Source organism: Delphinapterus leucas, chromosome 7 (assembly GCF_059928025.1).
Source record: "Delphinapterus leucas isolate spDelLeu-1000000601 "Yukka" chromosome 7, BTC_Dleu_Yukka2, whole genome shotgun sequence".
Lineage (NCBI taxonomy): Eukaryota > Metazoa > Chordata > Mammalia > Artiodactyla > Monodontidae > Delphinapterus > Delphinapterus leucas.
In genome coordinates this window covers 69,127,278-69,271,456 of record NC_143135.1, presented here as the reverse complement: position 1 = coordinate 69,271,456, position 144,179 = coordinate 69,127,278, and the positions used below count along the sequence as shown (strand labels likewise).

The 144,179-nt window shown below is 45.3% G+C and overlaps 1 protein-coding gene and 1 pseudogene across 1 annotated transcript; one reads left to right on the top strand and one right to left on the bottom strand.

The window, feature by feature from the left end:
- Positions 1 to 54,655: 54,655 nt before the first annotated feature.
- Positions 54,656 to 56,976, bottom strand: LOC111167963 (germ cell-less protein-like 1 pseudogene; annotated as a pseudogene).
- LOC111167955 (uncharacterized) lies at positions 56,282 to 143,866 on the top strand. The gene is made up of 5 exons (XM_089915873.1): positions 56,282 to 56,493; positions 73,002 to 73,144; positions 74,922 to 75,242; positions 124,633 to 124,703; positions 132,337 to 143,866. The coding sequence occupies exons 1-5, from the start codon at positions 56,282 to 56,284 to the stop codon at positions 132,382 to 132,384; spliced, it is 795 nt and encodes a 264-aa protein (XP_089771999.1). The 3' UTR covers positions 132,385 to 143,866.
- Positions 143,867 to 144,179: the final 313 nt, after the last annotated feature.

The window sequence follows — 144,179 nt, the reverse complement described above, 5'->3', positions numbered from 1 at the left end:
TGTTACTGAATTTGCTCTTTAAAGACCCCCATCTCCAAATACCGTTGCATTCTGAGGTTACTGGGGGTTAGGTTTTCAACATATGAATTCTGGGCAGGGAGTGGGTGGTAGAGGTAGAGACACAATTCCGCTCATAACAGGGGACGAGATTCAATTCTCGGGCTGGGTATTTTTCAGCATGTTCTGAAATCTTTGTATTCTGAAGGAAGGCAGCCGGAGGTGCTGTCATCCCCCAGTCCTAGAGACCCCCAGGGGCACAGATGGGTTGGAAAGGAGGTGGGATTTCTCCGGTGTCTACACAAACAGTGAGTTCATTCTACACAGTGCTGCAGGCCTACCCCTTGTTGTTACAGCAGCATACCACTGCATGCCTATTCTCAGAGAATGCCAGAAGATTCACCATGACCTCTAACATCAATTTAAACTCGGATAATGAGTTTTCCTCTCTCTCCTTTTTCTTTTCTGAAACAATGCTCTGCATACCATGACTCCTTAATAAAAAGTCTTGAATAGAAGCTATTGTGATAAGGCTTCTGAATCAAAAGGACCTGCCCCATGCAGAAGCTCCACCCCTTACTGTGTTCTCAGAGGCAATTCACTCAGCTCATTCCACAACCAATTACTAAGCACAGACCATACGCCAGGCATGGTGCTAAGCCTGAGAGCCACAGAGATAAATAAGATCAAATTCCTCCCTCCAGGGGTCTAGTAGAGGCTGAGGGAAAGTAAACAAATGATTAGCACACAGCATATAATAAGGGTCATAAGAGCAGGCTGCAGTGGGAGTTCAGAGCCCTGGGGAGGGGGGTCAGGAGGGGAGGCCAGGGAAATGTTCTCAGAGGCAATGACTGAGTGATCCCAAAGGAGCAAGAGAAGGTAACCAGATGGTGAGGGAGGGGAGCGTTCCAGGCGGAGGTGTGGTAACCATCCATAACATGGGGATAGGACCACCTAACTCAGAGAGCTCTTGTCAGAATGGATGGTGAAAATCGTATGTATAAGGTGTCCAGCCCAGTCCGTGATAGGTGCTGACCAAAGGTAGTTCAGGGGGCCCATTCTGCCCTTTGAACTCTTGTATTCTCTCCCCTCGTTTCTTCTTTGTGGCAAGGCCGATCTGGGACTTAGCAAGATCTCCCCAAGATCAGTGTGAATTTAGGGTCTGATGAAAATCATCCTTTCTCTGCTATGTCAAAACCACCCATAGTTTATGCATCTTAATTCCAGAAGTTGCAAGGGGATTCAGCCACCTTCTCGATGGAAAATAAGGGAGTCCAGGAATGCACAAAAAGAAGCACAGTGGAATGGTTTGAGAGTGCCGGTTCATGCCCCGAATTCTCCTCTACGTGATTATTTCTATCACAGTAAATAGACTCTGTAATTAAAAATCACTAATGTTTCATGACAGCATGCAACTGGATTTGGGGCACAAAGGCAAAGGTTGGGGGTGCGCTGATATGGGATGGGGACACCAAACACACAGATACTGTGCTGGGAAATGGTGTCATTCACTACAGGGCCATTCACTAACAAAAATTCTTCTCATTTATATACAGAAATAATGAGGCAAAGGAGCAGCTTTTAAAAAATAAAAAAGACAGAGAAGATAAGCAAAAAACGAGGGATCATTTAGAAAGCCACAGTAACTTACCTGCCTGCTTTCCTTTTCTGGGAAGATTTTTATCTCTGCCTGCATTGTTGTAAATTACTTAGTAAAACTGAAGTCAAAATTGGTTTTCAGTTTCTTCCACCTCTGTTTGACCCCTGTGTAAACAAGAAACCACATGGGTTTCTTCATATTCTTAGCTGTGTAACAGCCCCCAAGAAACCAGGATTTCTGTTTCCAATTGACCGTGACCATGGGGCTAACAGATCAGGGATGGCAGGGAATCAAAGGTAGGTTCCTGGTGCTGCCACGGAGGGGAGGGATTCTCCAGGCTTCCTGAGAGCACGGCACCTGCTGGGTTAAGCAGAGCCTGTCCTTGGTACCCTTGCAAAGTGGCCAGAAGGAAAGGAACCTTGGAAGAAATCTAGTTCCATTCTCACCCTTGTAGGAAAGAGATGTTTTCCTCCAGCCTCTGAGAAGGTCTGCATCCTGCGAAAATAAATTAGGCAGAAAATTACTTTTTGACAAACTTGACTGAGGCTGTGAAAGTCGTTCTAAGTTTGAAGAGTGATTGGAACTGAAGGGTTTTTTTTTGTTTTTTTTTTTTAATGATCCTTTCTCTCTTCTTTCTTTTTTAAAAAATAGATTGCCCCAGGGGAAAGAATAGGAATTCAGGTAGATGGTGAGTCCTTTTCTAGTGTGTCTGATTCTGATGGGGAGTTCTTATCTTCATTTGCATGTCAATACTCAGGGCCCTCTTAGATTTTCTAGGTATACTGGATCAGCCTGTCAAATTTTCTATTAGTTCTCATTGCACGTGTATCATGTTTATGGATTAAGCAGGCTTTCCTACTAGTCTTGGGGGAATACGACCATCATATTTAAGCTGTTGTGTCTACAATGATTTGTTATCTATTGCTGGGTAACAAAGCACCCTAAAGCTTAGCATCTTAACACAACCAAGATTTATTGTTTTCCTCAATTCTGTGGGCTGACTGGGCAGTTCTTCAGTCCCACATGGGTCACGCAGACGACTGTGTTCAGCTGGCGGATGGGCTGGGCTGGAAGGTCCATGAAGGCCTCTCTCTCATGTCTGGGGTCTGGGCGCTGACAGTCAGCTGAGATAGCTCTGTTCTCCTCCATGTGGTCTGTCTCTGCACACGGTCTCATCCTCCAGCAGGATAGCTTGGACTTCCTTACAACATGCTGCTGGCTTCCAAGAGCATGAAATCAGAGTGCCAGACCCCTTGAGCGCTTAAGAGAAAGGCCCAGAACTGGGTACAGTGTCACTTCCACCATATTCTGTTGGTCAAAGTAAGTGACAAAGCCAGCTCCGATTCAAGGGAAAGGGAAACTGATTCTACCTCTTGGTGGGAGAAGCAGCAAGGACAATTAGGCTGGGGAGGAGTTATTTGTAGCCGTCTTTGGAGACATCTACCGCAATGGTAAAATGCGTCCTAAACTGATGCTTAAAAACACATTCTGGGGCTTCCCTGGTGGCGCAGTGGTTGAGAGTCTGCCTGCCGATGCAAGGGACACAGGTTCGTGCCCTGGTCCGGGAAGATCCCACACGCCGCGGAGCGGCTAGGCCCGTGAGCCATGGCCGCTGAGCCTGCGCGTCCGGAGCCTGTGCTCCGCAACGGGAGAGGCCACAACGGTGAGAGGCCTGCGTACCGCAAAAAAAACCAAAAAAAACTCCATATTCTGGGAAATTGGGGATTGTCAGTATTGCTGAGTGGGTGCTGGATAGACTGATGGTAATTAATAATGATAAAACTTATAGCTACTATTCATTAAGCACCTCCTTAATGTATGCTAGGCAGGGTCTTAGGTGCATTATCTCCGTCTTCTAGAAAACAACTCTGAAAGGGTGGTATTACTATATCCATGTTACATATTAGGAAACTGGGGCTAGAGATTCTGTAACACAGGGGTTCCCTGTAGCAAGCTGTGAAAGATGCTGAATGGGGCCTGCTGCCTCTTTGCCATCCTCCCTCCCCCTGTCTCTCCAGAATGCCCCACCTTGGCTCTTCACCAGCCTGGGCCATACCAGTCAGACACCCTGCCTCCTTTCACTGTCTGAAGGTCTGTTGTGAATAGACTCTATCCAAACTTGCTTTCTGCTCAGTGACAAAAAGTGCTAAAGGGTTTTCAGTTAAACGTATTCCATTAAATATGTTATTCTTTTAAGTTGTCAGCCTTGACTCACCCAGTTTTTCTTTTTTTTTCTTTTTTCTTAAAAATGTACTTAGCCCAGAAAAGTCAAGAGAATTTTGAAGAATTTAGAAAGGTACTTGCTCTACAGCTATTAAGACTTATTATGAAGCTATATTAACTTAAAAATGTGGTATTAGTGCCAAAGTAGACAGCTGGGACAGAATAAAGAGCTGAAGCTCCACCCCAACCCACACAGAGAATCCCATGTAGAAGAACGGTTCCACCAACAAGGGTGGAGTATGAGTCAATGGAGAAGAAATGGACCTTTCAAAGAATGGTTCTGGGTAACCAGCCATTCATACGGAAAAGTACAAAATTAGATCCCTACTTCACAACATACACAAAAATAAATTTCAGGTGGATTAAAGGCCTACATGTAAACAGGTGAAGAAAATATGCAACTATTTCTAGAAACTTGAGTGTAGAAAAGGACACTAAAGACACTAAAGTTCAAACCATATTGAGGAAAATGGTTAACTCAAATGACATTAAAATGTAGAATGTCTGTGAAATTGAAGATGCCTATACCCCATAACCCAACTATTTGGGTTACAGGTAGATCTAGAGAAACTCTCCTATGTAGGTGTGAGGAGAAATATAAGGTTGTTTATTGAAGCACCACGACGTAAAAAATTAGAAAAAACCTAATTGCTCCTCAGCAGGGGAGTAGAAAAATAAATTGTGGTTTATTCATATAATTTAATAATATTAGCAGTTAAAATGAATAAACTAGATTTATATGTAGCAACATGGATAAATCTCAAAATCATGGTGAGTGAAAAAAACAAGTGTGAAAAATTTGTATGGAATGATGCTTTTTATGAAAAATCTTAAATGTAGGAGATGATATTGAACATTTTAAAATATAGCTACTTGCATATGTAGAAAAACATAAAACACACACAGGAAGATACACACCAAGTTGAAAACAATGGGAAGGAGGAAGGAAACTAAGATGGTACATAGGGGGCTTCATATGTATCTTTATGGTTGGTTTCTTAAAAATAATCTGGACTAAATATGGTGAAATATTAATATGTGTTAAATCTAGGTAGGGGTAACGTGAGCTTTTATTAAATTACTATATTTTTTCTTATGTTTTAAAAAGTTAATGTTTTTAGAGCCCTTAAAGAATGATAGCAAAGTTGTGAGGTCCAGGTCGGCATGAGAGAGACAATTTGGAGGATTAGATTGCCTGGGAGGCTTGTGAAGTACCTGTTGGCTGGTCAGCTTTCCATCCCAGGACCATATCCTTCAGACTCAGCCCTGGTCCAGCCAAAGCTCCAGGCTCCTTCCACTGCTGCTTTCTTCTGACCCAGTCTCCAAGCTGCCTTTGGGGATACCCGCCCCCAATGCAAGTGGAAAACAAGTTAAGTCTTTGCTTGTCTCTACTCATCAATTCCAGTTACCCAATTCATTCCTATTCTCCGTTTCATCGTTAGGCATTTGAATACCAGAGATAAATAATGATGATGCTGTTGAAGAAGGAGAGGAAGTCCAGAAGGCCTTACTTCTTGAAAAATCTTTTTTTTCAAGGCTGTGTCATCTCTACTATTTCAGTGGCTTTTCACATCAAGCCTATAGACAGAGCAGGTGTTTTTATTCCCATATTACTGTTAAAGAAACTGAGTCATTGAAGAGCTTGAAAACGTGGCTAGGCCATCAAAATGATTGGTGAGATGGCCGGCACTAGAAACTGTTCTGAAGGCCCAGCTTAAGGCTCTTTCCAATATAATGAGCTGAGCGTGGTATGTGGTATTGTAATACCATGGGTCCCCAAGGGAGCAATCAGAGGGGTCGAATTGCATCCCCCTGAAAGATATGTCCAGGTCCTAAGCCCCAGTACTTGTGACTGTGACCTTATTTGGAAATAGGGTCTCTGCGTATGGAATCAAGTTAAGATGAGGTCATACTAGATTAGGGTGGGCCCTAAATCCAATGGCTGGTGTCCATACAAGAAGGGGAGAAGAGACACAGCCACACACACAGGAAAGAAGGGCATGTAAAGACAGAAGCAGAGACTGGAGTGATACAGCTATAGCCAGGGAACACCGAGGATTGCCAGGAGCAGCCAAAAGCTAGGAGAGAGGCCTGGGGGACAGGAGAGGGCCTCTTCAGAACCTTCTAGAAGAACCAATGGAGAATCCACTGCCCCCACTGACATCCTGATTTTGGACTTCTGGCCTCTTGAAGTGTGAGAAAATAAATTTATGTTGGTTTAAGCCACTCAGTTTGTGATAATTTGCTATGACTGCCCTAGGAAACAAATACAACCTACAGGCTTGGGGTGATTCCAGTGGAGGTGACGTCTCAGCTGAGAACAGAAGGGCTAGAATAGGGATGGTGCTGGGAAGGTGTTCAGCCGCAAATAACAAAAATCCCATCCAAGGTGGCTGAAACAAATAAGGTTCCTTTGTTTTCACATAACAAGAGGTTCAGAGATAAGCAGTCAGGGTTTCTGTAATTGCCCATGCCATAGGGGACCCGGGCCCTTCCATATTTTTACTCTACCATCTCTAACTTGTTGGCATCTTTTGTCCTCTTGCTTGTTGCTTCATGGTTGAAGCTGGCTCCTGAGCCACTCGGCCACACATCTGCATTCTAGGCAGAAAGAGGATGGAGGAAAAAGGAAGAGCCTTTTTCAAAAATCACCAGCAGAATTCTACTTAGATTTCTATGGCCAGAACTGGCTTACATTTCATATGGCCATCCCAGCTGCAAGGAAGGGACATAGATCTTTGTATTTTTAGCTTTCCAGCCTCTAAAATAGAATGTAATAGAAGGGCACATGTGAGAAGAAGTTGATAATTGGTGTTGAGTAAGCAATTCTACAATACCTCTAAAATACCATTGTTTTAGATCAAATTTTAGGACTGGCAGCATGCATTGAGAAAATCAAAATAATAGTAGTTTAAACACATAAGAGCCTGGATGTAGGCAATCAAGGGCTGGTATGGAGGCTCCACAATCATCGAGAGAAAAGATTTCTTCTATCTTTCTTTTCCTTTATCCTTAGTGTTAGCTTCCATCTTCACTGTGGACTCATAAACCAAATGGCTGCTGAAGTTCCAGTCATCACAGTTTCATTCCAGAAAGCAGGAAGGATGAAGGGGGATGGCAAAGTAGCATACTCTAGACACTTGTCCTTCTTTGGGAGAGTCTTCCAACCAATATCTCCCATTCTACCTCACTGATCAGTATAAGAGAGAAGAGAGGGTGAAAAAAATTGCTTTTATTGAATAAAAACAGGGCTGTCTCAGTAAGGAAGAAGAAGATATGTATTTGGGTATGCAATAAGCAGCTTCTGCTTCATAGGGCAAGTTAGTTTCAACTCAAGTGGGATTTTAACTCATTTGTAGTGATTTCCCAGAGCACTGTGTTAAAAAAGATTCTGAGGCAAGGATCTGGGCTCAGCGTGTAGAGTGCAATGGCTGATTATGGATCTTGATCATGGTCATGAGAGTGGGGGGTAATGATCTGTATATATGTGTCTTGAATTTGCTATTCCTGGATATGCTAGCCAGTGAACACTGGGGTTTAAGAAAGAAAAAAAAAAAAGAATCTGCCTTATATCCTTTCCTTCCCTTCCCTGGGTAGCTCCTGTGCTGGCACAACGCCTGATGCCTTACCGGCCCCTGCACAACAACTGGTTGTTGAATGGATTCCTCTTCCCTTGGAAAGGGTGGGAGAAGCTCATCTGCTGGTGACAAGGGTGACTGTGGGAAGATGTATTAGTTTGCTGGGGCTGCCATAACAAAGTACCGCAGACTGGATGGCTTAATAGAAGCAATTTATTTTCTCATGGTTCTGGAGGCTAGGAGTCTGAGATCAGGGTGTCTGCAGGGTTGATTCCTACCGAAAGCTGTGAGGGAAGGATCTGTTTCAGGCCTCTCTCCTTGACTTGTAGATGGCCATCTTCTCCCTGTGTCTTCACATGGCCATCCCTCTGTGCCAGGGCCCATATCTTCCTCTTCTTATAAGGACACTAGTCATATTGGACCAGGCCTATCCTAGGGACCTCATTTTAAGTTAATTACTTATTTAAAGGCTCTATCTCCAAGTACAGGCACATTCTGAGGTACTGGGTGTTAGGACTTCAACATATGAATTCTGGCGAGGGTTTGGGGTAGGGTTTGTCCCATTACAGCCCATGACAGAAGATGTTCTTTTCCCCCCTGACTGTGTCAACCTGCCAAGCAGCCCAGGGATTTAATAACATTGACATCCAATTACCAATCCGTTATACTTCAGTTTAAATCAAAGTAATACATGCGTGTGCTTTAAGAAAAAGTCCAATTGTTCTGAAGAGCTTATGCTGGAGGATGGCAGTCGCCTGTCCAGCCCCTCCTTCACCCAGCCCATCACGTATGGACTGCTTGCTTTAGTTCACGTGCTGACTCCTGCCCTTTTTTAAATAATAGATCTTTTTTTTTTTTTTTTTTTTTGTGGTACGTGGGCCTCTCACTGTTGTGGCCTCTCCCGTTGCGGAGCACAGGCTCCGGACGCACAGGCTCAGTGGCCATGGCTCACGGGCCCAGCCGCTCCGCGGCATGTGGGATCTTCCCAGACCGGGGCACAAACCCGCGTCCCCTGCATCGGCAGGCAGACTCTCAACCACTGTGCCACCAGGGAAGCCCTGTTAATTTATTTATTTAAAAATAAACAGACCTGGCCCTATCAATCATGGGGACTATTAGGTGGGGTCATTTATAATACACCCTATGCCATTCCCCTGTCCTCAGAGACTGGTCCATGTAGAGTCATGTAGCTCAAACTAAGCCAACCAGAGCTCTTCCCTGGAATTTTTCAAACACATCTGAGAGAGAGTCCTCCTTTAGATCATTAAACCTGAATGCTGTAAGCCCAGACCAGCCTGTGCCATGTCCCTTGCCATGTGGAGAAAATCCACTTGCAATAAAATAAATGAAGCCAAAGTACAAAAAGGAGCAGAGCAGATTAGAGAGACAGAGTTCTCCATAGCATTTGAGTCCCTGCTTATGGGGCTCCCTAAGACCAGCTGCATCCATGACTGTGGATTCCGACACATCTCCCAGTTTGGGGTGGTAGAATTGGGCATCTGTCATTGGCAAAGAATCCAGATAATTCCCCAGTAGATGGAATATAAACACATTCAGCAAACTTTCTATCTAATCAATAGGATCACTAATCACAGGCCAAAACCTTTCATTTCTAGGTTTGTTTCTTGGGGGCCCTTTTCAATTTATGGGTCCCCGATTTTTAGCAAGGCTATTTAGAGCACTAGCTAGCCTATAGCTATGGGCTGGTGGTTGCCAGAGGAAAATATCATACCTTTCACTGAGAAGATGTTTCAGGATACAGAAAAGGGGATAATATTAATATTAATTCATACAGGAAAAATGATTATGTAAGTACCACTTACATATTTCTCTTTAAAGTAACTTTTATATTGAACCTTTTTTCTATATACAGATGTGGAGTTCCTCTGATGGGCTTCTAACAGTGTCTCACTCATAAATTCCCTTCTTGAAAAGACAAATACCATATGCTAACACATATATATGGAATTTAAGAAAAAAAAATATCATGAAGAACCTAGGGGTAAGACAGGAATAAAGACACAGACCTACTGGAGAACGGACTTGAGGATATGGGGAGGGGGAAGGGTGAGCTGTGACAGGGCGAGAGAGAGTCATGGACATATACACACTAACAAACGTAAGGTAGATAGCTAGTGGGAAGCGGCCTCATGGCACAGGGATATCGGCTGGGTGCTTTGTGACCGCCTGGAGGGGTGGGATAGGGAGGGTGGGAGGGAGGGAGATGCAAGAGGGAAGAGATATGGGAACATATGTATATGTATAACTGATTCACTTTGTTATAAAGCAGAAACTAACACACCATTGTAAAGCAATTATACCCCAATAAAGATGTTAAAAAAAATAAATAAATTCCCTTCTTGCTTTCAACTATATGATATGTAAAACACTTACAAGGCATTTACATTTGAGTGCTGGTTAGTATATAGATATGATGGCCAGATTATATTTTCAATGAAGCATCCCATCTAAATGAACGCTTATATCTCTGCTCCCAACAATATTTATAAGAAAACTTCATATTGTGACAAAATATACACATTCCATTCTGGTGAGGTGACATTGCTAATAGCAGAGAATAGTGGCCTGACAAGTCTATTTTTTCACTGGAGATACATAGAAACACTTGCCATTGAGGTTTTGTTTGCCCTTTAATGAATTGCATAATCTAATAATAACTAATTATACCTTCCTTCTGTCATAAAGCTCTTAAAGCACTTCACAATCAATTAGCAGCTCAGGGACATCATTATTATCAGACATTTTGCAATATGAATGTATTCAGAGTTAGTACAGAGTAAACTTGACTGGTAACCAGTAAAAGTGGGGTGAGGTAGTAAGACAAACCAGCAGGCTTTGAAGTTTCTGAGGAAAGCTTTCTTTTTCTTTTCTTTTTAAATTAATTAATTAATTAATTTTTGGTTGCATTAGGTCTTCGTTGCTGCGTGTGGTCTTTCTCCAGTTGCGGCAAGCCGGGGGCTACTCTTCATTGCAGTGCGTGGGCTTCTCATTGCCGTCGCTTCTCTTGTTGCGGAGCACGGGCTCTAGGTGCACGGGCTTCAGGAGTTGTGGCACGCAGGCTCAGTAGTTGTGGCTCTCGGGCTCTAGAGCGCAGGCTCAGTAGTTGTGGCGCACGGGCTTAGTTGCTCCGGGGCATGTGGGATCTTCCCGGACAGGGTTCAAACCCGTGTCCCCTGCACTGGCAGGCAGATTCTTAACCACTGCGCCACCAGGGAAGTCTCGAGTAAAGTTTTCAATGTCTCACCAGCTTACTGGCAAAGCTTCTTGGTCCCTCGCTTTTATTTTTCTCTTATTGCTTTTCTCATTATTTATGCATCGTCCATTAAATTCAGCACTGGAGCCAAGGTCTGGTGCTTCTGCTTTTCCAAGTTGCATTGCTGCACTGCTGCTCTTGCTTAGATAAGTTAAATGTGTGTACCCAACTGAGACAATGTCCAATACTGCATAATTATCCAGTGTATTTGGTTGGCACATGTCAGCAAGCTGGGTGATTTAGGTCAGAGTGGATTTTAGGTTAAGGTCATGCTAGAAACTATTCAAGACTCAAATCTAAAATTCAAATGCCACCAACCTCTGATCCAGCCCTTGAAAGGCTGTTGAAGCCCTGTCCAACGAACTATTTGCTCATAACAATGGGTGACCTGAAAGACGGTAAAATAATATGGTACAGTTACATACAGTGTTAGATATAAACACTGCCCATGACATTTTTAGTTTACATGGTAAGTTTGTTTGAATCAAACATAGGCCAGATTTAAATAGCTCTTTATGGATCCTCCTAAAGGGAATTTACGGTAGTTTGAAAAACCTCCTACAATTTACTTCCACCCTCTGGAGGTTCTCAACGTAAGTAAAATCTGAGTATTCTGTCTTATTTGCTAGTTTAAATCAGGGAGGGCCCTAGGAGCCTGGGATGACCTGTAAGTTGTTCCAAGCTGGAATGGATTACTCAGCTCTTTTTTCTTAGCTAACCCCCGCCTTCCAGTGAGAGACAAGTCATGTTTTAGCAATCCGTCACAGTGTGGTAGGCTGAGTTATGGCCCCCCAAAAGATATTCCTTGTTTTAATCTGTGGAGCCTATGAATATTACCTTATATGGCACAAAGGAAAAAAAGAAAGAAAGAACTTTGGATAGGATAAAATGAAGATAGGATAGGATAAAATTAAGGATCTTGAAATGGGGAGATTATCCAGGATTATCTGGGTGAGCACTAAATGTAATCATTTATATCCTTATATGAGGGAGGCAGAGGAAGATTTGACACAGATAAGAGGAGAAGGCAAGGTGGCCACAGGGCCAGAGATTACAGTGATGCGGCCACAAGCCAAGGAATGCCAGCAGTCACCAGAAGCTGGACAAGCAAGGAATGGATCCTCCCTGAGAGCCTCTGGAGGGAGCATAGCCCTGTCAACACCTTGATTTTGGACTTCTAGCCTCCAGAACTATGAGAGAACAAATTTCTACTGTTTTTAGACATCAATTTGTGGTAATTTGGTATAGCAGCCCTAGGAAACTAATACAAACAGTGAAGTGAACTGATATAAGGGCACAGAAAGGAGGATTCACAGCTGTCCCAGGATCTGCCTCAAATTAGGAAGTCTAAGTGCTCCAAAGGACAAACCGAGATTAATTGTTTGTGTCCAATAATGTTAATTGCTAAAGAAATTAAGGCGAGTTTGAGACTGGTGGTAGAAATCTGGGGACTTCCCCAAACTTGGATTACACCCTGCACCGCAGACTGTACAGTGTCTCAAATCTGTGTTGTGTGTGTGTAAAAACGTTAGATGCTAATAGTCTGTGGAAGTTTTCCTTTTTCTCAGCTTTGTCTTGATCTAATGGAACTTCATTCTGAGAGTTATTTTCTCTGGTTCACTTACCTCTGTTTGTGGCAGGAGACTTTTTACAGGATGGCTCCTCAAATGGTACAACTGCACTATGCAAATCTTTTTGAAACCCACTATCTTGGTGGTTCTTTCAGGCAAAAAGGAAAGTCTGGCATCTTGGGGGCTCTGCCTGCTGGGAGTGGACATACTGCCCCCATCAGGCTGCGAAGTGTCAGAGCTTGTGGGGCACTGGAAAAGTGAGCCTGGAGCTGGGTGGAGGGGAGCTGCTGTGCTATCCCAGGGCCATCCGAGTTTGGCTGAGAAATAACATGTCTGTTGCAGTAGGGTTCTCGCTTCTGACCAGAAGCCCCTGGGGGAAAGCACACACTGGGTGTGCTGCTCACTCTTAGGGGCTGGAAGAAATTTGGCTGAATAGAACAAAGTGATTCTGAGGACAAAATGGCTCAATCAAGTGAAAAGTGATTTCAGAGCTGACATCAGCCTGACATTAACAACCAGGTTCTTATTATTATCTGCTTTTGAACCTCAGTAGGAGAACTTGCCTACCTTTGATACTATAAGCACAATGCTTCATGTTTAAAGATTAAAGCAGCTTTCTGGCATGTTGGAAAGAAATCACATGGGAATGGTTTTCACAGCGAGAAGCCAGGCTCCCTCAAAAGGATGTCACTCTGCAGCAAGATTATCGTCCCCTCCCATGAATATCAAAAAAGCCCATGATTAATTCTTTCCATTAGGAGCCCCATCTCCTGCTACTCTTACGTTTAAGACTGAAACAATATAGTCTGATTACCATTGTCCTGTGCAGTTTCCATTGCAAGGGCAAAATGTGAAATGTAGGAATTTTTTTTTTTTTAACATCTTGTCACTCCAGATGCAGATATACTTTGGAAATGGAATTAGAAACAATGCAACGGTAATTAAAGACTGGTGTCTTCCCTGGCACTAAAACACAGTCCGTAATGCCAAGAGTTTGATTGGCAGTATGTAATTAAAAGCTGCTTTAAATGGTTATACTAAACATAACCAGCTTCAAAAAGGTGACAGAGGGGAACAATTTTAATATAGGAATTTTTAAAAAAGTTAGACACATTTAGAATATGTGTAAAACACCTGATTAAACACTTAAAATGAAATCCCTAGGGTGCACTGAAAAGGTTATATTCCACAGTTTTTGCTTTCTTATTTACATGAAGTGATAATTTAGTGCACATTGTATTTGCAAAAATTGCCAGTTAATGTGTATAAATTTTAGAGAAAAGGAGAAGTTTGAAACAACAAAATGATGGAATTTTAGAAGATAAATTTCAATATGCCTGAATTTATCCCTTTTCATTGATACGATTTAATATCATTCAAATAGAATTTAATAATTTTAAATTTTCAATTTTTGGTTTTACTGTATATAAATTATACCTCAATTATAAATATTAATTGTTGGTCAATTTGAGTACAATATCTTGGTGGGGGAGGAGGAAACATTTAAGAGAAAGAAAAGGAGGAAGCAGGAAATGCTTCTTCCTGCTCCCTAAGCAATACTTACATGAAGGCCCATTTATTTGCAGAACCATTGGAGTTGCAATGTCACTAGGGAGTTACCAAAATGCAGAGAAAAGCTTGTTTTAAAGATTGAAAAAAAATTAACTTGATTTAATATACATATTTATGAGTTTAAAATAGTTCACATACATTTTGTTAGTGTGAGTTTTATTTGCTTTTGCTGAAAACACTACCCCTGATGCTCAAGCCTGAGGCTACCTGGTTATTCATATCCAGGCCCACAGCTGGGAAGAGGCACTGACAGAATCAGAGAGCATGCATCCAGGTCCGACAGGCCTTCCTCGGTCCCCTTAGATGACTGGTGGTTTTCTCACCACTGCCCTTATAGTGCAGCAGACCCTGTTACTTACTCATGTAACCAGCCCTGAACTTTCTCCTTTTAGAATTTAAGGAAGAGATGGAACTCACCTGACCACAAGTAAACAGGCACAGGAAGTCCTGATTGGCATTATTAACCTTCCCTAAAGAGAAGCACAGCAGGGCCCTTGAAAATGGCAAGTTGAGAGCTTTTGACAAATCTGAACAGCCCAAGAGAAAAATGCTGCTAAATGGGTTCACAGCCAGCCCCTTCCCTCCCCTACCTTCCGCTGTAAATTGCTTTGTGACAGCAGGAGAGGTGGAGAGGAACTTTACCTCCATTGGAGCAGCGTGGGCTCTTTGTCAGGACTCGGTTCCATCCTGACTCTCAGATCAAGTATGATGACAATTCAGATAACTATTCGCGAGGGACTTGCTGTCTTTTTCAGCATTGGCAGTAACCGCTATTGTCTCATTAAGTGGCCCAGTCACACATGGGAAAGTCTAGAACTGCTGGTAGGTGTTGTGGGGGTAACAAAAGTGTAAGGCGAAATCCATCAGGGAGCACTGAGTCTGCATGGGAAAGTCACACACACACACCACACACACACACACACACACACACACACACACACACACACAGTGCTTATTTGCCACCAAAAGAAGGAAGGGAAGAAGGACTGACGGAAGGACGGAAGGAAGGAAGGAAGGGTGGAGGGACGGAAGGACGGAAGTAAGGGTGGAAGGAGGGAAGGAAGGAAGGACGGAAGGATGGAAAGAAGGAAGGAGGGAAGGAAGGAAGGAAGGAGGGGAAAAAGGAGGTAATTTTATTTTATTTTTAACATTTTAATTTATATTACAGTATAGTTGATTAACAATGTTGTTTTGGTTTCAGGTGTACAGCAAAGTGATTCCGTTATACATATACATGTATCTATTCTTTTTCAAATTCTTTTCCCATTTAGGTTGTTACAGAATATTGAGCAGAGTTCCCTGTGGTCTACAGTAGGTCCTTGTTGGTTAGCCGTTTTAAATACAGCAGTGTGTACATGTCAAGCCCACACACCCTAACTGTCCCTCCCCACCCTCCCCTCCATAACCATAAATTTGTTCTCTAAGTCTGTGAATCTGTTTCTGTTTTGTAAATGAGCTCATCTGTATCAAAAAAGAGGTAATTTTAAAACAAACCCCATTGCTTTCCAAGTGATCCCTGATCATTATTTTTAAACTGAATTATTTAAGATTAATTTATTAGAGGTTCAATGCTTAATTTTTTAAAAACTAATTGACTTCTTCGCATTAAAAAAAAAAACCCCAGCATTTAATTCCTAGTAATGTGGGTTCAGACATTACACTACCTATGTCTTGCTACCTATTTTGCTCATAACAAAACAAACAGAAAAGTACTTCCCGGGAAAAGCTCTGCTTTTCACTGGGTTCTCATCCTTATTGTTTGTAATAGCAGTGAAGTAACATTCTTGCAGTATCCAGGAATCCTTGAGTTTCCGAGAAGTGAAAAAGAAGCTTCTCCACTTCTCCACAGACCCAGGAGAAGGGGATAAGAGCCCAGGAGAGATTGCGTTTAGTTACACGGGATCACAAACGGCGATATATGCATTCCTATCTTTCCTTTAGTATTTCTCCAACTCTGTGGGATGTGAAAGGGGCTGAACTCCCATCAGACCCAGCAGCAAAAGAGGGGAGACACAGCCTGACTTAAAAGCATTTGAGGGGCTTCCCTGGTGGTGCAGTGGTTGAGAGTCTGCCTGCCGATGCAGGGGACACGGGTTCGTGCCCCGGTCCGGGGAGATCCCACATGCCGCGGGGCGGCTGGGCCCGTGAGCCATGGTCGCTGAGCCTGCGCGTCTGGAGCCTGTGCTCCCCAACGGGAGAGGCCACGGCAGTGAGAGGCCCGCGTACCGGAAAAAGAAAAAAAAAAAAAAGCATTTGATTAAAATACAGTTCTGTAATATTTTGGGGGGAAATAATTACAAATTTACAGAAAAGTGGCCCGAATAGTAAAAGAACGACTATATAGCCTCCACCCTGTTCCCTAATCCCAAATTCCCTAATGTGGTATTAACAGTTTACCACATTTGCCTTGTCATTTGCTCTCTTTCCGTATTTTTTTTTACATACAGGTTTTTTTTTTTGAACCTTTGAGAATCAATTGCAGATATGATGCCTCATTACTCTCTAATACTTCACTGTACATGTCCTAAAAACAAGGACATTCTCCTACATGACCACAGTACAGTCATCAAAATCAGGAAATGAACACTCATACACTACTCCCATCTAGTCCTCAGAGCCCATGTCGATTTCTCTGGTCGTCCCAATCATGTCCTTTTCTGTCCCAGGATCAAACCCAGGATCACATGTTGCATTACTTGTCATGACTCCTTTGTCCCCTTCAATCGGGAACAGTTCCAGGCTGTGCTGCTAAACTGGCTCACTGGGAGAAAAAAGAAGCCCTAATTTGTAGTGGTTGCCAATTTTTATGGGGTACATATTCCCATTCTAGACAATTTCAAGTTGCCAACTTGATATCACTGTCATTGAGCAGCAGTGTTAGGAAGAGATGCATGCAATTGATTTTCTAAAGTGGGTCTGAGCCAATACCAGCTGGCTCCCATACACCGCTGACTTCCTCTGTCTTTTTGTGTTTCATGACTACGGTATGATTTTTTTTTAAAAGAGTACAGGCCAGTTACTTTTTAGAATGTCCTTCGTTTGAAGTTTGTCTGATACTTGTTCATGTTTAGATTCAGTTTATCCACTTTGTGGCAGGAATGTCACAGAAGTGATGCTGTATCCTTCTCAGTGCCTTATACCAGGAGGCACGTGATGGTGATTGGTCCCATCACCAGAGATGGTAAAAGAGATGTTCTATTCTGTTATTATGTGGTAAAACAGTATCTAACCAGATTTCTCCACTGTAAAGGTAAACTGTAAGCATTCTATACCTTATACAATAAGTCATCAATAAGCATTTTATAGGGAGATACTTCTAGACTTAAATGTCCTCCTGAAAATTTTACCTACTAGTTTTAGCATCCATTGATGAATCTTGCTGGATCAATTGTTCCTATTATAATCGCCAAATTGTTCAGTTCCATGAACCCTTTACAATTATCAGTTGTCATTCTACAATAGGTCGATCCTTCCCTTTCCCTCAATTTCTTTATTTTTATTTTGTGGATTCATGGATCTCTATTTTATTCCGTGAGTTATAATTTGTTACTATCATTATTTATTTTGATACTGAAATATTGCAGATTTGGCCAGGATGAGCCCTTTTAAGATGGTGCCTATGTTCTTCTGACAGACTCTCATCATTCTTGGATCAATGTCTTACTTTATGGCACAAAATGTTCCAGGTATATCTTATACTTTCCCTGCATCAGCCGTGGAATTAGCCATGTTCTGAGTAGTCTTGATTCCTTTGAGAGAATGGATTTCATTGCTCCTAGGCCTTCTCAGAGAGCCAGGAAATCTATGTACACACCCACATGCATGCACACACATACACATATGCATTGTGGTAGACATGAAAATGTACCATTCAGATCCGCCTACAAGGAAGGACTTGTTGTGGAGAAATGTCTTGCCCAGTATCACCCCTCTCTTGGGCAGCCAGCCCACATCTAATGACTGATTGAAGAAAGGGATACAGATTGGTCATTTTGGTGCAGTGAGAAAAAATCTGACGGGCCATGTGTGCTCCAGAGTGGAGCTGACCAAGACTGCCCTGGGCCGGCATCGCAGTTCAACGTCTTCTTCTGCCCAAGCTGTTTCCTTCCACATGTTTTGATCCCTAGTAAATATCCTATACTCCAATCTTCATCTTAGTGTTTGCTTCCAGATAACCCAATCTGCAACACACACACACACCCCTATTTCTACATTTGTAAATATATAAGTTCAGACCAATATTTCCAATTCTAACCGAACACCATGGGTTTATTCCAGTCTTCCCCTCCCCCCCCACCACCAATATAGTCACTTATTTCTCCATCCCTCCCTCTGTAAGCAGTCTCCTAACCAGGCAGGATGCCTCTTCATCCATAGCCCCAACACCAGGACCACGCTGGCCCTGCAGACCCCCCTGGCTGTGTTAGCTGCATCCTCAGCACTGAACAAGGGGGAGCGGAATCCAGTTCACTTTATAAGATAGGGGTTTAAAAAACTCCATATGGAAATACACTTTAGCCCATTCTCTACATCTGCATCTATTCCTGTCCTGCCCCTAGGTTCATCGGAACCAGGACACTGTGGGGGGGGGGGGCGGGGGAGGGTAAGCTGACAAAGTGAGAGAGTGGCATGGACATATATACACTACCAAACATAAAATATATAACTAGGGCTTCCCTGGTGGCGCAGCGGTTGAGAGTCTGCCTGCCGATGCAGGGGACACGGGTTCGTGCCCCGGTCTGGGAGGATCCCGCATGCCGCGGAGCGGCTGGGCCCGTAAGCCATGGCCACTGAGCCTGCGCGTCCGGTGCCTGTGCTCCGCAACGGGAGAGGCCACAGCAGTGGGAGGCCCGCGTACCACAAAAAAATAAATAAAATATATAACTAGAAGCAGCCACATCGCACAGGGAGATCAGCTCGGTGCTTTGTGTCCACCTAGAGGGGTGGGATAGGGAGGGTGGGAGGGAGGGAGACGCAAGAGGGAGGGGATATGGGGATATATGTATACGTATAGCTGATTCACTTTGTTATGAAGCAGAAACCAACACACCATTGTAAAGCAATTATACTGTAATAAAGATGTTGAAGAAATACATTTGATTTGATTTGAGTGTGCGTTTCAACAGTATATGATACTTACTTCCATTTTACTGGTGACTGAGGTCTATTAAAAATGAAATTCTTGGGCTTCCCTGGTGGCGCGGTGGTTGAGAGTCCGCCTGCCGAGGCAGGGGACGAGGGTTCATGTCCCGGTCCGGCAGGATCCCGCATGCCGCGGAGCGGCTGGACCCGTGAGCCATGGCCGCTGGGCCTGCGCGTCCAGAACCTGTGCTCTGCAACGGGAGAGGCCATAGCGGTGGGGGGCCCGCGTACCGCAAAAAAAAAAAAAAATTCTTTCTTAGAATTTCATCTTGTGTCAAATGGAGAAAGGGTTATCAAAATCAACATTCTGGCACATATGATAGAAGAGAAGTGTCAAGAGACAGCCCTAATTACTTTAGGAAGTTGCTCAGTAGAAATAGCAATCTCTACCAGCTAAGTCTTCACAGAGGCAGTGGGGCTTTGAACTGGCTTCTCTAGGATGTATTGGATTTGAATAAATGGATCAGAAATGGATCAGGAAAACAGAAAGATGGGACATGGTGCCAATAATAGGTAGAATGAGTAAAAACAAGGAGTACTGGGGGGAAGTGAGTAGATCAATTTGGCAAAAGAGAAAAATTCATGCAGGGGGAATGAGGAACATAAACTTGGAAAGTTATCTTGTGGAGAGGATCCTGATGATGCTTCAGATTTTATTTATTTATTTTTTGCGGTACGCGGGCCTCTCACTGCTGTGGCCTCTCCCGTTGCGGAGCACAGGCTCCGGACGCACAGGCTCAGTGGCCATGGCTCACGGGCCCAGCCGCTCCGCGGCACGTGGGATCTTTCTGGACCGGGGCATGAACCCATGTCCCCTGCATCGGCAGGCAGACTCTCAACCACTGTGCCACCAGGAAAGCCGCAGATTTTATTTTATAGGCAATGGAGAGCTACCTTTCATCCTTGGAGTGTAAAGATAAAGATGTCTAGCAGCAATGGTCAAGATGCATTGGTGGGAGAGAAAGCAGTTAGGCCATTATTGCTGTGGTTTGAGTTTTGATGATTAAGGCACCGGTGGGTTGCTGGATCAGTCAGGGTTCAATCAGGAAAGCAGATCCACTCTGAGTATATGGAATAAGGATTTGTTATAGATACAGACCTTAAGTATCATGAGAGAAGCCATGGAAGTAAGCGTCTGAAAAGGGGAGTTGGAACATTTGAGAAAAGTCCACTTACTAGTCTCCCTGAAGCACTGGCACAGGTGGAAAAGTTGGAGCTTCAGTTTGGAGGAAAGGTATGTGTAGCCTCCAGGGTGGGACCACAAAGGAGAGGTGGTAGAAATCTCTATGGGAAGTTGCATCTCTGTGTAGCTACTGTTTCTGTAGCCATGTGTCTGGTAGTGAGCCCAGGCTACTGTTAGTCATAAGGGCCAACAGCTGGGAAAGAGAGCCAATCATGAAGTAGATGAGAGCAAGACAGCCAGATGAGAAAAAATCCCCCTCCAAAAGACCACCTCTGCATCTGTCTGTCTTCACTTCCCATCATTATGAACTTCAGAGAGCAGTGGCTGCTAATTCACTTCACCTTTCAAAACTTGCTCAGATTCTTTGAATTACTCTAGGTCCTCTGGGAAGTAGAAGCCAAAGTGGGGTTAACAATGCAAGAGACTTTTTTTTTTTTTTTTTTCCTGGCTGCGTTGGGTCTTCGTTGTTGCGTGCGGGCTTTCTCTAGCTGCGTCGAGCGGGGGCTACTCTTCGTTGCAGTGCGCGGGCTTCTCATTGTGGTGGTTTCTCCTGTTGCGGAGCACAGGCTCTAGGTGCGCAGGCTTCAGTAGTTGTGGCACGTGGGCTCAGCAGTTGTGGTACGTGGGCCCCAGAGTGCAGGCTCAGTAGTTGTGGTACATGGGCTTAGCTGCTCCGTGGCATGTGTGATCTTCCTGGCCTAGGGATCGAACCCGTGTCCCTTGTATTGGCAGGCATATTCTTAACCACTGTGCCACCAGAGAAGTCCCTGCAAGAGACTTTTTAAGGGAACCATCTGTGAAGGAAAATGGAGAGAGAGCCAGGGTAGGAGGGAGGCTGAAAGAGCCATCTGGTCCTGGGTGAAGGAGAGAGGGAAGAAAGGAAGGTTGGGCAGATCAGTATAGTTCTAAGAGAGTTTGGCAAAGCCACTGGGCAGTCCTTAAACAAAATCAGAGGAAAGTCTGTCAGAGGAATGTTCCATCTCACAGGTACAAGCCTGCTTTAGTATCCCTGCCATGCTCAGTCATTGTCTGAGAGTGGCCCATGGGAAGTGTGACTTGGGTGCTTACATGGTGACGGATTTGAGAGTCCAGCATCTGGGGTCAGTCACTTGCCCTCCCTCTAGCTAGAAATCCAAGAATCTTATTCTCATGGCCAGCATATTCTTCTGTTGATCAAGTCTCACCTGGAACCATATAGGGAATGGATTAAGTTCCAGCTTAACCAAACTGGCCACCGTTGGTAATAGTAGGGATAAGCAGAGGACTTGGGAAATGCCTCATTAAGGCAGAAAATGACAGGATGGTGACTGGATGGATGAAGGGGCCCAATAGAAGACTAAGGTCAAAATGTGTCTTGTCTAGGCTGCTGGGGATCCTTAAGAGAAAGAGAGAAGGAAATTAGAAGCAAGAGCTGGTCTGGAGGACAGCTGACAAATCCAATTCTAGATGAACTGGAGGTCCTGGAAGGAGATGCAAGTAGAACTATCTAACAAGCATCTGGAAACACTAGACTGGCTCTTGGGCAAAAGTGCAGGGAGAAAGATTGGATGGCCCTGCACGTAGAAGAATTTGTGGAAGGCACGAGAATACGTGGGTTCTAAGAGAGTGGAGAAAGAAGAGAGGACTTAATCCAGGCTTGTGCCCACATCTAGGGGGACTCAGAGAGTAAAGGGACAGAAGGACCATTCCAAGATAGAAAGGAATTGAGAACCAAGATCACAGGCTGCCACCAGGGCCAGAGAAAGTACAGTCTCAGGGAGGAAACACCAGCAATATCAATGCTCCAAAGAGGCCAGGAGACTGAGGACACACCACAGCTGCCATTGAGATTTGGGATTAGAAGCTCATCTGTGTTTTTGCATAGTGTAATTTCCAAGGAGAGGTAGAGGCAAACGCAGATCTCTGGACATGAAGAAATGAGCAGCGGGTTACAAAAATGAGGGATGTGAATGTAGGTTAGTGGAGCCGTCTGACCCGCGTGGAGAACCAATGAAAGTTTCTCCAGCCAAGGCAGATTTGACCAGAATTGTACACAGAGAAGGAGGAGCCAGTGGAAAAAAGAGAGACTGACAATATTAAAAAGGACAAAATCCTGAAAGATCCTGGAAAGGTGGAATCAAGAGCTCAGGGGAAAGAGAGGTTAATGTCAGAAAGAAGACACATGTATTCTTTTCACACATACACATCCCCTCCCCTGCTCCCAGCAGAGGAAATCCTGGCTCCTTCTCTAGAGGTCATGCCCATTATCCTCAGACTAATTAGCAGCATGCATTTTTACTACTAACAATACCTCATAAGCTGATCATACATTCACAAAGTAAAAATGTAAGTCGCTTGGCTTTTGCTTATTAAAACTAACTGCATGGAACAATTAATAAAGAGAAATATCTTGCAACTCACTAGAGAAGAATCATCCATAGACACCAGCGTTCTGGTATTTTATTCCTACATTAAATTTAAGGACATGGGGGCTTGTTAAACTGGCTTTTTATTTGGAGACTTGTGGAGTTACCATATTCCGAATGTCTTTGGCAAGATAATTTAGGTAAGAAAGTTTGTGCATATCTTTTAGTGCAGGTGACAACATTCCAGTAACGTATTTTACAGAGAGCAGAACACAGTCATTAATAACGCAACATCCTCACCAGTCATGCATATTTCTTTTTTGTAACAAGCATCTTGTTTGGTAATGGCAGGACAGCAGAGTGACTATACTGCCACATCGACATTCATGAAGTCCAATCCATTTTATGAAATGCACATATAGAGACTTTCTGCTCGACTCTTTCTAAACTGCTGTCTCTATTTTTACGACTTAGGGATTTGGGAAATACCCTCCTGGTAAAATACTTTAAAATGCATCTCCCCTGCAGTATATCCATTATGTCAATTGAACTACATAAGAAAGTCTTAAAATATAGCCTGCTTTATTTATTTATTTTTTAAAAACTTTATTGGAGTATAATTGCTTTACAATGGTGTGTTAGTTTCTGCTTTATAACAAAGTGAATCAGTTATACATATACATATGTTCCCATATCTCTTCCCTTTTGCGTCTCCCTCCCTCCCACCCTCCCTATCCCACCCCTCCTGGTGGTCACAAAGCACCGAGCTGATCTCCCTGTGCTATGCAGCTGCTTCCCACTAGCTATCTACCTTATGTTTGGTAGTGTATATAAGTCCATGCCTCACTCTCGCTTTGTCACAGCTTACCCTTCCCCCTCCCCATATCCTCAAGTCCATTCTCTAGTAGGTCTGTGTCTTTATTCCTGTCTTACCCCTAGGTTCTTCATGACAATTTTCTTTCTTAAATTCCATATATATGTGTTAGCATACGGTATTTGTCTTTCTCTTTCTGACTTACTTCACTCTGTATGACAGACTCTAGGTCTAACCACCTCATCACAAATAGCTCAATTTCGTTTCTTTTTATGGCTGAGTAATATTCCATTGTATATATGTGCCACATCTTCTTTATCCATTCATCCAATGATGGACACTTAGGTTGTTTCCATCTTCGGGCTATTGTAAATAGAGCTGCAGTGAACATTTTAGTACATGACTCTTTTTGAATTATGGATTTCTCAGGGTACATGCCCAGTAGTGGGATTGCTGGGTCATATGGTAGTTCTATTTGTAGTTTTTTAAGGAACCTCCATACTGTTCTCCATAGTGGCTGTATCAATTCACATTCCCACCAGCAGTGCAAGAGTGTTCCCTTTTCTCCACATCCTCTCCAGCATTTATTGTTTCTAGATTATTGGAGGATGGCCATTCTGACTGGTGTGAGATGATATCTCAGTGTAGTTTTTTTTTTTTTTTTTGCAGTACACGGGCCTCTCACGGCCGCGGCCTCTCGCGTAGCGGAGCACAGGCTCCGGACGCACAGGCTCAGTGGCCATGGCTCATGGGCCCAGCCACTCCGCGGCATGTGGGATCCTCCCGGACCGGGGCACGAACCCGTGTCCCCCGCATCAGCAGGCGGACTCCCAACCACTGCGCCACCAGGGAAGCCCCACTGTAGTTTTGATTTGCATTTCTCTAATGATTAACGACGTTGAGCATTCTTTCATGTGTTTGTTGGCAGTCTGAATAATTTCTTTGGATAAATGTCTATTTAGGTCTTCTGCCCATTTTTGGATTGGGTTCTTTGTCTTTTTGTTATTGAGCTGCATGAGCAGCCTGTAAATTTTGGAGATTAATCCTTTGTCAGTTGCTTCATTTGCAAATATTTTCTCCCATTCTGAGGGTTGTCTTTTGGTCTTGTTTACGGTTTCCTTTGCTGTGCAAAAGCTTTGACGTTTCATTAGGTCCCATTTGTTTATTTTTGTTTTTATTTCCATTTCTCTAGGAAGTGGGTCAAAAAGGACCTTGCTGTGATTTATGTCATAGAGTGTTCTGCCTATGTTTTCCTCTAAGAGTTTTATAGTGTCTGGCCTTACATTTAGGTCTTTAATCCATTTTGAGCTTATTTTTGTGTGTGCTGTTAGGGAGTGATCTAATCTCATACTTTCACATGTACCTGTCCAGTTTTCCCACCACCACTTATTGAAGAGGCTGTCCTTTCTCCACTGTACATTTCTGCCTCCTTTATCAAAGATAAGGTGACCATATGTGCATGGGTTTATCTCTGGGCTTTCTATCCTGTTGTTGGAAGATTTTAATCAGTTTCAATTTCAGTACTTGTGATTGGTCTGTTCACATTTTCTATTTCTTCCTGGTTCAGTCTCAGAACATTGTGCATTTCTAAGAAGTTGTCCATTTCTTCCAGGTTGTCCATTTTATTGGCATAGAGTTGCTTGCAGTAATCTCTCATGATCCTTTGTATTTCTGCAGTGTCAGTTGTTACTTCTCCTTTTTCATTTCTAATTCTACTGATTTGAGTCTTCTTCCTTTTTTTCTTGGTGAGTCTGGCTAGTGGTTTATCAATTTTGTTTATCTTCTCAAAGAACCAGCTTTTAGTTTTATTGATCTTTGCTATCATTTTCTTCATTTCTTTTTCATTTATTTCTGATCTGATCTTTATGATTTCTTTCCTTCTGCTAATTTTGGGGTTTTTTTGCTCTTCTTTCTCTAATTGCTTTAGGTACAAGATTAGGTTGTTTATTCGAGATGTTTCGTGTTTCTTAAGGTAGGATTGTATTGCTATAAACTTCCCTCTTAGAAATGCTTTTGCTGCATCCCATAGGTTTTGGGTCGTCGTGTCTCCATTGTCATTTGTTTCTAGGTTTGTTTGTTGTTTTTTTTTTTTTGCAGTACGCGGGCCTCTCACTGTTGCGGTCTCTCCCGTTGTGGAACATAGGCTCCGGACGCGCCGGCCCAGTGGCCATGGCTCACGGGCCCAGCCGCTCCACAGCATGTGAGATCTTCCCGGACCTGGGCATGAACTCGTGTCCCCTGAATCGGCAGGCGGACTCTCAACCACTGCGCCACCAGGGAAGCCCTCTAGGTAGTTTCTGATTTCCTCTTTGATTTCTTCATTATGAAGTAGTGTATTGTTTAGCATTCATGTGTTTGTATTTTTTACAGATCTTTTCCTGTAATTGATATCTAATCTCATAGCATTGTGGTCGGAAAAGATACTTGATACAATTTCAATTTTCTTAAATTTACCAAGGCTTGATTTGTGACCCAAGATATGATCTATCCTGGAGAATGTTCCATGAGCACTTGAGAAAAATGTGTATTCTGTTGTTTTTGGATGCATTGTCCTATAAATATCAATTAAGTCCATCTTGTTTAATGTATCATTTAAAGCTTGTGTTTCCTTATTTATTTTCATTTTGGATGATCTGTCCATGGGTGAAAGTGGGGTGTTAAAGTCCCCTACTATGAATGTGTTACTGTCGATTTCCCCTTTTATGGCTGTTAGTATTTGCCTTATGTATTGAGGTGCTCCTATGTTGGGCGCATAAATATTTACAATTGTTATATCTTCTTCTTGGATCGATCCCTTGATCATTATGTAGTGTCCTTCTTTGTCTCTTGTAATAGTCTTTACTTTATAGTTTATTTTGTCTGATATGAGAATTGCTACTCCAGCTTCCTTTTGATTTCCATTTGCATGGAGTATCTTTTTCCATCCCCTCAGTTTCAGTCTGTATGTGTCGCTAGGTCTGAAGTGGGTCTCTTGTAGACAGCATATATATGGGTCTTGTTTCTGTATCATTCAGCCAGTCTGTATCTTTTGGTGGGAGCATTTAATCCATTTACATTTTAGGTGATTATCGATATGTATGTTCTTATTACCATTTTCTTAATTGTTTTGGGTTTGTTATTGTAGGTCTTTTCCTTCTCTTGTGTTTCATGCCTAGAGAAGTTCCTTTAGCATTTGTTGTAAAGCTGGTTCTGTGGTGCTGAACTCTCTCAGCTTTTCCTTGTCTGTAAAGGTTTTAATTTCTCCGTCAAATCTGAATGAGATCCTTGCTGGGTAGAGTAATCTTGGTTGTAGGTTTTTCTCCTTCATCACTTTAAATATGTCCTGCTACTCCCTTCTGGCTTGCAGAGTTTCTGCTGAAAGGTCAGCTGTTAACCTTATGGGGATTCCCTTGTGTGTTATTTGTTGTTTTTCCCTTGCTGCTTTTAATATGTTTTCTTTGTATTTAAGTTTTGACAGTTTGATTAATATGTGTCTTGGTGTGTTTATCCTTGGATTTATCCTGTATGGGACTCTCTGTGCTTCCTGGACTTGATTAACTATTTCCTTTTCCATATTAGGGAAGTTTTCAACTATAATCTCTTCAAATATTTTCTCAATCCCTTTCTTTTTCTCTTCTTCTTCTGGGACCCCTATAATTCGAATGTTGGTGCATTTAATGTTGTCCCAGAGGTCTCTGAGAATGTCCTCAGTTCTTATCATTCTTTTTTCTTTATTCTGCTCTGCAGTAGTTATTTCCACTATTATCTTCCAGGTCACTTATCCATTCTTCTGCCTCAGTTATTCTGTTATTGATCGTTTCTAGAGTATTTTTAATTTCATTTATTGTGTTGTTCATTGTTGCTTGTTTCCTCTTTAGTTCTTCTAGGTCCTTGTTAAACGTTTCTTGCATTTTCTTTATTCTATTTCCAAGACCTTGGATCATCTTTACTATCATTATTCTGAATTCTTTTTCAGGTAGACTGCCTATTTCCTCTTCATTTGTTAAGTCTGGTGAGTTTTTATCTTGCTCCTTCATCTGCTGTGTGTTTTTCTGTCTTCTCAGTTTGCTTATCTTACTGTGTTTGGGGTCTCCTTTTTGCAGGCTGCAGGTTTTTAGTTCCTGTTGTTTTTGGTGTCTGCCCCCAGTGGCTAAGGTTGTTTCAGTGGGTTGTGTAGGCTTCCTGGTGGAGGGGACTAGTGCCTGTGTTCTGGTGGATGAGGCTGGATCTTGTCTTTCTGGTGGGCAGGTCCACATCTGGTGGTGTGTTTTGGGGTGTCTGTGGACTTATTATGATTTTAGGCAGCCTCTCTGCTAATGGGTGGGGTTGTGTTCCTGTCTTGCTAGTTGTTTGGCATAGGTTGTCCAGCACTGTAGCTTGCTGGTCATTGAGTGAAGCTGGGTGTTGGTGTTGAGATGGAGATCTCTGGGAGATTTTCGCCATTTGATATTACATGGTGCTGTGAGGTCTCTTGCGGACCAGTGTCCTGAAGTTGGCTCTACCACCTCAGAGGCACGCACTGACTCCTGGCTGCAGCACCAAGAGCCTTTCATCCACACGGCTCAGAATAAAAGAGAGAAAAAGTAGAAAGAAAGAAAGAAAAGGGATAAAATAAAATAAAGATAAAATAAAATAAAGTTATTAAAATAAAATATAATTATTAAGAAAAAAATTTTTTTTAAGTAAAAAAAAACGGACAGACAGAACCCTAGGACAAATGGTGAAAGCAAAGCTATACAGACAAAATCTCACACAGAAGCATACGCATACACACTCACAAAAAGAGGAAAAGGGAAAAAAATAATAAATCTTGCTCTCAAAGTCCACCTCATCAATTTGGGATGATTCGCTGTCTATTCATGTATTCCACAGATGCAGGTACATCAAGTTGATTGTGGAGTTTTAATCCGCTGCTTCTGAGGTTGCTGGGAGAAATTTCCCTTTCTCTTCTTTGTTCGCACAGCTCTCGGGGTTCAGCTTTGGATTTGGCCCCGCCTCTGCGTGTATGTCGCCTGAAGGCGTCTGCTGTTCGCTCAGACAGGACGGGGTTAAAGGAGCAGGTGCTTCGGGGACTCTGGCTCACTCAGGCCGCGGGGAGGGAGGGGTACGGATGCGGGGCGAGCCTGCGGCGGCAGAGGCCGGCGTGACGTTGCACCAGCCTGAGACGCGCCGTGCGTTCTCCCGGGGAAGTTGTCCCTGGATCACAGGACTCTGGCAGTGGCGGGCTGCAGAGGCTCCCGGGAGGGGAGGTGTGGAGAGTGACCTGTGCTCGCACACAGGCTTCTTGGTGGCGGCAGCACTAGCCTTAGCGTCTCATGCCCGTCTCTGTGGTCCGCGCTTATAGCCACGGCTTGTGCCCGTCTCTGGAGCTCCTTTAAGCGGCACTCTTAATCCCCTCTCCTCGCGAACCAGGAAACCTAGCCTGCTTTATTTATATAAGGATAATTATCTTTGGAGGATGCCATGCTTAGAAGGAGTAGGGGGAAGAACTAATCGCTGTATTGGAGGACCATCCTGGGACTCAGCATCTTTGGAAGAGCAGCTAGGAGACCATTCAAAAATATTGGTCTGGCCAAAAACTTCGTTCGGGTTTTTCTATAACATCTTACATGGAAAAAACCTGAACGAACTTTTTGGCCAACCGAATACATCAAGCAAATCAAAAGATCAGCATTCCTCTCCTTTTGTAAATGAAAGGGAAAAATGAAGAAAGCGCATGCTCAGCATCGCTCTGGTTAAATTCCTTCCTGTGGGCTGCTCTGCCAAACCTGGCTTATTGAGACTAACTGGAGAGAAGTGTCTGATTTATAGAATGTTTTCCAAGAAATGCACTTAGTAACTCAAACCTAAATGCAAATGGTAACTCAAACCGGGTACAAATTTTGCCAGGTGGGTGTCCTGGAAGCGCCAGTTCCCAGACTGGAGCCGACAATGCTTTGTAATTAGCATAGCGACTGTGTGTGCAGTACATTGATGCTCCTAAAGGGCTGTCTTTAAGCCCATTTCTTAATCTTCAATATTCTCCCTGCAACTTTGTTTACCCTAGTAAGTAACCTTTTGGAAATAAACTTTAGTCATGTCCCTGTTCCATGAACTCAAATTTAGTGGGACCTCAATTAAGGAGGATTTATTTGTGTGTGTTTGTGTGCGTGTGTGTGTGCACGTTTTGTATGCATGTTTTTAGCCATTTTATTTTTAACCCAGGAAGGAGAAAAAGAAAACACCAAGACATCACCAAGTTATAGGCCACAATGCCATATAAGTTCTGCACATGGTGATAAGGGCATGGTCCTCAAGGGAGGTGAATTGATATTTTTTGAATGTATGCCAAGTTCCAGACCCTGAATTAGGTGATTTTGCATTAGAATCTAGGATTTATAAATCTCAGCCCAGGGATTCTTGTAATATAATATCCTAGTCATCTAATTCTTGTAATATCAAAATACGCTCCCTTGAAAAGACCCAAAGAAGCTCAGGAGATAGCAGAGTAATCAGGAGTCACTTAGGTAGCAGCCTCAACTCGCTGAAAAAAGTAGATGACCTAGAATAAAGACAAAGAAGAAAAAACAACCAAAAAATGTGTGTCCCTCAAAACAAGACAACAAAAAACTCTGAAGCAAATCAAATACAGAGCAAGTAAAACAAATGGACTCAAATCAGCAAACTTGAACTCATGCACTTTTCTTATAGTAGAGCTTCACGACTTCACTGAGAATCAATATATTCTTATATTGGACCCAATTTTAAGTGGCTTGAATGAGTGCTGTCTTAGCCAGCTGGAGATTAGAAGCAACCTGTTCCATTAAGGTGCTGCTAGTGGCAGCTCTAATTCTAACTGAAGGAAGAGCTATAGTCCTCTATGTCTAGCAGATGTCCAAACTCAACACCTGCCAATCTAGGGTCTCTGATGTAGAGGATGAAGTGCTTCAATAATCCCCACATGTATTTCTATATTATAGCACAGAGAACTATGACCCACATTTAAATTTTATTTTACTTTTAAAATTTTTATTGAAATACAGTTGATTTACAATGTTGTGTTAGTTTCAGGCGTACAGCAAAGTGATTCAGTTATATATATGTATATCTATTCTTTTTCAGACTCTTTTCCATTATAGGCTATTACAAGATATTGAGTATAGCTCCCTGTGCTATACAGTAGGTCCTTGTTGCTTATCTATTTTATATATAGTAGTGTGTATATGTTAATCCCAAATTCCCAATTTATCCCTTCTCCCCTTAAATTTTATTGATGAGGAATATTTCATTTGTGACAGAGATGGAAAAACACTATGTTTTCTTTTACTTCATTCATTCTTTTCCTCAATCATTTACTTGCTCGTTACTTTCATCCACTCAACAAAATCTGATGTGGCTGAGGTGTTTCTATATTAAGACGTTAAGGAAATACTGTATTTTCAGGTGGTCTGACTTCCGATTGATCTTAAATCACTTACACAGATCTAGCAACTTTTAGGATCCAAATGCAATCTGGGGAAATGTTTCCCTGATGAAAGGGAAATGAAGAACTCTGGAGTAGCCATGAGAACGAAACCACAATCCAAGGCAGTTCTTTTGAGAAAATTTTAATTGTGAGTGAATGAATGCTCGTTGTCATTAATATAGATCTTGTCCATATAAACAGAGAAAAACCACTGAGGCAATGTTATAGATTTAGAAGAATAAAAGGGAAAAGGAACAGAAGAGAAACAAAGAAGAAAGAAAAGGAAGAAAACATTAAATAAAACAAGAGGAGGTCCCCACTCTGAGCAATGCGAATACGCATTAAGCTACTTCTCAGCTCAGGATAAAATAAATTCTTCAACTGCAGCAAAATAATGTACCGACCCAATAGGTACAGAGAACCAGCCTGAACTATTTCCTAAGGCAAAGTTTACCTTTGCTTGAAAACTCTCTTTCAGAATTCGGTTCCATTTATATATTCAGTTCTGTTTAGCTAATTTCTCAGACATTTATTGAGTCTTAAAATAGGGTGGGCCTATTCAATCTATGCACGCTGTTAAAACTGTCTCTTACCAATTAGTTCCAAAAATATTTGGAGACACACACACAAACACACACACACGCCTACATTTTTATTACTTTTAAGTAACCCTAATCAAGTGTGCCACTTCCCTGTGATTACTGTCTTTTCTTTTCCTAAAAAAATTGGAAACCAGAGATGTCAAGTCTTACACAAACAGCTAAAAGTAACTATAATAAAACTGATTCAATAAAACTGTGAAATTGGCTAACTTGATTTTCTTTGCTTTCATGACTTGCCTTTCCTGTAACATCATTTAATCTCCTCATTTATTGAGCACTTACTGTCAGGCATTAATAAACCTTTTCTCAGAAAATATTTTGATATCAGTTATTTATTTACTTATTTATTTGTTTATTTACTTACAAGTGAATATCTATCCATCTGAAACAGGAGGGAAGGGGACAGGGCACAACCTTTAAAAGGATGACATAGCCATAGGACATGACAAAAACTGGTTCTAACCAACTAGGTCCAAGATGGTAGAAGACTGACTTCCAGTAGACCTTGAGCCTCATTATACACTCATTGTAATACATTAGCATCTACATGACACACCCACCAGCGCCATGACAGTTCTGAGGACAACCATAAAAGGCCAAAAAGTGGGTGGTGGCCCAGTTCCTGGAAATCTCCACCCCCTCCCCAAATAATTGCAATAATTCTCCCACTCATTAGCCTATGAAATTACCCAGCCCATAAAAACTAGCCATGCCATATTTCAAGGCTCTCTCTTGCCTACTGAGATGACCCACACTCTGTGGATTGTGTTTCTCTCTAAATAAATCCACTTCTTACCTATAACTTTGCCTCTCACTGAATTCTTTCTGTGACAAGACATCAAGAACCTCAAATTCACCGGGAACGTTATCTATATATCTATCTATCTATTCTTTTAAGTGCCAGGCTAGGTACTGGTGTTTCACCAATAAACAAGATAAATATATTTACAGTCCAAGAGTATGGTCTGTAAATCAATGTGTTGCCTTCCCCAGGGTATCTGCTTTTAAACTCTCTCAGATTGCAGAATAAAAGGCTTCGAGCTGTAAAAAATCAGAGTAAAAAAACTATTTCCCTACCCTCTTATCATAGTGTCTGAGGCCTGAGAATTAAACTGACAAAAGACAGGCTAAGAGAAGAAAAGTCATACACATTTTATTTGATGTTAATATTTTAATTTTTAGTGCATAGAGACCTTCGCAGAAAAGAAATGAAGACCCAAAGAGGTGGTTAGACCTGGGGGCTTATATACCATTTTAACAAAGGGTGATATATTTGTAGAAAAATGACAAGACAAAGGAAAAGGGGTTTGGGCTTCTGGGAGCGGTAAATTGTGGGAAGGTAAATATATGGGGAAAACTAATGGAAGATAAGTGTTATTTTAGTAAGACTTGTTTGTGCAGACCCATCTCGGGGCTGACTTTCTATCTCCAGTGGTAAGGGTTGTTCTCCACCTTGTACGAGAGAGAGGAAGGAGAAAATGTTCCCAAAGGAAACTTTTTAATCTGCTTTTAGGCAGATAGGGGGAGGGCAAAGAGCTCCTTCCGTGTTTGCTGCTTCTTAATTTCTTCAGCTCAAAAATAATCCTTATGCCAAAGTGGCATATTTTGGAGTGGCATATTCTGACCCCTTTCAGTACCTTATTAAAGGACTCGTTATATTAAAGGGGTGGGATATTGGGGCCTGGAGACTGAATGGATGGGGACCACATCCCCATCTGGATGAAGGCATTAGGAAGGTGGAGGCTTTCTTTCTGGAACAAGTTACTGGTTATCTGCACAGCATACTCTCCAGTAAACCTTCTGCGATGGTTTCTTCTAAGCTGTTGAACTTGCCTTCTTCTTTTAATCAGACTTTAATTTGGGCTTCTATTCACTGAACTCCCTGGTTCCACCCCAGTGTTATGCTCTTCGTTTTCCATCTCCCCTGTCTTCCCCACACTCCACCCCCCTGACCTGGTGGAGCTAATTTCCTTGGTCTGTGAGCTTTCCTATTGGTTATGAATGTAGGTGAAAAGAGGGCCTTGGAGACAGCAAATCAGCACTCCTTAGTCTATAACTCAGTGACCTTGGGCAACTTACCTAATTTTCTAAACCTAGTTGCTTCAGCTGCAAAAGGCGGTGCTAATAACTTCTGCCCCAATGTCTCTGTGAGAATTATATGTATGAGAAACTCTCAACTAATAATAGCTAGTGTTTATTGCGTACTATGGAATGCCAGGCACTTTTCTAAATACCTGAAGTGTATTTATCTCAGTAAATCATTAACAGAAATTGTATAAGTAGAAATCATTCTTTTCAACCTCCTTTTTTAGAGGAGGAAATTGGGGGCAGAGGGGAAGCAGAGACACCTGAGGTTATATGGTTATTTAGGTGCTAGAGCTGGGTTTGGGATCCAATCTGTCGGTCTCCAGACTTCTGTTTGTAACCCCTATCTTATTGGCAGCCAGCACAGGCTAATATTCTCTCATTTCTTTGAGTGTTTCCAATGCTTGCCTACCGGCCTCCTGGTCCTCTCTGCGGACCCCTACTGGACACCAACACAACAGCACCAGTAGTCCCTTGGGCCACCGAGGTCTCCCTTTCATTAAAGCTTGTGGCAGATGAAACCTGGCAGGAACCTTCTCCTCAGGGATCCCCCTCTCCCTGCCCTATTGCATCACACCAGCAATCGCCAGTCTCTGCCCACAGGTCTAACCAGCTGCAGAAAACCTGAGTCTCTGGAAGGCAAACACGAAAGCTCACAGGGTCTGGCGTTCAGATCCTTCTCTTCCAGTTTTGACCCAACTCCCCAGAACAGTCACTTAGACATAGTGCAGCGAAACTGGTTTGATGAGTGATTTCCAGGCTTCGGTTTGTTCTCTCTCCTGATATCTGTTCTCACGTAGCTGAAGGCCCGTGGACTGGAAGAATAAGAAACTCTCTTTGCGGAGCCCAATGAGAAGAAACTACCGGAGGTCAATTTCAGCTCCATGCAGAGGAGACTTTTTTTTTTTTTCTTCAACAATTGAGCTTGTTTCCATCTATAGAACGGGCTCTCAGAAGGATGGGCTCTCTGTCTGTGGAAGTGTTCAGGCCCAAGGAGGACTCCTAGTCCAAGGCACTGGAACGTCATGGTTCCCAGTAAAAGCAACGTGGACTTTGAAATCAAGCTGAGCTGGGATCCCAGCAACACAACTTTCTTGTGCATTGAATGAGTCACTTAATCTTGCTGAGTTTCCTTGTGTATGAAACGGAGTAAGGGCTGGGGAGAGGGTTGAATGATAAGGCACCTTGACTGGTGCCACACTTAGAGGGCACTCAACAGATGGTGTTTATTTATTTAACTGACACTCGTAGAGGCCTTATTATGTGTCAGACATTATTCCAATTGCCTTGCAAATATTAACTTACTGATTCTCATGATAGCCTTATGAGATAGTACTCTTTATTATATCTGGGTGGAATATTGGATGCAGTGATTTCTAAAGTCCTTTCCAACTCTGAGAGTATATGACCAGGATCTTGTCATGGTGATGCTAATAACAGATCCAGCCGGGCAGCTCTTGGTGAACAGAACTGATTCTCCAAGGACTGTTTGATTATATTAGCTACTAGCTTTCCTGATCCTAAGGGTCAGGCATTTAGATGGATGCACTCCTCAACTCTCATACAGCTCAGGGCCCATGAAAATACCTCCCAATCAAGCATTTTCTCCCTTACAGTCAAGTCCATTAACAAAATTTTCCAGTGTCTTTGAAAGCATACTCTGCCTGCCTGGAAAAATGTTCTCCTTTTCCCCCTTCTCTCCCTTCTCTGCCTTCTTTTGCTTCTTATAATTAATTGCTACCATGTACTTAATACTTATGTGTGCCAAGATCCATGTTAAACTATACACATGTATGTGCATATCTATACACATACATATATACATACATACATACATTTTTGAGTGATGCGAAACACTTGTGTTTTGGTAAATTCTTAAATATGGTCCAGTCTGATTTCACTCAGGCCCTTTGCTTATTTACATAGCTGCTTTATGTGCCTGGGATCTATTCCTGTCCCCGAAGATCCCTTCCTCCCTGTCTGGGAGCCCCTGCTCCAGCTAAGTAAATAGCAAAACTCAGGTTTCCCCTGACAACTTTCTCATTATTTAGAAGAAAGGAAAAGTGCTTTATAATGAAAGGTGATCAAAACAAGATTGAGGTAAAAGACAAGGCAATCAGAAGGTAGAAAATGAATATGGCATCTAAAGAACTGCATAAGGCCGTGAGAGACCAGGCCAGTACAAGCTGGTAATTATGTGTTAAGACTGAAGAATTACTCACAAGCTAACATTTTGCATGATGGATTTTCTGTGAGTAAATGCATGGGTCGGTTTTTTTGTTGTTGTTGCTCTTATAGATTTTTTTTTAAACCAGAAACATAGCCTAGAAGGAGGGAGGAATAAAAGGAGAATCATTCCTTCATTATTGATATAATTATTCAATAGTCATAGATTAAGTTTTTATTTTGGCTAGTTTGGGGTCCCCTAGTATGGGAAGTATTTGGAAAACTATAAAAGCAAACAAATTGATAAAAGGGTAAAAAAATGGCCTTTGCTAAAAGGTGAACAATGGTTATCCATTCAAGAAAAAATATGGAAATTTACCAGTCAGTGCCTTTAATTATAGGAGAGGTTATAATAAACAATAATGGTCAATAATTTTTCTTTGCCAGGTGGAAAAAATAAGAAGAAATAGGTTTCAGCTACAGTAAGAAGAGTTGAGAGGCTATAATGGAATCTCATTATAGAATTATTAAGAGCCCGTGTGACTGGGCTGTGTTAGCACAGCGCATGGCTGTGAGATAAGGACCTTCTCACTCTACTTTCTGTTGGCCTCATTACTCACTACACCCACACACCCTCAATCTCAGTTCCAGCGGGACAGATTGTTGGAGCTGCTCCTGCCACCTGCCTAATCGGCATTGCTGGGCGGCCTCTGCTGTGTCTGATTTGACTCCCAACATCACACCTCCCAGGCTCCAGCTGGGGCAGGGGACAGGGCAGCAAGCCCAGCATTAGGGGAACTGGCTGGCAGGTCCTGCTCCCCACGTTGCTTTCCTTCTTTGGACTCCCGTTTTCTCATCTATAAAATAAGCAAGTTGGTCTTAATGCTAGTAGTTTTCCAACTTCGGTGTAGTGAAATCTTTACAATTATTGGATTTTTTTTTTTTTTTTTGGAGACAGTGCTTGTTTAAAATTTAGAATTCTACCTGTTTCCCCACGTAAATTTTTATTTAGTTAATCTGGAGTGGGGCACAGGACCCAAGATCCTGTTTATTAATAAGCATCTGATATGAGTGATCCTGGGCTAGGGTATTAGTTTGCTTGGGTTGCCATAACCAAGTACCACAGACTGGGTGACTTAAAAACAGAAATATATTTTCTCACAGTTCTGCAGGGTAGAAGTCCAAGATGTAGCTGTTGGCAGCTGTGGTTTCTCCCGAGACCTCTACCCTTGGCTTGCAGATGGCACCTTCTTGCTGTGTGTTCACATGGTCCTTTTCCCTGGTGTCTCTGTGTGTGTCCTAGACTCTTCTTAGAGGGACAGTCAGATGGGATGAGGGCCCACTCTTGTGACCTCATTTTAACTTAATCACCTCTTTAAGGGCCCTATCTCCAAATATAGTCACATTCTGAGGTGCTGAGGGTTAGGGGTCCAACAAATGAATTTGGGAGGGGGACACAATTCAGCCCCTACCAGCTAGATAATCTCTAAAATTCTATGACTGATGACAGCTAGTTCATACCTCTTTCCACGCTCAGCTTCCTTTACGAGACTTCTTATAGAACTATCGTGGAATAGCGAAATGCCTATATTTATAGTCTCTCCACTTCTCCAGCCAGAGTTCCCAGCATTACTTTGGTGACATCTGGCCTTAATCTCCTGGCCCTAATTGCTATTACTACCCAATCTAAGGCGTCTGTCACCCCGCCCCTCAACTCCTGCACTGATCTGAGGTCTATTATTGCTTTATTTATTTGTTTCCTTATTTCCTATCTTTCTCCCCTGCTAGACTGTAAATTCCACAGATCAGCCTATCTGTATAGTGTGTTTTGTCCCTAGCACCACACACAGTGCCTAGCATACAGTAGGCAGTCACTAAATATTGATGCATGAATCAATGACTGAACAACTGATCTGAGTTGCGATGACCTTAAGGTCCAGTCAACCACAGATTTACCTTTTCCTCTTTATTCTTTCACAGGGACAATGTTTAAGAGACTTCTCCCCAGCCAGAGGGAATAAACTCTTTGGAATACTATCCACCATATCTATGTAGAGGCCTGGGAGAGGTGAAAATTATGCTCACTTATCATCCTACTAATGTCTTAGTCACCAAAGTCCTCATAGTGCCCTGGATCTAATGTACCCGGACTGTACTACCCTGAGACAGGTCGGGGACAGAGGGAGGCAGCTCATCAGCCAAGAACAAATGTCACACACCACCCGTGATGTCTAAAGTCCTGCATGGATGAGTCTGCATGTGAGACAGGCTGGGACACTCTACCAGAGTGCTTGCACCTGGACAAAGTCTCCTCAAGCAACAGAATACAAAGAAACTATAAAGGCCTAAAGGTAACTGCACGCAGGCATGGTTGGGGCAATGATGAACAATAGGATACCAAAAGGCCACAAACCAACTGCCATTTCTGAGGTGCTGGGAGCAAAAGCAGGGTATTGCGCATGATCCCTGAACACAGCACCATGATGGGGGGGGCAGACCACCTAAGCCACACCTCCTGCCCAACCCACCCATCCCCCCCACCCTCTCCCCATTTAAAGGACCAGCTCCCCCCTGCCCCTGGTTGGGGAGCAAGCAAGAACACCTGCTTCTTGTTTTTGCTCCCTTGTGCTGTAGCATAGCCCCTATAAAGCCTTGCCTGAAATTCTCATCTGGCCTTATTAATTTCTACTGATTAGAGAGTTCAAGAGCCTGGGGTGGTAACACATGGGTCCCCAACTGGAATCTAGATGTGATCATCCGTCTTCTTGCAGATGGCCAAAAGCTCTTTTTTTATAAACTTTGGGCCTGAGACATTTGCTAGGAAAACAATTAAGCTTTTTTTGCCTGTCATTCTTTTAGCTTGATGGAGAGATGCTGGATTATATCAATAAAAGCAACACTATTAATGCAATAAGACTAAAAATAAATTAAAAAACAAAAATATCAACAATAGTTTAAAACAGAGACAGTCTGCAGCACACTGAAGATAGGTGAATTTTAATCTCAGATTGGGTTGGATCTACCTAAATGAAAGTGGGATCATACCTTCGGGCTACAAGGAGGCAATATTTTTAGATAGCGCTCATATGTATCTTCACTGAAGGCCTCAACCCCACATTGAGTTGATTGCTTTTTCCTTATAGTTATTAAATTTGAGAGCAAATATTTGTTTCCATGCCTATTTCCTCTACTATACCAGTGGTTCCTAGAGAGAAATAATCACATCTTATTTATTTCTGCATCTCCTACACCTGCTACATGGCCTCAAAAATTGAATGAATAACAAGGAGATTTAAATATTATTGACTAGTAGATATTGCCAAAATGTTTTATGGCAGATTAGACTGAGACACATTAATTATTGCCATGATCATTCTAACATAGCCCACTCTCAATAATTCTATTTACCGAATTAAAAAAAAAACCCTGGTTTTAGTCTAAGGCTAAAATTTCTTAGAATGGGGAATGCCATGCATGTTTGGGGGAAGAAAGAAGCCAGAAGAAGGATGCCTGCATGGCCCACCTCTGGGACTGCAAAATGATTTTCAAATTATCCCAAGTCAGACATAATCAAAAAAGTAAATGTACTGGAGCGGAGTCAAATATCTGTAGCACAATGCAAAGCGTTTAAAAAAATCATCTTGTGCTCCAAATTCTACACAGTGTCATGCCACTCAATAATGTACATAATAGTGAATTAACTCTAATTATTAATACCAATAGTCCCATTCACTGAGAAATCAGTTTATAATAAAGAGTTATTTAGTTTCCAAGCTCCCGGGGCCATAGCCAAGCACCTACCTGCCAGAGAGGCAGTCATGGGGGATCACTATTAATTATCTGTCCTATTATTCCTCTTTCCCTAAGAAAGAGCAACAATATACGCTCCACATCTAATGAGGGCACGAAGGATCCATCCGTGCCCACCTCGCTATTTCAGGTCCTTCTATCAGGGAGATTGTCCTGCCTTGGCACCTAGGACCACTCAGCAGGTAACACAGCTCCTTAAGAAGGCTTTAGAGCTGCACAGAAATTCCCTTTTATTTTTTTTAAGAAAACATCTTTAATCTTACAGTACAGTACCTTGAAAAGTACAGTAGTACGGTACAACAGCTGGCATACAGGGGCTGGCATCGAGTGAACAGGCAAGAAGAGTTACTGACTGGAGGAGGGAGAGGAGGTGGGAGATGGTAGAGCTGAAGGATCGTCAGCAACAGAAGACGGAGGCCAGGCTGTAATTTCACTCACGCCTGACGTTGATGGTACAGGTTCTGGTTCCTTGCTGGATTCGATTCTGTCTACCCTCTTGAAAAAAAAAAAACGATCCAGTGATGTCTGGGTAATAGCTCTTTTTTTCTCGTCATAGACGACACGGAAGCCCTGTATTGCATTCTGAATGGCTGCTGCAACCTTCGTGTTCCATTCTATGTTCAAGAAATTACCTTCTTGAGCCAATCTTTCTCACTGTGCTCCCAACCAAACTGTTTTTTCTTGGGGGGGAGATTATAAAAGGGCCATGAATCATCCTTAAGTTGAACAAGGCTTTTACAGCTGTCTTTTATTTATTTATTTATTTATTTTGCGGTACGCGGGCCTCTCACTGTTGTGGCCTCTCCCGTTGCGGAGCACAGGCTCCGGACGTGCAGGCTCAGCGGCCATGGCTCACGGGCCCAGCCGCTCCGTGGCACGTGGGATCTTCCCGGACCGGGGCACGAACACGTGTCCCCTGCATTAGCAGGCAGACTCTCAACCACTGCGCCACCAGGGAAGCCCTGAACAAGGCTTTAAAAAAAAATTATGGTAAAATACATATAAAATGTATCATTTTAACCATTTCAAAGTGTACAGTTTAATAGCATTCAGTTCATTCGCGATGCTGGGCAAGCATCACCACTACCCAAGTCCTGAAGATTTTCATCACCCCAAAAGGAAACTCCATCACCATTAAGTAGTCACTCCCCATTCCCTCTTCCCCCACACGTGGCAACCACTAGTCTGCTTGTTCTCTCTATGGGTTTGCCTATTCTGAATATTTCATATTCAGTCTGTGGCCTTTTGTGACTAGCTGCCTTCACTTAGCTAGGTTCATCCACTTTGTGGCATGTATTAGTACTTCATTTTTTTATGACTGAATAGTATTCCATTGTGTCACACTTTGTTCTTTAGTTGATGAACATTGGGTTGTTTCCATCAACCAAACTTTTTTTAAAAAATTTTTTATACAATTTTTAAAGATTACTTTCCATTTATAGGTATTACAGAATATTGGCTCTATTCCCTGTTCATCAACCAGACTTTTTAAGGAAAGCCCCTATGCATTATCTCCACCTCCTTAATCCAGTGGGGTCTGGCTTCTGCCCTAACAAGAATAACAGCCAGTATCGACAACAGCCGATGGTTATGGAGAGCTTGCTCTGTTCCAAGCATCGTGCACAGTGGTTTACAAGTATAACCCCACTTAATCCTCATAGGGCAAAAGCTTGTGCAGGTTAGTCTTATACCAGGCAGCCTAGCAGAGGGGCTGGGGACTGAAATCCAGCTGAGACTCCACTGGCTGTGTCCATCCTGTGGGAGAGGCACTGGGCTCCCCAGTGTGCACAAAAGCAACTGTGTCAACAGCACTTTGGGTAAATATTATCATTATTCACAACCTATACTTAAGGAAAGTGAGAATTAGAGAGTTTCCATAATATTCAAGATTATACAAAGATCTAACAAAGAGGAAGACACCAGGGCTTAAACCCAGAGGCAACTGAGTCCATATCCTCTGCTACCATCCTGTACCAGGATAATGTTGGAAAGGACTTCTGTGGTCTCCCTTCTTCTTCCAAGATTTTCTTCTACCATAATCCAAAGTAAAATATGTATTTTACACTGTGACCCAGTACCTAATGCACATATATAACAAAATAAATTTCATGAAACTACACTTAACCTTAGTAACTGCAATGCACTTTTCCATTCTATTCCATTAAAAAAAATACTGGTGAAGCTCCACTAAATTGACTTCTAACAGACAGTCACCCACACTTTAAAAACCATGGCTGAAAACTCAACCATCCATTTTTTCAGTCTTTTTTCACTTGAACTTCTGGTGACATTTGACACTGTTAGATGGACCTCTACTTCCTGAAATTCAACCTGTTTTTGGATCACTCTCTCCTGGGCTTGAGAACACTTTTTCCAGCTCTTTCCCCACAGCTCCTAATCTCAGTTAATGCTTTCTCTACCTTTCCAATCTCTCAAGGTATATAAAGAACTCTTACAACCAAAAGATAGAACAGACGCTTCAAAAAAGAATATATACAAATGAACAAGCACATGAAAAAAATTCTCAACGTCATTAGCCATCAAATAAATGAAAATTAAAACCACCATAAAATACCACTACATATCCACAAGAATGTCTAAAATTGAAAAGGCCAACAATGCAAGTGTTGGCAAGGACATGGAGCAACGTATGTTGCTGGTGGGAATACAAAATGGTGCAAACACTTTGGAGAATTGTTTGGCAGTTTCTTGTAAAGTTAAGTTTACATTTACCATGTGCTCTAGCAATTCACTCCTAGTTATTTCCCTGATGAGAAATAAAAACGCATTTCACACAGAGACTTGTACAGAAGTGTACATAACAGCTTCATTTGTAGTAGCCCCAAATGGAAACCAACAAAAACATCCATCAACAGGTGACCATTGGTACATATAAACAAATAGAATGTGGTACTTCCACTCAACAGAATACTATTCAGCAAAACAAAGGCACAAACTACTGACACAGACAGTATTCTATATGAATTTCAAAAATATTATGCTGAGTGAAAGAAACCACACACAAAAAAGAGTGCATACTGTAAGATTCTACCGATATGGAATTCTAGAAAAGAAAAAACTAAGTTCTAGGGACAGAAAACATATCAGTGTTTATCTGGGTTGGGCAGTGTAGGGGAATTGTTTACTGACTGTCGAGGGCATAAGAGAACTTTTGAGATGATGAAAATACTTCATGTCTTGGTTGTGTGTATATTATATATGTATTATATTATATATTATGTATATATTATATATATATATTATATATGTGTATATGGGTATATATATTTGTCAAAACATCAAAACTATATACTTAAAATTGGCACATTTTAATTTTATGTAAAGCATAACTTTATAAAGTTAATTTAACCAGTCAACTGGAATTTTTAAAAAAGTGTTCAACCTCTTCCTTCTCTTCCTTTTTGTCACCTCCTACAACTAATCAGTTATTCAATTGTCCTGCCTCGACTTCAAACATTTCTCTCAGATGAGTCTCTCCTCTTACTCTCTATTGCCTGGTCTTAGTTTGGGTCCTCAATCTCTCTCCTGCACCGAGGTGAAAGCATTCCATTTTTCCCCACTCCCTCTCCCCTCAACTCCGGCCAATGCTTTCCTTCTCATCCATCTAATCATATCCTGTCACTCCCTTTATGAAAAGCTTTCGTTGGCTACACTTTGTCTACAGGTTGAGATACACTTTCATACTTTCCTCTCTCCCTCTCTGCGCCCCACAAATAATTATTGGCAAGAGACAGGCATTCAGCACACCATGCAGAACCATTCACAAACTAGACTCTCTCCAGGCTCACCTTTAGTCACCCGGAACTTTCACAACTCCATATCTTAATACATTCTGTACCTGTCACCTGTTTTTTGCTCTTCCCTCTCGCTCTTCTTATCTTTTTCTATTTCTTAGAGATTCCCCTTCTGTGAAGCTTTCCCCCACCTACCCAGGCAGATATAGGTGTCTCGAAACCTTTTACTTAACCCTAACATAACATTGCCTGGTTATCATTTCACTGTCTATGAAGTCTGTTCCCTTTTTATTTGCTTTTAAATTTTTTAAAATTAATTTTTATTGGAGTATAGATGCTTTACAATATTGTGTTAGTTTCTACTGTACAGCAAAGTGAATCAGCTATATGTATACATATATCCCCCTTTTTTTTGGATTTTCTTCCCATTTAGTTCACCGCAGAGCATTGAGTAGAGTTCCCTGAGCTATATAGTAGTTTCTCATTAGTTACCTATTTTATACATAGTATCAAAAGCATATATATGTCAATCCCAATCTCCCAATTCATCCCGTTCCCTCTTCCCCCTTGGCGTCCATACGTCTGTGTCTCTATTTCTGCTTTGCAAATAAGATCATCTATACCATTTTTCTAGATTCCACATATATGCGTTAATATGTGATATTCGTTTTTCTCTTTCTGACCTCACTTTGTGTGACAGCCTCTAGGTCCATTGTTCCCTTTTCAGACGGTATGATTTGTTGTTACAGACTGCTGTATTCATACCTGTGCCTCTAACAACTAACATGATGGTGCTTAATAAATGTTTATTGAATTAGAAGAACCAGGCACATACATTGCCTATATTTCTATTGATGATGAAGTTAGCAACATAAATTCTCCTGTTAAAATTAATTTTTCCTCCTCCTGTCCTCCCATAATCTTTTGTCAATGCCTCTCCTGTATCACTTATTATTTCCTCACTTGATTGTGAACTTTAAAAAAGTTTAGAAATATTTTAAGCACCTCAGAAAGTATAGAGTGAATAATAAAATAAACTCCCAGGTACCCATTCTTGTCAAATCTTAGCATTTTTGCTCTATTTGCTTTAGATGTGTTAAAAAATTAAAAATAACTTCTATAGATATAGTTGAAGGTTCCTAGGACCCTTTCCCAATGTCTTTCCCTTTCCTTCCCCTCAAAGGCAATCACTGGGCTTCCCTGGTGGCGCAGTGGTTGAGAGTCCGCCTGCCGATGCAGGGGACATGGGTTCGTGCCCCGGACCGGGAGGATCCCACATGCCATGGAGTGGCTGGGCCTGTGAGCCACGGCCGCTGAGCCAGCGCGTCCAGAGCCTGTGCTCCGCAACGGGAGAGGCCACAACAGTGAGAGGCCCGCGTACTGCAAAAAACAAAACAAAAATGCAATCACTCTCTTAAATTTGATGTTTATCATTTCTTTGCATATTTTTATACCATGTACGTACAAATTCACAAACAATGCATGGTGTTTTTACATATTTTAAAAATTTATATAAATCAATATAATACTGCACATATTATTCTGCAAGTTGTTTTGTCTTAACATTATATGATGATCTGTCCATGTTGATACCTGTAACTCTAATTTAAATGAGTGAGATAAAAAATATATGGCAGGGAATTCCCTGGCGGTCCAGTGGTTAAGACTCTGCACTTCCACTGCAGGGGGTCCGGGTTCCATCCCTGGTCGGCGAACTAAGATCCCACATGCTGCATGGTGCGGACAATAAATAAATAAACGTACACATTAAAAAATATATATATGCTAGCATAAATGTTCAACGAGGTGTAATCTAACTTTGTGTAAGCAGAGAACGTGTTATATTGTGCAGTCGTGATTCTCATAATTTGCCAGCTACAATATGTGACTTACCAATCATTAGCCTGCCTTCTGCTGACTGCCGTACTGGAGACCATGTCACAGTATAGTACAGATATCTCTGAAGACACATTACATTAAGAATCAGGACTGGACAGCATCTTTCATAAACTATAGAGATGGACTAAATCTACAGGTTTGAAATTTATCAAGGACAAGTGTAAGGTGCTGCATTGGGGTAAAGAAATCCAATGGCACAAATATAAGAGGGGGAGATGTGGCTTAGAAGCAGAACATGAGCAGGAAATGGTTTTTTTTTCATTGACAAGTAAGCAAGGCTGTGAAAGGCAGCTCCAGTGGGGAACCACTGAGCTGGAGTCTGGAATGAGGAAGTTGGGCGATGGAGTACACTCCTCAGGGCTGCATGGACCTTACCGGAAGGCAGGCCTCAGTTTCTGAATGTGGAGCTTGTGCAGAAGAAACTAACGAGGATGGTTGAAGGAAAAGGTAATGTTTTCAAGAAAAGAGGTTGAGCCCCATGGGGATCTTGATGTGTGATTTCCATGATGGAAAGGGAGTTCCGTGTGGCCCTGAGAGAGGCCTGGGCCAGTCCTGTTCCTCTTTCTGAATTGCTACCTCGGCACCACCTGCCCTATCACAGAAGCTGGAAACCTGGGAAGGGTCCTCAGCTCTCCCTCACGTCCTGCCCTCCTACCTACCTGACCATCATTTTACCTAATCATTCAGCAGCTTTGGATATTGGAACCAGTCTTCCTGCATGAAACACTATCTCCTGTTGGTTTTGTGGGTCGCCTGTATTCCTAAATTTCCTCCGACCTCTAAGAATGCCAGAGGTGCAACTGGATTTTGTGGAGCCGGAAGGGGTTTCAATTTGGGGGGCTTTCTTTAAAAGAATACCAAATTATTAATAAAAGGCCTTGAATGGGGCCCATACAAGAGAGAGAATTATTTTTCAGCAAATCCAACTCAGGCCTTTTTACACTAATCTTCTTTCAAGCCACATGGTAAAATTCCTGAAGACACACCCAAACCCTTTTCTCTTCTAATGCTGTACACTTTCCTGGTTTGGAGGAATTCATATCTTAAATGTCCATGACTACCTGGTGACTCCCAAGATTATGTCTCCAGCTCTGGCCTTTCTGTCTCCAGTCCCATGCTCAGACTTAGTCATCCTGACTAAGCTATCTCACAGACACTGCACATTTCCTGTGGCTGAGACTGAAAGGTGGCCTTCTCCCTCACCACCTGGTCCTTTTACAGGGTCCCCATCTCACCAAATGGCACCAGCATCTACCCAGCTCTGAAAGCTAGATGCCCAGGCACCATCCTTAACACCTCTTTCTCCCTCAGCTTATATCCAGTCACATTTAACTTTATCTCTTTTCTCCTCTCCATCTTCATTACCACCTTCCCAGCCAAGACACTATCAGGTCTTGGCTGGACCACCACAATGGTCTCCTGACTCGTCTTCCTACATTACTATCTGACATCCTCCCCCACCCCTTCTCTCCTCTACACAGCTGCTGGGGTATCTTTCCAAAAGGCCTTTCTGATCAGATATGAACCTGATCTTAGAATGTTTTGAACGCATCTATTACATTTAGGATAAAGATCAAATCCTTAACTAGGCCCTAAAGGCCCTGCCTGGTCTAGTCCTGCCCAGCTCTCAGCTCCCCTCCCACCAACCTGCCTCTGCTCTTCAGTCTCTCAGGCCCTCCGGCATCCTAGCCTTTGCCTGGAAATCTCTTCCTCAGCCTCCCACTCCTGACTCCTCAATCTAGGTCAGGTTCCCTGATTACTCTCTCTTAAAGAGCATCATTTCACTCCCGAGTCTATGGATTCAGTATTACACATTCACTAGTGTGATTGATTTGATTGATTTAATGTCTGGCTTTCAACTAGACTCGGCCCCATGCAGGCTTAGACCACGCATGTCTCTGTTTGCTTTTCCATGTGTCTAGACCTTGCTCATAGCAAGTCCTTCAATTCATAATTGTTAAAGAGTGAATAGACCCCTGGGAAGTGGATAAAACAAAATAAAATAGGATGATGCAAGCCTAGCTTCTAGGTCTTGGGCCAGAGAATCTTTAACTTTGAACAAACAAGATTCAAGGACACTATAAGTTGTGGAGGCATGTGCCCTGTTACGCCAGAAAATATATTCCTCTCCAAAGGTTAGGATTTGGCAATTCCCAAAGTCCAAGGACACGACTTTGCTGTCAGGGCCATCTGTCTGCCTGCCTGTAGCTTTAATAGACTGTTTTCCAAGTATGCATTGACGTCAGTGGGAGTTCCTTGGGCTCAGAGCACCTGACTCAGCCTCTGCAGTGCAATTTGGAGAGAAGGATTTGTCCTGAAGACATTTCACCTGCTACCTCTTTGGGGCTTAAAGTGAAATTTAGCTTTTATATGTTTTTTTTTTTTTTGCCGTGGTGTAAATTAACCTTCAGTTGCTCTTTGTATTTCCTATTTCATTATTTACAGACTATTAAATAAAAATCTAAATGTGGAGCTGGGGCTGGGGGAGGGGAGCAGAATCAAATTCTTTTTGGTCTTTTGCCAAAGTTCCAAACTGGCACAGTTAAAGGTACAAGGAGAAATGTTTTGTCACTTTAGGGTACGATAGAGGCTGCAGGATTTTAAGTGTTCCATGCCTTTTTTATTATTAAAAAAAATAAATAAAAAAAAAATCACCTTCAACCTTCAAAATAAAATGGGATCCCAGAAAACCCTCGCCAAAGGACTAATCAGGGCAACATATTATAATACAAGAAATATGCTTGTAGGGCTTCCGTGGTGGCACAGTCGTTGAGAACCTGCCTGCTAATGCCGGGGACATGGGTTCGAGCCCTGGTCTGGGAGGATCCCACATGCCGCGGAGCAACTAGGCCCGTGAGCCACAACTACTGAGCCTGTGCGTCTGGAGCCTGTGCTCAGCAACAAGAGGGGCCGCGATAGTGAGAGGCCCGAGCACCGCGATGAAGAGTGGCCCCCGCTTGCCACAACTAGAGAAAGCCCTCACACAGAAACGAAGACCCAACACAGCAGAAATAAGTACATAAATTAATAAACTCCTACCCCCAACATCTTCTTTAAAAAAAAAAAAAGAAATATGCTTGTAATGAAACAGATATCCTGTCAACTGTTCATAAAAAGTAGTCACATGAAACCTTACATTTCATACGGGCTTCTTTAAAATACAATATAGCAAGATACTACAATATTGTCAGAAATGTTTGCAAAGGCCTCAAAATAAAGTTCTCCTTCATTAGTGCTCTCAAAGTGTTTTGGACGCACCTTCATATAGTGCCTCTCACGGCACTGATAAGTTGTTTGAGTGTCTCCTTGTTGAGACTGGGAAACCCCTGAGGCTGGAGCACATTTTTTAGCTATTTGTGATAGGCCTAGCTTCAGGGTGTCTGGCACATGGTAGGTGCAAAGAGAACAGGAATCAGATTCAGAGAATTCTGTGCTCCAATCCTGCTCTCATATTTTCAGACTCTATGACCTTGGCAAATTCCTAAACTCCTCAAGTTCCATCATTCTGTAAAATGGGGAATCACACTTCCTCACAGAGCAGCTATGATAATGAAATGAGATGTGTGCCCTGCATGCAGTAGGTACTCCATAAATGTTATTATTAAGGACTTAAGAACTAGGATTCTGGGCTCTGCCTTTTGCTAGCTGTGTGACCTTGGGCAGTCCCATAACCACTCTGAGCCTTGGCTTCTCCATTGCAAAATGGGAATAATAATATCTACCCATCAGAATTGCAGTGAGGAACCGATTTTAGACTATTGGATTCAAAGGACCAAAAACAGTCTAGTGACTAATACACGGTTGTCAATCATTTATTTTTTCATGTAGGAATGTTCCAAAAAATAAACGATCATCTACCCTCACCATAAAATAAAGAGTATTTTAACACCAAAAGAATAGGAAGAATTAATTTCTGTAAATGAAGATATCTTTAAAGAAAAATGTTTTCCAATGGCTTTATTTTAGACTGATGACAACTTTAGTCTTGTGCCAGCACTAGTCCACATCCAGCCTTTGGAAACCATTCACTATGAGGATTAAATGAGATGATGTGTGTTAAATAGCTGAGCATAGAGCCCAGCACACAGGAAACACTAAATAAGTTTAACTGCTCCTATTTAATATTATTTTATCATCATCATAAATTAAAATACATAACTCCTCCATTAAAAAGACTGATAACTGAATGAACAAATGCCTGTTATGTTTGTAATCAGTGGAGCTAAAGAAGGAAAAGAGGTAATGATACGAATGACTGGTCAGAGGCTTTGGGAAGAAGAATATTACTGGTAAACATTCACTGAGGGCTTCCTACGTTTCAGGTACTCCTCTTAAGTAATTTACACGTATGATCTCATCTGTGCTTCATAAAAACCCCACTTTTACAGATAAGGCAACAGAGAGGTTACAGAACTTGGTCCAGGTTACCCGTTAGGAAGTGGTGAGGCTGAGATTTCAGCCCAGACAGACTCCATCACCATAATCTTCTGCCTCCCTCTAATAAACATAAGATATAGGATAAATTCCAATTTAAATGATACGTTGAAAAAAAATAGAGAAAAGAAGTAAAACACGATTGAGAGGGAGAGCAGCAGACTGTGTCATTGAACTAGATGCTGGGCAGCAAAGAAAAGCATTAGAAGATGGGCACGTTGCCCCATAATCATACCTAGTTTTATGTAAAAATGTCATGCTCCGGCAACGTGTCAGATACCATTTTCAGTGCAGTTCTGAAGAATTTCATGTGTCAAGGGCTTGACACATCATCTTTATTTTCTGCTGTGCTTCTCCATCTGGGTTTTCTGAAGTGTGTCATACCTTTGATAGCGATGCTTGGAAGGGGTTAGGGGTGAGAGTGAGGGGGAAGCATTCCCGTTTGTCTCTGAGTCTTGTTGAAGTGTTTTCAATCCTCTGTATTGCCAAGACCACTAGGGGGAACTGCTGGGAGGGCACCATGTTCCATCTGGGGTAGGGGTGAGAGGCCAGGTGGGCAGGGGTAACCTCCTTGGCACTGGTCACCTGCGTAGAACCCAGGCTGGTGAATCAAACTGCCTGAGAAGTAGCCACTGCTTCATTGCTCTCCACCAGCTCCATGGCGGGTGACAAAAGCCCGCTCCGGAGACAGGCCCGTGCAGAATAGAATGAAACAAGAGGTCACATTTTCCCAGAGTCTCACTGTCAACACGTGGCCAACGCCTAGCTAAAATTGGCAGCCGTGGCCACCCAAACCTCCCTCCAGCCCAAAGCAGAGAGACTGGCTTCTTGGAGATGGTTCAGTCACAGCCATGCCCTGGATCGTTCCCAAGCTGATGCTCCACAGGGACCCGTGGAGGAACCAGCCAAGGTCCCAGTGTCTTGGAGGGGGCTGCCAACGCCAGTTGCTCTTTTGAAGACCGGATACCTCTGTGTGGGTTGAGATCAAGGCTCTGGGGTTCACGGGATGCCAAATCACACATGCTTTCTGCCGTCTCATTATCAATCTTGTTTCTTATTAACCCAAACAAACGCTTTAGCCTTGACATCTGTGTTAGCACAAAAAATTATACCCTCTTCGAGGTTTAAATTGATAGCATTTTCTGTGTTCCAGGCACTGAACCAAGCACTTTATGTGGATTATCTACTTCTCCCAGCCACCCTTCGCAGAGATGGGAAAGCACAGAGAGGTGTAGTAACTCACCAAGGGGCACACAGCGAGTGTGCTTAGAGACCAGATTAACTCCAAAATCTAAGAGCTTTAACCACACATCAGCATCTCTCTCCCGTGAGGGTTGCAAAAAGAACAATTATTTAAGTGTTCAAGTCTCTATTTTCTTCCTGAATGAATTACAAGCTCCTTGAAGGAAGGGACCATTTCTTACCAAGATGCTTCCATAATGTCTCCGTCATCTTGTATTGCTGTAAAAAATGCGACAGGCTGGGTGGTTTAAATAACAGGCATTTATTTCTCAGGCTGGAGGTTGAAGATCAGGGTGCCAGCCTGGTCAGGTCCTTGTTGAGGGCCCTCTTCCTGGTCATGTCCTCACATGGCTTTCCTTGGGGAGTGCATGCAGAGAGAGACCGTTTCCCCCTCTTATAAGGGGACAGATCCCATCCATAAGGGATGAGACCTAATCATGACATAATCATCTCCCAAGGGCCCTACCTCCTAATACCACCATGTTGGGGGTTAGGATTTCTACATACAAATTGGGAAGGGGACGCAGACATTCAGTCCATAATACATAGTATTCATTGGTGCATTTGGGAAACATTTATCAAGGACCTATTATGTACTAGGGACTGTGCTAAGCATTTGCCAAAGCAAAGATAAAAAATCATCAGGTCTGTTCTTCGGAAGCTAACAGTCCTATGAGGGTAATACCCAGGGAAGTCGATGAGTTATTACAAAATAACCAAGTCTACCTGGCATGACATATGCCATGCTAGCAGATCTGAGCAGTTTTTTTTATAGACTATTAACATATTTTACCTTAGATGCAATAAACAGGAGTGTTATTATCAGATAAAATACTTAAATTAGTCTGGTGGTGGGTGTAGCATAATCAGAAATATATATCTGGTCTTTATTTCCAGTTCCTGACACAGAGCTCCTAAATCCTTTTGGAATTTCCTGAGTGATAAGGATGCTAGGATGTTTTTTGTTCTAATGAGGTACTCTTGGTGGGGCCCCCAGATAGCTTCAGGATGGGGGCATGTTGCCAGAAAGACCAAATCTTGATTAGAAGCCTGTAAATTTCAGCCTCATTCCCCAGCCTCCGGGGAGGGGAGAGAGGCTAGAGATTGAGTCAATAACCCACCATGCCTACATGATGAATCATCCAGGAAAAAAAAAAACCCTAAATAAGGGTTTGGAGAGCTTCTGGTTCAGGGAACAGATGGAGGTACTGGGAGGATGGCATCCCCAGAGAGGACATGAAAGCTACATGCACTGCCCTTCACTTTCAGGCCCTCTTCATCTCGTCGCTTTGGCTGTTCCTGAGTTCTAGCCTTTATAATAAGTTGATAATATAGCAAATGAACTGTCTTCCTGAGTTCTGTGAGCCGTTTTAGCAAAGTATCAAACCTGAGGGGGTGGTGGTGGGAACTCCCAACTTCTAGCCGGTCTGTCAGATGCCTCAGGACTTGTGACTGGCGTCTGAAGTGAGGGCAGTCTTGTGCAACTGAACCCTTTAACTTGTGGGATCTGATGTTAACTCCAGGTTGGTAGTGTCAGAATTTAATTTACCTGTAGGACGCCCAGGTGGTGCCTGGAGATCAGAATTGGTCGCTTGTGTTGGAAAGGCACCTCAGTGGCATTCTTGAGAGAACAACATAAATTTGTTCATCGTTAAATGCGATGAACATCAGAAGACACAAACTTTTCTGTCAAAAGTGGGTAGCCAACTCGAAAGCACATACAATTTCATTAAAAAAATAAATAAATTTATTTATTTATTTATGGCTGCGTTGGGTCTTCGTTGCTGAGCGTGGGCTTTCTTTAGTTGCGGTGAGCAGGGGCTACTCTTCATTGCGGTGCGCGGGCTTCTCACTGCAGTGGCTTCTCTTTGTTGTGGAGCATGGGCTCTAGGCGTGCAGGCTTCAGTAGTTGTGGCACACGGGCTCAATAGTTGTGGCTTTCGGGCTCTAGAGTTCAGGCTTAGTAGTCGTGGTGCACGGGCTTAGTTGCTCAGTGGCATGTGGGATCTTCCTGGACCAGGGATCAAACCCAAGTCCCCTGCATTGGCAGGCGGACTCTCAACCACTGTGTCACCAGGGAAGCCCCCGGGAATATTTTTAAAACAATAAATCAGACCATGTCACTTGATGTGCAAACTCCTCCTCAATGACTTGCAGTTCTTTTTAGATGAAAACACAGATTTCCCACCATGGGCTGCAGTGACCTGCATGATCTACCTCCTAACTCTACAAGCTCGTATGATGATGATGACCGATAGACAGACAGCACTTCCTGAGCATCCACCATGTACTCTACACCCTTTGTCTCACTGAATCGTTTTGACAGCCCTAGCGCCCCTGTGCTGAAATTTACAAAGCAGCCACACTCTGCTCCTTTCTATTTCAAATACCCACAGAGCCCTGTCCCACCTCTGGACCTCAGCATTTGCTCTTGGTCCCAGAGGCTCTTGTTCCAGTTCTCATGGCTGGCTCACGTGCATCCAATCAGGAGTCCGTGCAAACGTCACCTCTTCAGAGAGACCGTCCTTGACTTAATCTAAGCAGCTCCCTCCCCTTGTGAAATCCTTTCCTGTGATGACTTCTTGCTGTGACGACTTATTGGAGCCTACGATGGCTATGTTTATTGCTTTTCTTGTGTTCGTTTTTCCACCTAGAACATTTTTTTTTCTCTAACAGCTCTTGATTTTAATACCGTTACTGGCTTTTCAACATAATGAATACATTTAAAAATTCATAGCAAAATCCATACACCTGTGGTCAATTAATGACGACAATGGAGGCAATAATATATTAATACAATGGAGAAAAGACAGTCTCCTCAACAAGTGGTGGTGGGAAAACTGGACAGCCATATGCAAATCAATATGAACACTCCGTCACACCATACACAAAAAAACTTCAAAATAGCTTAAATACCCAAGTATAAGACATGACACCACAAAACTCCCAGAAAAGAACATAGGCAAAACACTCTCAGACATAAACTGTAGCAAAATATTTTCTTAGATTAGTGTCCCAAGGCAAAAGAGATATATAAGCAACAATGAACAAATGGGACCTGACCTAAAAAAACTTAAAAGCTTTTGCACTGCAAAGGAAACCACAAACAAAACGAAAAGGCAACCTAGGGAATGGGAGAAAATATCCGCAAATGATGTGACCCATAAGGGGCTAATCTCCAAAATATACAAACAGCTCATACAACTCAATAAAACAAACAACCCAATCAAAAAATGGGCAGAAGACCCAAACAGACACCCCTCCAAAGATGACACACAGATGGCCAACAGGCACCTGGAAAGATCCTCAACATCAATAACCATTAGAGAAATGCAAATCAAAACCACCACGAGATATCACCCCACACCAGTCAAAATGGCCACCATCAAAAAGTCCACAAACGATAAATCTGGACAGGGTGTGGGGAAAAGGGAATCCTCCCACACTGCTGGTGGGGATGTAAACTGGTGCAGCCCTCATGGAAAACTGCGTGGAGATCCCCCAAAAAACCAAAATTAGAGCCACCACACCCAGCAATTCCACCCCTTGCCATACACCCCCAAAAGATGAAAACTCTAATTCAAAAAGATACATGCACCCCAATGTTCATAGCAGCACCATCCACAAGAACCAAGACACTGAAGCAGCCCAAGGGCCCATCAACAGATGACTGGCTTAGGAAGATGTGGCATATTTATATACAATGGAATATGTATTACTCAGTCACAAAAAAGAACTAAATATTGCCATTTGCAGCAACATGGATGGACCCAGAGAATATCACGCTAAGTGAAATAAGTCAAACAGAAAAAGACAATTAAAGATTTCACTTATATGCGGAATCCAAAAAACTAATACAAATGAATCTACACAAAAAACAGAAGAACTCACAGACAAAGAAAACAAACTTATGGTTACCAAAGGGGAAAGGGAGGGGTGGTGGGATAAATTAGGAGTATGAGATTAACAGATACAAACTACTATACATAAAACAGATAAGCAACAAGGATTTACTATATAGCACAGGGAACTATATTCAGTATCTTATAATAACCTATAATGGAAAATAATCTGAAAAAAATATCTATAACTGAATCTCTTTGCTGTACACCTGAAACTAACACAATATTGTAAATTAACTATATTTCAGTAAAAAAAAAAATATATATATATTTAATGAACAATGCTATGACACACCATACTTACCCCACCTCACTGTCTTGTTCTGCTCGGAGCATAGCAAGCCACTGCTGTTTATACACAGAAGATAGCCATTCTGAAGGTACTAGAGAATCTTGTTCGATAATTCTCGTGGAGGCCAAATCACTGATAATATACTGTAACCTTAAATGTCTGAATACTGACACAAATGGTTTTCCTTGCTCAGTTTCAAGGAAGGTCATACCTTCAAAGTCTTTTCTCCTCTTAGAAAACCAGACATCTGTTTCAGTCAAAAGCTGTTTTAAAGATCCATTCCAAGAAAGGACAAGTTGAAGGAACATCCACTTTTTTTTTTTGCGGTACGCAGGCCTCTCACTGCTGTGGCCTCTCCCGTTGCGGAGCACAGGCTCCGGACGCGCAGGCTCAGCGGCCATGGCTCACGGGCCCAGCCGCTCCGCGGCATGTGGGATCTTCCCAGACCGGGGCACAAACCCGTATCCCCTGCATCGGCAGGCCGACTCTCAACCACTGCGCCACCATGGAAGCCCAGGAACATCCAATTTTTAAGGGCTGTGTACACATCCATCTCCACTTGCATCACAAATAAGTTAGATGAACCAATGAGTTGTTTCATGACATTTATACTGAGTTCTTTAAAATGTTCAACATTCTGGTGAGTCATCAAATTGTTTAGAAGCCATTCAAGGCACTTTTTCTTTACAGAATCCAGTCCATAGGTCCCTGCCGATGTGTAATAGCCACATACGGGTTTTCACACTAATTGTTTCCTTCATCGTCTCACCACACTGCTGTATTAAACCATCCAACTGTAGCATACAAGCTGCTGCCAAAATGGCAATAACTCGACTGGGCTTTATTAAGACATCATCTCGATACAATGACCCAAATGCCACCTGCAGTGCTTCTATATCAATATTCTGGTCTGGAGTCTCCAGTTCAATAATATTCATGCTGGACTCCTTCCATGAACCACTGAACATACTAGGAAAGGAGCCAGATTGACATAAATACATTTTGTGTAAGCTCCACTCTTCTAGAGCACAAATCTTAATGTCACTGTTTTCACCATTTAAAAATAATGTTTGATAAATATATTTGGATGTACTCTTCAGTGTTTTCCTCCAAGGGGTGTTGAGGAGTCGCTGCTGCCTGTCCCCTTCCTGCTCATCCTCGTCTGTCTCGGAACCGGGGTGACAGCAGCAGAAGGCCCCGCTGCTCCGCTTGCGCTTGCGGCTGCCCGGACAATAGCAGAAGCCGTGCGCGGCCGCGTCGCCACCAGTCTCCGGCCTCCGGGCCGAGGCCGCAGCCCCAGAGCCCGGCTCCTGCTGGGCTCAGGCTCGCCCCTGGTGGCGCAGCACTCGGCTGCTCAGCGAGCGCATGGGTCATGGCTCGCAGGGACTTCAGAGAGCGCACCTCAGTGAGCCCGACGAAGGCGGTTTCCCGTCATGGCCCGGCCGCCACCGCCGGCCTCCATGTAGCCTGCGTGCCTACACCGCCACCTTCTCACGTGCAGCCCGGACCGTTGCAGAGGGCGCTGCTGCCTCCATCCTCTGCCCTGCTCCCCGCGTCTGCCTGCGCCGCGCGGCCGGACCGCAGGTGAACATTTTTTTTTGAATTTTAGTTTTTTAAATACAGCAGGTTCTTATTAGTTATCTATTTTATACATATTAGTGTATATATATGTCAACCCTATCTCCCAATTCATCCCACCCCCCCCCCAATGTTTTGCCCCCTTGGTGCCCATATGTTTGTTCTCTACATCTGTATCTCTATTTCTGCCCTGCAAACTGGTTCATTTGTACCATTTTTCTAGATTCCACATGTATGCATTAATATACGATATTTGTTTTTCTTTCTGACTTACTTTACCCTGTATGACAGTCTCTAGGTCCATCCACGTCTCTACAAATGACCCAATTTCATTCCTTTTTATGGCTGAGTAATATTCCATTGTATATATGTACCACATCTTCTTTATCCATTCGTCTGTCGATGGGCATTTAGGTTGCTTCCATGACCTGGCTATTGTAAATAGTGCTGCAATGAACACGGGGGTGCGTGTGTCTTTTTGAATTATGGTTTTCTCAGGGTATGTACCCAGTAGTGGGATTACTGGGTCATATGGTAATTCTACTTTTAGTTTTTTAAGGAACCTCCATACTGTTCTCCATAGTGGCTGTATCAATTTACATCCCACAAACAGTGCAAGAGGGTTCTCTTTTCTCCACACCCTCTCCAGCATTTGTTGTTTGCAGATTTTCTGATGATGACCATTCTGACTGGTGTGAGGTAAAAACTAACTCATTGTAGTTTTGATTTGCATTTCTCTAATAATTAGTGATGTTGAGCAGCTTTTCATGTGCCTCTTGGCCATCTGTATGTCTTCTTTGGAAAAATGTCTATTTAGGTCTTCTGCCCACTTTTTGATCAGGTTGTTTGTTTTTTTGATACTGAGCTGCATGAGCTGTTTATATATTTTGGAGATTAATCCTTTGTCCGTTGCTTTGTTTGCAAATATTTTCTCCCATTCTGAGGGTTGTCTTTTTGCCTTGTTTATAGTTTCCTTTGCTGTGCAAAAGCTTTTAAGTTTCATTAGGTCCCATTTGTTTAATTTTTTTTTATTTCCATTACTCTAGGAGGTGGGTCAAAAAAGATCTTGCTGTGATTTATGTCAAAGAGAGTTCTTCCTATGTTTTCCTATAAGAGATTTATAGTGTCCAGTCTTACATTTAGGACTCTCATCCATTTTGAGTTTATTTTTGTGTACGGTGTTAGGGAGTGTTCTAATTTCATTCTTTTACATGTAGCTGTCCAGTTTTCTCAGCACCACTTATTGAACAGACTGTCTTCTCTCCATTGTATATCCTTGTCTCCTTTGTCATAGATTAGGTGACCATAGGTGCATGGGTTTATCTCTGGGCTTTCTATCCTGTTCCATTTATCTATATTTCTGTTTTTGTGCCAGTACCATACTCTCTTGGTTACTGTAGCTTTGTAGTATAGTCTTAAGTCAGGCAGTCTAATTCCTCCAGCTCTGTTTTTTTCTCCCCAAGATTGCTTTGGCTATGGTTGCCCGTGGAAGTGGGAGAGAGCTTAGGAAATCAGAGTGATTAGATTAATGCCACACAGGTGAGGGAACATGGATTCGAGAAAGCAGAGCCTGTGGGCAAGACATGAGGCCTGTGGTGTAGTAAGAATGAAGAGGATGCTGGGCATTGAGTTAATGTTCAAAGTGTTTGCTCAGTAAATGGCAGATGTTCAAAATATGCAAGATGAAATATACAACACATCATATGAACTGGTTAAAGGAAATGTGGGTGGTGCGATAGAGAGGCATATGCTTCTTTAACCCCAGTGTGACTGTTAATGTATAGACAAGCATTGTCTGTCCTTGAATGAAGGACTCTAGATACAATTTGTAGGTAAGGCACAGCATTAAGAACTAGAAGGGCCTTCAGAGTGGACCTGTGCCCTATTCTCATTCTCACCTGTGTAGCCTTGCTCTCTTTTTTGTGTGTGTGTGTGTGTGTGTGTGTGGTATGCGGGCCTCTCACTGTTGTGACCTCTCCTGTTGCAGAGCACAGGCTCCGGACGGGCAGGCTCAGCAGCCATGGCTTATGGGCCCAGCCACTCCACGGCATGTGGGATCTTCCCGGACCGGGGCACGAACCCGTGTCCCCTGCATCGGCAGGTGGACTCTCAACCACTGTGCCACCAGGGAAGCCCTAGCCTTGCTCTTTTCACCAGGGCTTTTTTCACATTCCCTGACTATGTCACATGCTTGCCACCTCCAGATTTTTGCCCCTGATGGCTTCTTTCCCCTATCCTTGCTGGCTGAGATCCTACTCATTTTTCTTGGCTAAGATACATAGTCATGTCTGATGCCTTCCTTACTTTCATTCAGATGAAATCCATTGCTCTGCTCTATGCTCCTGTGTCATTCGCGTTGAGGTCTATTATGTGAATATGCACTGGGCACAATCTGTGGTGAGTAACAGAGTAGTCTCTTTTTAAAATTGAAATTTAGTTGATTTACAATATTGTGTGACTTTCAGATGTGCAGCATAGTGATTCAATATTTTTGCAGCTTATATTTCATTATAGGTTATTATAAGATAATGGGTATAATTCCCTGTACTGTACAGTAGATCCTTGTTGCTTACCTATTTTCTATATATAATAATATCTGTTGATCTCATGGTCCTAATTTGCCCCTCCCTCCTTCCCTTTCCCCTTTGGTAACCAGAAGTTTGTTTTCTATATCTGTGAATCTCTTTCTGTTTTGCATATACATTTATTTGCATTATTTTTTAGATTCCACATATAAGTGATATCATATAGTATTGATATTTGTCTTTCTTTGTCAGACTTATTTCACCAAGGATAATATTCTCTAGGTCCATCCAATTTGCTGCAAATGGCAGTATATCATTCTTTTTTATGGCTGAGTAATATTCCATTGTGTATATGTACCACATCTTCTTAATCCAGTTGTGTGTTGATGGGCACTTGTGTTGCTTCCATGTCTTGGCTATTGTAAATAGCGCTGCATCAATCTTTTCAAATTAGTGTCTTTATTTTTTCTGGATCTATACCCAAGAGTAGAATTGCTGGATCATATGGTAGTTCCATTTTTCATTTTTTAAGGAACCTCCATACTGTTTTCTATAGTGGCTGCAGGGTGGTCTCTTAAACCAGACTACCTATGTTTGCTCTTGACTAGCCAGGTAAGTTACTGAACCACCCTGTGCTTTAGTTTCCTCATTTGTGAAATGAAGGTAATAATAGTATGAATAATACTATCCACTTGTAGGGTTGTTGGAAGGATCTTATGAGCTAATATGTATGAAATGCAAGAACACCCCCTGGCACATAGTAAGGCATTGAGTGTGTTAGCTACTTCCCTGCTTGACTGTGGGTTTCTGAGAGTAAGTGGTGTAGGTCTTACTCTTTTCTGTGACCCCAGAGCCTGGCCAGTGGGTGGCTCACTGTGGTCCTCAGACAGTGCTGCTGAGTGAATGGATGGCACAGGTGAGGAAACTGGGGCTCTGAGCAGTTAAGGGGCATGTCCACAGCCCCACGGGAGCATGCATGCAGGGCCTCCTGAGACTCAGGTCAGTGCTTTTAGGTTGGCCATTGAATTGGTCATGTATGAATGTGGAGTAAGCTATTCTGTCTGTGTGCCTTTAGCACAGAAGACTCAGTGCATTTAAACTCACTTTTCAAGTTGCCTTTTATGACATCTAGGAGAGCGACATTTACAGTTACAGAACATAAAAAAAAAGTGAATGTAAATGTAACTTTCTGAAATTACTGTGATTTAGGGAATGATAGGTGTTATTTTTTCACAAGTTTTATGTACTGTGAGTGCATGCTATAGAATAACCTGAACAACAGTTGCAAATAAGCCTGAAGAGTACTTATTTCTACGATAGGATATGATGGCAGTGTGTGCCTTATCTTTCAAACATTTGCAAAATGTGTGGCATTTCTAACAGTTTAAGTGTGAGATATTTCCTCATGATATTTATTGGCCTAAGACGCTGTGAAACAGAGGCATACGCATATTTTGGGGCCCTGATTCAGAACCTCCATTACCTAAGTGTGTGCGCTAGGGAGAGGCAGGAGGGCAAGAGAGGGTCCAATTTCCTTCCCTCACAACGAAGACCTCTTGTCCTCTACCTGCAGGTGTCCCCTCTGCCCCGACTCTGGGTCCAGTTCTGGTTTGAGGGGGAACTTAAGGAACCCAGATCCATTGCAGGTTAGCTCTGCTGTTGGGCCCACTGATCTGGGTCCTGATGCCAGGTAAGGAAAACAAGTTATGGATTTCCCTATCTATGTCAGGCTCCTACATGCTTTATCTCACTTACGCTTCATAAGAAAGCCACATGTGATGAAACAGGTGCCTAGAGAGGTTAAGTTACTTGACTTAACCAGGATTCAAAATCTGGTGCATGGTGGAAACAACCCAAATGTCCATCAATTGGTGAATGGCTTAACAAAATGTGGCATATCCGTACAATGGAATAGTATGCAGTCATTAAAAAAGTGAAGTACTGATACATGTTATGTATTAGGATTCTCCAAAGAAACAGAACCAATAGGAGATATGTATATATGTATGTATGTGTGTATATATATATAACACCTATATTATAATATATATTAAATATATTAATATCAGTATACCTATATATCTCCTACCAATAGGAGACATATAAAATATATTAATATACTATGCATACATAATAAGGGATTAGCTCACATGGTTATGGAGGCTAATAAGTCCCAAGATCTTCAGCCTGCAAGCCAATACTCAGGAGAGCCAATGGTATAGTTCCAGTCCAAGTCCAAAGGCCTGAGAACTAGGAGAGCCAATGGTGTAAGCTCCAGTCTAAGTCCAAGTTCATGCTTGAAAACAGGCAGAGAGATAGAGAACAAATTTTCCCTTGTTCAGCATTTTGTTCTCCTCAGCCCCTCAATGGATTGGATGAGGCCCACCCTCACTGGGGAGGGCAATCAGCTTTACTCAGTCTACCAATTCAGATGTTCATCTCATCCAGAAACACCTTCACAGACACACCCAGAATTAATGTTTAACCAAATATCTGGGCACCCCATGGCCCAGTCAAGTTAACACATGAAATTAACCATCACCGGTTACTCCATGGATGAAACCTGAAACCATTATGCCAAGTGAAAGAAGCCAGACACAAAAGGTTACCTGTTGTATGATTCCATTTATATAAAATGTCCAGAATAGACAAATGCAGAGAAACAGAAAGCAGATGAGTGGCAGCCAGGACCTGGTGGGCAGGTGGAATGTGAGTGACTGCCTAATGGGTATGGGGTTTCTGTTGAGGGTGATGAAAATGTTCTGGAACTCGACAGTAGTGCTGGTGGCACAGCACTGTTAATGTAATTAATGCTACTGAATTGTACACTTTAAATCAGTTAAAAGGATAAATGTTATGTTCTGTGTATCCTGCCACAATTAAAAAACCAGCACATCTATCTTTGAAGACCTTGTTATTCTCATACAGCAGGATGTGCTTCGGCCGCGTCCCTGATTCACGGTGATTTCTCTCTGGAGAAACTGCTTAGCCTTCCAGTCCCCCTACTGCAGGGGCTGCTTGCTTTTTAAGGCCACCCCTCCGCGTCTCTCCTCTTCTTGCAACAGCCGGGTTGGAGCTTTGTCCTGGGGGGCGGGGGACCTATGATGTCACTCATTCTGACTTCCTGCCTGCTTGTAGCTTTTGGCTGGGTGCTCCTACATCTCTCTGGTTCCACCTGATACCTGCTGCCCGTCTAAACGCTCATCTTCGGCCTGTCATTTTGCGGGCTGGATTTCCATAGTTTGTTGCTGGGCCAGCTTGGCCTGGCCCCATCTCAGGGAGCTGGTCAGGCTGACCTGAGTCAAATGCTTTACGTGTCCTCCTCTCACTCACCTTATGCCCTTTCCCTCGTAGACACTCCCTCACTCTCCTACCCTACTCGTGACTTACCTGTTCTGCTTTTCTGACTGCCTGTACCTGTCAAAGTGTCCCCAAAGTGACAACTAGTCCTCTGCAGGAATTGGGTGAAGCCTACTCATTCTGGTGTTTCTTACCCTTCACCAGCTGGGCCCATCTTCCCAGAAAACCAGTGTCACCCATACCCACCCCACCCCTAATTAATCTTCCTAACATGTGCATCTAAGAGGCAAGACAGTGTAGAAGGGAAGAAGCCACATGATCTAAAACAGAGAAGAAGTGAAATGATAGGAATTTTGAACACAGAAGGAACGAAGAAACCATCACAAGCTCAAAGGAACATGGTAGGGGACCCTTGGGGTCTTACAGCATCACTGAAATAACATGATACAGGCAGCTATGGCTTTCATCCAATTCCCCCATCCCAAGGCCCCCGTCCTCTCCTGTGGGTGCTTAATGCTACTGAACCCTTTCTTCCTGCCAACACGATCCACACACCACCTCCTCAGCAGCCTTCGGTCACCGGGAGACAGGGCACAACCTGCTATTCTCTGAATAGGCAGCCATACTTCATTTGCCATGAATTTCCCAATGTCCCCGCCTGAGAAGGATGATGTCATTAGACATGTAAAGGGAAAAAAGAACGCTTTTCATCTTCCAGCTACAAAGGAAACAGGCTGCCTCTGGAAGAGGTGGTAGAGCAGGAAAAAAGCCCTAAGCGAGGCCGGGCTCACCTGTGCGGGGCAGGCTGCGTAGAATGACTTGGAACCTTGTCAGGCTTCCCCGGGAGGAAGGAGAGGTACAGAAGCTGGGAAATAGGCTCCATGCTTTGGCCTGAAAAAAATCGATCTTCTGCTGATTGAGAGAATCAAGCACTTTCCATCTCTCAATCCTATCAGGTACTGCAGTAAATACAAAGAGGAAAAGGACACAGCCCCTGCCCTCAGAGAGGATTTTTGCTGAAGGGGATGGGGGTTGGGGGCGGCAGGGAGGCAAGATACAGCCTCTCTGCCAGGCGATCCCTGCACATGGTCAGTGAGCAGTGGGTGGTGAAATAAACGGGGATTCAGAGGAGGCCGGAGCACTGGGGGCTGAGATAGCTTCTTGGAGAAGGGGGAGCCATACCCTGAGGAATGGGGGGATTTGGGACCTAGAAGGGAGAGCCATTCTGGGTGGAGGTCCCTTGTGACACAGTCAGGGGACGGTGAGGAGAAGCCTGGCTGAAGCTGAGCAGAGAAATGGCCGAGGACGGATGGAAAGGAAGGTGGCAGGGAAATGTGGGGAGGGCTTGACCAGTGTGCGACTTTGAATGGCCTCGAGCCTAATTTCCTCATCTCCAAATGGCCGTGAAAAGACCATGATGCTCATAAGCATCATTTAAGGCACTTGATGGGAAACCCTAACCCAGCACTCACCACTGTCCGGGGCCTCAAAAAACGGCAGTGCTGGGCTGAGATGCTTGGGCATTATCCCGCAGGCTGTGTGGAGACACAAGGGCTGCTGAGCAGGAGAAGGATTTCAAAACCCAGGCAGAGAGGGAATTATGAAGGATGTGAGAGGGGCTTGTGAAAGGTTAATCCCTGTCTGCTCTGACGGAGCCTGGCAGAGACCGAGAACTCTGATGGGAGACACTGAGGTCCTGGAGTTACCGGAATGGGAAGCCTTTCAGTGATCTCTCAGACCCTGCTTGAGGCCATTAGATCGTGTTGGAAATCTTTTCCCGAAAGCTCTCTAGAGCTCTCAGGCGGTAGGGGCTGCCAACCCCCAGTTCCCCCAAGCAGAAGCAGCATGTGAGGGATAGGACAGGAGAGACCCTCCTCCCTTATCAGTCATCACTGCCAGCCGTTTTTCACTCCAGCAGAAATTTAGCAGGTATATTAAAATGCATCCAGGCACAATAAAATCTTGTTTGAGGTTTAAAATACAGCTTGTCAGATGAGTATTTAGTGGTATGTTTTAATATGCATAAGTGCAAACTGGAATTTAATGTGTAGGCTAAAGTACACATTAGCAATTTCGTAAGTGAGCTAAAATTGTAGTGTACATGAGCAACTCGGGGGGCCTGTGGGGGGAAGGGGAGAGAGGAAACAAAATAGCATAAAACTTTGGGATCTTTTTTCTCTTTATTATTTATTTTATTTTATTTTTTTAATTAAATTTTATTTATTTATTTATTATACAGCAGGTTCTTATTAGTTATCTATTTTATACACATTAGTGTATATATGTCAATCCCAATTTATTATTTATTTTTTTAAAATTTAATTTAATTTATTTTTTATACAGCAGGTTCTTATTTGTTATCTATTTTATACATATTAGTGTATACATGTCAATCCCAATCTCCCAATTCATCCCACCACCACCAACCCCTGCTTGTCCCCCTTGGTGTCCATACGTTTGTTCTCTACATCTGTGTCTCAATTTCTGCCTTGCAAACTGGTTCATCTGTACCATTTTTCTAGGTTCCACATATATGCGTTAATATACGATATTTGTTTTTCTCTTTCTTACTTACTTCACTCTGTATGACAGTCTCTAGGTCCATCCACATCTCTACAAATGGCCCAATTTCATTCCTTTTTATGGCTGAGTAATATTGCGTTGTATGCAGGTAGCACATCTTCTTTATCCATTCGTCTGTCGATGGGCATTTAGGTTGCTTCCATGACCTGGCTATCGTAAATAGTGCTGCAGTGAACATTGGGGTACATGAGTCTTTTTGAATTATGGTTTTCTCGGGGTATATGCCTAGTAGTGGGATTGCTGGGTCATATGGTAATTCTATTTTTAGTTTTTTAAGGAACTTCCGTACTGTTCTCCATAGTGGCTGTATCAATTTACATTCCCACCAACAGGGTAAGAGGGTTCCCTTTTCTCCACACCCTCTCCAGCATTTGTTGTTTGTAAATTTTCTGATGATGCCCATTCTAACTGGTGTGAAGTGATAGGGATCTTTTTTCTTCATTCCTCTAAGTAGGCCCTTGAATTCCCAGGTGACTTTATAATGGAGTTTCCTCTTACTTATTGATTTTTAAAAAAAATTTATTTATTTAATTTATTTATTTTTGGCTGCATTGGGTCTTCATTGCTGCGCACGGGCTTTCTCTAGTTGCAGCGAGTGGGGGCTACTCTTTGTTGCAATGCGTGGGCTTCTCATTGCAGTGTCTTCTCTTGCTGCGGAGCATGGGCTCTAGGCGCTTGGGTTTCAGTAGTTGTGGCATGTGGGCTCAGTAGTAGTGGCTTCGGGCTCTTGAGCGCAGGCTCAGTAGTTGTGGCACATGGGCTTAGTTGCTGTGCGGCATGTGGGCTCTTCCCGGACCAGGGCTCAAACCCGTGTTCCCTGAATTGGCAGGTGGATTCTTAACCACTGTGCCTCCAGGGAAACCCTGATTGATTATTTTACCTTATGTTTTACTGAGATAGAATTCACATAATATAAAATTAGCCCTTTTACAGTGGATAATTCAATGGCATTTAGTACATTCACAGGGCTATGCTCTGCATCCATCATCTCTTTCTAGTTCCATAACATTTCCATCACCCCAAAAGGAAACCCTGCATCCATTAAGCAGTTACCTCTCCTTTCCTCCTCCCTCTGGCCCATGGCAACCACTCATCAGCTTTCTGTCTCCATGGATTTAACTATTCCAGATCTCTCTCTTTAATTTTAAAATTTATTATTAATTTTTTGCTTTTTTCTGTCTTATGATTCATAGAAGTGTATGTGTGTTTCTCTGGATCACAGGCAATAATGCCTGCTGCTTTGGAGAAATTCAGAGGTAGCAATGCTGGGAGCCAATATGTCAGGTTGTTGAAAGGAGAGGAACTACAGGATAGAAGGTATACAGGTAAGGCTGTAGAACCAATACCTGTAAGGCTAGGAGACAGTCCTACCAAGTTTTTCCCAAGGGGGCTAGTAACCTTTTTGTATTATCAGCCCCTTGGCAGTCTGATGAAGCTCTTGGACCTTTTCTTAAGATAATAATTTAGATGAAATAAAGCATACAGGATTACAAAGGAAGCCAATTATACTGAGATGCAGTTATAAAATATTAAAGTATTTGGTGATCAAGTGTTATGTATACCTCGTTAATACATTGACTAATGAAACCTAGCTGTGGATCTAATAACACTGTAATTTTAAAGTAGTGAGAGGTGTAAATTATATTTTGAGATATCTGCAACACTATAATGTGATATGAAAACATCTGAGTTCTATTGATGCCAAAGTCACAGATATTGCTAATAATACTGTGGTTTGTTGCTTATATTCATAATGGAAAGGAACATGCATGGAAGCTAGTGAAAGCAAAGATATCATTTTCCCCCAACCAGATTTATCCACAGACTTTGCTTAAGAATCCTTGTTCTGGAATCAGCGGTTTCTAACCTATTTTCAGCCACGGATTCTTTGAGAATCTAATGAAAGCTATCTGTAGGCCATCTCACCTCCAAAATGCATTATCTACAAGTATAAAAATTATGTCATATTTGTGGAACTCCTAATGGACATCCATGGACCATTTCCAGCCATGGACCCCCGGTTAAGAACTCCAATTCTACATGTACCAGCAGTCAAGGGCAGTGTATGATTTAGCATTTCTTAGCTGTAAATAACAGAAACTAACTCTGGAGCCAGGCAGTTTTAGAGGACCTCTGTAGTAGAAGCTTCTGGACAGTCTTATCTGTATCCCATAGCTAGAATAAGTAAGTTCCATCTGGGGCCAGGTTTTCAACCCTTGATCATTGTTCCAATGTCTGAGTGGCCCTAGCTCAGGTCACGTGCCCATCTCTGCACTAGAGGAGAGCTGGGCACCTTGATCAAATACCTCAGCAGACTGTATCTAGTGAGGAAGAATAATTTCTCAGAGGAATTTGAGGCACTATTATCAAAAAAGAAAGGAAGAAAACAGAAAAGAAAAAAAATTACTGTGGCTATAAGGCAGGCAAAAGAGAAGATAAATTTTAAGTCCCATGAAAACTAATGATGAGTACTGATTTTTTAAATTATTATTATAAGACATACTTTTTGGGAACATGTTGATGTTTCTGAAATCAGGATATCGCTCTCAATATGTGTATACACTGAAAGCAGCTCTCTCCTCCCAATGCCCAGAGAAGTAAACTGTTGTTCAATCAAATCAGCGTTGCATCTTACAGCTGAGTCTTAGAACCGGGGAACTGTGGTCTCTCAGAGTCAATCAAAGCCATACAGGCCAGATTTCCTGAAGCTTCAGAAAGTGCTTCCATTCCTATACTCTTCATGCCATTTTCTTTTTTTCTTTTTTCTTTTTTTTTCGGTACTTAGGCCTCTCACCGCTGTGGCCTCTCCCGTTGTGGAGCACAGGGTCCGGACGCGCAGGCCCAGCGGCCATGGCTCACGGGCCCAGCAGCTCTGCGGCACGTGGGATCCTCCCGGACCGGGGCACGAACCTGTGTTCCCTGCATGAGCAGGCGGACTCCCAACCACTGCGCCACCAGGGAAGCCCGCCATTTTCTCTTAATCTCTGCTCTTCTAAAGCATACTTACTTTGTTTAGTGTGGCTCTTCTTTCATATCAGATGTTTACCACACAAGTAAACGCTGAGATGAAATCCAATTCAATTAAGCAGGTGTTCACTGAACAGCAGCTACGAGTCAAGCTCTTTTCTAGGCACTGTGAGCATCATGCAAGGAGAATAAAACAGAGTCACCTGCTCTCCAAGAGCTTACAGCTTATGTGTAGAGGCTGCACACACACAGGAACCAGGTAAAACACTCACCTAGACTGGTAACCTAAGTGATGCTCACTTGATGTGCTCACCCAAGTGCCGCCACCGGGAATCAGGGGTTGAGAGAGCAGAGTAGTGAAGGAAGACCATCCCTGTCCTGTGTCTGTACCTGTGAGGCCACAGGTCTCCCAGGACCCCTCTCTGAAAGCAATGAGGTACCGTGGAGTTGTGCTCCTTGTCCTGGCCAGCATCCAAGAAATAGAGAATCCCTGGGTGAGGAGGACCACGTACCCCAGCATGGGCTCCCCATGGAGCCGCCCCCCATTCATCTCGCAGGTCTCTGCTTTAAGGTCACTTCCAGAAAGGTCCTCCCAGACCTCTCAATTTAGAATTAGGTCCTGTTATTAAACTTTCTCAAGGTGCCTTGTTCTTTTTCTCCAAAACACTTAAAATCATTTGTAATTACATGTTTATTTTTCTCTCCACTGGTCTGTGGGCTTTTCTCTAGGGAGGGAAAGGACTGTGTCTTTTTTGCTTGCCTCTGCATTCACGAAACTCAACAGCAGTGCCCGCGCATACGAAGTGCTCGGGAAATACGCGTGGAGTGATGGGAGAGTTAAGTATAGGCTAGAAACCGCATCAGTGCTTTCTGATGATGAAGCTCCTTTGAGGACAAGCGCACAGTTGATAGGAACTGCCATTTGACGTTAAAAAATGTGCCAGACCAAAGGGGCAGCTGGTATATGAGTCATTGATGAACATCTTAAGGGTTATGAGTCTGAGAGTTAAGGTAGTTAAGAAACATTGCTTTTTGGTTTGGAATTGAAAACCTGTGGTGAAATACTTACAACCTATGCAAAAAAGGTGGGGTCTCCTGCTCTGTTCCACCCACGCCAACCATTCCAACCATTCTGCCTTTAACGGGGCTCTGGGGAGTTGTGTGTTACTGTGCTCTTACTTTCCCGAGCCCCCCCCAAAATGCCATGAAACCCTGAAAGGAATTAGATGACCATGAAGACAGGCAAGTTAATGAAGCTCTTATTTCTGTTGAAATAGAAACTTAACACTTGTCAGCAGGGAGAAAGTTGTGAAGAAATTAAGTTGAAAGAATCCACTGGTGTTGCTGGCTTGAGAGTTTGCTTTGGTTGCTAGCAGTGGGGTGGAGTAGGGATTCCTTTCCATTCTTTAGCTGAAAACTTAAATTTCAGAAACCCAGAAGCAGTGAGCATGAAGATCTTGGTTGAACTTTTCATTACTGCTCCAATGTCTTTGTACAAATGAAAGCAGAGATCCTAAAACTTTCCTTATATGGGATTTTACAGCTTTATGAAAATGGGCAAGTCTCCCTTTACTGTAGAATTGAATAGGTATAAAATTTGGTTTCAAGTCTTTATTTTTTAAAAAAAGTATATATGTATGATATTACTACCAGTGAGAAAAAGACTTTTTTTTTTTGTGGCCTCTCCCGTTGCGGAGCACAGGCTCCGGACGCGCAGGCTCAGCGGCCATGGCTCACGGGCCTAGCTGCTCCGTCACGTGTGGGATCCTCCCGGACCGGGGCAGGAACCCGTGTCCCCTGCATCGGCAGGCGGACTCTCAACCACTGTGCCACCAGGGAAGCCCCCAAGACATTTTTATTATAATACTTGATACTTATGCAGTAGTCTTCTCTGAGGAATTCAAATTCCAGCCAAGTGTATGAAATGGGTAGGCTAGCTTCTGGTGGAAATGTAAATGTATGGGACTTAATGGTACGCCACTTGTCAAATACAAGAAATTGGGTATTTTCTTCAGTTTAGGGAAGATAAATTTCACCCCTTTTCTAGTTCTAGAAGAGTCTTTCCAGAATGTCAGCTTCTGGGAATCCTTATCGGATTTAACTTTAACACCAGTTGTGTACCTGCGGAGGGAAACATTGCCAAAGGTGTTAACTGTTTGACGTCTGTCTTCAGTTGGGCTTTAGGTGAATTATTTAAGAGTGCTAGGTCTCAGTGTTCCCCTTTGTAGCACAGGGATTAAAAACAATATCTCCTCTTAGGAGTAAGTAGCCCCCCTCTGTTGGAACAGTGTTGGTGACCTAAGAAGGACTCCCTTTGTCACAAGCACACACCTACATGCCTGCATGCATACACACGTGCACACGCACATACACACGTACTCTGTCATTGACCAGACCCCAAACCCAGAGCCTCATTCCTGACTGGACATCTCCGGAGCCACCACCAATCTCCTCCTGACCCACGGCCACAGACGTGGTCCTGGGAGTGAAGCCTCTTTAGGCTGTACATTCTAACCAGCTAATGTGTCTGCCATGTAGGCGACAGGCAGGAAAGGAAACAGAGGCACGATTCAAACAACAACAGTTGAATGAGTGATGGTCTATTGAGTCTGCTGAGCCTTTGCAGGGGTCACCCAGGTCTCTGAGATTGTAAGGTAGTAACGTCCAAGGCTTTCAGATTGCATGGTCCTGTAACATTACAAAGACGTTTGGGGGGGTACTGAGATTGCCAACTTTTAATTTTGCTGAAAAATGGCTGAAAACAAAACCCCAAGCTATCACAAGTCTCATATTCATTGATACAAAAATGGAATGCATTTAGCTTTACATTGCTCTAATAAGATCTTGTTTTGCCCCTGAGTAGTAGAAACATCTCCAAGGACCTGCGGCCGTCAGCAGATGAGCCTGGAACCCTGCTGTAGAGGCTACACAGCCGGGTACGGAAGGGGCCGAGGGAGCAATTTTATGAACATACACGGCTAACCTGTGCTCCTGGCAGCTGCAGCCAGGCCACGAACCCAGTTTTAGCTTTGAGGCTCCCTACTCCTGCAAACACACTCTGAGGCACGCTGCCTTCACCATTCTAGACCTCCCCTTTCTTACTTCACTGCTTCTATAATTTATTTCTCAAGACTGGCACAGCCCAGCGCAACATGGCACATCTAATGCACACGGTAGTGTTTCCTCCTTCATCCTGAGTGTGAGTTCCTGTCGTCTCCACCGTGTCACAACAAGGTGTGTCTTCCACAGACCTATACCCTCATGTTCTCTTTGTTTATTTCACCATCCTTACAAAGCTAATGTCATGCGGACTGAGTCAGAAGAATCATAAGGCCCATATTATTCATTCATTCATTCATTTAATAAATATTGAGAGCCGATTATGCCCTAGGCTCCACACCAGGTGTTGGGGATATAGTAGTGGGTAAACAGGCACAGTCCCTTCTCTCATGGAGGGAGACCACGACAGAAACAAACAAACAAATAAATATATATTTATAAAATGCGATGAGAACAGTGAAAAGTCAGGAGTGTCATGAAAGAGTATCACAGATGGAGTAGTTAAGAAGAGCTTCCCTGAGAAAATGACATTCAAGCTGAGGCCTGAGAGATAACATCGTGGACATTCATTGGCTTTGGTCACCTTCCATCCACTTTCTCTTCTTTTGGTAACAACACCTGATTAATTTTGGGGGATTTCATTTGGGGAGCCCCATTCTTCTTGGGTTGGGGTTGTGATCAAGCTAGGTCATGTGACCAAGCCAGGTCAAGCTGGCTTTCATTCAGGGCTTGGAATCTTGTGTGGAGTGATGCGAGGACAGAAGAAAATTGGAGTGGGCAGAGTGTTCTGAGGGATGGGTTTGCCAAACGAATGCCTCTGGAGGGCTAGCTGCACCAGACCCTGTGGGGCAAGATGAAGGCTTTGGATTTTATCCTAAATGCAAAGGAAAGTTGTAAAGCTCTTTTCAGCATGGGGAGGATATTTTTAGTAGCAACCAATGTCACAAAGAAAAAACAACCCACCGAACAATCCAATCCAAGAAACAGTGTAAAGATCTTTGAGTTGGTCATCTCAGTTTTGCTCTGAGCCAGCTCCAGGACCCTAGGAATTTGTAAGGCTCTTCTAATCTCACTTAGCCCCAGTGTCTTTATCTATAAAATGAGGTGGTAGATTAGCGGATCTAACTTCCCTTCCTTCTCTGATGTTCATGATCTATAGTCAAACCTTGTCAAATTGGACAAGGTGTCCATCATCAAGAAGTTTATAATAAAATAGAGAGATAAGGACTTCCCTGGTGATCCAGTGGTAAAGAATCCACCTTCCAATGCAGGGGATGCGGGTTCCATCCCTGGTAGGGAAGCTGAGATCCCACATGCCACGGGGAAGCTGAACCTGCGCGCCACAACTACTGAGCTCACATGCCTCAACGAGAGAGCCCACGTGCCGCAAACTACAGAGCCCACGCGCTCTGGAGCCCGCACGCCACAACTAGAGAGAAGCCCGTGCCCGCAACGAAGAGCCCGCGCCCCACAACAAAAGATCCCACACGCTGCAACTAAGACCCGATGCAGCCAAAAAAAAAAAAAGAGAGAGAGAGATAAATACCCAACCTCTGTAACACCTGCTGTGCTCCAAGGAGTTATAATGTTTAACGTGGTTTTTAAGCTGATTTTGCCAGTTTATTGTCCTGTTGGCTGCAAAAGGATTTTAACCGGTACTAGGCTCAGTAGCCATTCAATGAAGAACTTTGAAAGAAGGAATGACTTAAAGTGTGACACTCTGCTAAGCGGAGACACATTAACTTCAATTGAATGCTTCATGACAGAAAACACTAGTGAGAGTATTGACTCTTGGCTGAATTTCACTGAGACCTTGCACCTGTCGAAACACCTGTGTGTGATGTGTCTCTCAGTTATCTATTGCTGCCAGCACTTAGTGGATTAAAGCAACCACCATTTTATTTCTCACAACTGTTGGGTTGCCTGGGTCATTTTGGCTAGTCACGCCTAGGCTCACTCATGTGGCTACATTCAGCTGGTGGGTTGGCTGGGGTTTGCTACAGCTGGGATGGAGCCTCTCTTTGCCTAAGTCTTTCATTTTTAAGGAGGTTGCACCAGATTTCTTCACTTTCTTCACAGTGTTTCAAGAAGGCAAGGAGCGAGGCACACGTGCTCATCAAACATCCCTGTGTTTGCCATGTTTGTTGATGTCCCAGTGGCCAAAACACGTCGTGTGGCCAAGCCCAGGGTTAATACGGGAGGGGGCTACGTCCTGGGCATGGGTAGGCGGTGTGATACATTAGAGGTCCACAGTATGTGGACTTTCCCTCCTAGATACGCATTGCAAGATATGCAACTTTAACTTATAAATTCTGGTACTCTCACAAAGACACAATGTACATGTTATTTCTAGTATAAGGAAGCATTTGGAGTCACCTTATTAAGGGACTGAACCCTACATCAAATGGTTCTGTTTGCCTCACAAAATTATTCATTAATTTTTTGCAGTGGTCTTGGAAAGTTATGTATATATTTAGAGGAAAATGGCATTTACAATTATAATGAATTAAAGCAATCTATATTGCAGAAACACTGCCCCAATTTGGAACTGAGGCTTGCTAATTTCATATTAACAGCATGTATATCCTTCCAACCCCTCTGCCCTAGCATGTGGGTGCCTGTCTCATCCACTAGACCTCAGACTCCTTTGAGGGCAAGAATCGTACCTCACCAAGGTTTGTTTCCCTCACACTTCCAGCACCTACAACACTCAGTGGATGCTCCCTAAATGCTTGTTAAATAAATGAATCGATAGTTGCCTTTTATTAAACACCTATATGTTCCAGGGACTTCACTCACAGACTGGATCACCAATTCTCTCAATGTCACAGATAAGCATCATTCTCCACAATTTACAATTGAGGGGACTGAGGTGCAGAAAGCCCAAGGCGGATGGGCTGGGATTCCAGCCCAGTCCTGTCTGATGCCACTTCATTGCACTCACTGCTGTTTTATGTGCAGAGCAGGAAGGAGACTGTTAAAAATGAAAAGACGGCCTCAAGGTGTTGAGAGAGGGCAAGGAGAAAACAGGAAGAATCTGTAGACCGCAGGGGCCCTTAAACATTGACTGCCTTCGCAATAAAATGAACACTTGTTCCTTAAGAGATTGGCCACCGAAACCCAGGGGGAAAACCTACAGGAGAGCCAGTTCTACAGCTCTTAAGACCAGCTCATAACTGGTCTTAAAACCCAAGACCCATTAATTCTTCGGGGTGGGGAAGGCCTTGCTCCCGGGGCTGGCTCTCTTGGGTAGGTGACAGTACCCCACATACAAGGGTATTAAGGTGTCCCCAGATGAAAAGGTAGCCATCATTTTACTTTTTGCCTATAGTTTTTATTACCTACTAGATTAGTAATAATAGTAACAGTAGCTACCACTTAGATACAGTATAGGTGGGGTGGAGGGGTTGAGCAAAGTGCTTTACACAGAGTGCAGGATCTCAATTAATCCTCACGACAACTCTATGAAATAGATTTTATTACTCTTAATTGATAGATGAGGTAACTGCCCAGGGAGATTAGCTTTCCCGAGAGTTCCCAGCTTTTAAGTGGTAGATCTATGTAAAACCTAAGTCTGTTTGACTAAAGGCCCTGAGTAACTTTGAGCTGCGGGCCTTGTGCAACTTTGGTGCTAGTCTGAGGTGGGGAATTGTGAATCCTATTTATTCATGCAACGCTGCGCAAGTGTGTGTGTGTGTGTGTGTGTGTGTGTGTGTAATTTACAATAACAACAAAAAATCCAGGTGGGGATATCTGTCCTCTGGAGGTTTAGAAGCCTACGTGGGTGGAGAGCGGCCAAAATCTCTACTCATTCATTCACCCTTTCACTGCTTCAAGAAGTATTTGTTGCGCCCTTGGGTATTCCAGGCAGGGCGCTAACCTAGCCCTAGGAGAGAGAATGACGAACACGAGAGACGTGGTGTTTGTTCCCCAACCCTATTTTACTTTTTCGTAGGCGAGGCATTCAGATTTAGAGAAGCAGGAAATGTATCGACCCAGGTGGGGCACGGAGGAAGGGCGCCGAGAGGCTGGCTGGTCAGGGCAGGCTCCCCGGAGGCAGCGGCTGGGGCCGGGGCCGCCACAAGGGAGGGTCTCCAGCAGAGCGGAACCGGGCTGGGAGCGAGCCTTGGGGCGGGGGCGGCCGGCGAGTTAGGGTTAGGGCGAGAGGATTCGCCTTCCCGGCGGCAGAGGGCGCCTGGCGCTGCGGTCCGGCGCGCCGGAGCCGCCCGCGCGGACGCCGAGAGAAGAGGCGAGGCGGGGAGCTCGAGCGGCGGCCACTGCCACGTCTTCCCGGCAGTGGCTGCGGCGGCGAGGGAGGAGGTGAGCGGCGGCGGCGCGGGCGGGCAAGTGGGCAGGGAGCGGCGCGGGCGGGCACCGGGCACCTGGTGGGGGTGCCGGCGCCGGGACAGCGCGGTTCCCGCCACGCCGGCTCCTCCTCTGCGCCGGGCGGACAGCCGAGGCCCGGGCGCCGAGCGAGTCCCGAGCGCAACTCGTGCCGGCGGGGCGGGCCGGGGCCAAGGGGACACGAGCCCGCGCGCCATTCGCGGCGCGGGACGCGGGATCCCCGCCGCTGCGGGGCCGGCGCCGCGGCCGGGAAAAGTTGGGGCGGACAGAGCCCCAACGGGCCGGGCGGGAAGTGCGGGTGCACGGCTGACACCCGGGGCGCGGAGGGACGCGGGGAGAAGGGGGTCTGGGCCGGAGGCGGGAGACGCGGGTCCTCTGCGGGCGGAGAGGAAGGGGTGCGCTCAGATTCTCGGGCTGGAGCAGGCAAGTGTCCGGCGGAGACCCCGCGAGTGAGGAGGGAGGGAGGCCCACGGGGGGCGGCCACTGGGGGGACCGGAGGCGAGTGGGTGGCGGGGTAGAGCGATGGGCAGTGGGCTTTGCCTCCTCGCGCCTCTGTTGGGGCAGACGCTGAAAGAGGGGTCGGGCTCAGAGTGGGGGACTCCTCTTGGCGTCTGAAGATCCGGTGGGGAGTTCCAGTAACTGGTGGAGGAGGGAGCGGAGCGGTGCTTCCTCTAAGGCTTGGGTCAAATACCGTCCCTCCGGGTCTGCCAGATTCACCTCCCAGACTGCAGTGCTTTTGTCCTGGGGAAGTTGAGGAGGGACCCCTGAGTGGATGGGATATTTAAATGTTCGCAGGGGAGTAAGATTGGGCTGCATGAAATCATAACTGTTGCCGGGAGAAAACGCAACTCTGACCCTCCCCTAGCCACCCACCCACCCCATTCCCTCTCCAGTACCGGCAACGTCTGGATTCCCTGGGCTGGGCTAGCAGATCCCCAAAGCCCTGCAGCGCGTCTGCTCACAGGGTCGTGGGTATCCTGAAGGGGCATAAGACATGGCCTTTTATTCTCTGGGGCTGAGGTTGGCTATTTCAGAAACAAGTGGTTCTGGAGATGCTGGATGCTTTATTAGAACAATCTGTGTGGTGCCCCTTGACAAAGGAGATGACTCATGTTAGCTTTTTTTTTTTTTTTCTTCCCCTTCCAAATAAACTTCGTATTCACGACACAAGTATGCCGGGTCATTTGCAACAGTGATAGAGCTGGAGATCTACATTGTAGGCCTTGAGCCCTTGTGCTAGTCCTAGATATATTAGCAAGGATTATGGCCTTGGATGCATCACTTCCCCTCTCTGGAACTCAGTTTCCTTATCTGCAAAATAGGGTATAAATAAAGAGCTAGACAGTCTGATGGCGCAGGAGAAGGTGTCTAAGGGAGACTGACATCTTTTTCCTTGTAAGTCGAGATCGGCCACACAAAATCAAACTCAGCCTATTACAAAGAAATTAGGGTGGACTGAACACAGCTAAGAAGCAAGAAAGGCTGCCTAAAGTAAAACAAACCCCAAAACTAATAATAACTGGTATTAGATTTACAGTATGGATATTGCTCTCATGTAGGCAATTAGTATACATGGCTGTCCAGCTGTCATTACCATAAAGCTGTTAACTGTGCTTAAAAAAATTACGTATGTTTCATCTGTGGACCTGAATTTTATTCTTTTGTTTGAACCTTCAAGCCTGGAGTAGATGCTCAGTTGGATGGGTCTTGGCTCAGCCTTTCTCGAAGAACCTCCCCAGGATCTCTCATTGCCATAGTAGCATAGATTTCCTCCTGTCTGACTGATGCTGCCATCCTTGTACCAACACACTTCTGTCATCTTTTCCGTTCTAGCTTGAGAAGTGGGGAGCTGATCCCTGTTGCATCTGGCATTTCTGAACTTCCCAGGTTTCTTTCCAAGTGAGTAAAATTAAGTGAGGCAAACAGTGCATTAGATGCAGCACATTAAAAATAGCTCAAGGTAATAATGTATCTGCCCCACCCGTACTCCCTAGACCTCCTGGGCGACCTCTCACTAGAACATCTGTGTCACTTGCCGGCCATCTCGTTTTGGATGCTGAGGGTCATCACAGAGCTGAAATGACATGGTTGGGTCAAACACATTCATGATCAAGCCATGATGCTGGAGGGAGAGGAGGATTTTTTGTGTGTTTTATCATAACTGAATGCTCCTGTCGTGTTCTCTTCCATTAGTAGCTGTCAAGATCCGTATTGGGTTTGACCACATCATGTTCAGTAATCCTTTTCTGTCCGTTTCTTGGCAGCTACAGTTAGTGGTTATCTCTAAGTTTGAGGTAGTGGTAAAATTATATCCTCTCTAACAGGTAATTAAGTTGAATCTTTAAAATATCTGTAGTTTATATGTGTGTGTGTATAAATTTTACTTTAGCTGAGGGCTATTAAATTACTAAAAGTCATGTTGCTAATAATAGTTGTCATTTGAGCCCCTACCATTGATCAGGCACTGTGAGGTGAGGAAACAAAGCTTAGACAGGGTACAACTCTAAGTGCTACCACTGGCTTTCACAAGTTACTGATGATCTTTGAAACCAAACAGTGTTTTACAATAGTGGAAAAGTAATTCTTAACTATCCTACAGGGCTGTGATATTGAATGAGATCTCGTATATGAAAAGCAATGTGGAAACTTGTAAAGCGCCCTCCAACCTAGGACAGTGTTTTACCCTAAGCACCTGGGGACACCCAGGTGCTTAGGGTAAAGCTTATGAGTCCGTGAGTCTTGATGTCTGATGGGCCTGGTGTACATGCTGAGCCCATCGCCTGATCCCTCTGAGCCCGATTTCCCCGTGTGTAAAATCAGGATGATAGTATCTGCCTTGCATTAAATGAGATGCACTTGTGAGTTGCAGTGGGTGCTCAGTGACGGTTGGCATCCAGCCCTTTCTCTCCCCTCGCCCATGGGCACTTGGGATAATGGGATTGAGTCTTCCAGTAGGAATTGTCCTCGAGGGAGAAAGGCTTTTAAAGTACATTTTTGTACTTATAAATAAATAATTCTTTTAGCTTTTAGCTGCCCACCCCATCCTCAGCACATGCAGTGAATAGGACCTACCGTCATCTAAAAGGAGGGACTTGAACCAAGCCAGAAGCCAGAAGGGACACGTCTCTGGTAGGAGGCTGAAGATGGATGTAGCTAGTTTCCCCTTTGCCCATTGTGTGCCCTTCTCTCCTCTTTTATTCGTTTTGTGGGACAGGGAAAAGATACTGAGTTTGGGGACTTCGAGCTGGTAGGAGGCACTGTTAGAGCTATAGTATAAGGTGGGAGGGCAGTGCAGATGTGGGCTGGGAAGGAGATGGAAGAGTTGACTTTGCCAGTAAAACCTGGACAGTTTGGTGTGGGGGAAGTCTCTTTTAGATGTAGGATTTGGCTAAATATGGGGCCAATTTGTATCGAGTGCTATACGCTGTCTTGTGGGGCTTGGAAGTTTTTATGCTCCAAGCAGATTTTGACTGGCTGTGGTGGCATCATAAATGAGTTGCCATAGTAAGTTGTATGCGGAAAAGGAAATTAAATTCCAGGAGGGTGTTTGTTGTGACTGATGCCAGAATTTCTTTGAGAATTTTATTAAGATTCAGTCAGTCTATAAAAGTACTTCTTAGTCCTCTGAAGGTATTAATTAAGAAATAGTTTTTTTAAAAAAACCAGAAGGGTCTCCTTTGTGAGCTTTTGAAATGTAATCTTCCTAAATCTTTGGAAAAAAATGAAGTCTTTTAAAAAAAAATCACAGAGCTGTCTATTTTAAAAGCAGTTCCTCCCAAGTAATGTTTCCTTCTCTTCCCATCCCTTCATTCCTCTCACATTATTTTGATAATGAGTTAATTTTGGTGTCCTCTACATCTTGGTAGCCTAATGTGTATGCCCCTTCATTTTTAGATCTCGGATATGCCTTCTTCTGCGTTTACTCGTACTCATTCGTCTCGAGGAGGTAGCACCGCGAGGTGGTGAAGAGCAGAGAGTCTGGAGCCAGCTTGGGGACAGGGAGAGTCATGGTCATTCTTGGAGAGCCGGGCTCTCCTCAGCTTGGATTAACCCCTGTAGAAGCTCTGGAGGGCAATCCTGTTATTCCCATTGCACAGATGAGGAAACAGAAGCCTGTGCATCCTCGTAGTTGGGGGCAGGGTGGCGTGTGTCACAGTCCGAGCGGCAGCTGTGATCTCTGTGACGGCACAGCCTGGGCAGGCAGAAGTCGCGCCCACCCTGCCAGGGTTGGACTCCGTCCGGAGGCTGGGGTTTAGAAGGCTGGCTCCGTAGGCTGTGTGGACTATGAAATGCCCTGAAGAGAGACAAGGCCATCAGGGTAATGGGCATGAGAGAGGATGAGGGCTTGAACTCAAGACGTTAAGATGGTGGCAGGGGTGATGCAGCAGAGGGAACGGGCCAGCATGGATGGTGCTCAGTGCTCTGGACTGGGGTTGAGAGAACGAGCAGTCAAGCCCTCTTTTCTCTCCTCACCCCTTCCCTGTTGCCCCTCTCATCCTCACAGGCTGGGTAGTGGAGATACTGTCTGTAGACTGCAAGCATCTCTGTAGAAACTCAAATTTGCCTCCTTTGGTCTCTCATGACAGCCAGAGAAAGGTGCCTGAGGAAAACCCCAAAGCGCCTTCCCCTGTCTTTGCCCACCCACCCTGGCCTTAGTTTCTGCCTTTCCTGGAGCATCTCAGGATGGAAGTCAGGTTCTCAGACCCCATTCAGAGAAGTGCTGGTTTGAACATTCAAACGTAGGGTGAAACTGTTGAAGGGGAAAAGCCCCCAAAGGAGGAAGTCTCCCTGGGGTGCAGTCGGCACCCTACAGTTCCCTGGTGGACCCAGTGGACCACAGTGGCTGTGGTCCTCAGTTCGGGCTGTTCCCCAAGGGCTGATCTGCCTCTAGGCGGGGGTGACTTGTGGTCACCAAGCATGCAGGGGCTGGTCGGGAACGGGGAGTGGAGGTGGGCGAGTTCTCAGTGGTGGCCAGCCCTGCAAGCAGGGGAGAACACCCTCCCCTGAAGGGTGCAGCCTCGGTGGGGAGCTGAGCCATACTCAGGAGAACCGGAGTCAGAGCGAGGGGACACGGTTGGTCCTGGTTGCTAGCGTCCGCTTGTCCCCATCATAGGATGCACCACTGCCGCATCAGAAATGTGCTGGTGCCGTGCCCTCTCCCCTAGTCAGTGCCAGAGTCTGTAAGAAACTTGCCAGGCGTCCGTTTTCCAGAGTGCATAATAGCCGTGCCCTTCAGATAGTTTGTTCTTGCTGGGCTCTGGCCAGTTGGTCGGGTTCTGGCTTTGCTTGAGCTGCGTCCTCATGGAGAGGAGGCTGAGAGTTACTTTATTGGTCTGCTTGCTTCCTGGTGTCCGCAGTCACGGCCATCTCTGCGGTGAGTCACTGCACAAGGGCTCCGCTCCCCTACTGTTCGATGGTCACCCCTTTCGCTCCGAGATGGGACTTCTTTTCCTTGACCTGTGGGTAGCCCCCAGCCGTGGACTGTTGAAATGCCCAGTGAGTATGGCGCACTAACAGGGTACCTATTTAATGGGAGGAGAGCGTTTTGTGTGGAGATGTCAACTGTCAGGCTGCTTCCTGAGCAGCATGTCCTAAGCAAAGCCCCTCTGTTTTCCTTTTTGCTCCATGTTTAGCTGCGCGTGCGTGTTTGGGTTGCATGTTTGTTTTAATTATTACTAGGAAGCCAAAAAAGGTATTTATCAAATGTTTGAATTTACAGAAGTGTTACTATGGACAAGCAGAAATAGTAGCTATATGTTTATCCAGGATACCACTGATTTATCTCTCCTTATCCCACCTTGTTGCTGTTTTGTTGGAAGAACCCTCTGATTTGTACCCTGGTTCAGTTTGGATTTTACTGTTGAATGTGAATAGAGGCTGGCCTGGTTGTTTGCTGAAGTGGAGGGACTCGAATGGGTGGGCTTCATGCTGCCAGCCTTGGCTGTCCCTGCAGCCCCAGGAGCCTGACACGCAGTGCCTTTGTCAGGAAGGTGGAGTTTGGCCAGGCTTTTTCTTTGGCTTCGCCTGGGAGCAGCTCTGCTGGCGACAGCAGGTGGCCTCCTCTCTGCTGCGGGAAAGGGAATTCTCTCTTCATCTGGTTTTTACTTTCTTCTTATCCTATGGAGGTGAGAGGGAGGAGAGTCTCAGAAAAATGCGTCCTGGAGCCAGGCGGGTTCAGGGCAGGACAGGTTTGCAGCTTCCTCAGAGCTTACCCCAAAGTTTTCCTTGCACCCGGCATTTCCCTTCTTCCCTGTTGATCCCGAACCAGTCTTGTCATCTGTGGCTTAGAGACTGCACTTGAACTTTATCAGTCACTCTTGGGAAGACCTTGGAGTGTGGCACCAAAACTTGTCCAGATTGCTCTGTCAGTTTCACACCAGAACACGAAACCCTGTTTCGGTGGCTGTGGTGCTATTTTTAAATCAGTTCGATGGCTTTTTTCTAAATGATGTAGGGGGTACATGAATATATTATGCTCTTGCACCTCACCCTCCCATCCAAATAGTGGAGAAGTGAACAGCAGATGTAGAGTCCTCCTTCCTCTGGCACGCTTCCCCCATGTGCCGCCTCCCTGCTGGGTCCTCAGCACTAACTAATTGTAATTTCCATCAGCCTATACAGATGCAAACACACACAGTTTTGTTTCTTTTGTAAGCATAAATCTGATTGCATGATATATATCCTTTCATTATTTTATCTTTTCACATAATGGATCTTGTAGATCTTTTCTTGCATGTAGTTCTTCTCTCTTTTAATTTGTCTACAAAACATTTTATAGTATAGATATATCATAATTTATGAGTCAGTCCCCCATTGATAGGCATATAAAGTGACTCATTAGTTTTGCTATTATATCTTCATACATACATGCTGTTATGCACACATGCGTGTGTTTCTCTAAGAGTGGAATCAGTATGCCACAGGTTCTACTCATTTAAACTGTTACAGCAAATCCCCACACTGTGCTCGCCAGGGCTGTACTGGTTTAAACTACCAATAGTGTATGAGGCTGCCCATTTTCCCACAGGCTGCCATTCTGCTAGGTGATAGAAATGGACAGTGTTTAGTAGGCATTTCATCCATCACTGGTATGGCTATGAGACTCGTTTGGCTTCCGGATCTTAATTGCGGGGGGGGGGAGGTGTCTATCATAACCATGGAGGATGAGGGAGCTGAGCCCCCGAGGACCAAGGCTCTGCTCAAGGTGTCCTGCCGCCAGGGGTGGCAACGTGGCCCTGGAAGCCAGCGCTTCTGGTTTCACGTTCTCTCCGCTTTTCCCAGAGGCTGGGCACTGTAATAGAGCACTATAATTTTGGTGTAACCTGCCAGAGTCTTTCTGCGAGCCTCTCCCCGAGAAAGCAAGTGCTTATAAGCAGCACGTTGATACCAGTTCTGTTCTGCACAGCCAAGGCAGGGATTCCAGGCTGGTGAGCTGAACTGGGGGGAACGTATAAGGATCACATGATGGAAAATCAGACTCTCTTGCTTCTGAAATAGCCTCCATGCATGTAGTGAAGCGCGATTCTGCGTGTGGTGGGGCTTTCCTTCCAGCAGTGTGGTGATCCGTGCCCCACTTCCCTGGTTTGTTATGCGAGTATTGTGATGGTTTGCCTCTGAGCAGGGTTCCTTAGGTGTTCCAGGGGCCTGATCTGGTAGAGGACACATCTGGAGGCCATCACCTGGGCCGTCCCTGCAGGCTGAGCAGCCCAGTGGGCTTTGGGAGGCTCTGACTTACTGAATGACAGCGTCCTTTACCTGTGGTTCAAAGAGGGCCAGGGAGAAGGAGTGATGGAGGGGCAGCCCGGGGTGGTGAAGAGACTCTAGGATCATTTCCAGCTCCCACTCCGTCGTTTATGGCTGTGTGACTTAAGCACCGTTATCCTTTCTCCCTGGGCCTCGGTTTCCTCACCTGTAAACCAGGAATAATATCAGTACCCACCTCACAGGGTCGTTCCGGGGATTCAGAGAGTAATGTTTGTAAAGCTCTGAGCGTATTCCCTAGTGAGTACTCAGCAGTTGTAAGCAACTACTACGCTTATTTGTGTCCTCCTGTCCTTAATAAGTGTTTTTTAAATGCATGAATGCGCGTTACATTTGCTAAATGTAAAAATGCACATCCTCTAGTAACGAATGTCAAGGAGGGCAGAGGCAGACCTGGATCAGCTGGGGTTGTGGGAGGGTAGCTGGCGAAGGTGGCAGGTTGGGCAGGAGAGCACATTTGATGTCCTCTTCCGACACCAGCCCTGCTGTGAGACACCGAGGCCCCAGAGCAGAGGCCTTCCCTTTTCTTAAGTAGATTGGGTGCTGGGGATCCTTCGTGCTGCCTCTCCCTTTTGTTTTTGAGGAGGCCGAGCCAGGCCCTGAGAACTGAGGTGCAGCTACGGGCCTGGTCGTTCAGAGCAGAGGTGGGACCAGGTCTCCAAGCCCTGGGAGGTTGAGGCTCCTTACCCTGCTCTCCACGCAGGGTAAACGGGCCACGTGCTGCCCATTTCAAGATGCAGGAAAAGAGAAGCACACGGTGTTGGGCGCTTTGCAGAGCCTGCTGTCTGCTGCTACTGAGTTCGCTGTGAGCTGAGGTCGCTCAAGTGCAGGGAAGGTAACGGAAGTGTAACCCACAGCGGGGCAGGGCTGGGGCTCACGCTTTATCTTCTGCCTAGTCACAGCCCTAACAGTGCTGGCCCTGGGATGCTGTCTGTGCTTGTTTCATACCCCCGACCGTGCGCGTGCGCATGTGCATGTACGACGGCAGGTTCGTTTGAAGTCCCTGATTTGTTTGCTGATGATTTTTACCCAGTCTGGAGAGACCTGCGGTTGAGTGCGGGGAGGACTGTACTCAAGGCTCCAGAGCTGCCCAGGCCGCCCAGGCGCAGGTGGGCAAAAGGAAACCTCACTCCTGGGAGTGGAGCTTGGTGGAGGAGCCTGGTGTCTGCGGGCCTGGGAGGACCAGAGCTGGCTGGCGAGGACACAGGCAGGGCCTGGGCAGACTGCAGGGCTTACAGAATGCCAGGTGCAGAGGCCTGAGATGTGAGTCCAGTAGTGTGTGTGGAAGTGAACTACGAAAGCAAGATCAAGTGGCCTGCGGTGTGAGAGAGGTTTCAGAGTAGCGCGTGGTGCGTGCCGGAGGTGCTGCCCTAAGTGTGCATCAGTGGCACGGAGACGTCACCTTGGCTCCCGGGGTCTGAGAGGGCCTCGCAGAAGCGGCGCAGATTAAAACAAGCCTTGCTTGCTCCTTGGAGAGCAGGTCGACCTGGCTTGTGATCCACCCTCAATTTGTAGATGCGGACCCTGAGACCCGGTGAGCTCCCTGGTTCGGGGTCACGGCCCTGCCGAGGACAGGCGAGCCTGGAGCCTGCCCTGCCTGCCCTCCGCTCCACACGTGTGCTCACGGAGTGCTGCATATAGCAGCTGTTTGCTCGGCACCTGGAGTTGCTCAGGGTTACTTCTCAAAGGAGCAGGCTGGGTCCCAGTTCAGTTCTGGTCCTGGCTCTGCTGTCTCTGAGCAGAGCTGGGACGTTAGCCCCTCGGTTTTGCCCTCTTGTAGGGTGGGTATAGCACCCCTGTCTCCCTTCTAGGCTTGTCTTTGTTCACTCAAGAGCCGTTCAGCAAATACATTTTTTTATTCAGCTGGATGCTATTCTATGTGTCGGGCGTTTTGCACCAAGCAAAGGATGTCAAAATCTTCTTCTCCTGGAGCTTATTTTCTCCTGAGGGGCAGCAGACAGTAGCTGCTTATAGTTGATGGTACGTGTCCTAGTTTCTTAGGGCGCTGTGACAAAGGACCACAAACCGGATGGCGTAAACCTCAGGACCTTACCCCCTTGCGCCCTGGGGCTCTGAGGGAGGACCTGCTGCCTGCTTCTGCCCCAGCGTCTGGTGGTGCCGGCGTGCTTGGTGCCTGGATCTTGTGGCTGCACAGCTCTGCTCTCTTGCCTCCCTTACCACACGGCCTCTTTCCCGTGTCTGTGGCCCCTCTTTTCTTATGAGGGCTCACCCCCCTCCAGTGTGTCCTCATCCTAACTACGTACTTCTGGGAAGACCCTCTCTGCAAATGAGGTCACATTCTGAGGTTCCAGGTGGACGTGGATCTGAGGGGACGCTGTCCGACCCAGAACGGTATGCGAGGTAGTAATGGCTGCTGAAAAGTCCGGGCAGTGCCTGGGGCAGGGGGTCGGTGAGGTGCTGAAAGGTGGTGCAGGCAGGCCTTGCTGAGCAGGTAGTGTTTGAGCTTCCACGTGGAGGAGGGGTGAGGGGTGGAGGAGCTGAGGTATGGAGGGGATGTGGTCCAGGCCGAGGGAACAGCAAACACGGAGGCCTTGAGGTGGGCATGTGCGCCTGCCAGGCTGGTATGGGGACAGTGACATGGAAGTCGTGTGTGTGTGTTCGTGAGGCTTTGGCCTCTTGCTCCCCGCGAGATGGGAGCCACTGTTGAGTCTGCGAGCATGCTGACAGCAGCGTTGGCGTGTGGACCAGCTCGTCAAGGATTTTTCCAAGTTCAGACGGCCATTACAGTGCCTCGTCCGTGCGCCTCGATGTTTTGCAGTGATTGTTACTCGGCAGTTTCTTTTTGAAACGTCAGTGCTCTGTTGACCCTTGATCCACCGCCCTTTCCAGTCGGTTCTCCGTTCCTTCTGGATGCCTTTCCACCCACCCGCTTCCCCACACTGAAACCACAAGCATGAAGAAGAGAAAGTAGACAAGGCTGGGGGTGGCCAGGGCTGCTGGGAAGCCCGGCACGCGTGGCAGCCCTGGTGGGAGCTGCGCCTTCCCGCCAGCCCCGGGCCATCTGGTGAACGCTGTGCCCACGGTGAAGGTGTTCCTCGCCCTGGCAGACTTAGAAACTGCTGAGGTCAGTGCGAGGTCAGTGCAAGCTCAGTGCGCTCAGCTCCCCGCATCCTTCTGTGGGTCAAGTCACTATGCCGTGAAAAGAGGTGAGTCAGCCACCTCGGGCAGCGGCCTCACTTGGCCTGGAAAATACGGGGCAGGGAGGGACTTGCAGAAGCACCTGTGGAGAGCCCAGGAGCCTGTTGGGCAGTCAGTGCACTCACTCGGCCCGGGGCCCTCTCTGCCACCCACTTTGTCACTGGCCTGCAGAGTTTCGCATTCTCATTCACATTTGCTATAAAAACACTCAGGCCTGCGATGCGAGTGCCGTCATTACAGAGTGGAAGGCACCCCAGGTGTGGCTGGCCCCATGGTCCGGGGCCCGTGCCAGTTTGGTTTGCGTGGTCCTGGGGGGAATCATAACTTTGGATTCCCTGGCGTCAGAGCTGAAGGGAATCTCCTTATCTGGCTCACATTTAATTTCCTCCCTAGGCCTCCAAAGGAAAGTGCCTGGCATGTTTGTGATTGGGGCTCCGGAGGAGCGGGCCACGGGTGGCCTTGATTTCAGGCGCTCTTCCCGGCCTCCGCCTGCGAGGGTGGTGCCAGGAGCAGCCCGTCCAGGGAGGTGATCCGGGAGGCCCCTGGCGCCGCCGCCCCTCCGGGGAGCACCGCTTTAGAAGATAATTACGTGTAAGTGGAGATGGAAATAGAATTCCCCAGCGCTAGGAGCAGCTGCTCCTCTGTAGGATTTCAGGAGCTGCCTTTGGGCACCAGTCACTCACTAACCCCTGCCTCCCAGCAAAACACACACCCACGCAAAATGAAAGTGAGGCAGACTGTGCCTGGCTAGAGACGGAGCGTTAGAGTGTGTTTTGTGGGACTGTAGTTCCTCTCCGGAGTCTTTTCTGAGGGTGCTTCCCCAGCACAGCAGAAGAGCTTCCTTGTTTGCCAGACGCTACAGGAAACTTTGAATCAGGTAGCGTCCCCAGGAGTCTGTGGAGTCTGGCCTCGATTCCGCATTAGAGGCAGAGAGGCCATGCCCAAGAGTGGGAACCAGGCAGGGCCCCAAGGGTTCTCGCAGAACAGGCTACTTGTCCTGTGCCCAGGTGGCCTTTGTCTCTGTGCTGATGGCTCTCAAGCACTTGGTAAAGAAGTGCTTGTACATAAGTACAGGATATGGGCCCTGATTTTTGTTTGTTTGTTTGTTTGGTTTTGGTTTTGGTTTTTTAAACTGGGCATCTGTGAGTTAGCTCAGGACCCTGAGAGCTCAGTCTCCTGGCCCCGCAGCGAGACTGGTCTCATCCCTGCAGCCTTGGGGCATCTTTAACCTGGGGGTTGGATGACATGGTTGTCACGCGTGTCTCCTTCCTTGTGCTCCTCGCAGCCCTCTGCACAGGTCCTGGGCTGATTTGCCTGCACCTACGGTGGGAGCTCCCTGAGGGCAGTGGGAGCCTGGCACATGCGGAGCTTCCAGGAGCTTCCCTGCGGCCCTTGTCCTGCTTGGCCAGACCCCCAGGGTCTTGCTTTCTGGGTGAGCGTTGAGGCGGAAGGAGGAACAGGTGGGGGGGTTTGATGTGAACCCCTCTCCTGGCTCCGGGGGCAGGTGTCCCCAGCTGTTCAGCGTGAGCTCCTTGTTCCCGTCTCAAGTTTCATGCAACTTTTGATCCTTGTGCTAAACAAAGTGCCTTTATTTCTGGATGTTGTCATGAGAGTTGTTTTTGCAATTATTGGTAAGGCAGAAAAGAACGGATCATGACGACAAAGTTGTCTATATATTCCAAATTTAAGAAATGTCTCTGCATTAGAAAAATACTACAAAGAATTTAATTTCAGTGGTTGTGTCTGGATTTTGGTATTACAGGAGGTTTTTTATCTTTCTGTTTTTCGGCAGTTTCCATTTTCCATGTATTGTCTAGATAATAAAAGCTATAAAAATTGCTACAAATAATAAATAGCTGTTTATTAGGATCCAGTATGTGCTATACACTGTCAGAACTTGCCATTACACTCTTATTTGATCCTCACTATGAACCTGTAAGGTTCTCTTTTTAAAAAAAATACAAATGCTGACATATTTTATTTTATTGTGGCGAAATCTACAAAACTTACCTTTTTAACCATTTTTAAGCTCTGTGGCATGAAGTACGTTCACCGTGAGATCCTTTCTTTAAACTCCTTATTTTATAAATGAGGAAGCTGAGATTTGGAGAAACACAGCTGCTTAAGGTCACAGAGAGTAAGGAGTTCCAGAGGCGGGATGTGGATGCAGGGCGATGATACTCGGAGGCCTGGGATCTCTGGTTTGTGGCTGTTGGAGTCTGTGATTACTTACCCTGCCCCATGATCGCTGCTTGATCGCAGAAAGCCTGTGTGTGTCTCGTGTGTGTGTCTCCTTTGACAGCTCTAGGGTTGGGCTTTGCGTTTTTACAGGGAGGAGCGTGGTGAGCCTGGCTCAGGGCACGAGTGACTGACATAAGTGACACCAGGGTTGATGACTAATGTAATCCTGTTTGTCTTTGTTCGAACCGTGGAAGCGTGTGTGTACATGGGGTGGCAGGGGGGCAAGGCCTGTGTGTTAAGAGTTCTGTCTCCAGCAGGTGCTCAGCCGTAGGGGACAGTGGAAGGAGCAGTGGCCTAGAGCTTAGATACCCGGCTTCCTCAGGTCTGGGCGCACGGTGCGGGGTGATTTTAGAGAAAGGGCATTGCACTTGGAGTTAGAAGTTCTGTGCTGCAGTCCTGATTTTACCACGTGGTTGACATGCTTTGGCCTCAATTTCCATATTTCTAAGTGGGTGATAAAAATGCTTGTTCTGCTTGCCTCCCGTGATTGCAGAGATTAAATGTCATGATGGGGGAAAAGCGCTAAGTAAACTAAAGGTCTACCAAGGAAATGTCTAGGATGGGAATTTTGAGTGCTCAGTGGTGGGGGGAGGAGTGTCTGTGGCTGACCCCGGAGACTTGAGGAGGGAGGATTTGGATGTGAAGAGTGGCAGGTTTGCTTTGGCTTGTTTTCTTTGGTTGGGGCCATCAGCGTGCTTCCTCCACTATTGCTTAGTTGGTGATATATAGGGTCCCATTGCCTGCCTGTATGTTGGGATGCTCTGGGATTTTACTGGCATGTGACTCTGCCAAGGTCCTTGGTCCACGCCCACCCCCCAACCTCCCCAAGACTCACATCCGTCTAGTGACATGAATTGTAACGAAGGGGGTCATTTTGTAGCCACATGGTGGTTGAAACTATGCAGCAACTTTCCCTAGTTTTGTCTGTCTTCCTCGTCTTTACAGCAAGTACCAGTCTGTCTGTTTCTATTCCCTAATCTTGAGGAGACAAACACAGGAGTGGGTGGGGCCTGGAGGATTGTTGCTGGTGAGGGAAGGCTCTCACCATCTTACGGTGGATGCAGTGCTTGCTTCTTTCTGCACCAAGACACCGTGCTATGCAAGACACTGTGGAATATCACAATAAAGAAGACAGGATCTCAGCTCTCAAAGAGTCCACTGTGTCCTGGAGAAGACGCAGCTACTCCAGAAACATCTAGGAGGGTGAGGGATAGGTAGCTTGCAAAGCAACTGTCAAGAGAGGTGGCGGCCCTTTGTCTAAATGAATGAAAATGCATCATAGGGGCTGGTCAGGGGGGTGAATTGTCAGCATGACTTTGGGACTCTTTGCTTTTTAACAACCACTTGAATCAGCTGTTTTAAAGCTAGGGCTTCTGTCTGGCTACCCCCAAGATAATTTTTTGAGCCATCACTGTTTCCGTGCACATTTCCAATGACTGGAAAGCCAAGGATTCTGTGTAGGGCCCTGCGGAAGTCAGTGGTCCCATCTCACCGCCTGCTTGGTTTTGGCTTTGGGAATGGTACTAGAAGACTAAGTAGGTCACGGAGATCTATTTTGAACTGGGTGTGGCTGGGTTGCCTGGACATTTAATTTCCGGATCAAATCCTGTTGGACTTGTTTGCCCAGGAGGTTGGCAACGGGCATTCTCTGGTCAGTCGTGTTGTATATTTATAAAGTGTGAAGAGTCTGGAGGTAGGGAGACATGCCAGCCACTTCTCCGTTCCTGTAGGTGCGCCGGTGGTGGAGAGGTTTCAGAAACCTTCCAGAAGCCAGGGGAGTGTAGTTTTCCCACGCTGCTTCCTTGAATTTTCTGAAAATGGTCGGTTCTCACTAACTTCATGAAATCTTTTTCTTTTAAAGAATGAAATTTAGTTAGTACCCAGAGCTGGTTGGCTTCTGTTTATATTAGTAAGAGCTGCTAGTTGCTGATTGAACCTTTTAGGTACATTATTTTTTTTAATCCTCACAACAACTTTGGAAAATGGGGATTACTGTCCCCGTTTTGTAGGCCAAGAAACAGAGCCAGAGTGATGCAGTAATTTGCCAACAGACCCGGTGTGTAAGTAACAGGGCCAGAGATTTGAACCCAGGTCCTTCTGACCAGAGTCTGGCCTTTTGTGCCACGCCACACTGGTCTTGGGAGCCCTGGGAATGGAAGACGTGCCCAGTTGGGAGTGGGGAGTGTGGTAGCAGCTCCTGGGCCTGTTGTGAGGCAAGGTGTGACCTTCCTCCCAGGAGGGGCCAGCCGTGGGTGTTGAGGATGCAGACCCCCCAACTCAAGGGGGCTTCTGGGTGCAAATGGAGGTATGTTTTAGGCTATCACTCTGATATAACTGGACCACAGACTCCTCAGAATTTTTACTCTTTGTTGGATTTGTCTCCCGTTTCACTCTTTTGCTCTAGGTGTTCTTGCCTAAGACCTTGGGTGAGTGCAGTGAGGGGGTGAGGTCCATGAGAAAATGTAGGTGGTGATGGAGTCATTTAAACCTCCTCCCCTGCGTGCATGGGCTGTCCACCTGAATATCCCTCTATCTTCCCTACATTTATGAGAAGGAAACACAAGCTTTTGGGTATGTGTTTGCTTTGTCTTGCTCTGCAGTTTCTTCCCCCAAGCTGGTTACAGAGTCCCGGCAGTAATGCCGCTGCTCGAGGTTGTTAATATTTGTAGATGTGTTGGAGTTTTGGGTGCTTTGTACAGACATGGCCTCACCTGATGTTCCCAGAGAGCCTTCATCACCCCCAGTTCACAGACAGGGATGCTTAAGGGGCATCACAGACCTGAGACTTCGAGGTAGCATACGCCATAGCCTCCTCTGAAAGTTTTGGACACATCAGAGGAGGAGTTTATTTAAAATCAGTTGTCTGGGGACTTCCCTGGTGGCGCAGTGCTTAAGAATCCGCCTGCCAAGGCAGGGGACATGGGTTCGAGCCCTGGTCCGGGAAGATCCCACATGCCACGGAGCAACTAAGCCCGTGTGCCACAACTACTGAGCCTGCGCTCTAGAGCCTGTGAGCCACAGCTACTGAGCCCACGCGCCACAACTGCTGAAGCCCGCGCAACTAGAGCCCATGCTCCACAACAAAGAGAAACCACCGCAATGAGAAGCCCGAGCACCGCCACAAAGAGTAGCCCCCTGCTCGCAGCAACTAGGGCAGCAACGAAGACCCAACACAGCCAAAATAAATAGATAACTAAATTTAAATAAATAAATAAAAATAAAATCAGTTGTCTTCTGAAAGTGAAAGCATGCCCCCTTCAAGTGCTGTCCCCGCTGGCAGGTATGCAGTGGGGCTTGGGGGCAGCATCCTAGTTGGATGCTGGACCCAACCTAGTTTCCCTCCCAGCCATTTCCTAGCTTTTTACTTAACCTCTGAGTCTGTATCCTATAAATTGGGCATAATAATAATATCTAAAAGAGCTGGGTGAGATGTAAATGACACAGTGTACATGAAATCACCCAGAACTCAATGAACAGGTTATTATTTTCTGTCTTTATTTTATTTTATAGTTAATTTGGGTTTTAATTTACCTTCATTATGTAGAAAATGACACTCTTAAAAAAAGAGATAGAAAAGAAAATGGCATTCTAGACCTGAAATTCAATTCAGAAGCAACCAGTAAGACAATTATTGGATCTCATTCTTACAGAATTCTGAGCAGATATAGAAACTATGTGACACCATAAGCAATCTATTATAATATTAAACACATGTTCTACACATGTTCTGTCTTTATTTTAAACCAGCATGACTTGGAGAAATCAGTCCTCAGCTATAGGAGCAGAGGCCTGGGAAACTGTCCCCTCCCTAAGAGCCTTAGTAACTGACCTCTCCTGTAAACTCCCTCCTCCAAAGCAAGAGGGAGAGGATGAACCATAAGGACCCTAAAGAACCCTAATTTTAGCTAGAATTTTCCCAAGATTTTCCTATTCTTTTTGGTTTTGGAGTGGGGTAGCTGATGTTTGCTTCATTTGCTGGGACCAGAGCTCTGAGGAGTCCTTATTAATAACCACATGGCCACTCTCAAGTGCCCAGGCCCAGTATTTTAAAAAATGAAGAAATGCTGAAACAGGATTTTAGAAACAGGTATTTTAAATTTACACACTGGACACATTAATACTTTTAGCCTACACACATGCAATGACTGTATAATTATCTTGAGATGTTTTTTTAACATCTTTATTAGAGTATAATTGCTTTATAATGGTGTGTTAGTTTCTGCTTTATAAAAGAGTGAATCAGTTATACATATGTCCCCATATCTCTTCCCTCTTGCATCTCCCTCCCTCCCACCCTCCCTATCCCACCCCTCTAGGTAGGTGGTCACAAAGCGCTGAGCTGATCTCCCTGTGCTATGCGGCTGCTTCCTACTAGCTATATTTTACATTTGGTAGTGTATATATGTCCATGTCACTCTCTCACTTTGGCCCATCTTACCCTTCCGCCTCCCTGTATCCTCAAGTCCATTCTCTAGTAGGTCTGCATCTTTCTTCCCATCTTGCCCCTAGGTTCTTCTGACCATTTTTTTTTCTTTTTTTACATTCCATATATATGTGTTAGCATACGGTATTTGTTTCTCTCTTTCTGACTTACGTCACTCTGTATGACAGCCTCTAAGTCCATCCACCTCACTACAAATAACTCAGTTTCGTTCCTTTTTATGGCTGAGTAATATTCCATTGTATATATGTGCCACATCTTCTTTATCCATTCATCTGTTGATAGACACTTAGGTTGCTTCCATGTCCTGGCTATTGTAAATAGAGCTGCAGTGAACATTTTGGTACATGAATCTTTTTGAATTATGGTTTTCTCAGGGTATACGCCCAATAGTGGGATTGCTGGGTCGTATGGTAGTTCTATTTTTAGTTTTCTAAGGAACCTCTATACTGTTCTCCATAGCGGCTGTATCAATTTACATTCCCACCAACAGTACAAGAGGGTTCCCTTTTCTCCACACCCTCTCCAGCATTTATTGTTTCTAGATTTTTTGATGATGGCCATTCTGACAGGTGTAAGATGATTTCTCATTGTAGTTTTGATTTGCATTTCTCTAATGATTAATGATGTTGAACATTCTTTCATGTGTTTGTTGGCAATCTGTATATCTTCTTTGGAGAAATGTCTATGTAGGTCTTCTGCCCATATTTGGATTGGGTTGTTTGTTTTTTTAATGTTGAGCTGCATGAGGTACTTGTAAATTTTGGAGATTAATCCTTTGTCATTTGCTTCATTTGAAAATATTTTCTCCCATTCTGAGGGTTGTCTTTCGTCTTGTTTATGGTTTCTTCCCTTTGCTGTGCAAAAGATCTTAAGTTTCATTAGGTCCCATTTGTTTATTTTTGGTTTTATTTCCATTTCTCTAGGAGGTGGGTCAAAAAGGATCTTGCTGTGATTTATGTCATAGTGTTCTGCCTATGTTTTCCTCTAAGAGTTTGATGGTGTCTGGCCTTACATTTAGGTCTCTAATCCACCTTGAGTTTATTTTTGTGTATGGTGTTAGGGAGTGTTCTGATTTCATTCTTTTACATATAGCTGTCCAGTTTTCCCAGCACCACTTATTGAAGAGGCTGTCTTTTCTCCACTGTATATTCTTGCCTTCTTTATCAAAGATAAGGTGACCATATGTACGTGGGTTTATCTCTGGGCTTTCTATCCTTTTCCATTGATCTGTATTTCTGTTTTGGTGCCAGTACCATACTGTCTTGATTACTGTAGCTTTGTAGTATAGTCTGAAGTCAGGGAGCCTGATTCCTCCAGCTCTGTTTTTCTTTCTCAAGATTTTTTTGGCTATTTGGGGTCTTTTGTGTCTCCATACAAATTGTGAAATTTTTTGTTCTAGTTCTGTGAAAAATGCCAGTGGTCGTTTGATAGGGATTGCATTGAATCTGTAGATTGCTTTGGGTAGTAGAGTCATTTTCACAATGTTGATTCTTCCAATCCAAGCACATGGTATATCTCTCCATCTCTTTGTATCATCTTTAATTTCTTTCATCAGTGTCTTATAATTTTCTGCATACAGGTCTTTTGTCTCCTTAGGTAGGTTTATTCCTAGATATTTTATTCTTTTTGTTGCAATGGTAAATGGGAGTGTTTTCTTAATTTCTCTTTCATGGTTTTCATCATTAGTGTATAGGAATGCAAGAGATTTCTGTGCATTAATTTTGTATGCTGCTACTTTACCAAATTCATTGATTAGCTCTAGTAGTTTTCTGGTAGCATCTTTAGGATTCTCTATGTATAGTATCATGTCATCTGCAAACAGTTACAGCTTTACTTCTTCTTTTCCAATTTGGATTCCTTTTATTTCTTTTTCTTCTCTGATTGCTGTGGCTAAAAGTTCCAAAACTATGTTGAATAATAGTGGTGAGAGTGGGCAACCTTGTCTTATTCCTGATCTTAGTGGAAATGGTTTCAGTTTTTCACCATTGAGGACGATGTTGGCTGTGGGTTTGTCATATATGGCCTTTATTATGTTGAGGAAAGTTCCCTCTATGCCTACTTTCTGGGGGGTTTTATCATAAATGGGTGTTGAATTTTGTCGAAAGCTTTCTCTGCATCTATTGAGATGATCATATGGCTTTTCTCCTTCAATTTGTTAATGTGGTGTAACACGTTGATTGATTTGCGTGTATTGAAGAATCCTTGCATTCCTGGGATAAACCCCCCTTGATCATGGTGTATGAACCTTTTAATGTGCTGTTGGATTCTGTTTGCTAGTATTGTGTTGAGGATTTTTGCATCTATGTTCACAGTGATACTGGCCTGTAGTTTTCTTTCTTTATGACATCTTTGTCTAGTTTTGGTATCAGAGTGATGGTGGCCTTGTGGAATGAGTTTGGGAGTGTTCCTCCCTCTGCTATATTTTGGAAGAGTTTGAGAAGGATAGATGTTAGCTCTTCTCTAAATGTTTGATAGAATTCGTCTGTGAAGCCATCTGGTCCTGGGCTTTTGTTTGTTGGAAGATTTTTAATCACAGTTCCAATTTCAGTGCTTGTGACTGGTCTGTTCATATTTTCTATTTCTTCGTGGTTCAGTCTCGGAAGGTTGTGCATTTCTAAGAATTTGTCCATTTCTTCCAAGTTGTCCATTTTTGGCATATAGTTGCTTGTAGTAATCTCTCATGATCCTTTGTATTTCTGCAGTGTCAGTTGTTACTTCTGCTTTTTCATGTCTAATTCTATTGATTTGAGTCTTCTCCCTTTTTTTCTTCATAAGTCTGGCTATTGGTTTATCAATTTTGTTTATCTTCTCAAAGAACCAGCTTTTAGTGTTATTGATCTTTGCTATCATTTCCTTCATTTCTTTTTCATTTATTTCTGATCTGATCTTTATTATTTCTTTCCTTCTGCTAACTCTGGGTTTTTTTTTTTTGTTCTTCTTTCTCTAATTGCTTTAGGTGTAAGGTTAGGTTGTTTATTTGAGATGTTCCTTGTTTCTTAAGGTAGGCTTGTATAGCTGTAAACTTCCCTCTTAGAACTGCTTTTGCTGCATCCCATAGGTTTTGGGTCGTTGTGTTTTCATTGTCATTTGTTTCTAGGTATTTTTTCGATTTCCTCTTTGATTTCTTCAATGATTTCTTGGTTATTAAGTAGTGTGTTGTTTAGCCTCCATGTGTTTGTATTTCTTACAGATTTTGTCCTGTAATTGATATCTAGTCTCATAGCGTTGTGGTTGGAGAAGATACTTGATATGGTTTCAATTTTCTTAAATTTACCAAGGCTTGATATGTGACCCAAGATAAGATCTATCCTGGAGAATGTTTCATGAGCACTTGAGAAAAATGTGTATTCTGTTGTTTTTGGATGTAATGTCCTGTAAATATCAATTAAGTCCATCTTGTTTAATGTATCATTTAAAGCTTGTGTTTCCTTATTTATTTTCATTTTGGATGATCTGTCCATTGGTGAAAGTGGGGTGTTAGAGTCCCCTACTATGATTGTGTTACTGTCGATTTCCCCTTTTATGGCTGTTGTATTTGCCTTATGTATTGAGGTGCTCCTATGATGGGTGCATACATAGTTACAATTGTTATATCTAATTCTTGGATGGATCCCTTGATCATTATGTAGTGTCCTTCTTTGTCTCTTATAATAGTCTTTATTTTAAAGTCTATTTTGTCTGATATGAGAATTGCTACTCCAGCTTTCTTTTGATTTCCATTTGCATGGAGTATCTTTTTCTATTGCCTCACTTTCAGTCTGTATGTGTCCCTAGGTCTGAAGTGGGTCTCTTGTAGACAGCATATATACGGGTCTTTTTTTTGTATCCATTCAGCCAGTCTATGTCTTTTGGCTGGAGCATTTAATCCATTTACAGTTAAGGTAATTATCGATATGTATGTTCCTATTATCATTTTCTTAATTGTTTTGGGTTTATTTTTGTAGGTCTTTTCCTTCTCTTGTGTTTCCTGCCTAGAGAAGTTCCTTTAGCATTTGTTGTAAAGCTGCTTTGGTGGTGCTGAATTCTCTTGGCTTTTCCTTGTCTGTAAATGTTTTAATTTCTCCGTCAAATCTGAATGAGATCCTTGCTGGGTAGAGTAATCTTGATTGTAGTTTCTTCTCCTTCATCACTTTAAATATGTCCTGCCCTCCCTTCTGGCTTGCAGAGTTTGTGCAGAAAGATCAGCTGTTAACCTTATGGGGATTCCCTTATGTGTTATTTTTTGATTTTCCCTTGCTGCTTTTAATATTTGTTCTTTGTAGTTAATTTTTGATAGTGATTAATATGTGTCTTGGTGTGTTTCTCCTTGGATTTAACCTGCATGGGACTCTCTGTGCTTCCTGGACTTAACTATTTCCTTTCCCATATTAGGGAAGTCTTCAACTATAATCTCTTCAAATATTTTCTCAGTCCCTTTCTTTTTCTCTTCTTCTTCTGGGACCCCTATGATTCAAATGTTGTCCCAGAGGTCTCTGAGACTGTTGTCAATTCTTTTCATTCTTTTTTCTTTATTCTGCTCTGCAGTAGTTATTTCCACTATTTTATCTTCCAGGTCGCTTATCCGTTCTTCTGCCTCAGTTATTCTGCTATTGATTCCTTCTAGAGAATTTTAAATTTCATTTATTGTGTTGTTCATCATTGTTTGTTTACTCTTTAGTTCTTCTAGGTCCTTGTTAAACGTTTCTTGTAATTTCTCCATTCTATTTCCAAGATTTTGGATCATCTTTACTATCATTATTCTGAATTCTTTTTCAGGTAGACTGGCTATTTCCTCATCATTTGTCAGGTCTGGTGGGTTTTTATCTTGCTCCTTCATCTGCTCTGTGTTTCTCTGTCTCCTCATTTTGCTTAACTTACTGTGTTTGTGGTCTCCTTTTTGCAGGTTGCAGATTCGTAGCTTTTGTTGTTTTTGGTGTCTGTCCCCAGTGGCTAAGGTTGTTTTAGTGGGTTGTGTAGGCTTCCTGGTGGAGGGGACTAGTGCCTGTGTTCTGGTGGATGAGGCTGGATCTTATCTTTCTGGTGGGAAGGTCCATGTCTGGTGGTGTGTTTTGGGGTGTCTGTGGCCTTATTATTATTTTAGGCAGCCTCTCTGCTAATGGGTGGGGTTGTGTTCCTGTCTTGCTAGTTGTTTGGCATAGGGTGTCCTGCCCTGTAGCTTGCTGGTCATTGAGTGGAGCTGGGTCTTGGCGTTGAGATGGAGATCTCTGGGAGATTTTCGCCATTTGATATTACATGGAGCTGGGAGGTCTCTTGTGGACCAGTGTCCTGAACTTGGCTCTCCCACCTCAGTGGCACAGCCCTGACGCCTGGGTGGAGCACCAAGAGCCTGTCCTCCACATGGCTCAGAATAAAAGGGAGAGAAAAAAAGAAAGAAAGAAAGAAAGAATAAGATAAAATAAAATAAAGTTATTAAAATAAAAAAATAATTATTAAGAAAAAAAATTTTTTAAGTAAGAATGAACAGACCGAGACAACCCTAGGACAAATGGTGAAAGCAAAGCTATACAGACAAAATCACATACAGAAACATACACATACACACTCACAAAAAGAGAAAAAGGGGAAAAAAATATATATATTGTTGCTCCCAAAGTCCACCTCCTCAATTTGGGATGATTCGTTGTCTATTCAGGTATTCCACAGATGCGGGTACATCATGTTGATTGTGGAGATTTAATCTGCCGCTCCTGAGTTTGTTAGCAGAAATTTCCCTGTCTCTTCTTTGTTCGCACAGCTGTTGGGGTTCAGCTTTGGAACTGGACCCGCCTCTGCGTGTAGGTCGCTGAGGGCGTCTGTTCTTCGCTCAGACAGGACGGGCTAAAGGAGCAGCTGATTCGGGCGCTCTGGCTCTCTCAGGCCGGGCGGAGGGAGGGGTATGGAATGCGGGGAGAGGCTGTGGCGGCAGAGGGTGGCATGATGTTGCAACAGCGTGAGGTGCACTGTGTGTTCTCCAGGGGAAGTTGTCCCTGGATCATGGGACCCTGGCAGTAGCAGGCTGCACTGGCTCCCAGGAGGAGAGGTGTGTATAGTGACCTGTGCTTGCACACAGGCTTCTTGGTGGCAGCAGCAGCAGCCTTAGCGTCTCATGCCCGTCTCTGGGGTCCGCGCTGATAGCCGCGGCTCGCGCCCGTCTCTGGAGCTCCTTTACACGGCGCTCTTAATCCCCTCTCCAGGAAACAAAGAGGGAAGAAAAAGTCTCTTGCCTCTTTGGCAGCTCCTGATATTTTCCTGGACTCCCGCCTGGCCAGCCGTGGCGCACTAGCCCCCTTCAGGCTGTGTTCACGCAGCCAACCCCAGTCCTCTCCCTGGAATATGACCAGCCTCAGTTCCCAGCCCCGCCCATCCCGGCGGGTGAGCAGAAGCCTCTCGGGCTGGTGAGTGCCGGTCGGCCCTGATCCTCTGTGCGGGAATCTCTCTGCTTTGCCCTCCGCACCCCTGTTGCTATGCTCTCCTCCGTGGCTCCGAAGCTTCCCCCCTCCGCCACCCGCAGTCTCCGCCTGTGAAAGGGCTTCTAGTGTGTGGAAACTTTTCCTCCTTCACAGCTCCCTCCCACTGGTGCAGGTCCCGTCCCTATTCTTTTGTCTCTGTTTTTTCTTTTGCCCTACACAGGTACATGGGGGGTTTCTTGCCTCTTGGGAGGTCTGAGGTCTTCTGCCAGCATTCAGTAGGTGTCTGTAGGAGTTGTTCCACGTGTAGATGTATTTCTGATGTACTTGTGTGGAGGAAGGTGATCTCCGCGTCTTACTCTTACGCCATCTTGAAGTTCCTAGAGATGATTTTTAAAGTCTAAATTTGCGGCCTCTGGACTTGCCTCTCAGAAGGCCTACTTAAGCATCTAGCAGATTCAGTCTCACGTTTTTGACCATCTAATGGGAGGCCTTTCATCCTACTCACCCTCCCTACCTCTTGTAAGTTTGATTCTAGACAAGAATAGAGCAAGTTCCAGAGGAACTGGAAGAGTGGTCAGCAATTTTCGATCATTGGGGATTCCAATTTTGTGAATACTTGTCATGTGATCTTGAGCAGTTCACCTGACGTCCAGCCTAAGGAACTTATCGTCTCATCAGGGGGGCAGCCCTGGAGTTGTGACAGTCCTGATGTTGCTGTGGGTGCAGACAAGGATGCTTTTCTTCCAGGCTTGAGTCTTGGCTTGGTGGTGGTGGTTTCTAATTCTTAATACATGAGCAATTTGTTAGCTTTGTTTTTTTCTACTAAAAGAATTATAAATAGGATTGTGGAGTGGACTTTTCAGCATAAGCTGCTCTCTCCTTGGGCTCCTGGGCTTCAGTTACACCGTCTGGCACAGTGGGTTACAGTCACCTGTTTACCTTTCCATCTGCCCAGCTTGACGGCAAGCTCTGCAGGAGCAGGCACTTGGCCTCGGCCCTGTTACAGCTTACATGTCATGCTTTCATGTGGGACACAACAGTTACCTACAGAAAAGATTTGAAGGCGTTGGGATCACTTGACATGGTGGAGAGGCTGTCGGGGGAGTCGTCAACTGCAGCCGTTTATTTTGCAGAATTGGCTGTCAACCACCAGGGGGCGTTGGGAGCTGTGTGGGCCCAGAGAGGCTGACAGTCCTCTGATGTTCAGGCCAGTCCTACAGAAGAGGCTTGTCTCCCTTCCCCACCCCATGCCCATAGCACCTCTGTTGAGGAACGTGGAACCAGGTACCAGGCACGTGTCTTATAACAAGCCCAAGGGGTGAGTAGTATTATCTCCTATTTTATAGGCCAAGATCTGGAGGAGTCACCCAGCTAATACGCAGGCAGGTCGGTCACCATTTGAATGCAGGTCTACAGATTCCAGATCCCAGGCCCTTAACTAACCTGACACACTGCTGCCTCTGCCCTGGAGACATATCCAGCCATACATATGTAATTAACCTGACAGCCCAAGAAACTTAAATTAGATGTAAGGGAGAACTTTCTGATATTTTTTGCCTTTAAAAAAAAAACCTTAGAGTTAATAGGGCATTCTAGAGCAGGACTTTTCAAGCTGTCATCCAGAATCCATAGTCACAGAATCAGTTTATTGGGTTGACACATTAAAAAAAAAAAGGAAAGGGACCTAGGGGTAGGAGGTTAAGAGATACAAGCTGCTATGTATAAAATTAATAAGCAACAAGGATATTCTGTACAACACAGGGAATATAGCCAATATTTTATAATAATTTTCAATGGAGTATAATCTATAAAACTATTGAATCATTATGTTGTATACCTGAAACTGTAATATTGTAAATCAACTGTACTTCAATTAAAAAAAAAAAAAGGAAAGAATTAAAAATATCAGTGCATCACACATGGTAAGGCTTAGTATATGTGAATGTGTCCCAGATTGTGATGGAAATACATTTCTGACTGGAAATACATTTCATGGCCAAAAATGCCCTAGAGAGATGGGGATTCGTTTAGATCAGTATAGGTTAGATGGTAAAGTCCTTGGGGGTAGGGATCTGCTTTCTCTTCCTTTTTATGCTCCCACCATCCTTAACCCAGTGCTGGGTACATAGTTGGTCAGTTGGTCTGTCTGGGAGAACTCGTTAGAATTTTCCCTTCAGACTGGAAGAAGTCAGAACCCGCCCTGCGCTCTCCTCAGGAAGAGATGACGGTGGTGGTTCTTCCTGGGCTTTGTGTGTGAGGAGAGCAGAGAGCCACCCAGTGTGTGATAGTTTAGAGCTCGGCTCTGAAGTCCGAGCAACCTGGGTTCGTATTGTGTGTGCAGCGCCCAGGTGTGTGGCCCTGGGTCACTCTCTTAGCTTCTCTTACTAAGCTTCACTTTCTCTGTCTTTAAGCTGGGCGTAGTAACGAGGGCACCTACCGCAGAGTATGGTGAGGATGAGAAGAGAGAACTTGAGCTGAGGGCCTTTAGTACAGTGCTTGGCATCCGTTGAGTGGCAGGAAGCCTTATCTGCTGCTCTTGTTTCTATGATTCATATTAAGAGAGATTAAGTGACTCATGCTGGACCTACTGCAGGTGGCCCCTTTTTGGGGCTCCAGTTCTGTGATGGTTGTGGATCTTGAACGGAACTAGCAGCCCAACCCTGTGGTTTGGTTGTGTAGTAAAAGGACGTGGTTGTTGCAGTGGAGCAGGTGTCTGTGCAGGGAGATGTTCTGGTTTCATAGTTTAGAGAGAACAAAGCATCTTCCACATACAATGGGATGGCACTATTGTTGTAAAATCTGAGAATATAATGGCATTTCTTAGAAAAGTCAGGTGCTTTTTATTTAATCAAAAAGCATCAGTTTCAACTCAGTGTTATTTTTTTAAACCACAATTTTCAAAAAGTAACTGTTTTCTGAAACTGAACATAGCCATGTATATGATTAAACTGGTGATTTTGTAATGTTTTTAAATCTTTATTGGAGTATAACTGCTTTACAATGGTGTGTTAGTTTCTGCTTTATAACAGAGTGAATCAGTTATACATATACATATGTTCCCATATCTCTTCCCTCTTGCGTCTCCCTCCCTCCCACCCTCCCTATCCCACCCCTCCAGGCGGTCACAAAGCACCGAGCTGATCTCCCTGTGCTATGCGGCTGCTTCCCACTAGCTATCTGTTTTACGTTTCGTAGTGTATATATGTCCATGCCACTCTCTCACTTTGTCATATTCGAAGCTCCAAGATCTGGTACCTACTGATTTCTGAAATCGCCGCCTGGGCCTGGCAGCACCACCGTCCAGTCAGAGTTAACTATGTGAAAGTAAATCTGTGACTTGTTGAAGACACTGGGCAAAATCCCAAAGGGACGCGATTTTGGCTTCAGCTTCTAATTTTTCAGGTCTGAGTCTGATCAGTTCTGTTGTCTAGGCTGGAGAGTCTTGAGCCTTCTTTCTCCCCATAGTTAAAAATATTTTTGTTCTTTATATCCCTTAGTGCTAATTGGTTTTTTTTTATGTCTTGGAGGGAAAGGTGATAGACACTAAAAATTACCGGTGAAAGAAAATTTCTGGTGTATACTTTAGTTGAAAATGTGACTTCCTCCCTTGCTTGGAAGCAGTCAAGTATAAATGTTAAGAGCACGGATTTCAGCTAGACCTAGATTTCCATCCTGCCTGTGTAGCCTTTTTTCCCTCTCATTTTTTCCTGCTTCATTAAGGCATAATTAACAAATAACAAGTGTATATTTTTAAAGAATACAGTGAGATGATTTGATATACATATACATTGTGAAATGATCGTCACAATTAAGTACATTGACACATCCATCTCCTCACATAGTTACCACTTTTCTGTGTGTGTGGCGAGAACGTTTAAGATCTACGTAGCAAATTTTAAACATACAACACAGTGTTATTAATTAGTCTCCATGTTGTACATTACACCCCTAGAATTTATTCATCTTGTAACTGAAAGTTTGTACTCTTTGACCATCATCTCCTTGTCTCCCCGCTCCCCCAGCAAGCACCATTCTGTTTTCTGCTTCTCTATGAGTTTTGACTTTTTTAGATTCCACATATAAGTGAGATCATACAGTATTTGTTTCTCTGTGTCAGGATTATTTCACTTAACATAATGCTATCCAGGTTCATCTATGCTGTGGCAAATCTGCCTGTGCTTCTAACAAGCTGTGTGACTTTGGGCAAGTAGCTTAACCTCTCTGTACCTCATCTGTGAAATGGGCTAATGATAGTACTACTGCCTTATAGTTTGTTGAGGACTGAATGGGATAATATATGTAAAGCCCTCATTGTAATGTCTGCTCGTAAACTCTTCAGCACATGGGTGCTATCGTCGTCGTCATCATCATCGTCATGAATATTGTTTAGAGGAAGGCCTTCCAGGAGACCAGGATTATAGACCTGGCTTTGCCATTGTTAACAGTTGGTCCTGGATATGTTGCTGAACCTCTCTGTACCTCGGTATTGTTTTCTCTAAAACAAAGGAGTGGCACGGATGCCTCACACTCCTTCTAGCTCTAATACTTGGCTTTGCATGCCAAGCATTCTGTTTTTCTTGGGTCCAAGTGATGTGATGCTTGGAGATGCCAGGAGAATCCCACTTTCTGTGAAGGAACTGTAGCTCTCTGCCAGCTGTTGGTCCTGATAACCTTTGTTTTTCTTTCCTAGATTTTATATTCTCAGCGAATATCTCTTCCCCTAGCTTCTGTCAAATGACTCCTCGTGCTTTTCTATATTCCTTCCAGTGTATTCAGACCATACGTATGCCTGGTGGGCTGGAGTTCTCAAGTCTCAGTTTGACAGAGCCTTGCATGTAAGGATTGTTACAGATAAGGGCGATCCCATCACTTTGCTGTTGGTTTTTAAATCATGTCTGTGTTTGTCTTTATCACATTCCCCTGTCCAAGCACCAGGGCTGCCTGTATCTGAAGCAACCAGGGAAAGCCACTCACAAGAAAAGCATGACTTGTTTGATTCATAATAAGCTACCTTCTCGCTTTGTTTCCTTCCTGGGTTTAGTTCGAACTTCAAAGGGCTTACTAGAACTAATCTGGGTGTGATTTTATCTTTTGCAACTGCATCTTTGCTAGACTCTGCTTTTGCCAAAAGTGGAGCTGTGGAGTTAATCTCTGGCCTGCCGCTGGTATTTCAGGTGTATCTTTGTGTTCTCTGGGACAGGCGTGCACAGTGAATTAATTGAGTTGTTGTCAGTCCGCTTCCTAATCGAACACCTGCCCAGCGAATGCCACCAGCACGCCTGTCTGTTTCCTGACTTGCCAGCCGTCCCAGTCATGTCGGTGTCTTGCTTGTATCAGAAGAGTCGGTTTTGTCATTTGTGGTTAGCTGACTGTGCCTTCAGAGAGCTATTTTCTTCTTCACTTAATTTAAAGGTGTCGACGTGTCCTCTTTTGGTACAGTCCCTCTGCGTTCCCATCTTGCTACCGTCCTCCCAGCTAAAATCATTGGTGATTATCAGCCTCATAAAAGCTTCTGGAAGCAGATGTAGAGAGAGGGTATATGTGCACCCTGGGCTGCTTCTCAGGCTCGCTTCACTCTCCCTTGGTCCCAGACTAAGTTTCAAGCGAGTCATTCTTAAAGTGGTGCTCATGGTTTAGAGCTGATTCGAAATATTACTTTAAGGGACAGGACGTACAATTTTTTTTATTAAGACTTTACCTTTTTAGCGCAGTTTCTGGTTCACAGCAATCTTGAGCAGGAGGCACAGTGATTTCCCACATTCTACCTGCCTGTCTCCACCACATACGTAATCCCCCCATTATCAGCCTCCCCCACCAGAGTGGCACGGTGGTTACAATTGACGACCCTATGTTGACACATCATAGTTGCCCAGAGTTCATAGTTTCCCTTAGGATCCACTCTTGGTGCTGTACATTCACTGGGTTTGGACAAATGAGTAATGACATGTATCCATCATTATGGTATCATACAGAATGTTTTCATTGCCCTGAAAATCTCTGTGCTCTGCCTGTTCGTCCTTCCTTCCCCACTAACCCCTGGCAACCACTGATTTTTTTTTTTTTTGCGGTACGCGGGCCTCTCACTGTTGTGGACTCTCCCGTTGCGGAGCACAGGCTCCAGACGCGCAGGCCCAGTGGCCATGGCTCACGGGCCCAGCTGCTTCGCTGTATGTGGGATCTTCCCGGACCGGGGCATGAACCCGCGTCCCCTGCATCAGCAGGCGGATTCCCAACCACTGCGCCACCAGGGAAGCCCAACCACTGATCTTTTTACCATCTCCATAGTTTTGCCTTTCCTACAATGTCGTATGGTTGGAATATACAGTATGTAGCCATCTCAGATTGGCTTCTTTCGCTTAGTAATATGAACTTAAAGTTCCTTCATGTCTGTCCATGGCTTGATAGCTGATATATTTTTAGAGCTGAATAATACTCCATCGTCTGGATGTATCACAGTTTATCCATTCACCTACTGAAGGACGTCTTGGTGGCTCCCAATTTTTGGCAGTCATGAATAGAGCTCTTATAATCATCCAAGTGCAGGTTTTGTATGGACATAAGTTTCACATCTTTTGGGTGAATGCCAAGCAATGTGATTGCTGGATTGCTGGTAGAATGTGTGTAGTTTTGTTAGAAGCTGCCAAGCTGTCTTCCAATCCAAACTGCTTTATATTTCCACCGGCAGTGAATGAGAGTGCCTATGGTCCCACATCCTCGCTAGCATTTGGTGTTATTATCAGTGTTCTGGGTTTTGGCCGTTTTAATAGGTGTGTAGTAGAATCTTGTTGTTTTAGTTTGCATTTTTATGATGACAAATGATGTGGCAAGATGGTTTTTTAAAGGGTGCTGGGGGTTTTTTGGGGGGTTTTTTTGGCACCAAGGGTTTGTCTTTCCCAAAAGAAAAATGGTTTTACTAAAAGTGAGAGCCAGAGCAGAGAATCCAGTCTTCCCTGATAACAGGAAGCTTTCCCAGTTTAGGGCCTGTGCTGGGTCCTCTCAGCTGTTTTCTTTGGTTCAGAAGTCTCAGAGCCCACCTCGTGGTTTTGAGTGGACCCTTGGCTTAGGTGTGATTTTGTTGTTAAAAATATTGTGGAGACACTGCAACCCTTGTTAGTTATTTGCTAGAATTGCATTTCTTAACTTTCTCTTCTTAGTGTTTTTGGCCTTTTAAAAAGAAGTGTACCGTTTGGGTTCCTTCTGCCCAGATTTGAACTTATGGAAAGAAGGGGTGAGACTAGAAAAACATTTTTTTTAAAAACTTCTTTGATCTCACTGAGGTTTTGCATTTTGCTTTCAGTGTCCTTTTGGCTTTTTGTAGTATTTCATATTTTCAAAATATTTTAAAGGATTCCTCAAAAAGTTAAATGTAGAATTACCGTAGGATACAATAGTTCCACCCTCGGTATATGTGTGAAAGAATTGAAAACAGAGATTCAAATCTTTATACAAATGTCCATAGCAGCACTGTTGACAATACCCAAATGGATACAACCCCGATGTCCATCAGTGGATAGATGGGTGAACCAACTATGGTATATCCATACAATGGACTGTTACTCAGCCATGCAAGGGAATGGAGTACAGGAAGATACTGCAACATGGATAAACCTGGAAAATGTTATGCTGTAGGTGAAAGAAGCCACAAAAGGCCACATGTTGTATGATCCCATTTATATGAAATATCCAGAGTAGGTAAATCCATAGACAAAGAGGAAGCAGGTGGTTGCTAGGGGCTGGGGCGAGGGGAGCATGGGGATTGACCATTTAATGGTACAAGTTTTCTTTTGGGGTGATGAGAATGCTTTGGAACTAGATAGAGGTGGTAGTTGCATGGCATTGTGAATGTCCTAAATGCCACTGAATCGAACAGTTTACCATGGCTAATTTATGTTATGTGAACTTCACCACAGGTAAAAACATCTTTGGAGGGCCAGCCCATACGTGTCCTTGCCAAGGGTGGCTTTTCCAGTGCCAACACACAAGAGTCGCTCTCCAGTGAGGCTCTTCAATGCGGGTGCAGCAGGGGGTGTGCGGCCCCCCTTCTTCGGCTGGGCTGGGCCTCGCTACCAGGCTCAGCCGATCACCAGTGGGGAGTTAGTCCAGAGAGCTGCCTGCCCTCCCCCCCTCCCCTCAGCCTTTTCCCTCTTCTGTAAAGAGGGCTTGCCATGAGCATCAGGTGAGACAAGGGAGGAAGAGCTTGGCACCCTGTAAGTGGTAGTAAATACCAACCTTTGTCTCTGGTCTGTGGAAGGAGACAATGAAGTGGACTCAGCTCAGAGAGAGAAGCAAAATGTTGGAACTAGAGAAATGGGGGTGATTTCAGTCATCTAGGTTTAGGTTAGACCTTTGAGAAAAGTATCAAAAACTCCCACTTCTTAGATTCCTTTTAGAAGCCACCATAACCACGTGCGGCCAGGGGAGCCAGCGACAACAAAGAATATTTGTAGAGCACGAAGAACTGTGCCTGGCAGGTAGCGAGGGCGAGAGAAGTGTTTGATTAAATTAAAGGAGAAGAGGGACTTCCCCAGTGGTGCAGTGTTTAAGACTCTGCACTCCGAATGCAGGGGGCCCGGGTTTGATCCCTGGTCAGGGAACTAGATCCCATATGCATGCCACAACTAAGAGTTCGCATGACACAACTAAGGAGCCCACACGCCGCAACTAGGCAGCCGGCGAGCCACAACTGAGGAGTCCGCGAGCTGCAACTAGGAGCCTGCCTGTCGCAACTAAGAGACCCGGCACAACCAAATAAATAAATAAAAAGAGGACTCCCCTGGTGGCACAGTGGTTAAGAATCTGCCTGCCAATGCAGGGGACACGGGTTTGAGCCCTGGTCCGGGAAGATCCCACGTGCTGCAAAGCTACTAAGCCCGTGTGCCACAACTACTGAGCCTGTGCTCTTGAGCCCGCGAGCCACAACTACTGAGCCCATGCTCCACAGCTACTGAAGCCCGAGTGCCTAGAGCCTGTGCTCCGCTACAAGAGAAGCCGCTGCAATGAGAAGCCCGCGCAGTGCAACGAAGAGTAGCCCTCGCTCACCACAACTAGAGCCCGTGCGCAGCAACGAAGACCCAGTGCAGCCAAAAAAATAATAATAATAATAAATAAATAAAAAGAGAGACACGTAGATCTCTTAAAAAAAAAAGGAGAAGGAAGAAAACCCCGGGTGGGTTGTAGCCGTGCTAACGAGGCAGCGGCCGGGTCCGTGCCTCCTGCCCACTCCTTTCCCTTACACGGGGCCCCTCTGGGGACTGAGCGCGTTAGCCCGTCAGTCTCTGCAGAGAATTGCGCTCCCGCCTTCAGCTCGGTGGACTTGGGTTTGTGTTTCTGATTCCTGGTTCCTTCCTCAGAAGGGACTTTAGCAGTCCTCTGTGCAGAGTAGAGGACTAAGAAGACGTGGACCTAAGGAGAGACCCCCTTCACTCAGTTGTAAGAACGGAGAAGGGAGGAGGGGAGGAAAGTCTGACTTTCATTGATGAAGAAACACAATGTGTATTTCTTCCTAGCGCAAAATTCTGGCGTGGAGATCTCTAGCTTTAGGATATTACTCGGATGTAAATGGGTACGTTGATCTCTCTCTTTTCTAATTCTGTTTGTACTAAGCGTCTTTACCGCACAATTAGCACCGTATTATACACTGGCTGTTCTTTACTGTTGTTGCTTCACATTTTAGTGCCAAGTAATGTCAGCTGTGGTGTAGAACGAGTGAGGTCACTGGACTTGGGGTCTGAAGAGCAGTGGCTTAGCAGTTGTGTGTGCAGGATTTCTACTTCTTTTTATTATTTAATCTGCCTTAAATAAGCCTTCTTCCTTCGTTTGGGACTGATACTTCTTCCCCCTTCTGGAGAAGTGCTTCTCTTCTGCCTACTCTTGGGACCTGCCAGGTGTGGTTCCTGATTGGTCCCCTGTGCCATCTGTGGACCACTGACCCGACTGGGCCAGTCGGGGCCCTCCTCGAATCTTTTTTTTTTTTTGTAAAAGGGAAGAATTTATTATGAGGCCCCAGGTATCTCAGAGACTCCAAGGCAGTAATTTCAGCCATGTGATAAGGAGGTTAAAATGGGGCTTGACCCCGCCTGTTTCTACAGAGCTGCCAGTGCAGGGCTATCCTGTACCAAAGGGAATGTGAGGCAGCCTCCTATGTGGAGATTACAAAGGAAAAGCGTAAAACCGGTTTTACCACTTTGGGAGCCCTCAGCCAGATCAAAGAAATTAAGGGGAGGCGGTGCAGACTGTGGAGAGGGGAGAGGATTTGATGGAGGGATGTCTTAGGACATCATTTCAAACGCATCTCCCTGGAGTTTTGAACTCGAGGCCCACGAGCCTCTTCGTCTGGGGTGGTGAGGCCAGGGACATGGGGGTCTGGCACTCCAGTGGCCCTGGTTTCCTGTCTGGAGGAGAAATCTGGGCTGCCCGGGGGTGGGAGGAAGCTGCAGGCAGAGAGAGGCCGGGAGAGGGACGGGGTCGCTGGGAGTCCCTAGTTGCCCAACGGCCCCGTCGCTACAGCTAGTTTTCTCTTGTGCCCGCACCACTCGGAGGTGCTTTCTTTTGTTGCTTATAACAAAGTTCTGAGTAATAGGCATGGTGACCCTCAGCGACTCACTGAACTTGTCTCAGTCTGGTTTTCTCTCACGTGTGCAGCAGGTAACCATAATTGCCTCAGTTACTGAGATGTTCAAATAATGTATGTGAGAGCGTTGGGCGGAGTGATACATAGGAGATATGCCGTTACGAGTTTTGTGATTATTTTAACTACTTGACACAATGATTTGATTATTCTGAGCGTTGTTTGTTTCTTATAAACATTCTTGTTTTTGAAAAGTTTATTTTTATTTTTTTTTGGCCCCGCTTGTGGGATCCTAGTACCGGGGGCCGCTGCAGTGGAAGTGCGGAGTTCTAACCACTGGGATGCCAGGGCATTCCCTAAACACTCTTTCAGAAACAAGTGATGCCTTTAGCACGTTCCATTTGTTTAAGTCATGGAGTTAAAATAATCTTGACCTATGTATTTGTAGGAAGTGAATGAATGGGTCTTGTTAAATTGTGGCCTTCTCAAACCTAAAAAAGCTTTCTCCGAGTTGAGCCCTGTTTATGTCTTTGGTGAGTATTGAGTGTGGACTTCATATCAGATGGGCTGTTTTCCAGCCTCTGTGCCAGGGAAAATAGTGCTAAAATTCTAGAGTGATTGCATGCTTATTTGACTTTGGAGTTAAGGAGCCTTGGGTTTGAATCCCAGTGTTGCCACTTACTAAACTATGTTGTCTTTTTGAGGCTCAATCTTGTCATCTGTAAAATGGAAATAATAATCCCAACCCTGCAGATTGAGGATTGTAGGAGATGTATTTAAGGTCTCTAGTTGTGCATTGTATGTGGTAGGTACTTAATAAATACAACTGTTACTATTAAAAATGACAGCTTTAGTAACAGTTGTAACTAAAGGGGGTAAGACTAGAAAATATGAATCTATTTGGAATCTAATGCCAAAATAAATTAATCAGTATAAAAATCAATCAACTGCTGTTGGGTGCCTTGTCTGTGCAAGGGATGGGGGTGGATGAATAAGAAGGTGTGTAATACCGTTCCTGCCTGTTGGGGGTATAGGTCATGTATATGTAGGAAAAACAGGTGACATACAAGGAACTGGGCTTTGGAGATGGCAGAGGATTGGAAACAGAGAGGCATGCCATAGAAGGCCTTGAGCTGATGGAAGAATGTAGCAAGCGAAGTGATGTAAAGAGTTAAACATCCAGCATGACCTTTGGAAGAGGCCTGACTTTTCCTGTTTTATATTTGGTCTTCCTGATTCTCTCCCAGACCCGCTTAGTGTTTCTGATCATTATGATGAAGATCCCCACACCCATCGTGCATTCCAGAGTTTTAACATTTTTTGAAGACTCGTTTTCTCTGTGAACAGTTGGCCTTTTGTTGGCTCACACCCTTAAGTGACCAGAATTCTCCTGGCAGATTCTGCCTCCCCACTCCCACCTGCTGTGCCTTGTCTCAGTTTCCTGAAGTGTAAGTGGCCTTTTCGGGAGTTTTATCCTGTTGCATCGCTGAATTGAGCACCTACCAGAGGCAGTGGGTAGGGCAGCGTGCTGGGGAGCCCTGGCGAGCAGAGAGATGGTGAGCCAGGGTGGTCCCTGCCGTAAAGCAGCTCACTTAGTAGAGGAAACAGATGGGCAGACGGACTCTAATTAAATGTGATTAGTGCTGGATGTTGGTCAGATAAGGAAAGACATTTGGCGGGAGCCCCAAGTCCCCGGGTCCTCCATCAGTCACTCACTTCTGGGCATGGTTCACAAAGGCTGTCCACCTGCCCAGCACAGTCTGGAAAAACGCATTCTGTATCAGTAGCTGTGGTTCTGGTGTGAGATCTCTCTACGTGGTTCCCTGCTTGGTGGAAAGCGTTTAAGTGAAGGCTCCCTTTGTCACCTCACCCAAATCCTCCTGGCAGGAAGTTTAGAACGTAGAGTCTGATCTTTCCATCTCCTCCCACAGACGTACACCTGGTCCCCCCCCGACCCCGCCCTGCCACCGCCTGGTTCCCGTCTCAAATGGTACCATCATCAATCCAGAGGCTTGAGAGTCACCTGACACCTCCCTCTCTCCCCTGTAACTGACTAATCATTCCCCAATCCTATCAGTTCTCTCTCCTCCATTGTCATCACCCAGGTCCAAGCCATCATCTCCAATTGGAGGTCATGACCCCGGTGACTGGGTTCTGAAATTGATTTAGAGGGTCTTTACCAGCATTAAAAAAAAAAAAGAAGTTGAATGGAAAGCATGAGAGTGGAGTACACATAGTAAGGTTGAGTTTTATTTTGTGAAAGTTGTGTTTGTGTATATAAGAGTTTTACAGAAAAAGGTTAACGTTGCGAAGGACTTTTCATACACTGACTTACACAGCTGATGCAGTGGTATCGTTGTTGCTATCTCTGCCTCACAGGAGAGGAACTGAGGCTTGGGGAAACTAGCCAGGGTCAGGCTGGTAGCCTGCCTCTCAGACACTGTGTGTGTGGACACATACTGGGTTACAAAGTAAAGTGTCTTTCTCACTCTGCAAGTTGTGGTAAAAACAAAAGTTGGAAAGTTTCTGTTTGACAGACATCTGTACCTTTACTCTTATCCTCTCCCCCTCTCCAAGCTGCAGCCCCAGTACTCTTTTACATTGCAAATTGGATGCTGCTGCTTCTCTATAGCAAGGCCCTACGCTTGCTTTTAGGAGGGTGTGCAATCTATGTGGTCACAAGGCCTGCCTGTGCAGCCTGGTCCTGCTGGCCTCCTGACCGCGCAGCTCTTCCTGGCTCGAAGGCTTTGAGAACCCCCGGGGCCCCTGTCTGTGCTCCCATGACCTCTCAGACTCAGGCCCTGCATGACCTGCCCCATGGTACCCTGGACTGCAAGTTCCCAGCACCTACTACATCTATAAAGAAATAGTTCCTTGTTCACTTGATGTCTGTCTGGGGTCCAGGGGTGCAGAGACTGGCATGCAGTCCCAGCCCCAAGGACAGTGTCTGGCATGTGAATCAGTGAATGCTCACTGGGTGTTCCATTAGCTATGGGTGATGAAGAAAGGTGGAGCCTCGTGTTTGGCTTGAAGAACTGTTGGTCCACGTCTGTTGGGTGGGCTCTCAAATCCCCGTGAGGGTGGGCAGTGTGGTCGAGTGAAAGAGTCCTGGGCCTCACATCAAGAGATAGGGGTCGGGGCTTCCCTGGTGGCACCGATGCAGGGGACACGGGTTCGTGCCCGGGTCCAGGAGGATCCCACATGCTGCGGAGCGGCTGGGCCCGTGAGCCATGGCCGCTGAGCCTGTGAGTCCTGAGCCTGTTGCTCCGCAATGGGAGAGGCCACAACAGTGAGAGGCCCGTGTACCACAAAAAAAAAAAAAAAAAAAAAAAGAGATAGGGGTCCTGGCCACACCACTTCTTTGCATTTCAGCCCTGAGATGTAAAATGGGGGTGATGACACTGTACCCATCCATATCCTGGCTGATTATGACAATCAGGGGAGATAAATTGTGCATGAAAGTTACATGACAGCGGCATTGGCTGTTTCGGAAGGTGGTGGTTTGACTTTTTCTCGCGTCTTACTTGGGACTTCTAGTGCTTGGCATGTCCCTTTGTGATTGGAGACGCCCTCGGGGCCCGGTGGTAACAGGCCCACAAGGTCAAGGGCAGTTCTCTCATCTGTTGAGTGAGTGTAGCCCTGGGCCAAAGCCTTTCAAATTCCTTCTTTAAGCTCACAGATTGGTGATTTTTCAAACCATCATCTTTGACCTTGGGAGCTTTCTGGCTTAGAGTAGCGTAGTGTCAACTCTGTATTCTACATAGGCCCTGAAATCATACCTACAGTGAGAATAATTATAGCTTGCGTTTACTGAGCTCCTGTCACATGCCAGCTGCACGCTCACTTCCCTCTTCTCCCACCAACTTTGGGGAGTCCGTGGTGGACTCCCAGTCTTGCTGAAGAGGAAACTGAGGCCAAGTTCGAGAAACTTGCCAAGCTCTTCTAGTTGAGTTCTTTGAGCACACCATTCTCATTTTAGTATAACTTTCCTATTGATTTTTTGTTTTGTTTTTGTTTCTTTGACTTAGAAAATAATGACTCTAAGCTCCTCGAGAGCAAATTTTAATAGCTGTCGTTTGTCTCTTCTCTGTGGTCTGTGTTCTTGATTGGCGTAATCCACCTTTTCCTGGGTGAGACTCTTGTCCAGGCGAGCATTTCCGTTCCAGTGGTGAACTCTTCACGGGCCGCCTTCCTCTCCAGGTGCTTCCTGCACCCTTTGCCCCCTGCCCTGTGGTGGAGTGGATAGATTGCGCGCTCTGGAAATAGGAGCTGATTTTCCCTCCTCCCGACTTCTTTTTATTTCTAAAGGCTTCTGTTTGTCTTCTCTGGGCTGCATCCATTTTCCCTCTTTACTGCTGTGGTTTATTGCTCTTTACTGGCTCCTTTATTTTTATTCTTCAGACTTGCCCCAAATGCATCTTGATTTCGGTCTCTTTCGATTTTTAAAGCCCTGGACTCTGTTACTGATGATTTCCCTCATTTTGCAGTATTCTAGTTGGTTGCAAGTCTATTTTGCAAGACCCTGCTTCTTTCGCTTCCATCGTTAAATTTTAATACATTTCTGTTCCTACTCTTTTATAGAAATTTATATTTCATTTTTTAGATTGTAGTAATGGACCTTCAGTGTCCTACAGCTTGACTTTCCATCAGACTGACTTGCTTTTAGAATCATTAGTTCATGGAGCAGAGGGCAGCTTTATGTTGTCCTTGCTCTTTCTTTAGAAGGCAGATCTGCCCGTGTCACTTTGGTGCACTACACCCCTTCTCTGGTTCTTGTCTGATCGGTTCTGAACCCCTCATCACAGTGCGGGAGGCCACTGCTAGCCCTCTCCTGCTGCCTCTTCACCCTTCCCTCCTCACCACCCATGACGGGCAGCTCTCCAACTTTTCGTTTCAGGACCCCTTTAAAAATTCTTAAAAACTAGTGAGACCCTCAAAGAGCTTTCAGTTATGTGGATTATATTTAGCAATATTTACAATATTAGCAATCAAAATTGAAAAGATTTTAAAGTATTCATTAAATTAGTTTAAATATAGCAATAATAAACGCATTACATACCACAAATAACACTTTTAATGAAAAATAACTATTTCTAAAGCAAAAAACATTTAATGAGAAGGGCGCCATTGTTTTACTCTTTTCCAGGTATCTTTAATGTCTGCCTTAATGGAAGACAGCTGGATTCTCATCAATGCTTTTGCCTTCATTCTGTTGCAGTATGTTGTGTTGGTTGAACTGTATGAAGAAAATGCAGCCTTACATGGAATGTAGTTGGAAAAGGGAGGAATGGTTAATAACCTTTTCAGTTAATTGTGGAGAGTCTTTGAAACTACATCGGAGCTTGACAAGTGATAGTTTCTTAAAGGTTTGTTGCAGTATAGAATCTGAAACCATGTATCAGTGAACTTCTCATATTCTGTTACATTAAAATCTTTTGGTCTGTCTTGCACTTTAAAAGGATCTTTTATGCATTTTGTAACATCATGCATGACTTATTTGGATAATATCACGTTTGTTAATGTCACTGCTGCTGTCATCTGAAAAGCCAAGTACTGAGATGCTCTAAAGCTCACAGTGGCCAATACAAGTTTTTCCAAATTTTAATGTTTGCTTGAAAGCTCAAATTTTTCTTTAGCAACAGATACTGTCAGTTCTCCTTGAAATGACAAGCTCACTTTATTCCTTCTAAGAATACCCAAATCTGAGTCACCGGAGTTTTTCTGTCAGTCATTCTTTCAGTTTAAAATGGTGTTTGGTGGAAAGGAGTGGCTAATTCAGCTTGCAGCTCAGTTGTACGAGTGCTTTTTCTTCCCAAAAACCAACCACCATACTTTGGCTTGTAGCAGAAGTGCTTTATGAGTACTTCTCATTTTGTCACAAGGGATTTTAAAAAGATGTGTACTCGAGGTTAATATTTAACGAAATTAATAATTTTTACTGCCTAATTAGGATGTTCTTAGATGAAATTGACCTTTTTTTTTTTTTTAAACCGTGAAAGTATGGCGGCAGTAGAGAGCACAATGACTACTAATACAGTCAGATGCCACTGCCTTGATTCTTGCTAAGGCACCAGCAGTTTTCCACACCATTGTTTTCGCGCCATCAGTGAAAATATCACGCCACTGAAGTTAGTTTTGACCTGGCAGCACCCTCCGAGAGGGTCTTGGACCATACTTTGAAAACCACTGGAGAAGAACAAACCGTCTTCATTCCTCTGCACACATTGGACGCTCTTGCTTCCCGTCTGCCTGGAACACTCTCTCCCTTCTTGTGTCTAAGTGTGCAGATATTCACATGTGTGTGTATATATGTATGTATACATGCATATATGTGCATGTGTCTGTCTGTCACTTCAGTCAATACTGGCTGTGCTCACCATGTGCTCGTGGGTCTCTTCCAGTAGACGGTAGACCGTGAGCCAGGTTTCGTATTTATCGTGGGTGGCAGTAGTACCGAGCACCATGCCTGTTAAATGTTAACTTGTTTAATGTTGCCTGTCTTCATCATCATATTATTATTATCATTTCAAGGGCTTAATAAATGGTCTTTGAACAAATGAAGAGTTTGTGTTAGTATTTTCCCAGGGTTACCTTAGAACATTCGTTCTCTGATATCAGTAAGTGTTAATCATGGAAGGGCTTCTGTGGTTAAGTTGATTTGGGAAGTTCAAATAGGTATTTAATTGAAGCTTTCTCATATCCTTTATTATACAATATGCATTGTGATTTTTTAAGGGAGATGGGAGGCTACAGAATGTAATATTTCTCCAGTTGAGTAGCACATGAACCTTCTTTTCTTGGTATATCTCATCGGATTAGTTTCCTTGGAATTTTCTTTGGGAAATAATTTTGTAGACTGGCTTTTCCGTTTTTACAGATTATTAAATTGATTACCCACGTTTATTCATGCATTAATTTATACCTCAGGTATTTAACGAGTACTTCTTAAGGTTAGATGCTGGTAGTTTTAGGCATACAATGGCAAGCAAAAAGAAAAAAACAGACTTTGAGAAAATACACTATTTGTGTGAAGTAGATGGTTAAGTGGGAGATTCAAGTATCATCAACTGATCACCCGAAATTACAAGTGTTGTGTTGATAGTATGTTGGAAGGTACAGCTGTCTGTTGGTATCCAGGGGAGATTGGTTCCAGGACTCCCGCAGATACCAAAATCCCCAGATGCTCAAGTTCCTTGTATAAAATGGCATAATATTTGCATAGAACCTCTACACATCCTCCTGTATACTTTAAATCATCTCTAGATTACTTATAATACCTAATACAATGTAGATGCTACGTAAGTAGTCGTAAATACAATGTAAATGCTATGTAAATAGTTGCCAGTGTGTGGCAAATTTGTTTTGCGTTTTGGAACATTCTGGAAAATTTTTTTCTTTTTTCGAATATTTTTGGTCTGTGGTTGTCGAATCGGTGGATGTGGAACCTGTAGACACGGAGGTGCTGCACAGTGCTAAACCACTTGCTTTCTGTTTTTTTCATTTTCAAAGCTCTGCCGGTCCTGTTTAGGTATCCCTCCCAGCATTTTGCTACTGCTGGCATCCCTGTGATCCAAAAGACTGATGAAGAGGCTCAGTAATGATGGGGGCCATTTGCCCAGCCGTATCATCTGAGAGTATAGCGTGTTGGAGATAGGGTCTTTTAAAATGTGAGCCAACCTCTTCTTAGTGCCTGGCACATAGTAGGTGCTTTTATATGTTGATTGGCTGGACAAAGAGCGAATAAATGTGCTCAGAGACTAAAGGATAAACCCCACGCTGTGGTCCCATTACTCCAGTGCCCGAGCTTGCTGCGCCGTACAGGGTGGGCTGAATAAAGCCGTATATATGCTTTTCATGCCTCGCGGCTCTGACCTGGCCCATGTTGGAGGGAACCAGTGACTTTTACCTTCTCTGCCCCAAAAAACAACACACGAAGCACATCTTCCTTTCTGTTTTGATCCAGTTCTGCCCATATATTGCGGGAAAATGTTAATACACTCTTTATATGAAAATATTTAATCAAAGGATGTGCTGTTGATACAGTAAAATTGGCCTTTGGTCCTCTGACTGCCTGGACAGATGATAGCAGGAGGGTTTTGCAACACAATAGGATTGGACTCCGGACTTCGGTAAGAAGATTAAGCCAGTGTTTAATGTGATGATTCATTCTGTGAAGTCACCTACAGAGAAATCAAACATTTCCATGCTTATTAACCAGAGCTCCTGGTTTTTGGTGTGTGGCCCACACCGCTTTGGGCTGGATGAGCTCTGGGAATGCGTAAAGACCTCCCTCTGGTCCCTCCTCCCCACTGCCACGTGTGGATAGAGAGACAGGAAAACATGCAGCAGCTCAGATTATCCTCTTGTTTCAAAGCCTGAAACTTCTTCAGCCACATCATGTTCCTGCCAGAGTCTGAAAACAAATAGGCTTTAGAGAGGCTGAGGGTTGAGTGGAGTCACTTAGGGAATGGAATGCACCTGGGTGGCTGATTTTTCAGGTTTTGTTCTGAAACTGAATTAAGAAAATTCTCAGGGAGTTTTCTTGATTTCTGACTTTTATGATTGAGTTAGAGTTGCAGAAGTATGATGAGTTGCTAATTTAAAAAATTTTTTTCTTCGTTTCTTTGTAAAAGGAATTCACATTAATTGTAGAAATTTGGAAAAATACCAAAAGGCATAATGCTGAAAATTACCCATAATTCTAGTATTCGGAGATAATCACTACAAAGCGTTTTGTTGTATTTGCATGCATTTTTATATGCATAATTAAGGTCATTGTGTATAAATTTTGATTTCTACTTTTCCCACTTAACATATGAATATTTTATCTTGCGTTGAGAGCAGTACAGCATGGGAGCTTGTGTTAGTTTCCTGTGACTGCAAATTTCCACAGACTGGTTGGCTTAAAACCACAGGAATTTATTCACTCAGTTCTGGAGACCAGAAGTCTGAACCAAGGTATAAGGATTGTACTCCCTGTGGAGGCTCTAGGGGAGAATCCATTCCTTGACCCTCTCAGTTTCTGGTGGCTGCTGGCATTCCTTGGCTTGTGGCCCTATCTCTTCAATACCTGCCTGTGTTTTCACATGCCTTTCTTGTGTGTGTGTGTGTGTGTGTGTGTGTGTGTGTGTGTGAGATCTCCCTCTGTCTCTCTTTGAGAGCATTTGCGATGGCATCTAGGGCCCACCCAATGATCGAGGATATCTCTTCATCTGCGGAGATGCTTTTTCTATCTAAGGTAGCACATACAGGTTCTAGGGTTAGGACCTTTGGGGCCATGACTGTATTCAGACTATCACAGGATTTAAGAGGATGGACTTTTTTTTTTTTTTTTTAGCTTATGATGGTCTGCTTTATTTAATATCATGTTAATGTATGTTTTCTTCAATGGATATGTATTTTTTTATTTTTCAAATTCTTTTTCCATTTAGGTTGTTACATAATATTGAGCAGAGTTCCCTGTGCTCTACAGTAGGTCCTTGTTGGTTATCCATTTTAAATATAGCAGTGTGTACATGTCAATCCCACACTCCCTAACTATCTCTTCCCCCCACCGTTCCTACCTGGTAACCATAAGTTCATTCTCTAATTCTGTGAGTCTGTTTCTGTTTTGTAAACAAGTTCATTTGTATCATTTCTTTATAGATTCCACATATAAGTGATACCATGTGATATTTCTCTTTCTCTGTCTGACTTACTTCACTCAGTATGATAATCTCTGGGTCCATCCATATTGCTGCAAATGGCATTATTTCATTCTTTTTAATGGCTGAGTAATACTCCATTGTATATATGTCCCACATCTCCTTTATCCATTCCTCTGCTGATGGACATTTAGGTTGCTTCCATGTCTTGTCTATTGTAAACAGTGCTGCAGTGAACATTGGGGTGCATGTATCCTTTCGGACCATGTTTTTTCCAGATATAAGCCCAGGAGTGGGATTGCAGGATCATATGGTAGCTCTATTTTTAGTTTTTTTAAGGAACCTCCATACTGTTTTCCATATTGGCTGTACCAATTTACATTCCCACCAACAGTGTAGGAGGGAGGGTTCCCTTCTCTCCACATCCTCTCCAGCATTTGTTGTTTGTGGATTTTCTGATGATGGCCATTCTGACTGGTGTGAGGTGATATCTCATTGTAGCTTTGATTTGCATTTCTCTAATACTTAGCAGTGTTGAACATCTTTTCATGTGCTTCTTGACCATCTGTATGTAAGAGCATGGACTTTTGAGTCAGATTGTGTGGGCTCAAATCCCTGTGTGGTCTCTTACTAGAAGGATGATCTTGAGCAAGTGTCTTAACACTTGGTGCCTCCATTTTCTGATCTGTAAAGTGGGAATAATAACAGTACCTACTGGGAATTCCCTGGTGGTCCAGTGGTTAGGGATGTGTGCTTCCACTGCAGGGGGAACGGGTTCCATCTCTGGTCAGGGAACTAAGATACTGCATGCCGTGCAGCGCAGCCTAAAAATAAAAATAACAGTATCTACCTAAGTAGATTAAGAAGGTTCATATATGTAAAGCACCTGATACGCTTAGGACAGTTCCTGGCCCATGTAAGGATTAACTGTTATTATTGTAGTTGTTACTTTTATTAGAAATACTGTGTAAAATGTCATTTTTATGGCTGCGTAAAGCTTGATTCATGAATCTACCATAATTTGTCTAATCATTTCCTTTTCTTGGCTATTAACTTCATTTCTAATTTTTTTAATCTCATATATAACCCTGCCATGGATATCTTTGAGCATTAAGTTTTGTCCCCATTTCAGATTCATTCCCTAGTGTAGAGGTCTGAAAATGGAATTACAACATTAAACGGTGCATACAATTTTAAGCCATTTAATAAGAATTTGTCAAATTGCTTCCAGGAAGATTGTGCCTGTTACACTCCTACCAGTAGTTGAATGATGAGAGTGTCCGCTTTGCTGTGGCCAGACCTGCATCAAGTGTTATCATTTTAAACATTCTCTGGTATTTTGACATGGTCTGCCCCTTAAGGCTGAAATGTAACATAGCAAAAGGAGTCAACATCGTAGTTCCTTTGATAAGGAGTGTTCTTGCAAGGCAAGAAAACTTCTAATGAGAAATGAAATCCTTGTTTTGTCAAATTTCCAAGTGCTGCCTCCATCCTGTTATGAAGCCTGGAAACTTCCTGAGTGTTTTCTGAGGTTACAGGGCAGGATGTTGGGGGAGAGGATATGTCAGCAGCAGGACAGGTACACAAGGATTTTAATAAACCAGTTTTGTTTCCGTTCTCAAAGTTGGACATTGAAAACTCTGAGCATTTGATGGGATGAGGGAGGCACACTTGAACAAAAAACCCTGATAAATTTAATCACTTTACAACTGAAGCCATTTGAGGGACGGGAGGATGGGGCAGGGAGGGAGCGGCTCCTGCACTGCCTGCAAGGTAAGGTGGGAGACCAGCCTTGGGAAGGGCTGAGGGAACAGTGTGCACCTGCCCCTCACCGCCCTGCCACCCGGCAGCCTCCTTTCCTTTACCAGGGGTGTCCGTTGCCGTCTGGTCTTGCCCGGGCTCCTGGGCTGCAGAGGAAGAGCTGGGGTCACAACTGAGTGAGAGGCAGGGCAGCGTTTTTTTTTCTCCAGCAGTGAACTGATATGAGTGTACAACAGGTACAACTGGTCACGCATGAATTCCACAGTATCTAAAGCAGTTGTAGTCGGCGGTATGGTGGCCCCAAAGATGGGTTTTGCTCTTTACATTTTCTTATATTATTGTTGTATATTTAAATTTGGTTCTAATATGCTGTTGAATTCGGTTTGCTAGTATCTTGTTGAGTATTTGATCAGAACTCTTGAGAATGAGGAGCTTTTACACTGGCTTCATTTACTCTTTTATGTGTGTCCCTACTCATATCAGGGCCCTGGAAGGCAGGAATTGAGAAGCAGCTTATGTATTTTGTATACCTGTGTTAGAAAACGTAGTATATCCTGTTGCTCCCTCCCTCCAGGGTGATCTCCCTTAAACCACATCATTATGTTGCCTTGGCAACTGCTATTTGCTATGCTTTTCTTTTCAGAAAAAGTTGTATAACCTTTTCCAAATAAGGTCCAAGTAATGTGACCTTATTTGGAAAAACGGTCTTTGTAGATGTAATTAAGATAAGGATTTTTTTTTAAAAGAAATTAAGATTTTATTCTAATGAGAGCCCACCAAGATTTCTACCCAAGGAGTGACATGATTTAATTAACATTGCTTAAATCTTGTTGTCCTTTCTTTTTTTTTTTGGCCCTGCCATGCGGCATGTGGGATCTTAGTTCCCTGACCAGGGATGGAACCCGTGCCCCCTGCAGTGGAAGCTTGGAGTCTTAAGCACTGGACTGCCAGGGAAGTCCCAAGATAAGGATTTTTGAGATGAAGTCATCTTGGATGACTTCTCTAGTGGGCCCTAAATGCAATGACAAGTGTCCTTATAACAGAGAGGAAGAAAGAGATTTTACACACACACACACATGCACACACGCACACACACACAGAGAAGGCAGTGAAGCAGAGGAGTGATGTGGCCCCAAGCCAAGGAAAGCCAGCAGACACCAGAAGCTGGAAGAGACGGAGCATTTTCTTCTTCCCTAGAGTCTCTGGAGGGAGTGTGGCCCTGCCGACGCCTTGATTTCAGGCTTCTGACCCCCAGAACTGTGACAGAATAAATTTCTTTTGTGTTATGCCACCCAGTTTGTGGTAATTTATTATGGCATCTGCAGGAAACTTGTACACCAGTCTGTGCTCTGTTCAACAAGACAGTTCCACTGATTGTGTGCTTGGCTGTGTAGCAATGTCGTAAGCAGTAAAAGCTTCAAAGCTGCCCTTAATTTCTGTACTTATTGTGAGCCAACAGCAAAGAGGTGGTGGATGGCACTGGTTTGCAGACCACCCTCTGAGTGCCACAGGTCCTGTCTCCCTCCCTGGTTTTGTGGACAAGGAAACTGAGGCCCGGAGGGGAGAAAGTGGGGCTGAGTTTAGAGCACAGGTGCCTCTGCTGCTGGGAATGGACAGATAGGATGTGGCACCAGCCTCCCGGGGGCCAGGTCTGGGGTGAGCGGACAGGATTGCTGCCCTTCAGCCTGTCCTGCAGGCCCGCTGGTGTCCCTGTCGCTGTTCTGCACCCTGCAGAGTGAAAGTTGATGCTCCAGTGAGCCCCTGGAGCACTGAGCTGCCTAGAAGGCCCAGAAGCCAGGAGATACTTGTGAAGCCTTTGCTGCAGCTAATGAGCCGAGAGTAGCAGGGAAAGCACCCTGTCAAGGGTAGAAGTCACAGCTTGCTGTCGACTTAATTTCTAGCTGACTGCTTTAGTCTTTGTGGTTTGGGTCATATTTTCTCTCTGTAGCCCAATTTTAACATTCCACATTTTCGGAGGGGTAATTATCTCTTAGAGAATATGGGATTAGACTACAGTCATCTTGACTCTTAATGCTGCTTGAATAAAGTCCGTCCAACTTAACCTGGCATTCAGACCCCCTGAAGACCCTTCTACTCTCCAGCCCTGCCTCCCAGCCCTCTGTTTCACACACCCTCATCTTTGAACTTCACAAAAACCATGCTCCCTAGTAGAGGGGACTAGAAGGTGTTAAGAGTCTTGGTGCCCTACAGTAGGTGAGTTCATGGTTGACCAACTCAAGAACCAATGGAAAAGTAGGTCAAGGGGTTAGAGGGCATAAATCTTTCAAGATCTCAGGGGAAAAAAATGTTCACATTTACTAAAGTAGACTCTAAAGGCAGCGCAAACAGCTAGTACCAGTCACTAGCATATGAGCTAAGTCATCTGGTCTACCATCCGGCTCTGTTGAGCCACCACATGACTGTAGCCACATGAGTAAACCAGAAGAAAAACCACCCTGCTGAGCCCAGCACTAATTGCTGACACACAAACCATGAGTAAATAAAATGTTGATTGTTTAAGACAAAAAAAAGCACAGTGCAGTAAATCAAGACTTATCCTTGAGTTATTACATTTCTCTTTTTAGTAATGATAGGCATTGTATAGTTACTCAATTATTCCTTACTTGCTATAGACACTTTCAGAGTCTCCCACCTTTGTATTTCATTGAAATTCTTATTTTGTTTTGTTATGGATAGTACCCATATTAAGAGCCCCTTTCCCCCAGTATCTGGGTCTCTATCTTAATATTTAATACTGCTGGGATTTTATGAATTATTTGTTGGATCTACTCTCTGGGTTTCCCACATCTCTCTCTTCCTTTCCTCTCAGGTATTATGGGACAGTAGTTCAGAGGCCCAGGTCACTCCCTCTCATCTTTTATTTTTCCCAAGGCTTTGTTTCAGAAGCCTTTATTTCTTCACCCTCTGCTTGTGTTTGTTTTTTTAGTCCCAACCCTGGATCTCTTATTTTTAAATAAGTAATTTTTGTTTGCAAGGAACAGAAATGCTCTCATGCCAGCTGTAGTTAGCAGAGGGTCTGTTGCAGGAATCTCAGGAATGCAGGGAGCAGGCTGGAGCAGGAAGGCTCCTCTAGTTCAGGGGCTGTGCGGTCCTGTTCATCTCGTGCGTGTGTGTGTGTGTGTGTGTGTGTGTGTGTGTGTGTGTGTGTGTGTGTTTCTCTGGATCAGGGCTCACTGCTGCCTGCCTAAGTTTGCATGTCTTTATTCTCAAATGAGGAAAGAAGGAAGGGAGGGAGGCAGTGTGGCTGCTGCAACACGCCAGTCCCTCGGGGGAGGGGGGTGACTGACGCGAACGGACTTGGCGCGGGTGTCGCAAAAAAGAGGTCTGTGGAGGGTAGTCCCACCAAACCTATTATACCTCTTTTCTGATTTCTCAACAGGAATAACCCAAGTCACCTTTCCTGGAAATCAGTTTGCTGAAACTATTGAAACAGCAGTTCTTGAAGAAAAGGTAAATAGAAGTGAATTTGTGTCCTACTAAAATTCTCTTAAGAGGGAAACCATGTTTGGAGGGTTGACCATCCCTGTCGTTCCTTAAACACACCCAGTTCTGTGTGTATTATTTTACCTTCCTCTGCCTGGCCAAGTTCCTAGTCATCCCTCAAGGCCTTTATCAAGTACTGCCTGCTTCTGAACCCCACAATACTCCTTCTTACTGACACGATCCCAACGGGCTTTACGTTACCATTCGTGCCCCTCCTCTGACTGTTCTCTTGTGGCTGTATGGAATGTAGGCGCTCCTTCTCTGTGACCCCCACCCCGTCGTAGCACTTCCACACTTGATTGTAGTTGCCTGTTTTCCGCAGTTACTTCCCCGAGACATATCTGAATTGGGCCTTGGACATAGTAGATGGTCCATAAACGTTTATTGAATTCACAGTGAATTGGCCTCCACTCTAGACGGTCAGCTCCCATGCGGATTCACTTTGTACCTCCACCACTACATCCTTGTAGGGTCTGTACTATAAATCCTTCTCAAATCGATTCTGTTCTTTGAGCATGCATCAGAAATTGTTAATCTTCTCTAGTTGTCCTTTGTGTTTTGGCTGGTGGTGAAATGAAGCAAAGCTTTTATATCTAGTTTTTATTTTTCATGGGCAATTTGGGTCTATGTAAAGAGGAGTAATTCAGAAGTGGGAGGGGAAGGGAGGTGACAGGCCGGTCAGGGAACCAGTGACGGTGGGAGCATGGCTCCCCACCCTGCCTCTGCCTCCCTGTGGTTGAATGGGATTACTCGAGGTGGGGTTTGGTCATGCCCCTCTTGTCTGCTGGATGGCAGATGCCCTCCCCCATCCATCCATCCATCTATCCATCCATCCATCCATCCATCCATCCATCCATCCATCCATCCATCCGTATGATCTTCCGAGCGACCTCAATCAACAGACAGTTGCATCTGAACCCACCTCCCTGCTCCAAACCTTTTTTGCTTTAAATCATTGAGTCAGCGGATTCCTTTTCTCACCTGCTTTTACTGCACCTGCTGAATATCCTGAAGACGTTCCTCACTAATGTAGGAATGTCATGTAATGTTATCTGTTTTGTTGGTCACCATCCTCTTAAGGGGACTTGTCCCAGCCTTTCCTACCTGACAGTAACCAGCAGTTGTCTCTTCCATTTGAGGAGTTCTTCTCCTTTTAGAGGGTGCTTCTACACACAGCACCAGAGTTTCTTCTCCTACCAATTCTAGGAAACAGGCAGGGGCAAACGTAACTTCCCATTTCAGTAAACAGGTTCAGAGCAGCTAGGCGTCCTGCGTGAAGCCACGTCGCCAATGCGAATGGCGTCTGGTTTTCCTCTCCCCTGCGCCACCTTGCGCATTCCCCTTGGAAGCAGCCGCTGCTGTCACAGAACCCAGGGGCTCTGTCTCACCCACTCCAGTGTTCCTCTCAGTGGGGGGAGCTTCGGCCTGCTGTGGAGAGATGCCGTCTGACCCTGGTGTTTCCTCTACCGCCAGCCAGGCCGCTTTCTTGAAAAAGTAGGTCTCTTCCTCCCGAGACCTTCCAATCAGTCTTATAAGTTTTATTTTGGTTGGGGTTTATTTAAATGCAGGAACTTTTAATTAGTTTACGTGAATGCTGTGCTGTCTTACTCTAGGAAGACATAGGAAGACGCTCACAGGGGCTAGAGCAGCTTAATCTAGCTGTATCTAATGATCTTCTTCCCTTGCCTTCTCCTGTAAATAATTGCAGATGGTACCATCAGTCAAGGTGGCAGAGCACACTGCTTTATTGCCATGTAGAATTGTTTAGTTAAATGTGATTTTTTAAAAAAATGGCTCAACTTTTAATTAGAAAGCAGATTGTCAAAGAGATTGGAAAATAGACCCATCATGATAGGAAACCAGGTTCCGGTCCAGAAGGAAGCATGTTAACTTAAGAGCAGGATGTGATTTCAGTGAGTCATTGTTTTCCTAAAATAGGCCGTCTTCTCTGGTGTTTTTTTGAGAGAGAGACCTTCCTCTACATCTGTACCGCCTTAGATTAACATTTTCCTGGGGGAGAGTCTACTTGGAATCCCCCGAACAGGGTGGTACAACCCAGCAGCAGAACTGTCAGGGCACAGGGCTAGATACCGAAACCCTTCTACCGGGACTCCTCGAAAACATCAGTGTCAAGAAATCAGCAGACCCGTTATGATGCTTGTAATTGAAGAATCATCAGGCTACATACTTTACTTCCCATTGTGGTGTGATGCAAATCCCATTTTACTGTCAACAGCACTGTTTTCTTAGCCCCAAAGCTGGTGGTATCTGCTTTACTACTGGAGATCATCTTAGAAGCAGCTTGCGCATGTCCTGGCCGAGTTTGGCCCCGTGAGCTCCCTGTGTGGTGCACCACCCCACCTTGAGCTGGCACAGTGGTGGACACACGAGCACCCCGAGAGGAAGGCGGGAAGGGTCACCTGTGAGAACGGCCCCAGGCGTCCATCACTCCTCACAACTCCTCTGTGCTTTGTACCTCCTTTTATACGTTTGATAGCAGCTAGTGAACTTGGATAGGTCATGGGCACCTCGATTTCAACTCTTGCTCTCCTATCACAGACCCTTTCCAGACCTCCCTTCCCCCCATTTCATTAAGGTGCACAGCTGTTAATTCACTTTCTCAAGCCAGAAACTGGGGAGTCGTCTGTTATCGCTCACCTTTCTCTTCCTCCAAATCACCAAGTCCTAGTGGTGCTTCTGAAGCAGATCTTGAATTCTTCTGGCTGCCCTTCCACATCCGTCTCCCAAGTCCAGTGACATCGTCATTTGCCTGAGTCACTGCAAAGGCCTTTGAACGGTTGCCCTGCTTCCACTTTCCCTCCATTCTGCTCACCACGTTGGACCCAGGGGATCTTTAACAATGCTTGTCATATCATTTCACTCCCTTGCTCAAAGCTGTCAGTGACCTCCTCCCACACTGGGATGGATCCCATGTGCCCAGCATGGCCCACAGAGGGGACTGTGCGATATGGGCTCCGGGCCTGGCTGGAGATCCCACAGCATTGTTGCCATCATGTTGAAGTAACTTGTGAGATGCTTTGCCCTTTCACTTTTGACTTCCTCGGCAGATCGCAGTGACTGATTTTCCAAGTCACGTTCCATGCAGTGGAATGCTCCTGGGGGACTTTACACTGGGGAGATCCTGGACGTTTGATTTTACAGTAGGGATTCTGTAGGCTGGGTCTCTACTTCTGAGGCTCCCTCCTGGATGGCAATGATCTGATTCAGACATGCAAGTCCTTTCATCAATTCCCACAGGTGTGGGGCTCAAAATTCCACAGACTCCCAAGTTTAAGGCATGACTGCAGGCTATCTACTAGTAATCACAGGGATGTCATTAAAAGTTACTGGAAAAAACAAAACAAAACAGGGTAATGGTGTGATTTCAAGGATTGAATATGATGCGATGGCCACTGTCTCTAACTTACAAGATGCCTTCCTCCCTCAGAAGAGGCAAAACCCACCTGCATCTAAAGTGGAAGCCCACCAAGGTCAGTCACAGGGTTCTCAACCTCCTAAATAGGGTTCAATGGGTCATCTTCAAAACTACTTCCAATATAAAATAAATGGCAAAGTGCAACTTACTTAAATTTAATGAGAATTTAATACGTAATACTATGTACTGTTTGCTAATGCTGAACTTTTCTATTTTCATGAACTTTCAATAATTCATAAAGTTGTACATAATCTTAAGAATAAATCTGAAGATTAAGGTTATCTTGAATAAATTTCATCTAGATAAAACCACAAAAAAAAAAAAAAAAAGAAATGTGATTGATGTTAAATTACAGTCCATCCTCCATGCAGGTTCTGCACTGGGGGATTCAACCAACCATGGATAGAAAATATTTGGAAAAAAAAGTGCCAGAAAGTTCCGAAAAGCAAAAGTTGAATTTGCCACATACCAGCCTATTCACATAGCATTTACGTTGTATTAGGTATTACAAGTAATCTAGAGATGATTTAAAGTATATGGGAGGATGTGCCATAGCTTATATGCAAATACTATGCCATTTTATAGAAGGGACTTGGGTACATGGGGGAGGCGGGGTCCTGGAACCCACCGCCTGCGGATCCCGAAGGACGACCGTACTGCAGGCTGGAGTTTCTGGATGACTGCCTCATCCTCCACTAGGAGTCTGGCTGCCTCGCCACGCACGCAGCGGTGTGTTCCAGGCTCCCATGGAGCGTGGACTTACACAGGCCCTTGGATTTCCCGTAGAATTTGGAAACAGTACCCTAAGAGTGCACTGTCACCACCGTCTTGAATTTGTGACAGTTTTTAATTGCTAGGAATCTAGATGTTTAATTATCAATCACTGTTAGCTTGGCTTTCTCATTATTAGTTTAGCACCATTTGGTTGGTTGTTTACCTTGAAGAGTGAAGTGGTGCATATTTACACCAGGGATGTTTTTTGGCTAACAAGTTTCCAACAACTGGACTTTAAAACATGTGTGAGATTTAAACGAGTCATTCATACCCCTTTCCTGAAGCAGACATGCACCTCTCCTGCATTTGCTTCTACAGTGATTCTTCACAGTTAACTACTGCATATGTTTTGCTGGGAAGGGGAAAGTGTGTGGGGCGGGTCCACACCCATCCACGGGCAGTGATTTTAGAGGGATTTAGAAGTGTTTGTCCTATTTAGGGCTTGGGAAAGCGGTGAGGTAAGGCAGGGAAACACAGGTTAGGCTGTTGCAGAAATCCGCATGAACCAGACGAGGGCCTACTGGTAGTGGGGATGAAGCGGGAGGATGTGCTGGGAGATGTTTAGGAAGAGGGGTTGGTAGGTCTTGGGGGACACTTTGATACAGGGGATGGGGGGGAGGGGAGACATCGAGGAAAACCCCCAAACCTCTGGCTTGGGCACCATTAGCAAGAGGAACAGGCTTAGATCATTCATCAAATACTTACTGAACCCCTGGTGGGGGAGGTGGACAGAAATGATGAACTCTGAAAAGAAAAGGTGGAACGGAAGAAGGGTTATTTTAAAGGTGTAGAAGTAGGTGAAAGGGCACCTAATTTTGACTAAGGGGATCAGACAAGTTTTCTCAGCAGAGAGAGTGTATAATGCAGGCCAAGACGAGAAGCCCCGGGCATAAATGCACGTTGGCTTGTTCTGTACCACGTGCAGCGGGACAGGAGTAACGGCTGCACTGAGGAATGGGGAGGCTGGAAGCAGGAAGACGTGTGCGGTGAGGCCTCGGTGAGGGCGGGGAGGACAGACGGGCTCTGGGTATGGGTGCAGCGTTGATTTCACTTGGAGGTGGGGGGGTGGGATCTAGAATCGGGGCAGGAGGAGAATAATCAGGCTCTGGTGAGGGCGGCAGGGGGAAGCGGAGGTGAAGGAGACCAGGGCTGCCTTAGGAAGCAGCCTCACCGTGGTGAGCAGGGTCTCTGTGGCGCCCGCCGATGGGCCACAGGCAGAATCAGCAAGGCCGATTTCGTCTTCAGCGCTCCAGGGCCTCTTGTTCTGTGCCCTTTGCCCAAACCGTCCTCATCAACCGTTCAGGTTGGTAAACAGGCTTAAGGTTCAGCAAACAAGGCGGCCTTCAAATTAAAGATCCAATATGTATCACTTTGTTAGTGGCAGGCCCCACTTCAGCAGCCCGAGTTCATTGTCTGATGGGGTCCTTCTCCTCCCCCGACCCTGAGCTGACCCTTCGGAGACTCCAGAGAACACCTGGCATGCCACCGGGTAAATATTGGATAGCAGCCCAGTTTACCGCCTGCCTTTTGCAGAGTATTTGGATTTTGGCAGCGGTCAGGGCCTGCAGTGAAGCACAGATGATGGGCTTGGAGCCTTCGCCAGTGGGTCTGTAGCGTCCTCTTTGGAGTGATCTGCTCGCCTCTGCACCTCCTCTGGCTCACCGGCTGTCAGCCGCAGGCCCCCGTGACCCTGCATCGCGGTGCTGCAAAGGCACACTCGTTTCAGGCGCCCTCCTGCCCTAGTTCTGCTCGAGGCTTGCTCCCACCTTTTTTTGTGGCCTCTGCTCTCTAATCAGAGATGCAGCCCCTTGTAACGCTGTCTGTACTACAGCACGTCCCCCGCTCTCTGTCACCTTACGCTGCTTTGTCTTCCTTCATAGCACTTCACTCCTTGACACACTACATATTTATTTGTCTCTCGTCTGCCTCCTTTTCCTGGAATGTACGTTCCGTCAGAGCCAGAACTTTGTGTTGTTCATTATTCCATCCCCGCTGCCCGGACAGTGCCTAGCGCATCGAGGTGAATCAGTACCTGATGAGATGGACCAGTCAGTTCATCCGTCTGTATACGCACAGCAGTTGAGCAGTGCCTGGCCTGTGGTAGGTGCCCGCTAAGTGTTTGATGGAATGAATTGGTGAGTGAGTGACTCTGTGTGTGATTGGCTCGTCCCCAACACTTAGGTGCCCAGCAGGTGTCCGTGGAATAAATGAATGGATGTGAGAGCTTGCCCGTCTCTTTCTGGTGCTGGCCCTCTGGGTGGGGTGGGCCCCAGTCTCTGTATCTGAGGAAGGCCCAGGCGTGCAGCCTTGGGCGCGTGTTAGTTGCGGCTGCTGTTTGCATTTGATGCTTCCGTCAATCCCTCACTCTCTCTCAGTATGTGTGCCATCAGCCAGGCGCTGTAATTAACTTGCTGTAATTTAGCTTAGGGATGAATTTTTCATTTTAAAAATGCCATCAACAACTGGTGCTTGTGATATGTTGGTTGTTAATGAAGCTCATGCCTAAGAGAACATGAGGACGGTGCTCCGCGTCTGGGAGAGAAGGGCTGTGAGCCCGCTTCCGGCCACAGGAGTGTAAGGAAGGCAGGGGAGTTCTGGCGGACTTGTGGCTCTGCATGCCCGAAGCGTTCCCCAGCATGTAGGCAGAGCCCTGGGGTGCGTGTGGGTCCTGTTTACCCAAAGGTTTGGGGGAAATAACATTTAAAGAATATTAAAACAAATATGGTTGGTTGTTGGAGGAGAATTCAACATAGCTTCGTGGTTACAAGCAGGGCTCTGGAACCAGACTGGGTGCGTTTGAATCTGTCCCACCACTTATTTGCTTCGTGGTCCTGGGCAAGTTACATAACCTCTCAAAACCCCATTTCTCACCTCTAAGATGGGAGCCTGGGACGCAGTGAGAGCCACGGCAGGCTCTTATCACAGTGCCACGCCCGTTACGAGTAAACAGCAGGGGATAATGTTATATATGATCGCTTGACATTTAAAATAAGACACAATTAAAATTTTATTCTTGCAGTGGCTTTGCCCCAGACTTGGCCTCCAGGAATGAATGTCCCCTCTCCATATTTGAGATGGAAAAGTTAGAGAAGCACTGCCTGAAAAAAAAAAATCCAAAACAGTGCATACAATTGGCTGGTGTGCATGTCTTCATGAATTTCCCCCCAACCTCGCCTTTGTCTTGAGCTGCCACAGAGTTGAGCTGTCAATAACAAAGGGATAAATTAGTGACTCTTGCTTTTAGTACCTGCTGTCTTAAAGTACCTAATTGAATAGCACATGAAATCGAGAGAACCTGCAGGTTTGGATAAAGAATTGCTGTTTAAGGAATGACCACACCTAGAAGAGCTTGTAAATTTTCTCGTTCATTACTTCCTTTCATTCTCATAGGAGCCTATTATTCATCAAGGTAGAAAGACTGTCAGGGTGTTTCGGTGACTTCTCCTGGGAATGGGATTGAAACACTTACCAGCCCTTCCTGCCTTGAGGTCTTCTCCATCCAGTGTTTTTCGAAGGCAAGTCACTTTCCATGGGATTAAACTGACATTTTTTTCTAATGAAATGAAACAAAGTAGAAAATTTCCGAGTGTGTTGCACATAATAAGCTTACATACCACGGCATAAAACTTTGGTTTTAGTTTGTGCTGTTAATTGTATTTCTTTCTGTGCATCTTAACCGTTTCAAAGCGCTGTTTTGTACCTTCTTACGGGAATTTCACTTAACTTCGTTTCTGTTTAGTCATCTCCTGTGTCCTTTCCGTGGTTGAGTTTGCTTCAGGTCAACTAGTGAAAACAAATTACTGTGCTTGAAGTTGCTGATCGCTGTGAATTTAACTCTAACTTGTCTGGGTTACATAATGAGATCCATCAAAGGCTTTTTTGCCCACCCGTCTTCAGTGGGAGGAACTGATGGTTGAGCCGCACCTGCAGAGCTTGGTGGAATTGCAAGGCAGGTCCCGGAAAGCCAATATTCCCCCAAGGCTGGGAGAGCCTCTTCACTGCTGGTTCTTGGAAGAAGCGTGCGGGGACTAGTCTGCCCTCACATGACCTTCTTTGTTCTCTGAGACCAGCAGGAGAGGCCTGGGAAATGTGACAGTAGCTTGAACAGAAAAGGGAGGGAATTGGCTTAGTGGAATGAACAGAATTGAGGCTCCTGCAGAGTTTTCCACTCCTGAGCTCTGTGTGTGTTGGGGGTCAGGGAGGCGCACGTGGAGGGAGTGGGGCTCCTTGGACAGGCCACTGAAGCCTGAACAGCGGCAGCGCTTCAGATGCCAGGTCCTGGGCCAGGCGCTTTTCTTTTGCAATCTCATGTAGCCCTCACCTTGTGTCATAGTGGCCTGACAAAATCCTGTCCTGGTTAAGTCTAACATCCCCTGACTCCATCCCCTGACTCCATCCCCTGTACCTGCACCTGCACGTTGGTGCCAGCCCCCAACCGCCTTGCTCTAAGATCTGAGGCCTCTGACTGCAGGCTGGTGGTCACCCGTCGTGCTCTGATGCATCCATCCCGCTTGCCCGCTGTTTCACGGCTTCTCTCTCTTCAGACTCCAGCATCTCCTCCCTCTTCCTGCCTCCCAAGCTGACGACCTTCTTCCCATTTCACCGAGAACCAGCAATAGCCCTGCGAGAACTTGCACAGACTCCCACCGTCACCTTGGGCCCATCCGGGGCCAGCCCAGCTGGTGCTCCAGCTCCCCTGGGCGGCTCGCCAGCACTTCTTTTTCCTTCCTTCTCCTGATCCACCTTCCCCTGTGACACAAGCATTCTATAAGTGCCTTAAAAAACAAACAAGTAGAGCAAAACTCTTGTCCTTAAACCCTTCTGCTTCTGACCCTATTTTCATAGTGACGACAAGGATGATGTCGCTGATGGATGATGATACTTACATGGTAAATACGACGGGCCAGGCATCATTCTCATATACCAATTCCTTAAGGGATTATTCTCCCCATTTTTCAGATGAGAAATGTGAGGCACGGAAAGATTAAGGAACTTGCCCGAGGTCGCAGGGCTGATAAACGGCAGGACTGGGATCGCAGTGCAGACACTCAGCCCCCGGGTCCTGCCTTGAGAAGCGTTGGCGGCTCGTGGTCTCCGTTCTCTAGCCTGCTCCCTCCCTCCCTGCGACCCCCTCAGATCTGGGCCCTCTCCCCACCTCGCCACCCCACCAAAACTCTCCCCTCAGGTCACCGATTACCTATACGTGACCAAGCCTGATGAGCGGCTCCTTCTTCCTGCAACACTTTCTGCACTTGCCTTCCAAGACACCTTACGCTTCCAGTTTTCTTCCTTTCGTACCTTTTTAGTCTCTTACTCGTTGCTCTTCAACTCTGCAAGTCCTAAACCTCAGAGCGCACTGGCCCTTCTCTGTCTGCGCTCGCTCCCCAGCCCGGCGGCTTGCAGTGCTGACAGCTGCCACGCTCCTGTCTCCAGCCCAGCTCTCTCCCCAAGCACAGCCTCATGCATCCAGCTGCCTGCTCAGTGTCTCCACTGGGGACAGCTAATCGCGTCTCAGACTTGACGCATCCCATTGTCCCCACACCCCTACGTGGCGCCTCCATTCCTGCACTTCCTTGGGCCATAGAGCCTTTCATCATTTTATGTTTTCACACTCCAGTTCCAATCTGCTGGTGAATCTTGTTGGCTGTCCCCTCAAAGTACCCGACCACTTCTCCCCCACATCTGCCCCTCCCTAGGACCGAGCCACCACGTACCTCCTGAATAATTCACTCATGTCCTCACCGAGCTCCTGGCCTCAGCCCTTGCCCGCTGCAGTCAGTCGTCCAGCAGTGCTTTTCCTTAGCACAAGCAGAGCCCTCCGGTGGCCCCCGTCTCGCACAGGTCACTTCCTCACCTCCTTTGAGCCTCTGGTCCGGTGTCACTTTCTCATGAAGCCTTCCTTGGTTGATTTCTCTAATTTTGCAGCCTCTGTTCCCCCAACCTTCATTTTCTCCAGAACACGTAGCATAATCTGACACATAGTCTGTCCATTTGTTGGTTGTCTGTGTCCCACATTCCCTGTCAACTACCCAGCATGTCTCCCGACGTATAGTTGATGCTCTAAAAATATTTAAATGCTGGGTAGTTTTACCCCTGTTTTACAGGCAGAGTAATTGAAGGTCTAAGGGCCACAGACCCCAGAAGTGCCAGGATGGGGATTAACACCCAGACGTGAGCTTAATTGCTCTGTCTGCTCTTTTTCTTGTGAAAAAGGACAATAATAGGTAAGATAGAGAGTTACCATGAGGAGGAAGTGAATACTGCACAGGAAAGCACTTTGCAGGAATGTTACTTATCCGATTTATTGAGAACCCTAGCTCTTTGTGTCTGTGTTTTTCAGCAGCCCACCCCAAAGTTCTTTTGTGTTCTCGGGTTTTTATTTGGGAGTAGCTGACACTGCCACCGAATTACATAGTTTCTTCTTCCTTCACCCTCGGTGAGAGAAGTATGTACACGTGTTTGTGCCTGTCAGCTTCCGTCTGTGGCTCTGACCCTCCCCACAGGCCGGCCGGTCGGGAGCTCCCCGACCTCTGAGGCCGGTCGGCAGCGGGGCGCTGGGGCCAGCGTGCGTGGCTGTCACTGCTCATGTCTGTGTTCCCGGGAAGGCGCTTTTGTTATCAGCTGGTGCCTAGCGGGTGTCGGGAGCCGCATCCCGCTCAGTTCTCCTGGCAGCCTGCCCAGCCCCTGTCCCCGTCTCTGCGGCACAGAAGTGAGGTGATCACGGCCCATTACGGCTAAACCCCAGGGACGTACAGTGAAGTGAGCACACTCCGTGAGCCACAGAGCTGCTGTTCTCGGCGCGCAGTTTAGGTTTCCCTGAACTCAGGGCAGCTTCCCTGGGCTCACGGCGTAGAGCATGGAGTGGTGCAGCCCTCCTGATGCTTCATGTTTATAATGACGCAGCCAAGAGAAGAGCTGGTGGAGATCTGCCCCACATACGCCCTCCTTACGTGTTGTTTATTCATTTGTGTTCCTGATTTTGCAGTAGGAGAAAAACGCAGCCATTTTCTCAGTGAGCATCTTACACCGCCTTTTCTGGAGACAGGAGAGCTGCAGGGCTTTGAAAAGGTGGACAGCGTGGAGGATGGGCGGGCAGTCTCTGGCCTCCATCCCTGGGAGCGGCCCTCCAGGCGGGCCGCCACCTGGGCCGGGTGTCTGTCCTCGCATTGACTGTGTGGGGAGGAGCGGGTGCAGCCGACACAGTCTGCAGCCACTTAACGGGCGCCCCTGCAACAGCCTGGGACATCCTGGGGGCTTTCTTTCTGAGCAGCCTGGCCCACCATGAGAGTTCAAGCAACCTGCAGTGCGTCTTTAAGCCCAGGACAGCTTCTGGGGGTCGGAGCAAGTAAGGAACAGGCTTTATCCGCTGCCAAGTGAGACAAGCACCTGGAGGGCCTGTGCTTCTGCTCACATGCCCTCCCTTCCCGTGTCCTCAGCCTCCAGAGTTGACGGGCAGGAACCCGCCGTGGACTCTTGACCCTGTGTCCCGTGACTCCATGGGATGGCCTGGCTACCTGGAGGCAGCTGGGTTGGATGGGAGGCAGACAGAGCTGGGTCTGAATCCCAGATGCACTCCGACTTACTACCTGGGCCCTTCCCTTCTCTGAGCCTCAGTTCCCTTGTCTGAAAATGGGATAAAAGCCGCAGTGCGGTTTGCGTGTTTGTAGAGGGCTTTAGTGCGGTAGCCCGACAGGTAGCGAGCCTTCGGGATGTGATAGCTACTGTTCCTAATTGTGGGCTGACCTGGAGGCACTGTCACTGTGGGGTCATGCAGAGAGGATGGGTGCACTTCGGAATTAGGTCTGAGTTCAGATCCTCAGTCCATTCATTCACTCAATATTTAATGAGTGATTGTTATGGATTTTATACTAGGGTTGAGACTCTGCTGGTTTCCTAATGGTCTTTGATCTTGGGCAAGTCACCATACTTTTCTTTTTTCATAAATTTATTTATTTTATTTATTTATTTTTGGCTGTGTCGGGTCTTCGTTGCTGCGTGCGGGCTTTCTCTAGTTGCGGCGAGCGGGGGCTACTCTTTGTCGCGGTGCGCGGCCTTCTCACTGCGATACCTTCTCTTGTTGCGGCGCACGGGCTCTAGGCATGTGGGCTTCAGTAGCTGTGGCATGCGGGCTCAGTAGTTGTGGCTCAAGGGCTCTAGAGCGCAGGCTCAGTAGTTGTGGTGCACGAGCTTCATTGCTCCGTGGCATGTGGAATCTTTCTGGAGCAGGGATCAAACCTGTGTCGCCTGCATTGGCAGGCGGATTCTTAACCACTGCACCACCAGGGAGGTCCCCATACTTTTCTGGATCTCATCTTCTTCACGTAAAATGGGAGTGAGAGTGCCAATCTTGTGTTGAGAATGAAATGAGCATTTCTAAGTGGTAGCTAGCTGGTTTATTATCTTCTGCTATAACCTTTTCTCCTCTCCTGTGGGATTTTCTGCTGTAGCTCTGTGCTTAGTACACGAGATGACTGCTTGTCCTCCAGCTTTGGTGTTCGATCCAGAGATGCTTGCTGAGCACCTGTTGCGGGAGAGGCGTCCCGCCAGCCCAGGGCAGTATTATTACTAGCAAGACACATTTGCGCCCAGAGGAGTGGTTAGTCCAATGGGGGCATCAGGGGCCCAGCCAGTTAGGCGGCGGCCACTGGTCGGTGCAGCAATAAGGGCATAAACCGAGTGCCGAGACGGCGCTGAGGAGGGAGTGCTGAAGGCCAGGCACAGGGGTGACCAAGGACGAGCGTCTATACCAGGAGGATGCTGGTGCATGGGGGAGGGCATACGGCAGAGCTCCTGCACGGGCACGGGCATGGGATGTGAGCGTGTGGGGTGGGCACTCAGGCGTGTTGGTAGCCGTGGGTCATGTGAGGTATGATGAGGCTGGAGAGATCCATTAGGGCGGGGCTGTCAGGGCCCCGGAGTCCTCACCGTTGTGAGTTGAGGCTGTGATGTGGGAAGCTTATCGGGGGGCTGAACCTGGTGCTTATTGCATGGGGCACGCACAGCACTGCCCGGTTAAAGTGCCATGTGAGCCACTCATGGAATTTGAAGTTTTTGAGTAGCCCACATTAAGACAGTGGAAAACAAAAACAAAAACAAAAAAAAAACCCAGGTGAAATTAATTTAATAATACATTTTATCGAACCCAGTATATCCAAAATGTTATCATTTCTTGTAATTAGTATGGAAGATTTTAATGAGACAGTTTATATTCTTTCTTTTGGTACGGAGTCTTCAAACTCTGGTGTGTATTTCACACTACAGCTCAGTTTGGACCACAGCCACATTTCCAGTGCTAGTAGCCACATGTGACGAGTGGCTGCCATACTGGGCAGTGCAGCATTAGCCTGTCTGGGATACGGGAGCCGGGGGTGGTCGCTGTGATTCTGAACCTTCCCTCAATTGCCCTAGGCAACCTCCTTCTCCCATCAAGCCTCTGGGAAAACCTGCCCAGCAGCAGACTGGTAACCGGTGGTTTTCAGCAGGGAAGAGCGAGAAACTGGGGGGTTCCATCACCCAGGGGTTATATGGTTCAAAGCCAAAAAAAGGGCAGCATTCCCTGGTACCTCCCTCCGTACATGTATCTGCACTGGAAAACCCTCCCTGGAGAGGGAGTTACTCTGTACCATTTACTGAGCATCTGGTTTGGCCTGTTAATCAATACCTCAGATAATACTTCAGTCTTTCTCCCCCAATGACTCTACAAAGCAGGTTTTCGTATCCCATTTTACAGAGGAGGAAAGTCAGGACATGAGAGATTAAGTACATTGCCCAGGGTTGTATAACTAGACATGGCAGAGCTGAGGCTCAAACCTGGTTTCAAACCCACGTTCTTACTTCTGCTCCTGGCTGTTTCCCTAATAGGTTCTAAGGCTGTCATGTACATTATGATTTCTAAGTAGGAAGAAATATACATAAGGATTTTAATAAGCGTGTGTGTGCACAGTATATGTATATATATGTATATAGAAAAAAGACTGGAAGGCTCAGCCAAAAAATCATAAAATGATCCTGTCTGAAAGGATGTGTTTCCCCTTCCTCTCTGCCCCCCCGCCCACCTGCCCACGCACCCTGGGGACCGGTTGGAACATTCCAGTGCTGACCAGTTGCCATGGGCTTGTTGGTGGGGGAGGGGCACTGGTGGAACTCAAGTGTTTGTGAAGTTTCCGATCCCTTGGTTAGGGGAGCCAGAGGCAGGGGGTGGCCAGGTGGCAGTCGTGGTCGGGTTGTGAAGGTGGAACTCAGCTAGTGGCTTCTCTGTCCTGCCTGGGCTGCTTGCTGGGAAAGAGCCAGACTGCACCTTACAAGCTTCATCTCTGATTTCCTCTCTGCAAGGGGCTGGTGAGCAATGACGTGGCCCCAAAGTGGGTAAAGGGCCGGGAAAGTACGTGGGGAAGGCACTGGAGGATGCTGACTCTTCAGGCTTCGGGGTCAGGCTGATGTGTGTTTGACTTTTGACTCTGACACCCCTAATTCTGTGACAGTGGCAAGGCTTTGGACTCCTCACTTGCAAAACTGGAGTAATCATTTTAGCCGGGGCTCCTTCACTGGAAGGTACAGAGACCCACTGGAGCCAGCTCAAGTTCAAAGAGATGTCTATCCTAAGAGTCAGAAACAGGTCAGCATAACTCAACTCAGGAGCCTGTATAGAGCTGGGCCTTGCCGGGGCTGTGCTGGAAAGGTAAGAGCAGAGTCCCCAGTGTCCCGCTCTCAGAGCGCTCCCCTCGCCTCCCGTCTCCTCTCCCCAGCTTGGCTTCCTCTGTTGTCTTCCACACGTGGCATTGGATGGCTTCCCCGGTGCCCCCATCTGCAGGATTTTCCAGCTTGTGTGCCTTCATGTTTCTTGGTTTAGATGTCTGAGATAGAGGCTGTTTGGCCCACTCCACTGAAGTTCCTCTGGTCAGTTCTCCAAGCCGCCGGATCCAATGGCCGCTGCTTTAGTTTCACTTTGTCTCGGCGGCGTTTGGAAGCCGTGCTCTCTTCTTGACTCTTGGTCCCTGGGTCCACACTTCTTTTCTCTCTTCACTTGCGTCTTCTCACAGGCTCCTTTGCTTGCCCTTCCCCTCCTGTTCTCTGACTGTCACATGCTCAGGGCTCAGGCCTGGCCCTCGTCTCCATCTACCTTGTCCTTGGTGAGCTCACCTCATCCATGGCTGATGACTTCCAAATATAGATCTTCAGCTCAGACTGAGCTCTTGACTCATGTCCTCAACTGCCTCCTTGATATTTCCATGGTGATGTCTAATAGGCATCCTCACACATGGATAGATGTGAACAGAGCACTTAATGTCCTTTCTCAAATCCATCGCCCCTTCCTGCCATTCTCCCTTCACCTCATAAGGCCGGATCACCATGCAGCCAGGTGCCCAAGCTCCAGACCTTAGGTCCACCCGTTATTCTCTTTCCCTCACGTGCCATGTCTCATCTGCCATTAGGTACCCCCCAAATAAAAGCCCACTCCATCCTCCTGTCCATCACCACGGGCTCTCCCTGCCCTGCTCTAAGGGCCTCCCTTTTCATTCCCCTGTACCCCAGTCTCCACAGACCGGTCAGAGGAGCTTTTTGAAACTTGCACCTCCGCGTGTGAAGCCCTTCAGTGCCTCATGCTGCTTTCGGAGTGAAACCCGACTCCTCACGGTGGCCTGCCAGCCTAAGGATGGCCTGGCCTCTGCGCCCTCTGCACTTCCCCTCCTGTCACCCTTCTGGTTCCTTCCGCTCCCCCTCTGCCTGCGGCTCTTCCCCAGCCTGTGTCCTGCTGGGCCCTTTTCCCTCGCCTCAGCTGTCATCTCAGAGGTGTTTTCCCTCCCTCCTCACCACTCTCTCTTCAGCCCCAGGGAGAATGCGGGGCTGCGGTTTGAGGCCCACAGCACAGGTGAGTGAGATCAGGGAGGCCACCCACTGGAGCCTGACCAAGACCCCAGACTTCAGGCTGGCGTGTTTGTCCTTTAAATCCTGACCAGACCGGCACTGTCCCAAGTGACGAGGCCTTTTTTTAAGCCTTGGAGAACTTCTGAATGCATCTCACAGGTGTCAAGAGCTGGTTGCCACGGGGGCTGCTGCCTATGCTTGTCCACCACACCTCTGCGGGAGGATGCAGCCAGCAGCCGAAGGAGCGGGGCTGGGGCCCTTGTTAACTCTGGGCCTCTGAGGCTACCTGCCTGCGGCCAGTCCTCTGCGGGTGTGTGTGTGTGTGTGTGTGTGTGTGTGTGTGTGTGTGTGTGTGCCCTGTGAAGGGTCCTGTGGGAGAGTCCAGCGATGGGTCCTGTGAGGGGCCCTGTGGGGGGCTGGGTGATGGGCCACAGTGGGGTCCTCCTCTTTTCACAGGCCATTAGGTCCATAGGGAAATGGCTACAAATCAGGGTGCTGCCAATGGCCTGTCTCTTTTTAGACAATCTCGTGAAGCTGTGTCAGGGAGAGCAGACCATGGCTCGGCTCATAGCTTTGGACAAGGGATGCCATCCACTGCTCTGTTAGACACTCTTTACAGACCAGCTGACTGTGCGCAAGACGTTTTTCCTCTTGCCCCTTGGTGTCCTCATCTCTGAGCGGGGGTAACGAGCCTGCCCGTCTCCCCGCAGGCTGTCTGTTGGGTGGGCTTCAGGAGCGTCAGCTAACGTGGATCCGGTGCCTTCTCTGTGCCAGGTGCCGTGTTACCCGGATTCTTGTCTCCTCCTCACCACGGTCCTGCGGGCGGGGCACTGCCATTATGCCACCTCCCCGGGGGGCGGCTGAGGCTGGTGAGCTCAGTGAGCTCTGACCAGGGCCCCAGAGTGGCAAGCGGTGGGGAGGGAGGAAGCGGCTGCGTCCGGCTGGCCGGCCCCGTCCTGCCAGGTGTGGGCGGGCCAAGCACCATGTGGAGTGTTTTCTTTTCAAATCCTCAGTCACTCCTTCCGAGAGAGAAATTGTCCTCATTGTTCACATGATGACATTGAGGCCTCCTGAAGCCCAAAGCCATTCAGCCCGGAAGTTGTATGTCCTTAGTTTGAACCCAGGCCTGCCTGCAAGTTCTCTGAAAGATTTGAAAAGGAGAATTTGTAAAGCCGGGGGTTCCTACACCTGTCAGGTCTTAAGGAAGTTAAGAGTGGCTATTTTCAAAAGCCTGATGGAAGGCGTAAATTTGCCTAAATGGGGCTCTCCAGAACGTTAACATTTGCTTTTGGCTGGCATCATGTCATTCCAGGGCAATAATTTCAGCCCTCTTGCACCAGGAGAAACTGCACCTGATTATGGAGAATAGGAAAAAATTTCCGGGGTCCAATCGGGGACGAGAGGAGTGGTGAGATTAGGATCCCTCTACCGACAGGGAGATTCACACGAGACTCTCCCCGCCTCGGAACCCACATTCCACGTCCTGCCTGCCACTTGACACGTTCACTTAGGTGTAAATGTCATCTTCCTCATCAGGGTGGTGACAGGCCACCCACTGTCCTGGGGCAAAACTGGGTATACAGTATCATGATACAAAAGTCTCTCTGTTAGAGGAATATTGGTGTGCACTGCTCGTCTGCCTCAGAGGGTGCCTCTCTACCAGCCCCCCAGGATGTTTTATGAAGGACATTTGTCTTTTTCATTTCCCTGCCCAGTAGCCAACCCCCCCCCCCCCACTCCTTCACTGTGTTTAGAAACACTCCCCCTGTTTATAGAGGTTGGAAGGCTAGGCTGCGGGTATATTGGGTCTCAGCTTGGCTGGTCACATGCACCTGGTGACACAGAGAAGCCAGGGCCCTGGAGAATTCGTCCTGAAGGCAGTGACAGCAGCTCTGTCTGGTTTCCAGGGGCAGTAGTGGTGGCCTCAGTGCCCCCTGCTTCAGCGGCAGTGTCCAGGTGATGATACAGCCTGAGGCCTCCTCCAGGCTCGTGGTGTGAGTGGGGCTCAGGTGATGGCTGCACAGCTCCTTGCCCTGCTTATTTCCTGAGCCAGGTCCTCTTTTCTGGGGATCCTATGAGGTGCCAAAGGCCTCTGTGTAAACTCCATCTCAACTTGAATCAGCCAAAGTCTGTTTCTGTTGCGTAAAGCTCAGAATCGGACTCGTATGGAGCTGTTGCTCTATAGTTACCCACGGCCTTTGATTCATCCCCCAGGCCCCTGACAGCACCGCTTCACCGCCTGAGCACCTCCACGGGGCACAGAATTTACGAGATCCTAGGTTGAGTGGGTGGCTGGACCGAAGGCTCAGCTGGTCTCTCTTTATCGTCTGTCTGACCCAGCTCTCGACTCTGCTTGCAACCTAGGGTGCACCCCTAGACCATGGGCTCTGTGAGCACAGCCCCGCGTGTTCCACCTCTTCCTCCACGCCTCGAGCAGGGCCTGGCACATAGGAGGTGCTCAGGAAGGTTTGGGTGGATGGGTAAAGGATCAAATGGAGATCAGAAAAGTCGGTGCCTCCGGGCTCTCTTCGGCCCCAGTGAGGCTGCCGCAGCCTGCAATCAGGCCCTGGGCTCGGGCAGGAAGGGAGCCACGGTCCTGGGATCTACAGGCTGCCGGCGTTTCAGCGCTGGAGGTTAGCTGGGGAGACGGTGGGATTTAGAACAGTGAAGTAAATAGGTGGAGCCTTGGAAGGGAGAAGGGTGCCCCCCTTTCCGCTGAGTGGAGGCGGCATAGTTAGTGCTTCCCAGTCCCTTTGTGTCATGAAAGCAGTCTTGTTCATCTGGTGCCCAGCACCTGGCCAGCTGCCCCTGGAGCTGAGAGGCCCTGTCTCAGTGTGCCGGTCACCTGTGCACAGCACACCTGCAGAAGCGCCGACGGTGATAGAGCCCCAGGAGCATCCTGCTTAGCTCCACCACCCACCACTCAGAAGGGCTACAAGACCTCTTCCGCCCTTAATCCTTGGGCTGCTAAGTTGCAGATACTCTTCCTGGTTTAGCGTTTGCCTTTGACTTTGCGATTCCTTTTCCTTTCAGTCCGTTCATTCTTGATCATGGTTCTCTCTACAGGAGATTCTGCACCCTGACCAGAGGAGCGTGACCCTTCCTTCAAATCCCTCTCCGGACGCACCCTCCTAGCATCCCCTAGGAAAGATGCGGCAGCTCAAGGGGAAGCCCAAGAAGGAGACGTCCAAGGATAAGAAGGAGCGAAAGCAGGCCATGCAGGAGGCCCGGCAGCAGATCACCACGGTGGTACTGCCCACGCTGGCTGTGGTCGTGCTGCTGATCGTGGTGTTCGTGTACGTGGCCACGCGCCCTGCCATCACCGAGTGAGGGACCTCCCCCCCAGAGCGGAGGCGCGGGAGGGGAGA

Bases quoted from the DNA above. Each gene is read 5' to 3' on its own strand.
- LOC111167955 (XM_089915873.1), top strand. From the start codon at position 56,282: ATGGCTCGCAGGGACTTCAGAGAGCGCACCTCAGTGAGCCCGACGAAG. The intron at 73,145-74,921 runs GTAGGCGGTGTG...GTATCGACCCAG, and splicing joins GGGCTACGTCCTGGGCATGG to GTGGGGCACGGAGGAAGGGC. The intron at 75,243-124,632 runs GTGAGCGGCGGC...ATTTCTCAACAG, and splicing joins CTGCGGCGGCGAGGGAGGAG to GAATAACCCAAGTCACCTTT.